The sequence below is a fragment of the Pelecanus crispus genome, chromosome 1 (genome assembly GCF_030463565.1).
Source record: "Pelecanus crispus isolate bPelCri1 chromosome 1, bPelCri1.pri, whole genome shotgun sequence".
NCBI lineage: Eukaryota > Metazoa > Chordata > Aves > Pelecaniformes > Pelecanidae > Pelecanus > Pelecanus crispus.
Window position 1 is genome coordinate 211,544,176 of NC_134643.1, and position 144,111 is coordinate 211,688,286.

A 144,111-nucleotide genomic window follows, 5' to 3' on the forward strand; every position below is an offset into this window, starting at 1 on the left:
ATTGGTAACTAATATATATAATTTTAGACAAGGGTGCATTTAAGAGTTCTCTAACATACAACATTCTAAATGTGGAGAGTATTTTTTTTCCAAGATACAGAAAAAAAAATTATTTTACACAGGCACACCTGTTAATTTGTATTAAAAAAAAACATGCTTGTAAGTGAAAAGGTCACTTTAGTACTAATTTACCAGATGTGTGAAAGCTATGTAGTATTAATCATGTTGAAATCATCTCTTCTCCTTTTGCATTGGTGAGCGCCAACACTGAATGGTACAATATTTGATCCATATGGTTTACTGACACTGCAACCTGTTTCCAAGCAGTAGCCCTGCCCAGGTGTTGAACAGCACAGTACTGTACAGCCCCATCTGTCTGCATGTAGTGTATTTATAACTAAAAGCTATTACAATTATTACAATGATTTCTGTTTCAATATATACATCAGTATAAAATACTACCCAAAACTTTCGCATTTCAAACAATTTTAACCACTTCATCAAACAATGCATTTTCAGAATTAAAAAAAAAAAAAAAAATCCAATTTAATGTTGATTGCCAACAGTACAGTATCTCTATTGTATGTTTCCTAATAAATGAGAGAACGGAAATGTATTAGAATCAATTAAAATAAGTATCACAAAACAGAATTAATGTTAGAGCAGTTCAAGATTCCCAGTTTGTCAGTATCTACCCTAAGCAGTGCTACCCAAATACAGTATAAGCCATTTAGTGTTTCTACAATGAGAAGAAAACATTCAATATTAAAGCTGTGACAAACACACAAAAGCAAGGAAAGAAAATTTGTTCTGTACTCATCCCTGTTGTAGCAAGGTACAGCATGACAGGAGTTTGCACTCAGTGCATCGTATGTGCTATTATACCTGGATACAACTGCGGAAGACAACTGAAATGGAATCAACTAAATTTCCTTGCTGTTGTGGTTTTATGTCAGACCATTCAAGTTATAACAACTTAGTGTCTTTTTTTCCTGAAGGGAAGAAGAGAGAAGAATTCATAATGAAATTGTAAAAATGCTACTAAAATCCCTATCTTGGACACAATATACTGCTTTAGGAGCTACTGTGTCATTGCACAATATAAGTGGCCTATTTATTGCTGAATTATCAGTGTAGCAGAATATATTTGTCATTGTGGATGTGTTTTGAAAATTGGCATTTTAAAATCTGCCTGTATTCCATAACAAGCCACAAACAATTTTCTGTATTTCAAACACTAATATCCTTACGTAAAGTAGTAAATGTACATTTATAGTGGCAAATCTCAAATCTCTGCCTCTGCTGCTTCAGTTTTTATAGTGAGACTTGGTTCAGAGTTTTCATTCGTTACATTAAACAGAACTATTTCTGAAGCATTAAAAAATCCACATGGTAATAGTAATATGGGGTTTGTTTTGTTTTGTTGATTCATTCCTAACTTGAAAAATAATCCGTGTCTTTAAAAAAAAAACCACAAAACAAAAAAACCCAAAAAGTCTCTCCCCAGGAGAAGTCCCTGCTAGCTGAGATTTTTTTAAAACCAAGTTTCACACTTACAGTATCTTTATAGTCATGTTATACAACCTTGAAAATAAAGGCTCATATTGAGAATGGTGACAGGCCCTTAATTACAGAGGTGTTAACTGGTGACACCATTTTTCATCAGAAAAAAAAACAAAAGCCCCACAAAACTTCATAGCTTATACTGATAGTTTGATTCATGCTCATTTTGTTCATTTAAAAATACTCTTTGGAAACTGTGTCAACTCCTGCAGACAACTTAGTGATACATCTTTTCCTGTTAAAATAAAGATAATTCATATTCACCTCTACCCCATGCTAAGCTCTACTACTAATATACACTTCATTACCTGCTCATGTCACCATCTAACACATATCTTTACATTCTTCTACATATAGTGTCCAGGGCTTATTTTTCACCAAAGAGAATTTGATAACTACTACACTTAGGAGTTTTTCTCAAGGATTTTTTTTTTTTTTTTGGTGTTCTAGCCTTTTCATTGCAACTTAGAGTGATATTGCTAGTTCAGACTTTTTCCATGCTAACTTAAAAGAAACTTTTCATAAAGTTTTTTTCCCATTAAGGATTTTAAAATCTAAACTCACTTAGATATCAAAACTGAAAACCAGAAGAGAGATTAGATGCGTCTGTCATTTTAAAATGGTTTCTGCTACTTTAAAATGCATTTAAAAATTGTACATACGACACTTAGGATTCTAACTTTTACATTGCTGCAATCAGATTCTAATTCAAAATCTTGCAAATAAACATGAAAAATAAGCCACTGGTCATGAATGATTCTAATGATTACATTCAAAGCTAGCCTTCAAAAAAAAAGTTACAGGCAAAACATACTGGTTTATGTACTCACTAGCTTATCAGGCTACAATAGGCATGTTTTAAGTATAAAAAAGCAGACAATTCAGATTTAAATAAGACTATGTGAAATCAGAAAACCCCCTTAGATTTCACTATTTTTAAAAAAGAACACCTATAATTACTTCCCATCCTACAGCTACAGTTAAACCAACTAACAAAAATAATCAAAACTATTTTTGACAAACAAAGTTAGGCTAGAATATGTGGCAACAATCAAAGTTCATATATGTTTCTATGTAAAATGACTCATGATTTACTATAACATAAAATATGAACAAGAGCACTTTGTGACTAATGAAAGAGCTACTAGTAGAAACACTTAATGCCGAACAGTCTTCAGCCCTCCTTTAAGTCATATCTCCAAATCAGTATTGACTTCTTTTGACCAGATACATCATTTTTGGCTTGTCACCCCAGTATGTCATGTTTTACCACTTGCCACAGGCAGCAGGAGACAACTAGCTGAGCAAACTACAAGCAGTGACATGCAGAAATTAACTCTCAAATCTGAGTACTTAGATAAAATGATATGCAAGCGCACACTAGGACAAAAGGAATGGCATTCGTCATCCAAATAGGCTCATCATCCCTACCCACCCCCCTTGAACAGTAGTTGCAACAGCAATAGAAAAAGATCAAGATGTCTGTTCTTCAGAGTCAACTGTGGAAAAAAGTCAGCAATATATAACAGCAGCGATGGACAAGGAAGAGCAAAACGAAAGAATCTTGTTGAGTATTTGTTCATTTACTTTTTCTGAACACCAGCCAGTGTGCCACACTGGCTTGTTCTGAACTTCAGATACAGATGTCCTATTCTCCTTAGATCCTTCACAGATTTAGAATTCAGTCTCCCTGAGGCCCCTATAACCAAGTAAGAAAACTCTCTTTATCTAGCTTGGTGGCTGCCAAGACAGATTCCATGTCATTAAGGATGTCAGAGCTCAAAGCCTCTTGCAGACTTGGCATCAGTTCTTCTCCTTCTATATTCATCCCATCTCCTTCCAGTGTCCCAAGGTCCACATTTGTCCCTGGAATGGCTTCAAGGTAGTCTGGGAAACGGTTCTGATGGGACGGTATGTTACTTTGGCTGATACTGTCACCTAGTTATAACACAAAGCAAGAGGCATCTTAAATATATTGCAAGTACCAAACCCACAATTTATCAGGACAACTGGTTAGAGGTTAATCCTGTATCTCTTGCATCATACAAGCAACACGATTCATAGAAATCCATCACAAAACCCAAAGATGACTCGACTACATGCAGATGTACAAAGAACATGCCTTTGTTTCAACCTTTTCACCTACTGACCCAAATCTCCACAGATCTTTGATGTCATTTAGTATATTTTAATTTTTATGCTTAAAGGAAAGAGACAATACTGAGCCAAATATTGTTTTGGAGCCATATTAGCAACACTGGATGAGGTAGTACTATCAGCTCTGAACAACATCAATTAAAAAAAGCAAACAGACACTCAAATGCCATATAACAACAGCAGTGACACTACTTATAAGCAATCCCCCATCCTCTCAATAGAGTTGATTACAAGTATGTTCTTCACAAATCTGACTATAATATTTCTATTCCAGAAATAGAAGAAGGTAGCGCAACAACTGCGGAAAGTATCACAACTTCTCAGAGTTGCTTGTTTTCATTGCAAAGGGGCTGAGCATTTGATGGACACAAGTATATTTGAAAAACATGCATTAAGGAGGTACACAAAAACAAACCTGTATCCATCTCATCAACACTGTTCAGGAAGTCATCGGGGGTTCTGGGTACACTATAACTGCTCATGCTAAGTCCACTATCTGTGCTTTCATCTCTGGAGTGATATGTTCCACTGTAAGAGAAGAAAGGGAGCAAAAAATGAGGGTAGAATACTGAAGAAATTCAAGTAAATGCTTGTTTTTGAACCAATTCAAGGGCTTTGAAAACAATTCTGTCACGAGAAATGCTCTATTCTAATAAAAAACTGAAGCCTTTGTGACACACCTGGGTTTTATTTTATGCAGACCTTTTCCAATTAAAACTGTATTATTTAGATTCAATTTAACTTGATGAAAGCATACTTAAGCAGCTTTAAAAAACTGCCTACCTGCGTTCTGCATAGTTTTAAACTTTTCACACCCACCCACAGCTAAAAACCATTAGAAGCGTATCACAGATAGTCCCTAATGATTATAAAAATAGTAATAATAATTGCATACTCTTTCACACTTCTATAATGTTAAAAAAAATATTTCTAACTACTAATGTCCCCTTGTTTAATCAACCACTGAAGCGTATTTTTAGGTCACTACTGTTATAAATAGGAGCTATAGTTCGAACTTCTTTAGCAATTCTTCAATTGCTTCCCACGGTGGCATTACTACTAGTTCAGTCATATTGGTCATGGCAAGAAAGCGCACTAATATAAATCAAATACTGGTACAGAAGCCATCCTGTAAACAAACCCTGTTCAGAGCCATCTTGTTGACTGAACAGTTAATAAAACAGTGATGGCATGGGGCCTTACATGCATTTTCTTTCTTACTGCCATCTTACTGCCAGTGGAGTAAGCAAGACCAAGAAAGCTGCAGGGGGAAATTTCTGAGTGGGGGGGAGGGGAGGAGGAAGGCCAGTGTATTGAGTAGCGAGGTTTTTGTAGCAGGAGGGCTGCAGGGTGGCCTCTGTGAGAAGACACCAGGAGCTGACACCATGTCAGACACAGCTGGTTCCAGCAGGCTCCAAAATGGTCCTGCTGCTGCCCAAAGCTGAGTGCATCAGTGACACTGGTGCTACCTCTGTGATAATGTATTTGTGAAAGGGTAAAAAAACCACTGTGCAGCAGCTGGGAGAGAGGAGTGAGAATATGTGAGAGGAACAGCCCTGCAGACACCAAGGTCAGTGAAGAAGGAGGGCAGGAGGTGCTCCAGAAGCCCAAGCAGAGATTCCCCTGCAGCCCATGGTGAAGCCCATGGTGGGGCAGCTGTGCCCCTGCAGCCCATGGAGGTCCATGGTGGAGCAGATATCCACCTGCAGCCCGGGGAGGACCCCACGCCGGAGCAGGTGGATGTGCCCTGAAGGAAGCTGCAGCTTGTGGAAAGTCCACGCAGGAGCAGGCTCCTGGCAGGACTTGTGAACTGTGGAGAGGAGCCCAAGCAGGAGCAGGTTTGCTGGCAGGAACTGCAGTCTGCATAAGCAGCTGTAGAAATACCCCATTACCTCCCTCCCCCCTTGCATCTCCTAATATCCAAGCTTCACAAAATATTTTCAAAATTTCTATTTCTTCAGGTTGTGGTAGCATTCACTGAGAATCCTTACTGATTTTCCAGCTTGAATACTAAATGAAGACCAACTTGACTTACTGTTCAAATTAGCATTTAAAGACATACTGATCCTTCTCATAATGTGCTCATGAAATATATAGCGTATGCCTTTTTGTCAAGTATGAAGAACCAAACAGATGATGGTTGAACAGCTATTCAACATCGGATGCCAGTAGAATGCCATCAACCATGAATACATCTCTCTAAGATTTCACGATGACATCTTTGCCATACAAGAAAGAAACCTAGCATTTCTTTATAGTTAAAACAAAATTTTTTTTTGATGGATTTAAAAATAGTATCACCACACATTTCATAACAATCCTAGTAATTAAGCTATATAAAGCTGGTGTGAAAAAAATCCTGGTTAGCTTTGTGGGACAAAATACTAAAACCAGAACTGAGACTATGCTGAACTAAATCACTCTAGTTGAGAAGGCTTTTTGGCTACTGCTCTCACACTTGGAATGTCCAGCCCTTCTCTTCAAATCACTCCTTAATACACATTTCCTCTTTCTTCAACAAGGATTTCTTCATTTAGTAGTCACACACACACACAAAACTACTGTGTGCAACTAAACTGCATTACCCAAAACAGAGTGGATGCTTCTTTGACTAATATTTGTTAAAATACATGTATACAAAAGAAGAAAGCCCAATTTAGGAGTTAAACTGAGAATTACCGTCATTACCAATAAATATCTAATAGACAAAAATATATAAACAGAGTGGCAAACCAAAAGGTGAAATCATCTAATGAAGTCTGCATTGCTGGATGTCCCACTTAAAAAAATAAAACATACTACAATGATAGTAAGTACCGAAGACAACAGGCAGAAGATTTGACTATAGAAATGAAAACCCTACCATACATTTTCTCAAATTGCTCCAATATAGCAATTATCTTCTGAGATTTTTTGGATGTTCTGATTATGTAGACAGTGGACAATATTCAGCTACCTAAACTTTGGATATCCAATTTCAGTACCTAAAGTTAGGAGGACTGTCTCACCAGGAACTTTATATATACCCTATAAAGATACAAAGAAGCATATCTCTAAGTCTGAAACTTAACATAAGGGACATCAGGGAGATCTTTAGGGCAAAACTATTGGACTGCTGTATCTAATTCAGAGACAGCAATGCATATCCACAAATGTCCTTTTTAAAAATCCCCTTCACTTACCCATATGCCAGAATTAAGTGTGGTGATGTACATAAAATTACCTAGAAGGGGACAATGCTCAGACCAAAATGCAAATTAAGATATCTTGAACTCAAGTCAGGTAGAGTTTTTAAGTATTTTGCGAGGGGTAAGGGCTACAAAAAACCCCCAGTTAAACATATTTGCAGCAACTAGGCAAGCAGTATCTTTTTGTACTTTGCAGTAAATAGTCCTTGCTAATTATCAACCTGCCAAAAATTTACAAACAACATGAATTTGCCCTTTCTAGCTTTTTTTCCTTTTTCTAATTAAAGCTAAAGATCCATCATTTCATATTTCACGTGTGTAGACACACAATGGATAAACTGCATTAGTCCATTGCCATGGTCATTTGAAACCTAAAGATGCATTTCTTTCAGGTCAGAAAACAGGTTTTGAAGATGTGAGGATTCTGCATCATTTAAGAACAGATTTCAAAATATACCTGGGCACTATGTATGATGGCAACAGCCTTCCAGAAATTCAAGCTAATATGTTACTATAACACATCAAGGCCACCACCTCTCTACAGTGGCTTCTCATAGGAGAGCAGGTCAGTTTTAAGAGTTCTTGTCCTTTTTATGACTTGGGACAGGGCCAGCACAGTTAAGGCTCACACCAGATTCCAGGATGAATTCCATAGAGGACAATCCCTCCCTCTAACAAAAAAAAAAAAAGTTTTCTAATCAGATTTGCCTGTGTAGGAGGTAAGTCTTCCTGAAGGGCTTACCCAAAACTTGGAAATAACACTTACTTCCTTAGGGAGTTTAACAACAAAACACCACTACTTTCTTCTCCCCGTGCAAGGCCTTTTTTTCAACTTGGTTTTCTCCAATATATACAAAGCACTGTGTACCTCGAGACAGAAACTTTTCTCCCGCTCTCACAGTAGCACACACAACAGTAGCACAGACAACACTTCATGCAGTAGGAGAAAAAGCTTAAGAGCCACAGATGTTATTTACATAACCTAAACTATGTGAATGACAACAGATTCCACTGGCAAGATGGAGGGTAGGTCCTTCCACCATCTCCACTGAACTTTACTAATTTTGAGAATTAGAGTGAGGATAGAGTACATGAAATGACGGAGAAGTCTCCTGGAAAAGGCAGAAAATGAAATAAACCTAAGCTAAGCTGATGGAATATCAATAACTGGAAAAGTTACATACAATGACTGTACATCTTTGGAGATGAAGAACCTAAGTGTGAGATATCAGCGACATTAAGTTATTTGAAAGAATACAGGAAGGGATTTATAATTGCAGCAAAGGTTTACAAAGATTTTAACAGTTTTCAGTATCTAAAATTACAGCAGGTATTTAAGCCTGCCCTACTCCAAAACCATGTCAGTTCTAACATGACATGGACTTCTTACCTTACGAGCGGGTTTGAAACTGTATTGGTGGCAAAACCCATGGAAGTTAAGACTTACATTGAAAGAATAAAGATGAATTTTATGGGGTTCTCTACGAGTGTAACAACGTACCATTAAAGACAAGGATGAGCATGTTGTTATACTTCACGAGCACTTACAGTAAGCACCCTAAAGTTAGGCTAACATTTCAAGGTAACGCAAAAAAGTATTGATAAACTCTGACAGAATATGTAATTTTTCTCTTTTACGGTAGGGGATGCTTAGTTGGTATCAGTTTAGAATGCTGACAAAATATACTCCAAAAGAACTACAAAATTAACTACTCCAACTTAAGATCAACCTCTTGATACTGCTGAAACATTAGCAGATTTTTACTCCATTAATTAAAAGTTTAAGTGGCTTGGAGATTTGATTGTTTTACTGTTTTCATCTTTTCAGCATGCTAAGCAAAAAATACAGATACAACTCATCTCAAGCTGCAGCAGTTTCTCCCAAGTTGTAATGGTGAGTATGAAGCATTTGCAAGTTGTAATTAGAACAGTATTTCCAACAAAACAAACATTCCAAATCAGAGAGATTAAGGAGAAAGTTATATGAAAAAGACTAGTCTGGACTGTAAAATTCTGTATCTTGAATTAAAAGACCCACTTCAAAATAATACAGCATTTAAAATGAAACATGCCACTATTTGCAGACATAACATTAACAGAGTAAAAATACTGCTAAATTAAATACCTGAAGTGGAGGGGAGGGGTGAATGGAGAAACCTTAAAATGAACCTCAAGGTGTAGTCCTAAATGGGCCTCACAGTTCATTCGATCTCATAGCAAGCTATTCACAAATTCTTCTGAGTCAGTAATTTGAAATGACTGTTAGTCAACAGATTATGCAGAGGCAAACATGTTATGACTTTGAATAAAAAACCTTCCTACAAGTCTGAACAGACTACTTCCTCCCACAGGAGACAGCTTTTAATCCTCAACTTTTACTAGACTTGCCATTTAAGGAAAGTTTCATTTACAGCTGTGGCTTTTGGCACAGACAGATGTTCAAAATAAACTATTACATGTACCAAACAGAATTTTAAATCAATTTTTTCCCTCTAGTAGCTACTCCTACAAACCTGTTAAGAAAGGGATCAGAACTATTTGTAGTCATTGTTCTCAGTTCCTGAGACATTCCAGGAGATGACACGGGGTTTTGAGATCCACCGTCTTGTTCCATTGTTGGAAGCTGGCTACGGAGAGCCAATTCCTAGAACAGGGGGAGGAGGAGAAAGAAAGATCGTATTAGGCATTTGAATGCACTTTTCAGATACATTAACACATGGCATTATAGGTAATTGATGCTTTTACTGTTTTCAGTTACAAGATTTAAATTAAATTAAGTTTCTGAAGACAAAGCAAGAATTTTTACTGGCTTCAATGGTATTGGAAGTTCCACCAGTCAAGCCCAATATTACAGAGACTTCACTGTAAATGTATTTATGAATATAAATATCTGTATGTTTACATAAATCTCTTCTAGTTCACTTCAGTATCCTTTTGCTATGTCTATTCTTAAGATCAAAAAAAGAACTGTTAACACTATCTGATGTTTAAGATACTAGCTGTCTAGCTCTGCTGACGAGCATTTTTTCCCCATTTCTTTTAAGTTCTGGTTTAGTCCCTGGTTTCCTTTTTACCTTGCTTGTTTCATTCAGCAAAGTTTGAAGCCTTTCCCTGCAAGTTCCCATTCACTCTTCCTGTTTGAGGCATGCAGTTTGAAATTTCTGCTTGATCAAATCAATGATTTGTCCCATACATAAATCTTAAAGCTCTTCAAATCCCTAGAAATTTCTTAGTGAACCTAAGACACTGCACTTCTGAATTTAGAAACCTAGACTACATATATAATTTTTACATATCTGACTGTGCACCAACTCGAATCAATTCATCCATAAAGCCTGTCGTTACTATTTAATAAGTTTTAACATAAAATATGTAAAATTAAAGGAGGATGGAGATAAGCAGCATTTATGTAATTTCCAGGGCTCCCTCTCTCCCTTTTTAAACAGGTAATCCGTGAGTTACACGTGAAAAATACAGTAATTTTCTTCAAGCACCTCTCCTAAAACATCATGAATGGCTCACCGAGTCTGTGCTTTGTTAATGTAGAGACTGGTGAAGAAATCTATTGACTATCTTGTTACCATTATTAGTTGTACATGATTTCCAGGCTGTGCCTGGGAAGCTAATCTCAGGCAAAACCAATCTTGTCAGTCTTGACAATACTCAGTATTTCTCACCTGTAAAATGAGAGGTCATCCATTCTGAATTGTGACTGTAGACTTTTTATATATAAAAATAATCTTTCTCCAATTCTTCTTCAAAGTGTTTTCTTTTTAAAAAAGTCTACGGTTATTTTATTTTCCAGCAGATTGTGCCAAATATTGAATGCTTCCCTACCACCTGTTTTTTTTCCTTTTCCTAATCTGCATTTGCTTCACTCCCATTCCTGTGGATTATTATTCTACATATTCCTTTAATACCAAGTTTCATGCCTTGTACTAGAAGGTCTTCTCACTCCAGTTGATTAGACCTTTGCAGACAGTGCACAAACATACCATTGTTTTTTGTGTTCGTCACACCCAGTTGCCTACTCCAAGTAACACCAGTCCTCTGCTCCCCACCACTTACTTGGCCACTGTTCTAATAAACAGTAATAATACTCCTTCTCCTCATTTTCAGATCACAGGATGGTAGGCACCTTTTAATCATTTCTGTAGGCTTATACATATGATTTTAATTTGTTTATGTAATAAAAACAAGTGCAAAGACTATATAATGAGGTCTTACTTCACAGCTAAGTTTACAAACTTCTGTCAGTCACATCAGCCTTGACACAAGAAGGCTGATATACAGGTGGACTCAATCATTTAAAAAAAAAAAAAACAAACCCAAACCAAACCCAAAACCTCCAAGGAAAAGAAAAAAGGTTTTATTTCCTGGAATGCTTCCCAAATGGTGATCTCAAGAAGGTAGAAGGTCTTAGAGCAGCCATCCCAGAGATGGCTCAAGAACTGCTCACTCACATCACAATCTTTATGCCCTTTCTCTGGAGACTAGAATTCTTCCAAATGTCACCTGAGACTTCCCTTCTCTGAGAAATGACCTTCATGTGATGTAGCTACTTTTAACTAATTCTATCTTGCTATTTGTCCAATGAAAGGGGGGGGGGATAATTTGATTTTGCATCACTGCTTCTGGAATCTTTTCAGCCTTGGGTTCATACCTGGAATACAGCACACCTTCCTTCCCACTCTGACAGCAGAGCTGCCAATCAATGAGTGCTCTGCTCTTACGTAGCTACAACTACGTGGCTGTGGCAAGAATGCTCTGTCCTTTTCCCCTTCCCTCTTGCTTTCATCTGTGTTGCATTTTTATTTCCTTGGGCTGCAGACCCCAACTAGGATGAAGAGGAGGAGCCAAAAGTGCCAGCAGCCTGAGGAAGAAGCTTAATCACACACCAGTGTCCCAAAGAGTGATGATAAAGCAAAACCAACACAGAGTCATTTCTGTATATAAAGCGCTAAAGTGGCATTGTATCTCATTGTGTGGTAGGCCTGGTCTTTCCAATCAGCACTGCCTTGTGACGTGGGGGGAGGGAGGGAGAGAATGTCCATATGGGTCCCCCTCTTCAAGAGCTACTGACACCAGAAAAGAAAAAAACCACAATTTTCACTTCTGTACCTTAAGAAAGTCAGTACAAAGGAATAAGCAATTTGGAAAAATGGGAAAGTTACCTTTGTATTTTCTAAATCCTTAGAGGGTTGGTGAGATTGAAGTTTCATCAATTTATGAACTTAAATAGTATGGTAAAAATAAATGTAGCTCAGATACTAGCCAGCTAAAAAAAAGAAAAGTCACATTTCACTGAAGGCCCACAAAAAAGATATATATTAAACCAGGAGAGAGAACTGTATTTTGCCTATTCTTTGGCACGTACAACATACTGAAGTAAGTCTTTTTAATATTAGTACTACTTTTATCCTTATTTCAACAACAACAGTGCTAAAAGTGCAAAACTACAACTGTTTTTAAACTATCTGTAAGTGGTATTAATGCTACTTATTCAGGAGGCAGAACTACACCGCTTCCCCCTAGAAAGAATTTTATTCCATTACTCATTCAAGTAATAAATTTATGTCAATCTGGGAGTCTGAAAGAGAAAGGAATTACCAAAAAAGACAAGCTATTCAGAAACAAATACAGAGCAAATTTTAATCATTCCATAAGATAAGCAGTCTTCTAAAAGCCCTAAAGAGAGTAGTAAGACTAATTTTCCTAAAAGGTGTGTGTAATGGAAGCTAAAGTTGTGTTGCTTGAAGAATGATCCTTTTATTTCTTCTTCCTTATGAAACTGATTTCCAGTAAAAAAAGTTGTACGTTTCCTATACTTAAAAAAAATGTATGGGCGTGTACGAGCCTCTCCCAGCTCCAAAGAGAGTAATATGAACTCTAGGCTTTTAGTTCATGCTTTAAAATATATCCTTTATTAGAAGTATTTAAAGTCTGGAGGCAAAAATAAAACCATGACAAAATCCTGGCTTAGATATCTATAACTTGATCTCATCCTATCTTTGTGAGTATGTCAAACTTTTTTTTTTTTTAAGTACCTTTGGGAAAATAAAAGCTTAGCGTTCCTATTGTTAATACAAAAGCCGAATTTTGGTTATTGCATAAAAGACCAAAATGATCTGTCATCTTAAGCAAAGTAATTTTAAAAATAAGGTCAGCATTGTGTAATTTATCTGGCTGATCTTATCCTTTTTTTTCTTTTTTCTTTTTTTTTTTTTTTAATAATTGCACAAAGATTAAGTTTTACATGAAGTTCCAGGTCATTCACACCACGTCCAAATTAACTTTATAAAATTACTCTCTTCAGAGCATTTTTATTTTTATCTTCATTGCGCTTTGGAGTAAAGGTAAAAGACTCCCCCATGCAATTCACGTATCATATTCTTACAGTATTAAACATATGATATGCTACACAATTTGAATTGATATATCCTTATAATTGGCATTTTTTTGGTAAATTTACTTTGAAAGGGCCATTTGCAACATTTCTGCCCCCAAACACTGCTCAACTATCACATGATACACAGGCTTATGGAATGGGAGAGAAGTGTTAGGGGAAAGAGAAGACCGTGACACTTAGGGGCAGACTTTCAGCACCAGTTATTTCTTCAGACTAAGTATTTACATTCTTGTTTGAGGGCCACAAAGTTACAGCATATGTAAAAAAGAAACAGGGAAAACACATGGACAGATGAAGACAAATGAATTCAGCAATGAGGAGTTATGAAATTAGTGAAGAGTATGGGGGAAACATAAATCATTCAGTGTTGCAATCATGAAATCCAGCAAAATTAATTTAAGAGGTGATACTGATAAGAGTGATAGTTAATTATATTGTATACACTTGGCAAAGAACTCAATGCTACATACTGTCTTCTGCATAAACATTCTGTGAACAAAAGCTTTTAAGCAACTCCTTTGCAAGTGCAGATAGAGCTGCATAAAGTGGAATAGACACTTGTAAATAAAGTCTGGCTTCTTGTCTGGTTTTGCAGTCCTTCATTGTGTGACTGCTTCATGCTCCTCTTACTATCTATCTGCCCACGGCTCCAGTACGGCACCTGCCCAGCCACGGTGTCTCAGAGCACCAGTAAGGCAGGTACGTGTCAGCAGGAGTCAGCAATCATGAAGGCCATGCAGAGCTGCGTGGCCTCCCTCTACCAATTTCTGTTTGCTTCTAGCAAAACCTGTTATTCACGGCCACCTCGTACCCAGGTCAACATGGCTCATCTTCTGCTGACCAATTGCTTTAGCAGTACTTCTGTGATTAAGTTTTGCAACTGCAAGCAGCACCAGTGACTCCAGGAAATCCACTGCAGTGAGCTACAGCTCCTATACAGATACAAAATATGTCCTGAAGCAATCAGGAGCATAAAAAACAAAGGCAATGAATGCAGATCTGATTTACTGTATAGACTTTTAGACAGGGTATTCATCCATAAAGATCTACATTCACAAGCAAGCAATAAAATTATTTTGTTAATCTGTAAAGCTTAGGTGCTGTGAGTGGAATCAGAGCTTCTGAATTTTCAAGTTACTCTTATAATACAAATACCTTTCCTACTCTGTAACTTCTAGCTACTAATGCTCATTATTTCCCACTTAAACCAACAGAGAGTGTGAAACTCAAATTCTACAGCTCTTGCCACACAAACTAATAAACAAAGTTTCACTTAAATCCATGATTTTCACTAAGGAATGAAGCTATACTATTTCAGAAGCCGAAGAACATTTAAGGCACTTAGTTCCCAAAATGGCTGAACAACAGCAATGTTGCTTTTGCAGTAAAACTAGCCGAAATCCACGTTTTGTGTGTTTTGATGGCAGCCAAGATAACCTTCCCCCCCCTCCAAAATCTAGCCACACAGGGCTCCCTTTCAGTAATGCTTGCCTATTTATGTCCAGTCATGCTTGCATTTTCTAGGCAGTCTTTAAAGTAGTACCTGAGTGTACTGCTCATCAGAAATACAAAAGACTTAAATAATAATTAGGTCAACGAACATCTCCATAATTTCTACAGGACATCCAACTCCAAGATGAAATTCCTGATGCCTTGACAAAACTTTGCGTTTTATTTAATAGCGTTTAGAAGAAGCAGAGTTAGTCAGGGCAGAGGAAGATGTGTGCCTTTATCTCTTAATCACCATGGGTCACAACCCAGGGGCAATTCCATAGTGACGTTTTTACTGATAGTTACAGATGGCCTTTGACTACGTATTCTTACCCCTCCCTTCAGCTGGAACTATGGCCATACACTAAGACAAGTCAGAAAACTGACCTAGCTGAAAAATAATTTTTCTGATAGATGAGGTGTCTGATCTCTTGCAGTGTAGCCACACCAATGCTTCAGCTACCAGATTATGAAAAAAACAATATTGGACACATCCTGTTCTGCCGCATTATTAAGGCAACCTCTGGCAGACAGCTGAGTTTAATGTCTTAAACTGCTGCAGCTCAGTTTGCCAGAGCATATCTACCAGACTTCTCAGCTGAAAGTCATTTTATTAAGAAGCAAATATTTTGCTTAAAAAATACCACACAACTCCCCAGCTGCAGTCTTCAGCCCCAGTTTAGAATGGCTCTAGACAGCTGGTTAAGCCTTCTCCTGAATTAATTTCTGTGTACTGTGTAAGAAGGCTCTGTGCAATTGATTCAGTAAATGACAGGTACTTGATAGATAACCTGAACCTACCTACCTGAACTACCTAAAATACAAGTGCTTTCCTAGAAACAGATGCCTATATAGAGGCAATACACTAAGATGTGTTATTACATGCTGAATTTACTGCAACAGACTAAAGAAGTCAGTTCATTAATTACAAAGATTTTTGGAAGTCCAGTGAATAACAACAGTTTGTTACCTAATGAAGTAAAATATTCCTGCTAACAATAATGTTATCAACAGTTCAATGAAAACTGAGATATACCTATAGAAAATTGACTTCTGCCTACTTGGAATCTTCAAGTTAGTTACGATATCGTACATGCCACTCAGCTCCCTTATCTGTGTGACAGTGCTCCAGTAACATTTTGTTATTAACTTTGGAGAGTAGGAAATCAGTAATAATTTCTGTTCATTGTGCAACAGAAACATCTAACAGAAAACTTAAACCATGAGGGACAAAGCAAAACTTATTACTAATAAAAAGAGCTATCAAGTGAGTAAAACACACCAAAAGAAGGGATACAATATTTACTTCCAATGAAATAGTAAGTTTCAGGTATAATTTGTGACTATTGATTAAAAAAAGTTCCATCAGAAGCAAAATTTTTAAATGGGAAAAGACTTCTTTGGAAAGACTCTTCACTGTGTCTTAGCTAGCCCTCCTCAAAACTTTTCACATAATGGATCTATTCTTAGAATAAGACATATCACAGACCATTTTCCCTATCAAGTAGCAAGCAATAAGGCAAATTAAAACCAAGGGACACAACACAGCTATGAATTTGCTGCAAGTGACTTGTTATGCCTACATCTTGTAAACATAATTTTCAAAAATGTTTCTGTATACCAGTGGTCATATCTTCACTGGTCAAAGTGAATGTTCAAAGACCAAAGGGCTGGCTTCAGTAATTTATCTCTGTTAAAAAAAAAAAGCCAAAACAACAAAACACCAGCCAGAACCCAACACCAACATCCCCTTCCCCAACACAGACACCCTTGATGCAATGAAGACAAGACATTTATCTTGTTAATCTAGGTCAGCTTCAGATAACACATGGAGGGACGGGAAACGAGAGATTCAAGGGACAACACTATTTGGGATTCACTAAGAAACTAAAGTAACTATTGCCCACCATTTCCACTAAGATTTGAACACAAGTATATCTTGTTATTTAAAGACATGTTACAGGGGAGGAAACAAAACCCCAAACCTAAGTCCTCAGTAGAACTTCCAGCTTCACTAACACCATGGAAGTTCAAGAGTACAGAATTCAAGACTGCACTGGTTTTTAACGATGTCTTTCTTACTTTCTAGAAAATGTCACAAGTCTGACAGTAACACAGCTTTTTACTGGTGTACATGCAAACTGACTGAAAAAAATTGTAATAGTGTCCTAGGAAACTAATACTTTCCTGGAACACTGGAAGTCTTCTCAATTAAGCTGATGAAAGGTGTCAAAACACCAGCTAAAATGAACTTTGAAAGAAAAGGAATCACGAAACTAACATAGTATTTCAAACCCAGTAACTATTCAGTAATGTAAGTGCTTATATTTTACGCAGTAAGAGCAAATATGAAAAAAATATGGAACAAACCAAAGTGGTTCAGTAAACAGTGACAGACTGGCCATATGTCTTTGCATATTCTTCAGCTAAGTAGGGGCGTTTCCAGAATGTCACTCAAAAGTTGATAAAAAATAAGTCCAGGGCAACAGGACAGCGAATATGAGAGATACTTCATAAAATAAAAAGGACAAAAGAATGGAGACAATGAACAGAGAGCACATTCCAGGTATGCAGAACTACCAAGAAAGCAGCAAAGAGAAAGGTAAGTTGGAAAGCACAACTGAGCAGTAGCAAGGAAGCAGAGCTGTATCTGGTTCTCAGACAGGGATCTCCATTCAGTGCTAGAAACAAGCAGCAGATACGGAATAAGCAAGCATATACAGAGGAATCTATCGTGTAAACGGCTGCATAGTATGCTGATCTTACCAACAAATACCCTAATATTAGCAGACAAATAAGAATTCTTCCAGTCTTAGCACAAGAAAGTAGTGTGCACAACATCCAAGAATAATGCCATCAGTACCTCAACAATATTTGCCTCTCTCTGTTTCCATTGTATACTGGAAGGCAAGAAATCTGTTACCTAACATCTAGCCAATTTTATGATTTATACAAAAGTTGACTGACATCTACTTTAGGTGAGACATTGGTGACAACTGGATGCTAATTGCAGGAAAATGGAGGGAGAGCTACTGGGGACAGAGAGAAAGTAAAGTCACTCAATCTCTTAACTAAGACAGGTAGGCATCTTTAAGGTGTTCACAGATAACTGATGATGATGAGCGCAAGTAACTGGACAGATGCTTGGTGTTTTCAATTCCCTGGATGTGTCAATAGCTCTTGTTTATACACAGTAAATATGGAAGTTATAAACTTTGCTTCAAATACCTTTGACCTGGACATTTTAGAATCATAATAAAATACATCCTCGTTCAAACAAGAAGAGTCTTTTACAGTACTTGTTACAAAAGATGAAGCTGAGCAATTGTTTAATCTTTCCAGAAGGTATTTAAGTGCTAAGGCCTCCATACATAATACTTTCAGTGTTAGTGTCACTAAATACTTTCAGTGTTAGTGTCACTAACACAGTATCATGACAGAGAGATAAAAAATGGCAAGGACACAATGTTCGCCCAGTACCAAAAAAACCTGACCGAAGATAGCAACACAACCATGGCACTGTATCCAGGTTAGGTGAACAAGAAGGTGGACATCAAGAAGGAAGAGGAAGTTGGGCTGGATGCAGGATGCTGGACTAGATGACCTCCACCAGTCCCTTCCAACCTATTTGATTCTGCAAGAAAAGCTCAGAGACCCAGTTAAAAGTAAAGGAACATTGCTCAGGTTTTTTTTATTCATATAAAAGAGACACTTCATTAGAGGCAAGCTTCAAGAATGCTGGTATAATATAATTTCTTTAAAAAAGGAAGACCTTGACAATCCCTCTCTAAAACAGTCTGCCCAGAATTAAGAGCACTGAACATTTGAAGATCTTCTTTTCAGTATTTCTTAAAAGAACATCTAAAATTTAGCAAGAGAAGCTATTATTCTTCCCCCAAGCACATCTATATCGTCGTGAAAGGTAATTCCTCTAAACTTCATTAATTTTATTCATAAAGGAAAAAAAGGATCTGTCAAAAAGTTGACTGAAGAAATGTTTGTTCTTTCTACAGAATTTTCACAGATTCCTTAGGTTGACTATGACCTGACAGGATGTACAGATTGGGACTTCAGTAATAGCATCACTGGAGAAGACAGACAACATTTGCCTCTATAGTACAAGGCCTCAAGAAGCATTTAGAGAGCAATTTCCAGAAGCAGTTCTCTAAGCACCTTCTTCCACTTGTGGCTGCTCACTACATTTTTGAAGTGACACATGAAAACACAGAAAATACATTTAGATGATACAACATGAATAATCTCGTATTACAGAACTTTTAAGTCAACATGATTGCCTATTTTTCTATCCAGCAGATCACTCAAACATAGCTTGACTCATTAGCAAGCGCAGACTAATAAAACTGATCCTAGGTAGGTGAGTATACAAGTGAGCCTGGTATGAAGCCAGTTTAAGTCTAACTGGAATCCTGATTTTTGCATAAATCCTTTCATCAGCTCCCATCCCAAATAAAGCAGAGTGACCTCTACATATACATTTAGTGAATTACCAGTAAGGTCCCTTTGATCCCCCCCCCCGCCCCCCTCGCTTTTTAGTGTTCTAAGCCAGAATTTCAAGAAGTTCCAAAAATCTGATCTTATTAAGTATGAAACTGGTCCCAAAGTTCTCCATTTGCTGCATATTTCTGAGCTGGCAACAGGAAGAAGTTATTGTGGAAGAGGGAACAATTGCATGACAGGGCTTCAGGCACACAAGAAAACAGAGAATACGCTTTTGACATTCAGTAAGAAAAACATCTCTTCTGAATGACCTAATTATGGCAGAAGATAAGGTGTTTCCAACTGGTGTGGAGGAGTGTCCTCCTCTGTTTATTCCCTTGTATACCAGCAATTCTTAAGGAATTTTTTTCTCCTTCTTCATAATAGGATATAATACTGATCAATGAGATCATTATGTGGTTAATGCTCTGTAAATGAATCAAATTATTACATCTCAATTAAAATGCTTCAGTTTTAGAGCTGCACTGATATTGCCAAACAAGAAAGTATTTCTTCCAGGGTGTCAGTACTGTTTCTAAGGTCTGAGGTTTCTATTTTGAAGATCTTAGGAGAACTAGTAATGTACAAATTTTGTGGTACCCTTCAGAATGCAACAGTACACCAGTACTCATGGCTTCTAAACACAGGATACTTTCTTTTATTCTGTTTTTCTTGCCTACTGCATATAGTGTTTTTCTTAGAAAAACAAAGTACAGTACAAGCCAATATAAATATTGTCCTAAGAACCGGTAGATTAAGAATACTGTTAGCAATAGCAAGCAAGAAGCTCTCTGAATATATCCATAAATCCACCCTTTCAGAGATTCATTCTATATTCAACTTCTTCAGAGCCTAAAAGAAGTCCACATTAAACTGTTTATTATGCTTCACATTTTGACCCACTTTCTTTTGGTTTGAGCTTGGAAGGCTTTTCAGAATTAGTTTCCTATACAGAAAATGTATCTGTGCAGAAGCCTGTTAAATGTCAAAATGGAATAGTTACATATTACATCCCCGTAGCAATTATTATGTTAGTCTAATCTATTAAATAATTGTTACACTGCACATGCTTAGAAATGATAAATATTTCAAGTGACTTTTTATTAACTGATTACAGATATCCTTCTTTAAGATCATACCTGTTTAAACAAACTGATAAGAACATTCGTATGAACAGTACTTAGAAGTCACAAACTACTACCTTAGGTATAATGGGAGGTTTGCTTTAAATATACATCTTGATGACGTCAGGACTGGAACGGCAGTATCCTCAAGAATGCTAAACAAGAAGGTTGTTTTCAATGCAGAAAAACGTGCAATGAATTCCTCATTTGCTTTTAAATATTGATATAAAGTTGTGGTAATGCAGCACTCTCAAAAACAACGTTAGGGTTGTGACCAGAGAAGTGGTTCAAAAATGTGTATGGCAGAGCTTGGGGGTTTTTTTGTTTTTCTTTTTTAGAATGCCTTTATGTAGCAAAAAGTTCTTCTGCTAGCCTAATTTAATGCTTTCATTTTTCTAATTATGCTGAAACATCAGTTAAGAGCCTACCTGATGTTTTGGAGAATTTGCTGTGCTGGGATTGATATTCCGCAATGCCTAAGAGTAAAAATAAGATGGATAAAAATTACTTTAGCTGCATGGTTTGCCTATGCAGGCTGTCTTATAAACACCATCTTGTAGTATCAAGCCCCCAAGACAGGCCAGATGAGACAGGATAAGGGAGTTAAGAAACTATGAAAATCACAACACAGTGAAGCAAAACTCACAGATTTACCAAGGATGCATATTTGACAGATAAACTTAATGACCAGGGAGAACAACATGAAGGGAACTGGCTGACACCTGGTCCAAAGTTAGTCAGGTTCTCAATGACAACTGAGGCAAGAAGACAATTAGAAGGCCTACCTAGAAGCATGCTAGCACAGGATAAAGTATTTGTTGGTGGATTAATAGCAAAGCAGGAACAGCAGAAGCCCAGGTGCTTAAGCGGAGAGAAAGTCCTGATACCATCTTTGCAATGTATCCTTACCTAGAGCATTATAAAAAGTAATGGCTGTAAAGATGACCCCTCTTACACCAAGAGATGCTGAAGATTCCTACAAAACAGGCCTTGACTACAAAGGGGATAACAGGAGTCAGATTCCAGGACAGAATACCGCAGATGATGAAGAAAGAGAAAAGCCGTCTTTGAGGACATTAAGATATCCTCTCCTGATACAAGGCCCATCACCCAAAGTGAAAAGGGAACAGGGTAAGATTTTAGAAGGTTTTCCTCAGAGAAACGATTAGTGCTTTCTCTGGTAGTATCAAAAAAACAAAGAATACCCTAAGTATCTAGCACAGATGGTAGTAACTCTTGAAACATTCAGATGGAAAAATTGAAGCAGAAGGCTTAAAGTCAAAAGGAAGTCAAGCCCGAATTCAAAATCCAGATATTCCAATGTCCAGTCCTACACTTTAACGTTTGCTACAGCTATATTCATAGAGTGGAAAAAATACAGAAAGGAATAGCTTGCAGCCTAATTATGAAGTTTGAAATTCTTCAGCAGAAGAAATGCACAGGTTCAAAATACAGTACGAATGATTCCATTGTTCCGTGCTCCACTCCACTGTTTAACAGATAATATTTTAGCAACAAGGTATCTCCTCAATGAATCTTACATAAACTTTAAAAGTACTTTGAAATCCTACAGACTTCAACAGGTTCTAAAAGTGAAAGACTTTCCTCCACTTAAAAGGGAGAACTAAAGCAGCTGTGAGAAACAACTTCTTGTCTTTTTGCATGACTCAGAACTCAATGAATATGAAATATATTCTCAAGAGGAATATCCAATCATACCAACAGTGCATGATGTCATCCTAATAGTAAAGAAGCCTGTTCTTGAGAGTTTTATTAGAGAAAGGAATGAGGGAGGAAAGCAAAATCCTTCAGTCGGTAAGTCAGATGCTTTCACTACCAAGCTGTATCAGTAACAGAATGAATTCAGACCTTTTTAGATCTCAAAGCTTTTTGTATAGTCACCAGTCTTTACGACTCACTGAAAAAACAACTTAGCCAAAACAAAACATAACATACAAAAGAAATAGTGGAAGTAGGTGTCTAACCTGTGGCCTCACCTGCCGAAGCAGTTCTTGATGCTTCAGTCTCAGCCTTTCCTTCTCCATCTGTAGCTGCTGAAGTCTCATCTGTTGTTGCTGATTGGAGCTACTCCCACCCATCACACCACCTTGGGGACTCTGAGGAGCCAGAGGGGGTGGCTGTTTCACTGGAGCACTTTGGCTGATTCGCTGATTCATGGCTAAGGAACCAAAACAACAGACATTTAAAAATGAAATTCAGACAAATACATGCAAGGAAAGTATAATCCTTAGAAGGCATATATTAAAAACTTTATGAAATGACAAGCCATGACAGTACAAAACATGCACCTACACTGATTTTCTGGTGTGAAATGTATGCTCACATGTGTTATTCCTGTGAAATCAATGTAAGTCTCAGGTTTAAAAGTACATACTTATTCCAAAAGCTTCTGAAAACAGTTAAATGTGTAAGTTAGTGAAAAATTCAAAAGTGGTAGTAAAGTATTTCACATTTAATTAGAAGGATCTCTCTTTTTCCTAACAAACTATTCTCAATCTAGACACAAATAATGCAAAATAACTTTTCTTATTCATGTGAAATCTTAGAATCATTAAACTTGAGAACACATAGAATGACAAAACAGATCATCTCACTTATATCAAACTACATTTGGTTAAAGGCTACCATTCTTCCCAATGCAGTGCAGGTCACACAACAGTCATTTGCATCCTTGTCACATCAAGTTTTGAGTGTTAAGAGACTCCATTTAGGGCATCTTGACATGCAAAATTGGAGCTGGTACAGAAATGGCAGATGAATTATACAGCCAAAAATACTGCCATCAACATAGTAAACATTTTGCTAGTGCTTCATTTTCTTTTACCCCACAGAAGTATGTGATGTGTCTTTCTGGGGTGTGGAGAAGAAAAAAATGTCATCTCGCATGTCTAATGCACAATAAGAACCCATCTTCCCTTCCCCCATAAAAGCAAGACCTAAGACAATTTTATTTTATAAAATAATGCATGACTGGGATGCATCTACTTGACAGGCCTGATTTTTCCCCCTACACAAGACCAGTACAGTTAAAGTCAATGGACGCACTGGAGTTCCCATAGTGAAAGAGAGGGCTGAGAAAGGCTGGATGTATTAGAAGGGCACTATTTTCAGGGGCTTTCCATTTTGGAATTAGCTCTCCATTTTGTTGTCTGGAACAGCCTGAATCTGTTAACATTCACAATATGCTGCAGAATGCATTTGTCAAAGCAGTGATGGCAGAGTGGTAGGGATTTTTTTTCTGGGAATGAGGATTACGGTTTATGGGAACTAAGAAAAAAAAGGGATTGAACTTCTTTTAGGATGACAGGCTGATTTGGTGCAAAGAAAACCTGTTGTATTAGTTTGAATTAATGTTTTCATCATATATAGAGGATTCCTGGGACACTAACACTTCTAACTATCATAAGAAAGGAGAATTATCTCATAAAGAATCTGTACCATCTTTTCTCTGAAAAGCCCTTCAGTCTGCACTGTCTTTTGAGTGTTCAACTTAAGGTACAGTAGTGCTTCTGTTCCAAGAAAGCCTGAATATATTTATCTCATAATAGCAGTAAAAATGGCTGTTGCTTCACAGCCTTGCTCCCTTTTCCCCTTGACACAGCTCATCTTTCCACTGAGAGGTAACACACGAAGAAGAAATGCCATATGCTCACTGGAGTGAAAACAGAAAAGAAAAAAAACCCGTCAAAACCAGTTACAAACTCAGCTCTCTAGTCTACCCTTTCAACTATTCCATAGGTCCAGCACAGAGTCAATAGTCTAATGGGCAGGGTCACATTTTCATGACTCCAGTAAAAATAAAATGAAGTGTCAAATAGCTTGAAGTAATTTGAAAGAATCTTTTATGTAGTTACTTGTGAGAGAGCTTCATACTTACAATCATAAATAAGATAAAACTTCCTGTAAAGGTAAGTGAACAGGCGAAGTAGGAATAGAAACTGAATCCCAATACCAAGCAGACACAACAGAGTGAATACAAAGGGCTGGAGGTTCAGCTCCAACCTGCAAGTCCCATGCTGACCCAGTGGGGCAAAAAAAATAGTGGGAAGATGGCGTTGCTGTGGATTAAAGCTTAAAATCAAGCAGTTGATCTTATGAGACATCCAGCACCACTTCACATAGAAGGTGACCAGGATGAGCCAATCAACCAGCTTTGCGATGTGAGCTGTGGTCCTAGGCCAGCAACAGGAAGAGCCAGGACAGCTTGTTCCTCTGCTGAACAGACACACAGGTTCATACGCCCCAAGACACCAGAAACTGTTAAGCAAAAGTTTCAACAGCACCAACAGCTGTCCCGCAAGGATGTGAGCAGTGAACTGTAATTACAAGCTCCAGGACCTCCACTGGGCAATCTCTGCTGGAAGACTGACAGCAATTAGACTAACTAAATTTACTAAATTAGGGTGAAGTTGAAGCAAGAGAAAGAGCAATGCAAAAGAAAGGCAGCCTACCTGGCAGCTCTACACAAGCTGGACATGACACTGCTGGAGTAGGGAATGTCTCTCCTCCTTTCTCTCTTTTTACCCAGAACCTTATTAAGTCTGGAACCAGAACTATGCCTTTTGCTTTTTATCTCTTACCCTTTCAGCTTGAAAGCAGACAATGAAGGGATTAGTAGGGGACAACAGGAAACACCAGCCTTCTCCTGCTGTTAGCTAATTCTGCAACTCAAGCAGAAGTCTGTACTACCCTTCAGAAGTTCCAGGATTCAAACCCTGTTATTACACAAGATGGAGGGTCTATTACAGTGGAGAGTAGAGGGACAAAGGTTAGAAAATTACAATCATCTGAAAGAAGCAACATCTAAGTTAAAAGCAAACTACCTACCTTGTAAAAATTAAGTACCCAAACCTGAAGATTGTTATTTTCTTCAGGTTAAAAAGGCTGCCTTTATGGTCTAGTCTCCAATTACATAATCATGGTTTTGGAGTCCCTGCCTCATGCAGTTCACAGCCAAGTCACGTGACAGATAACCTCATAAAAATTTAACAGTTTCTAACCTTACTTAAACACTTAAGTGCAATATCACTAACATCCCTTCAACATGTTATGCATTTGTTTTTCCTGCATGCACCATACAAGTATTAATTCCCTAGGCCTCTTTTCCACTAAGACGCAGCTTTGGAAATAATTTCCCTCTCGTGCCAAGTTTTTCATAGTTTATATACCTATATCTTTTTGCAGCTGCCTGTATTATTCCTGTTCTCTCTGATCACAGTTTGCTCCATTCTTCCCGTCTACTGACTTTGCAATTAAAACTGTAAGAAACAAACTGTGTTTGTCTGATGTTTTTCATTGTATTCCATCATCCTAGATCCCTGAAATGCCTTCTAATTTTGATTTTGAAAGAATGTCTCTAACCAAAAGCATATCTGAAACAGGAATACCATAAGATATTGAGACTTCAGTGTATACTTAATATTCATCAATAAACACTGGGAGAAAAATTAATTATATGATTTGGTAACTCTTCAGAAAACAAACCCAAAAATCTAGTTTCTAAATTCTTATTCATGTATCCATTAAAAGGATTTTTCTGAGCATTTTACTATTTCAAGAATGCAAGTGTAAAAGACTTCAAATTGACAAGATTTTAAACTGTCCTCAGAACAGACCATGGAGATGTTTTTCATATAAGGGAACTATTTTTAACTGTGAAATTAAACTGAAAGTTTGGACATTAAAAGAAAATATTTTTAACAATTTTACTGACTTAACATACCCAAATTAAGAACCAGTGGAAAAAACCCAACAGTAATAACACTGAATGATTTTCAGCCATCTTGGCTGATTACACAAGTGTGCTATCTTCAAGAGAAACACAAAGCAGAAAGTAATTTTCCAAAATTTCCTACACACTATTTAATGAAAAGAGGGAAAACACATCTTGTTTCAAGTGACAGGAAAAAACAGAGTGTTTTAAAATTTTTTTGTTGGTGGTTTGGGCTTTTCGTTTGTTTTGCTTCTGAGTTGTTTTGTGGCTTGGTTTTTTTAATTCTCAATTCTCCATTACTTACTGAGGACACGACTGCAGAAATCTGCACCTGAAGAATAAGCTTATCGATGTGATCTCAGATAAGCATATTTTATTTTTTCCACACCTCATGGGTTTGTGATGATCCTGACACGCACAGCTCTTTTTAAGTACTTTGAATTCAAAGGCAAAGAGCTTCATTTATCTATTAGAGTTAGGACTTATAAGTCTTCTGATGCATCCTGTTCCTTACCTTCCATGGGTATGGGAAGCATTTAAATAAGGGGCTCTGCACCCACACAGCGGAGGCTGCGAAGACCTCACAGGCAGAGAAGGAACAAACAAGTCTTTGTTTCTAGAAGAGGGGGATTTGAGGGAGGAGGAGGAGGGGCAGACAAGTTAAAAAACACGGGCAACTTAAGACAATAAAAAAAAGATCTTGCCATCCTATAATATGGCTTAGCTTAACAATCTGCAGAATACAGTCCATTGTAATAGCTGCAATATGCTTTTAAGAACAGAGAATTAGCGGTCTTCAAATGTTACATGTTCTACTGTCCAAACTCAACAGCGAAATGCCTGTTCTGTACTGTAGCAGATAAAACTTGACAGTTACTGAAAAAAGTTTAGACTGCTGTCTACATCCTTAATGGAAAAAAAAACCCCAAACCTAAAACAAACAAACAAACACAAAACCCACAAACCAAGAGAGAGAAACAATTACCAGTCACTGCTGCTAGAGAGAAAAGGCCAGCAGATTGTTAACAACTCACACATAAAAGGCTAATTCTCTCCCGAGATCCTATGCCAATTTAAATCACACATCCCAGGGCACTGACAGTTTGCAGTAACACAGTACCTTTCCCCTATACAGAATTACATGCAAAGATTGCTGTAGAGCACCCTTAATGATTAACAGACACAGCTGAATGTTTGATGGTTTTTCTTTTGCATTTATCATTTCACCCTTCAAAACTAAAACCAATTTCAATTGCAAATTTAAAGATGTTATTTATTTGAACAAACAACAACAAAAAAGCTCAGGATCTGCGCATACTATATATAACTTACTGTTCTTAATAGTAAGAAACAATGTTTTCATTGAGGGAACTGAAAAAGAGTACTTTTCCCCTTCAGCTTCATTTGGAAACTAGACAGGTTTTGTGCATCATTTTTGCCTATGGCTGGGTTTTTGAATGGTGCTAGCTTGCAGCACTGCAACAAAGGCAAAAATCCTCTTTGATTAAATTGAAAAGAGCTGTGAAGAAAAAAAAATTACCAGCAGGATTTGAAAGAATGAGTCTCGGAAGTAATAAAAACTTGTTCCAAGTGGCTTTTTTAGAGACTTGGTACAACATTTTGTTATTTAATCAGGATACAAGTCATGTTTCTGGATTGCATTCTTTATAATGCATTGCTGTATTACTTTAAGGAGATCCCAGTTGCAGTTTCATAATGCTGCAGTTATAAAACAACCTAAAAATTAGCACAATAAAATATTCCATTGTTTTCAGTCTCCAATTAATCTGAGAATCCTGGAACTTACAGTAAGGGGGAAACCTGAAACAGATTGTTCTCTGGGCCCATTTTGCTGTCTTAAGTGTACAAACAAATCTTCCTGTCTTAGGTAAAAGGAAACATTCACACACTCTTGAGCTGGACTCTTGGTTAAAACAAGATACATCCAATGAAAATAGTATCTATTACAGAAGCATGTCCAACCCACAGACTGATTACTCTGCATTTATCAATTACTTGTATTCAAATGAAATTAATATTTTTCTTTTTGTTCTTCTATCACTACAGCACCTGCTGATTGAAACAATACAAATCAATTTAAACAGTTCTTTGTTTTCTTTGATAAAGCTGCCATTGTTTTAAGAAGTCTTTCTGTATCCTAAAATGCAGAGGTGTAACAGCTGAATTGATTGACCATCACTAAGACTCTATAGCATCCACAGACTCTTAACACACTGGAAACTAAACTGGAATAAAACACTGTTGCAGTTGTTCACAAATCTAACTTTTTTCCCCATAGAAGTCAACAGCAATATTTATAAAGCACTTTCACTCAATGTATGTCAGTTTCAGAGGAACTGAAATATTCTGACCAGCCAGAAAAGCAAATATAAATGAGATTCAGCAGTAACATAAATAGGTGTAAGAAATTCCTGCTCAGTGCATGTATATAAAACAACACACTAAAATCCATTCTTTAAAAAGAAATCCATTTTAATTTTGGAAGCCTAAACAATATTTACTATATTTGACTTTATTTTTAAATCTCAGAATCACAGAATCCTTTAGGTTGGAAAAGACCTTTAAGATCATCCAGTCCAACCATTAACCTAACACTACCAAGTCCACCACTAAACCAATTAAAGGGAGAGTAGCAATTCCATGTTTCCTGGCTTGGAGTCTGGATTATTTATAATGAAAGTAAAACTAGGAATCATTAAGGTTGGAAAGGACCTCTAAGATCATCATTCCAACCATCAACCCAACACCACCATGCCCACTAAACCATGTCCCAAAGTGCCACATCTACCCATTTTTTGAACACTTCCAGGGATGGTGACTCCACCACCTCTCTGGGCAGCCTCTTCCAATGCTTGACTACCCTTTCCATGAAGAAATTTTTCCGAATATCTAATCCAAACCTCCCCTGGTGCAACTTGAGGCCATTCCCTCTTGTCCTATCACTTGTTACTTGGCAGAAGAGACCAACACCCACCTCACTACAACCTCCTTTCAGGGAGTTGTAGAGAGTGATAAGGTCTCCCCTCAGCCTCCTCTTCTCCAGACTAAACAACCCCAGTTCCCTCAGCCGCTCCTCATAAGGCCTGTGCCCGAGACCCTTCACCAGCTTTGTTGCCCTTCTCTGGACACGCTCCAGCACCTCAATGTCTTTCTTGTAGTGAGGGGCCCAAAACTGGACACAGTATTCCAGGTGCAGCCTCACCAGTGCCGAGTACAGGGGGACAATCACCTCCCTGCTCCTGCTGGCCACACTATTCCTGACACAAGCCAGGATGCTGTTGGCCTTCTTGGCCACCTGGGCACACTGCTGGCTCATGTTCAGCCAGCTGTCCACCAACACCCCCAGGTCCTTTTCCTCCAGGCAGCTTTCCAGCCACTCTTCCCCAAGCCTGTAGCGTTGCATGGGGTTGTTGTGACCCAAGTGCAGGACCCGGCACTTGGCCGTGTTAAACCTCATACAGTTGGCCTCGGCCCATCGGTCCAGCCTGTCCAGGTCCCTCTGCAGGGCCATCCTACCCTCCAGCAGATCGACACTCCCACCCAGCTTGGTGTCATCTGCAAACTTACTGAAGGTGCACTCAATCCCCTCATCCAGATCATTAATAAAGATATTAAACAAGACTGGCCCCAAAACAGAGCCCTGGGGAACACCGCTCGTGACCGGCTGCCAACTGGACTTAACTCCATTTACCACTACTCTCTGGGCTCGGCCACCCAACCAGTTCTTTACCCAGCGAAGAGTACGCCCGTCCAAGCCATAAGCCGCCAGCTTCCCAAGGAAGCGACACTGTAACTATAGTAATACAGGAGAACTATGTAGGACACACTGCATAGGACAGATTATGAGAAGAAACCTCAACTAATGTCATCTAAATTTCATATGTATGTATGAAACACTGAAGACTACAGAAAGCGCAGGACTCTGAGCTCATCAAGGCCCCATGTCTGTCCACCAAATACCTGGCAAAATACATTTAAACAAAGCTAGCCCGCATTTTAGACAAAAGTTTAATCAGCAAAGAGTCTACATAAGGGTATTAGCTGCAAACAGTTTCACTGCTTAATCACCACAACACTTCCTGGGTGAATTAGGCCAAAACACAAGCTTCTGTAATTCTTATAAAATAATACGAAAATTTTTTTTTTTTTTGCATTAGGTTCTCTTCAATTTATTTGACGGGAACAAACCCTGCGTATATGCATGTGCACATCTGCATCTTTTTTTTAATCTATCTAGCCCATTAGATTCAACAGGAATTACAAAATCCAGTAAAAACGACTGTAATTTAAAAAAATAAAAGTCAACAGCATACTGTCAAGAAACAGAGCAAAATTGTTTTCTGTATATAAGAAACTGAAATCTTGTTTCAACATGATAGAGTTCAAGGAGGAAAAAAGCTGATGCTTCTTTGAATTTTAGATTCTATACAATTAGATATAGATTACATAATTATTGTGTGTGTGTGTATATATATATTTAGATTACAGATAATGAACGATGCGTTCAAAATGATGCACCTTCAATTTTTAACGTAGTATGCCCATTAACAGAGACATGCAACCTGCGGTGTTAGAAGGATATGGTGGAAAAATGGCCCTATTAGGAGTGCAGTTTTCTTGCATTGTCACAGCTGCTCTAGCACAACTAGAAGTACACATTATTTTGACTGGCATAAAGACACGATTACCAACAAACCTCCTTTCTCAAACAGGATTAAATTATTCTGAAAACAAAACGAAACCAAGCCAAACCCAAAACAAGTATAAACTTATATAAACCTACTGGCCTGACAAATTCTCAATAAAAGTGAGTTTTTTTCCCCCCTTTTTATTAGTATACAAATATTCTACATAAACTACATAAGTACACCCTTACACAATACTTGCGGACAGTTTCGTGATTTCTTCAGTAACCTCTGTTCAGTAAAGAGCTCTAAACACATGTTGCTTTCGAACAAAACAAGACTTCACTTTCTGATATGATGATGAACAACTAATAAGTATTTATTGTCAATACCATAACGGCAGCATCCCCTATTACAAAGGGATGCTTACCAGTGAAATTTCATCTGCCTCCGCAGAATTGCAACAAGCTCACTTTGACACAAGTCACTGGTTCACTGAAAAGTGAAACGATGCTGCTCCATCCGTGCACATTCTCTAACACACATGCCAAAATACAGAAGTCTTTTCCCCATCCTAAGTGATCTTCTGAAATTGTTCTGGCAAAACAGAGACAGGAAAGTGAAAAATCTAATACCAACAGACCTTTCAGATGAGTCAAATCCACTTTGGTTTTGGACAGCATGTAAAGACGATATGCCATTGCATTTACAGATCAAAACTGACTGTGGCTCATGCTCTGGTTTTGTGCAAAAATGGAAGGCAGACCTGGAACTTAAAAAATCTGAAACACCACTGTGACCAGACATAGGAACACCTCTCCTATGAGGCCAGGCTGAGAGAGTTGGGGTTGTTCAGCCTGGAGAAGAGAAGGCTGCGAGGAGACCTTAGTGCGACCTTCCAGTACTTAAAGGGGGCCTACAGGAAGGATGGGGACAATCTTTTTAATAAGGCCTGTTGTGACAGGACAAGGAATAATGGATTTAAACTAAAGATGAATAGATTTAGACTAGACGTAAGAAAGAAATTTTTTACAATGAGGGTGGTCAAGCACTGGAACAGGTTGCCCAGAGAGGTGGTGGAGGCCCCATCCCTGGCGGCATTCAAGGTGGGGTTGGACGGGGCTCTGAGCAACCTGATCTGGTTAAAGCTGTCCCTGCTCACTGCAGGGGGGTTGGGCTGGATGGTCTCTAAAGGTCCCTTCCAACCCAAAGCCTTCTATGATTCTAAGGTCTAGGCTTTCTTTTGACCAGACAAAGGCCAAAAAAAGTTTTCCAGTTTAGGGTTCTAGTTCTATCTTGTTCGCAAATCTGCCTCTGGCAAGGCTCCTACAAACTAATTTGGAGAAACACATTAAACAAACTGCTAGACAGGTAACGGATAAAAAAGCAACACTATGGAATATTTCCTTTTAATTTCCGATACTTAAAAATTAGCAGGTGCTCCGAAGCTTAAGCTTTTAAGTGCATTTTTCAAGTCTGTTGTGTGGTTTTTTGTTTTTTAAATGGAAATGATACATGTTTCAATGAAATCTACAGGTGCATTTCATTTCAGTATTTCTGAACAAGCCCTTTTCATTATTTCAAGGGTATAATGTTCTTACATTGCAAAAAAAGGAAGTAGAAAATCCTGATGTGCATTCTCTATCCTACTGTTATCATCCCTTTTATTCCTTTTCCTACTTGTGTAGTTCAAGCAGCTACTGTACACAGAGCCCCTATGGCACTTTCTGTAATGATATTAAACACTGTCTTGTCTAGCCTTCCGCCTCATCTAAAATTCATGCAGAACTTCAAAACACATTAACATAATCTGTAAGTGGGAGTAATAAAAAATAAAAACAAAGTCATGGCAATGATTTCAATCTGAGGTCACATCTTTTGCTCCATACCTCATATGGCAGCTCTAACATTTGAAAGAACAGAAGGAAAAAGGCTGGGCCTGTGTAACACTGGTATGATCACTAGTAACCTATAAAACTGCAGTCTGGAATAAAACAACAAGAAAACTGAAACAGTATCTTGTTTTACTCCAATTCCTGCAGACAGACTTGTCTGAGTACTCTAATGGCGTACTACTGTTTAAACACAAGACTGACATTAACCCAATAGAGACACAGAAATCAACTGCCAGTTTCCAGTATTTTCCCACATCAAGTTCACCATCCCATCTTCAAATTTAAGAAATTAAGTATCCTCAAAAGGCAAATTATTTTAAGTTGCATTTCAAAACCAAGTCCTATCATCTGCAAACTTAAATAACAGTTAAAATCCCTTTAATGGTATTTGATACAAAAGCCTATTCTTGGAAACCTGTAGCAATAAAGTTGAACAATTCCAAAATTCAACTGGTTCTAGGAAATTTAATTTTATAGAAAAAGCAGATGTTCTACTTCATGAACTCCAGCCATTCAGAATGCATAGATGACCTGCTTCCTACTCAGATGTTCTTTGACTATCAAGGAAACACATTAACTTAAACACTTAAACACTGGAAGGCTTAAGAAAACAGTAGGGTATGTGAAGAACAACCAATGGACAATAGCAGAAGCTAGTAAAAGACAAAACAGTCCAAAACACAAGCTCAACCTGACAGTCCAATTCTGCTAGACATAACCCTCTTTTTTTTAAAAAAAAAAAAAAGTAACTTGAAGCCCATAACTACAAGGCCTGCAAAGGCACTGAGAAGGTAGGACAGCATGTTTGTACCAGATGCTCCACTAGACAAGGAATCCTGCCGACACAGGCCTAAGGACCACCCCTCCCATCCCCATCCCTTTGATCCCATGTCATCTTTTATGATTGCCTGTGCTTGGCATGAGAAGACCCTCCCTTCATACTTAGCTCTTTCCTACATCTTCAAGTTTGAATTCTCCTAATGCAAAACTGTTCTCAAGTCAAATATGCAGACTTGGAGGATCAACATCTGAGCCACAACAAGACTTCACTGCCGTTTAAGTGGTGTAGCTGAAGACCTCAAGCCCACTTCAAAGATGTTAGATCTGAGTCTTGGAACGAAGTTCTTATCTTCAACTTGGAGCACTCAGGTTTTAGACCCAGCCTACTCCACAGCCAGGTATTCTGACAGGGACTCTAATCTGATGCATTAGTCTTAAAAGCCTGCTCCAAGAAAGAATCCATATTAACTGCATCCTTTTATTTTCTGTTTAAAAGCATGAATGCAATACCCAAATTCCCCTTACCAAGTAAGTCAGTAGGTGTGTCCACCTAAAACAATTCCTTCAAACCGATCCTCCTTCCTCTCTCTTTTCTAGTCACATTAATGGAAAATTCCCAGCACTACTAAAAATAAAAAGTCTATGCACACCTACTAGAGAAAATAAAGATGATTGCAAAGCTTCCATCTGATGAGGAACATACAGAGCCATAAGGGCTGTCTCCCTGGAAGCTGGGAATTCAGAAGCAGTAAGGGCAAAGACTCTTCAGACCTTCTGTTTCTGAATACTGGAACCAAAGAGTATGTTTGCACACATCATTCAACAGCTTTATTGTCTTCAATGGTTCTTCAGATTGGTGAAAGTGGCAGTATCAAGGAAAAAATTAATTTCTCCTTCATTTTTAATCAACATTACTATCACTATAATAATCAAAAGTTCAACATTACAAAGGAGAATTCACCTAGGATTGCTTCTGAAACTGTTAGTAGCCAAAAAACAGTGAAAACTAAGCCCTTGTATAAAACACAGAGATAGGAAAGAGTATGGTGATCCTCAGGGGGGAAAAAAAACCCAAGGGGATTTTCAACCTATATTAAGCACAGAAAGGTAAACTTCTGAGTCATTCACATGCTATTTAGGGTCACAGCACATATTTGTTGAGGATCTCCCCATGATAAATAAATGCAAGGCTCAGTAAGTTAGCTCTGTCAAACAAGATTTTTTTTTTTCTTCTTTACTGGAGTGACTTAAGGAGGTCACAAGTGAGAAAGCAACAGGAATAACATTTTTTATTTTCTTGGCTCAAATGATAAAAACATAAACCACAATACAATGTGTACAACTTAAGATTTCAAGGAAAACTCCTTCAAGCTCAACAGCAGCTAGCAGCTTGTCTCTATTTGCCGTCACTCTAGATCAGAAGAGCTCACATGCTTTTTTTTTTTTTTTCTTCTTTTTCTTTCCTGCCCCTTTCAGTTACACTTGAGCTCTTTGACTGAAAAGGTCTGGAACAGATTAAAAGTCCGACCACAAAATAAAGAGCCTTGGCATGTACTCAAGCCTGTCTGGGATACACATACGCAGTGGGCCCAAAAAGGGAAGCTATGCAGCAAGAAACCCTTATGCAGTCTTTTGGACATTTCTAACTTCTTTCAGTTTAACTACACAGCCTTAACATTTGATGGAGTTTCGGTACGCACAAGACAAGTAGTTTGTGCCCTTACAGTTAGGCCATACTACTTACAGGAGTACAAAACAGTTCTGAGAAAAAAAGATTCATCTCTACTTATGACCTCTATCAATTAAAGCCTCTTCCACACTCTTTTTAATTCCAGCCCATCACTGGAAACTATAAAGTAATACAAAGAAAAGAAAAAATGTATCCTGAAAGATTACTTAAGTAAATATAATTGACCTGCCTCTTTTAACTGCAAAAGGCAACACTGATTTTCAAAATGACTGTTTCCTTTTCATCCTTATTCACATACTAAGTAATTGTGAAGTTGCAAATTACCCACACACTCCTCTTGCAACACACAAACAGGTCTGCAACTCTGGCTGGTGTTAAATCCAGCATGGACATCTGCCAAAGCTGACAAGCTTCAATATACGCCCCACCTTTGGGCTCAAGTTGCACAGTGGTTCAACCTGTCCACAAACTGGTGAGCCGTTCATAAACAAAGTGTGACAATCTGGCATTCTCCATAAGAGCAAACGGATGTTTAAAGTAAGCACTCAAGCCTACAAAACAAAAATGCTGAAATTTCTAACAGCCATTTCAGAAAAACAAACAGAGCAGTGACTATTGAGTTTTGCAGCTCTGTGTTTATATGGCATTCATGGAGTTAATGCCTCTCCCAAAAGGGGCCCACAGTTGTTGTTAGGTCAACCCCTGTAAAGCTTCAAAGGCTTTGTATCCCCTCAGCCTGACCTACTCAGTGATCTGCACACTGTTTTCATTTAGTTGCACTGAGTCCAAAACTAAAGCCTGAAAACCACAATGATCTCTTCCTTTTTTTTTTTTTTTTTTTTTTTTTACCCCTACTGTTTTTTCCATGGCTCTGGAAAAATAACTAAAATCCAAAGAAGTTGAAAATAGTAAGTTATTGGGAAAACAAATCAAGGGTAAATTAATACAGCTAATAAAGCTTACACACACGGGTCATGGCTTTATACAAAAACTGAAGTTTTAATACCACCTTAAATACATCAGAACAATCACTTGGACAATCTAAGAAACTAGTTTAGAGTCTCTTAATATTATATGCTATTGCTATTCATAAATGTTTGTAGCACTGCTTTCCATATAGATCAAAATAATTACAAAAAATGAGATATCAGTTCTAATTTTGTTAAATTTTTATGTCTAGACCTTGTGGATCCCTAACTTACTATTTCTATTTCCAATATTACATAATCTTTACCCCATATAAAGATTATTAAAGTAGGAACAACAAAACTAATAATTTCTCTCCATATTGTTTAACACAGAAAGTTTTGTCATGATCATCACTGTGACAAGCTGGAATTATAAGCTGGTATGTGTTTCAAGTGTATTTAAACAGCATAAATTATTATTCGACAATGCCCTCTTTAGGACAGAGCAAAGGAAAGTAACTATTTGTTTGGGAATTAAAAGATTCTTCTGTGGTAAAGTTTTGCAGTTTTAAAGGGAAGAGTGAGCTTGGCTGAAACTGTCTCCAGGTAAGCAATTTCTGAATACCACCAATTTCAGGAACTGTACAGATTATATGGCAAAATCCCAACCCCTAGCATTAGAAACTTTGGCCACATACACTCCTACAGGATATATGCTGATAGTTTTGGTTGTTTTTTTTTTTTAATAATGATTTAAATAAGGCCTCTATAATTCAAATGAAAATATATTTTAATGGTACTATAAAAAGTTCTCAAAATATGCCTGCAAAATTAATGCTGAGTGAACTGAAGTGAATCAAAAATTCTGAAGTGAGATGAACTTTTACCAAAGCGTGGGTCAAGCCTTGGGTCTAGCCAAGATGTGGTCTTGTTCTTATGGTTTATGTAGTAAATTTCTCCATCCTGGGTCATAGCTTGTTCCCATCCATCGGGGAGTGGGCCTGCAATATAGAAGGAAGGAGTTGATGGCGGGCTCTGGTTTGCTCCAGCTGAAAATTGATCTAAAAAAAAATTCCATCATTTTACATATATAACAGTACATGAAACAGAAGAGTTTCAAGCTCATGTCTAACATTTCTGGGATAAGGGCAAAGAAGTGGTGGGTGGGAAATCAAAGAACAGAAAGCACTTCTATCATTTTGATTTAGGATTTGGAGTTTAATTTTATAACTTGTTTGCATCCCTCCATATGCTTTTGACACTTCCTTCTGCCATAGCACTATAGTACAAAACCAGCAATAAGTCAAGCCTGCCAGAATGAAACCAGCATGAGCACCAGGAAAAAGAGTAAGCATAGAGATATTCCACCTTTCATGGGAAAGCTCATCTAGTGATTAAGGCCCAGCAGTAGCAACAAGGTAACACTGACAAGATCCTGAAATATTCCTCTATCTTTCACAAACAGTTCAAAAAAGGGGACAAAACTTGTTTTCCCTCTATCTCAAACCATAACCGTCTGTGAAAGCGTTAAAGGCTTAAGCAAGCAAAAACAAACCTGAAGAACAGGAGGCAAACAAGCAATGAAAAAGTAAAGGTGAGAAAACACCAGAAGCAGACACAGAGACACGGTGCTATGAACAGCAGTGCTATGCCTCTAAAGCAGGAAGGCACAGGCAGGGAAACCTACATTTAGGAAATGGTAAAAGGGAGGTCTGAACAGAGTCTTGAGGTGTGTTTCCCTTATGTTCCGAATAGCAGCTTTCAAGAAAACCACCTTTCATCACTATACAGTTCACAAACCGCTCATTCCCATCTCTGTATGATCATGTACATTCATCTGTATTTTGCTTAGACCGAAAACTATTCTTAAAATTATATTCATCTCATTGTATCTGGCAGATGCTTTACAAATGTATGTTTTTGAATTCTTATACTCACATAAATACAGAGTTTTTAAAATATCTAAATTAGATACAGGAAGATCCTGCCTGTATTTCTTTAGATTTAAGTACAATCCTAAAATGATATAGCAAAAGATCCACTACAAATGTTAAGAACATAAAAGAAATTAGAACAAGACCTGCTGCCGGAAGCCATCGTATTTCAACCTCTCCTTCCTCTCTTCCTCAGTGTAATATAGTAATACACTAGCAAAAGCCATCTGGCTGTTAGACTTGGAGTAACAGGCCATTCTGTATAATGTAAGATACATTAAGGATGCACAAACATCATAATTTCACACATGAGATTCACATATACATACAAAAATATGTGTGCATATCTGATACATGCCCGAAGTACCTACTATATCCATGTTCAAAGTACATTAGCTCTTTGCCTGTTATATTGTCCTAAAGTCATGCACCTGTTTAAGAATTCGTTGTCTAAAGCGTGCGCGTGTGTGTGTGTATAGATGTTTGCTTAATCTCAAAAGATGTTCTTGTAGAAATGTCAAAAAGGGTGAAATACTCATTTGACTGCATTCCAGTAATATTCCAAGGCATAACCAGGACAAGAATTTCTTACTGATGTCTTTGAATATCCCCTGCAAACTACTTTTCTGATTTAAACTCTTTCATTTTGGCTCAGAAAACTATGCCCTTCTCTAGCAACCACTGTACTCCACCATTAGAGCTACAGGTTTTTGAGTGAGGAAAAACAGTGATCTAACCATTGGACACTTCCTTCCCATCCTTAATGCTCACAAGCTTTAAACGCTGCATACAAGTAACGGGAGTACCTCAGCTTTTGTCAGAGGCTAGTGAACAGAACAGGCAAGAAAGTGACAACACTGCAAAACATTCATAAACCCCAACACATTCACAGTGTAAAAAGACTTCGATGCAGAATTGAAAGCTCAAGTGCAAAGAACACTGTACTTCGTTACCATACCCAAAGACCAGCCAGCTAATCAGTGAGATGCTGTTTCATAAAACTGGAACACAGGAGCACAGTGACATGCCCCACATCATTCAAGTGGAGAAGCCAATGAAGAACAAAAAATGTTCCTTGACTGCTGCTAAGGCAACACCCTAGCCTTGTGGGCAAACCTTCTTGCTACCATTCTCCTCAGAGTCCTTCTAAGCCACATATCCCTCGGAGACGAAACTCATCAAGAAATTATCTTTTGAACTGCAAAGCCAAAAAACCCAGCTGGCTTTAGGAAAAACAAAACTAGCCTTGGGGTGTCAGTCCTGCTGAACACTGAGTAAAGTGTATACTGGTCCAGCATGTTCCTTTGTAGTAAATAAGAACAAAATGCCTTTGAAGCAGGATGCCAGGAGCTGATCAGTCCACCTACCTGGTGGAAGAATACTGCCTATTAGATTCAGTGATCTGAGGAGTATTAGCTTACTAGAGACAGACCTGGGCAAGGTTCTCTCTCTAAATAAAACGCACAGCTGTGGACAGGACAGGAAAGGTCTGTCTGCTTACCTGGCTGTCATAGTAGCAAGTCTTTGCTAAGTGCCATCAACAGCTGCAGAAACAGAAATTTTCTCTCTAGAAACTTTTGGCATTAATCATGATGCTTTCTTCCTTAGCCAGTAAACTGTTCTTATGTTTCTGCTGTCATCCCTACACGTTGAAATGGTAGTTCAAAAATTGATTAGTACTGCTTTCTGTAATTCCTATCTGGTTTTGTGAGCAGTTGTGAAACCAGAAGACTGTCAAGTCTGATTTCGTAACTGACTGGCTGACAAACTCTGTATTAGAGGCAAGTAACAGAGGAAAAAATGGAAAACCATGGTGAAGAATAGCAGACACATTCACTCAGAGCATCTAGGAAAATTCCTGTGCAATTACATGTCCCTTTTCACCCAAAAAAGCCCAATAGGAACAGAATTCCCAGCATTAGCTTACGTTTTTAAGTGACTTAAGTTACATAATCTCTATATTGCTGCTCTTCAGACCTTCTCACTAACATTTCCATAGTTACTATAGCCCATGTTGTACAAAACCAGCCATGCTGGGACTAACCAAAAGTCCATTTAGTCCAGGCTCCTAGTCTGGGGCAATGGACAGATCTTACTGCTGAAAGCAGCCCCTTTAGTCACTGTCAGACTCTATAAACTTTTAAATAAAGCAGTGAAAACACATATAGACCCAAAAAGTATAGTGGCTATTAAGAGTCAGCTTGGCCTCCAACTCACCTCAGGTGATTTGCTGAGCCAGATTCTGTCTACTTACTAGGTGCCAAAGCATCTCTCTTTCAAGTACTTTTCCAGTCTCCCCTTCATCCTTTTTAAACATTTAGCACCAACAATATCCCTCTGGCATGGTCTCCTGCTAGTTCTGTTTGATGCCTCCTAGGTCAGTTGAATACAATCACAACCATAAGCTTACAATTCTATGAAATTATTTGCACAGGGAGAGACAACCCTTCTAGGGAACTCACCATATACTGTGGTACTTTTAAAGACAAGGTTATCTAAAAATTAGATTCCAATTTCCAAATCCAGGCCATCCTTACAGAACTACTGGTAAAGCATACCTCTGTAACTAAATATTTATATAATGCTGTAACTTAACATAAATACATATAATTTTAAAAGTCCGTGTGCATGTCTCCATTTTTTTCTGAGTCTTGACTTTCTCAATATACCATTTTTGCCATGAAACGCAGAGTCTTGAATGCAAAGCAGAGCTCACTGCTGATAGAAAGCAACAGAAAGAGTCACAAAAGCAAAAATGTAGTACAGATTCAAGCTATGCTGGGATACAAAGTGAATCTTGCAAGTCCTTACAGTTTCTGATAGCTAATTGTAAAATAAATGTAAATAAAGCTGTATTTTATCACAAGGTTAACGCATGTTAGAGGTCATCTGTATCTAGATATTAAAAGAATATGTATGGACAACCTAGGAACTGGAACACTTAGGTTCAACAGCAGGAATCACCTTCACCTAATACAAACACTGATCTCTAAGAACCTTCCTAATCTTTCTCTCTGAAAGCTGAAATTTTTCCCTTCAATCACTGTCACCATGATTCCAAAACTTTTAAAAATTGTATCAAAGTCTACAAAATTTACCTAAAGCCCACCTTTATTCTGTCGAATCAGTAAAACTTACAAAAAAAACACTATTAAAAAAGGGGCAATTTTTTTGCAGATGAAGAAAGAAATTAACATCACTGTCATGCAGATACTTAGAAACTCAAGTTTCACAACAGATCGTATGTAGTGTGGACTGTACACAAAGCAGAATTTGTAGCATGAGCTGTTACATAGAAGAGAAATCTGCAACTGAAGTGAGCAAGAATCTAAAAGAAGAGCTAAAACTTGTTTTAGTTATTGGCATGTTCCTCCTTACCCTCCTGCCCCCTCCCCCTCCCCCAACAGGGGAAAAAAACCCTCAAGAGTTATGAATTCACGTGTCCATTTTCCTACCAACCTTTAACATGGCAATACAGCCTTCCCCTAAGAGGCAATGGAATTACACTAGGTCTACAAACTTTCACTGGGAAGCCCAATTCAAAACTGCAGTGAAAGAGGGAAGACAAGAGGACAAAGACAGGTAATCCGCTCCAAAGCTAATTATCTAATGTCTATGCGCAAGCAGAAGAGGCTCAAGTAAGCAGTGCTGTCAAGCATGATTCAGGAAGTAGAAGTATCTGAAGAACGGAAGCATATAAATAGTTACTATCCCATCTCTGTTTTATCAACTGTAATTGTATAAAAAACAAGCACTGTTCACTTCCAAGTTTGTAACTTTACCTCAGTAAGAAATGTATAGGACAGGTTCCTCAGAAGAACAACGTACTGTTATTAATTTTTATTTATTTATTTATTAAATCAAGACAGAAGAACATGATTTTTCCTGTAATACCTTTAGGGGGAAAAAATGGTTAGAAACACACAAAAAAATCACAACAGTCAAGACTAATTTTATATACATGTTGCATATTTAGAAGTAACAGGCTTATTTTCTTTCCACTAATGTGAAGATGCCATCCTATTTCACAGATTAACCACCAAATGCCATCTAGAAGAGCACTCTGTTTCTCTGCATACATATGGCCGAAACCATTTTAGTTGACTACATGTAGCAAGCTAAGTTCAGCAAGACTGAGACAAAAAATATCAAAGAACCAAAATGGGGGGGGGGGGGCGGGCGGGCGGGCCGCGGCGGCGGGCGAATCCTCACTTTTCACATACTGATGCCCTCCTGCAAAGGATGTATGCCTACTAACACTCGTAAAATAGTTCATTCACAAAATCATGCCAGGAACAGATGAAGGTGGTTCAGATGCCTATGAATCTCCTTAATGAAACATAACTTGCAGCAAGATACTTGGATTCTCCTCCAGCCTTAGCTGCCTCAAGAGGTGGGATTTCCTAAGAAAAACAACCTAAAAAAATCTCACCCTCATGCTAAACTACATCTTCCCTGTATCTGTTTTGATTTTAAACACTCTTTTGACTTGCTTTCACCCTTACCACACCATGTACTTTTGCTTTCTTCCCACTTCCACTGAGCTCCACTTATGCTATCTATCCAGAAAAGACAACAGGTTTATCTCCAATAGATATGCTGCAGACAGCAGCTTTCTGTTCTCTTTCTCCCTCTTCAGTTTGTTCTCCTGTTCTTAATTCTAGCTAATAGAAGCTTCCAATGGCTTTCAAGACAGCTCCTAAAAATCTTCTCAAGTTTTACCACAGCAACTTTACTTACAAGCTCTTCTGTCAGTCTGTAATTAAATACTAGAACTTGCATGGTAACTTCTGATCAAGGGCTACAATTACTCAGCGCTATACAAGAATGAACTGTACAGAAAGGACAACATCCTCCCTTGTGGCATTTCAAACATTTTCTTGCAAGTTGGTGACCTCCAGCTGTCACAATACTTACACTTGGTTTTTCCCAGTATCTTTCACAAAAGGCTCTCAAAGCACATGGGCATGTTTCATTGCCAGCAGTATTTCATAACAGGAAACTTCTGTCTTAAAGGTCTCAACTTTACTTCCCAGTTCTTGAGGATGAATATTCAAATTAGAACATTAATATTCATCATTATCAACTGAATATCCAAATAGAACATTATATTTATGACATTAGCACTCAGATTTAAGTTCCACTGTGCTGAGGTGGTACACAGTTACTTGATTTTTCCATTTCTCTCATTCTTTATGAGGCCACCAAGGAAGCATAAGTTACCATGAACTCAATAGTAAAAAGTAACAGAACCAGATATAAGAAACTTTAGCAAAAGCAAATATATAGTCATAATTTAAAGTTAGTACATAAAGATTTGCCAAATCAGTATCAGAAACAGAACAATATACAATAAATGCAGGTTCAATATTATTTAATTCAAAACAGACTTTTGTTAAATGCAAGTAAGTTAAGAGAAAGCAGGTGCATCCAAAGAGCCAGTTCCAAGTCATACTGCCTCAACTGATTTAAGCTTAAAAAAAGCAACACCACATAAACACATAACTTAATATAGACAGAAGTTCTGATTTCTTCATGTACTTTATCAAATTCAGAGCACCGGGGAAAAAACTTTACTAGATTTTCAGTTCATGTTCAATACAGTATCATCTGTGAAATTAAAAATAAATGTTCAATGAACTTGTATTCAAATAAGTACTTTCTCAAGTCACAAGACAATCCACTTAAACATCTCAACTCTTCTTTATTGCATGAGCAACAAGATCTATGCAGGATCACATGCTCACACACTTACATCAGCCAATTATATGTAAATCCTTAATTTTCTTTTTAAAATAATCCTCGTGTACTGACTGCTAGATTCGCTTTTAGATTTTTACCCCTTACAGCTAACCAGTTTATTTCTTTGCTAAGGACCCTTCATTTCTTTCTAAGTACATGACTCCTACTTCACTATCAATATTTTCTCCTATTAATTCTTGGTACAACAGAAGATACGAGGAGTTATCTTAAAATACAGATTTTACGTAAATATTCAAACAGCAAGCATCTAGTTTTAGCACAAATGAGATATACCAAAAGGCAAGACAGACCAAGGGAACTGCTCCCTTCCTCCTATTCCCTGTTCTTCAGAAAAGTCCCTGCAAAAACACGTCATCTCTATTGCTGCAGGTTTCCTGGGATATATTTACAGAAAAAATAATCACAGACACCATGTTTTCATATCAGAGCCTGAGACCTTAATTGCTCTGAATCATGACTTCCTGAACTTGAACAGGACTCTCATTTGTTTCAGGATAATCCAACCTCCTGGCCTAGCCAGCAAAAAGTTTGATTAGCTTCCCCTCCAATACTCAGTCATGAACAGCGCAGTTTGGTCATGCTTCTTAATCTTTTGGTATTGTCTGCAGCATATGAATTGCAGCATGAAACAAAGCTGTCTAAATGGACAACAAAAAGCAGCACCAGAGAATAACCTTTGTGAAATACAGAAACAGCAGACATACACAAAATACAATCGGACTGTGAGAAAAGAAATAAAACATGAACCTCAGTGACAAACAGAAGGTGACATAGGCGTAGGGCAGAGCACAGCAGTCAAACTAGCATGGTATCAAATTTATCTGCATGCTCTTTGCACCATCAGGACAAGAGAGCTCTGAAAACATACAGCAGATTCTACAGCAAGAACAGGCACGCTTTACTGCTGTCTAGTGACAGCCCCCCCCCAGACTAGCTGAAAAAACAATTCTATATTCCAGGAAAAGATATCAGGCTTCCTCAGCTAGAGGAATAATCATGATGATACAGGATTTTGGAAACGATAGGAAAATAGGAGGAAAACCAAAACGCCTCTGCTTCTAAACAAGATTTTCCAAGTGTTTGCTTTACTTGTTTAGGGAAGACAGAGAAAATTAGATGTTCACAAATGTAGGAAATGTAAATGAATGAGAGTTTAGCAAGTCTAGCAAGTGAGCAAGGGGAGGCAGAAGAACACTGCAGAAGCACAATAGCTTTAATGTAAATTGACATTAATTTAATGGAAATTCTGGTCTTCATCAATTAACAGTATTTTCAGTCAGAAGAAATTAGACAAAAAATCAGCTTCTTTAAATGTTTGAATCATCTATTTGAAAAAATAAAAACACAAACCAAAAGAACTACAGGATACTTTCTGTTGACATCATAAATATTACACAAATTCTCTTACCTCAATTATCAGCCTCTTGCTTGATGCATCAAGCATCAACAAATTTGAAGTTTAAAACCAGGATAACTAGAAGGACAGTTGTGAGACTTAGACTCCCTTTCCCCCAATTAAAATAGCTAGTGGTATCTTCATTTGTATCATCTTTTTCATAAACACAAATTTTGCTTACCTGATGCCGAGTTCATGATGTTCTGCTGCACGGAAGGACTGGTGGGAGCTGTAACATTCATCTGGGAAAGCATGGCCTTCCTAGGATCTTGCCATGTTGTTGTTTGATCAATGTGACTAAGACAAAACAAAGCCAGAGTTAGGACAGTCATTCATTCACAGCTATGACCTGCTAGCACAGAAAGTTTAACAACAAAAGGTTAAGCCTGCCAACAACAGCCACATTCAAAACCAAGCAAGAACTGTTTGGATTCTTTCCAAGCATCACCGTATGTCAGATTCTCAAACCCTTACCCTGGCCACCACCACTTTCCCAACAAACAGCTGTAGCAATCAGAGCTACAGCAATGGTGAGATAAGGCTCAACAAGAATATTGTAATCTAGACTGTTGCACCATAACTAGATGATGTACCCTTGAACAAAACATTCTCTTCCTTTTCTTGTTGATTAGTTGTCATTTCTAAGTGTGATTTCAGAGTCTTTCAAACCAAGACAGTTGTGTCTGGAATCTCAAGCACAGTCCAGTAACTTGGCACGATGAGTTCACATTCAGTGCCTAGGGAGTTGTAATGAACTGGCTAGTGAGTAATCATTAGTGTTCCCAAACTTTCTATGCATAGACCACATCCTCAGATTATTTGATCAACTACTCCCCTCACCACTGACAATCAAACATTCTCTCCGTGGTATTTAAGTAACCAGTCACACTGAAGTAATAATATGAAAGTGATGTGCAGCTGCCTTTCAACTTCATGTGAAAAGGTAAGGACAGCTGGACTGTCAAGAAACTCAAACCAGCCTTCTGCAGAACCTAATTACAAAACTTTGGAAGCTTAGGTTTCTCTGTTTTGAAAAAACTGGAAAGTACATTCAGCACTGTCATTCACAAAAGTATTCAATTCAATGAAAATACGAAAGTGTAATGAATGATTACTTCACCTTTTAAGTATGTGATTAGCATGTTTTGCTAATGAATAACAAGTGCAGGCTATTCATAACAAGCATCAACGTTATCTTGATGCCACTAAGCAACATTGCTCCAAGAAGTACATGTGGACAAAAATAAAACTACTAATACACACTGAGCATTGGCAACAAAGCTTGTTATTGATTCATTTAGAACTGGTATCAATTAAGACTCATATTCAAATATTATCGGTAGCAATTAGAATCTAATACATCATTAACTTGGTACAATTCTTTCCTTACATTAATAATCCTTAAAGTTACTTTTTTCTTGATTACGTGGAATGCCCATTTTCATTTACTTCAGCAAAACCACATTTAAAGCTGCAATATAAATTCTATTGGTGACCTGACTTCAAAACTAGGTACTCCAACTCACACCTCTGCTTTGTACCCATTTCTTACATTGTGTTTTGTATCTTGGTGGATCAATGCATATTTGTACTGAACTATTCCCAATTCAGTTTCTCTTATTTTAAGGCATATTAAAGATTGGGGGCTGGTACTATATTATTCTAGACATTTTAAAGGGATAAATAATTCAGATTTGGTCACCTCAACACTAGCATCTTTACAGACCCTGACATCTGGCCTTGTCACCCTGCTCTCCACACCAACAAGAAAGGAACCTAAATAAGCACTGCTAGGATGTAATTCATTTGATCAACTTAAGGAACATATTGAAGGTGAATCAGGCCTGTATCTCCTCCAAGAAGGGAACCTAAGTTAACTAGGTCGAATACATTGACATTAGAAGAGATGAATCCCAAACTTTGTTTATGTGTTTGCATGACCACAACATCCAAGAGCTCTGGTCATAAATTAAGACCTCATCATAGGTCAAACTGGATGAACAAAACAGAATATTATTTTCTTCCTGCCCTAAGCAACTAATTGCTATGCCTAGAAACTTACTAATGAAACCTTTGACTCCAATTAATAAAAATGTGCTCCACTGAATTAGTAAATGCTTTAACATGTTCTTTGATGTTCAGAAAGTTGGTGTGTTCCCCGAAAATACTAAATTTTGTAACTACTTCATTATTTCAAAAAAGTGAGAATGAATAGATACAAATTCAGAAGATCATAAAGTGGGGCAGTAGTCACCAAAATAATTACTTACGTAGAATTACTTATCACATTCTAATCATTGAAGGGACTTTCTGTTATAAGATAGAAGGTATCACAAAGTGGCTTTTAAAAAAGTTTTGGTTTAAGATACCTGTATTTTACCCTCTCTAAACATGCACACAAACAGTTCCAGGTCAAAGACTTACAGACACACTGCAGCAGGGTCACAAAATAGGCAGGAATGTTACTTGTACAAAGATATAATAGTAAATGAAGCTCTACTTTGTCTGCATGTGGCAACTACTGCCAGTTTTCCTTTGTGTACAGGAACCTCCCCCCCCCCCCCCCCCCCCCCCCTTACTACAGCATTAATGCAAACGGTGTCACTGCCATGTTAGTTTCCATGATACAGCTTATTTAATACAGGTACTATCAAACACACTGTGTCTTTGGTTGCATATGTTTTCCAGTATTTAGCCCCACTGAGAAACATGCCACATGCAGCAAGACTTCTTTATTTCCTTTTTAGATGATTTATTTATAAAACAGGGCACAACATAGTGAAGATTGTCCTATATACACTGTACTATACATAAACCTTCATACTGGAGAACTTTTTTTCACTTTTCTGCTGGTCAATTTTGCAAAGCAATGAAAGCAGGTAAAGATAATACAGATGTAAAAACACTGCACAGTAATGCTTCACAGACTATGTGTTTAAATTACAGTACCAGCATGTGCTACTCCTCCCCCCTATTTCTGATTTGTTGTTATTTACTCAACGCAGTTCTGGGAACAGTGAAAACTACGAAAACACCACTGCACCCATGATTACACATTTGTTTATTTCCATTTAACGCCTATAAAAATCCATGTAATACTATGAACTTATGAAATATCTACCTAAGGTACATATTTTATAGCCTTCATTTTTAGACACTATTTGAGTGTAGAGTAAGAAAGCAAGGGACAAACATTATCCCACTGCACTGCAGAACCATTTCTGCAGTTAACTACAGGAACACACTGAAACAACATTCACCAGCTTCTCCAAACATATCTGAATATGGGACACATGAATGGACTATGGAAGAAGCAATTTTAAAAGTACCTCCAATTTTGAGCACAAGGACAGCATTATCAATGCATTATCAATTCCTCAAGACTGCTTAAGCATACCACACAAAGTATACTTAATGTTCATACGGAGTTGCTAACATGGACAGCTATTTTAGGCAGCAGCTTCCAACTTTTCCCTAGCTGAGCATCGCTTGAGAAAAGTCAGCATGTTCCTTACTTTACCAACTAAACTCCAACCAGAAGTCATCTTAGAGCAAAGACCCACAGAAGAAAAAAGTCTCAAAGCAAGCAAGCTGATTACATTAAAATCATACTAATCATAAGGTCGGTTCAATAAGGCAAACTCTTTGTCCCCTCCCACTCATCTCTGTGCGTCCTGACCTACGTATCCATTTCCCCAACACCTTCCCTCAAAACCTTTCTCTTCAGCCTCCCTCAAACTACAGTCCTCACATGTATCTTACCCGCTCCATAGCCTGAGTTTTTGAATGCTATATACTAAGAAACAAGCCAAAAACACATCACAACAGATCAGTTCTTTTCCACAACTTCCAAATCATGCTCATCGATTTACAGAATACAAAGCAGGCAAACCCCCACTTACATGGATGCAATGTTCAAATAAATCCCAGTACTAGAGGAAGGAACATAGGCCTTCATTTTGTTCAATATCTGCAGCATGTGCACCAGAGTAACTTATTGTAAACAGTAGGTATTTTGCATTATCAATTTAAGTATGGAAACAGGACATTCTCCATGGGTAAAGATCTCTCCCTCTGTTTTGAATAGCAGCACAGAAAAGGTCTAAATGGACGTAACAAGAACTCTCACACCAACACTTTCCGCACTAAATAGAGGGTTTTTTTCCATAGTAGCTACATTACATGACAACTGCCCCAATCCTTACATGAAATATCTTCTATTTTACATGACCTGGCCACATCTTAATAAAGCAGTACTGTCAACCTCAAAATTAAAAAAAAAAGTATTGGTAAATTATATTAAATCAATGAAACCCATAAATCAGCCATTATATTTAGTACAGTACTATCAAATCAAACTTAATTTCTGCCTGCTTATGAACTAGAATCACAGCTCTGTACGGTGTGCACAGAACAAAGTAAGTAAACAAGTCTTGGAATCAAAATCAACATCTCTGAGACAATCAAGGAACATACATTTTACTGCACAGAATAAATTCTCAAATCCAACATCTAGCTATCTGACACTATCTATTATTGTTCATTTATGTCTAGGTGAAGCAAATCCTTGTTAAATTGGACAATTGTTGTATAAAATAGGGAAATCAACTTAGACTGTACCATAAATATAGGTCTATGGTAACAGGCTGTAGAAAAACAAAGCTAAAATACCCAGAACATGCTAAATATTTGTTAGCAAACTTATGTCAATTCTGATATCAAGAAGAGTGACTGTTCTAAGCCATACCACCCCCCACCCTCCACCAAAAGGCACTTTCAAAGTGCTGTGCATTATGAAGAGAATCAAGCTGCCTCTCCCCACCCATCCCTAAGTTTTACAGTCATATATAAATTATTTGCATATTGACAAGAAAAATTTTCTCATTTTACACACACAAAGAGCATTTCTGCAGTTACTAAGAATTGGAATTTCTAATTGAAATAAATCTTTATTGGCATTAAACACTATCACATGCCTGAAGATTTGTCAGATTCAATTTCTAACCTAATTTTAAAGAGTTGGTGATTTGGGTTGGTTGGGGGTGGGGGGGGGGGGGGTTGGTTTGTTTGCTTGTTTGCTGGGTTTTGGGGGTTTTATTTTGAAGTACAAAGGAAAAGATGCAGGAGATCCAGAGACCAAAAAAAACCCCACATTTGTTACTTTTTATTGAAAATAACCTTTAGATGCTAATAGACTAATAAAATAAAACCATTCCTAAAAACAGAGAACTGATCCGCCTTTGCATGAAGTACGATACACCTTCGCATTTGTACTCCAGTTGCTGCACTGAAAAGACATGAACTGTATTACTGAAAGCCATGTCAGAAATGAACTAACACACAAAGGATACTCAAAGAATCACTTAAATCCTTCAAGAAAGGCTTATCTAAGGGGCCTTCAGTTTTGATGTTCCGTAGTATTTATTGCAATTACAGTGTCCTTGTCCAGGACTTCATTCATGTAACAGAATTCTCAGTCATTACAAATCCATGATTCTTTCTTCCTCTTTTTTGCCTTTATTAGCATAAAGTCACCTTATATACAGTGCACATATGCTACGTCATTTGTAGTGAGAACTTTCCTTTCACAAGAAAGGATCTTCTCAGAAAAGATACTATTAACATAACCAGGTCAGAAATGGCCAGATTATTTTACCAAAATGTGTAACAGAAATGTGCCATTAGGAAGAAAAGCAAAAGGCACAGGACAGATATTTTAATCTTAGGTACCAGATGAACATGCTATATGAAATTTCTGCAACAGCAAAAAAACTGAAGTGGTCTGATCTACAAGTAAAAGAATAAAAACAAGGCAGAATAAATTATCCATTGTTTCTCTTTGCATTTGGACATGATTCTTCATAGAAGGACACTTAAAAAAAATAGTCACAAACATTCACAAAGACAAGTTGTTCTTCAGTATAAAAGCATCACATAAAAAAAATGATGTGAGCATCTCTCAGTAAAGTAATGCTTGTGTTTTATAATGTAGACAAGACTTATATTTTACATCTGTGAGAAAAATTATTGCCCGTCTCTAGCAAAGTAGAAATGACTAACTTAGATTCTGGTTTTCAGATTTTTGGGACTGTTTTAGGAATTCACTGAAAATCCTATTTTATTAAAAGCAAAACACAAAAACACACCACTGACCACATCATGACAGACCTACCAAAACTGTTGACTTGGTATTGTGTACTTTTTGTCTAGGGGATGGGAAGTCTCTGTGTAACACAAGCAAGTACACAAATGAAACTAAGCATAATTGTTTTCTAAACTTGGTGTGAAATTTCAACTTTTCATTATACCCCAAACGTGAACTGCTTCATTGACAAGCATGTCACCTATGATTCTGCTTCACCTTAAATGACAGAGCTACAAATTCTATTCTTTCATATTTTTTCCTTTGTCTCCCTAACCAGCTGGTTTCCTCAATCCACATAATGCATGACTTTCTGAAAGGTCTTCCCTTTTTATTTCTTTTAATCTAAGAACTTTGAAGATTAGATGAATCATGACCAGAGTAAGTTTCTCCTCATAAATGCCATTACTGAATTATTTTAGAGCTATCACCAGTACATTTTAGTACCTCAGGACTGGATGTATACACCAAAAGTTAGTTCTCCTGGTGATGCCAGGACATGATTTCTGCTCTTGAAACTACCATAAATTGCCTCAAAAAAAAAAAAAAAATCAAATTCAAGCCAACCCCTTTGCCAAAATCTTACAAAAACTCGTCCTGTGTAAAGGCAGTGGAGGCAACCTGCAAGATACCCACCTACGTATTCTAGCGGGCAGAGAAGAAACCAGAATACCTCCTTCTGCAGAGGCCCAATCCCTACAGGGGAATCACAAATGCGGTGGTCTGACTGTAGGCCAGCCATGAAAGTGACAGCATCTACTAATTCAGTAACAGAGCTAGATGGAAATTCCTAAGAAGCGTGGCAATAGCTAGAAGGCCAAGATCAGTCTGACATGGCAGGTGAGCTGTGGGACCCCACAGGTGAATTTTCCACAGTTTGGTTTAGACATGGGATGAAAGAAAAAGTTTAGAGTAGTAACAGCCTTGGCACGAACTGCTCCTATTACCACTCTCAAAAACTGTAGTCTAGCATGCAGAGATTTCTGGGTTATGGCTGCTGATGCTCTTAGGATTTTACACACAATGGAGTGGATTCATCTTTGCCTGAGGGTAGAAGCTGTGACATTCTTTGTGAACCCTTTTTCCTACCCTATTCAGGGGATTTCAAGAATTGGAAAAAATTAAAACATGAAACTAAGTCTTCAGCTATATTGGCCATTTTTAATTAGGCATTGCTGACTTAAAAGTGAAATACGTTTCTTTTAGTTACAGATTTACACCTTAAGTAGCATTGATACATTGCTTGAGATGACACAAATTTCAGTTCCAAGCAGCAACAGTAAAGGGAAAAGCCTGAAGGGGAAATGAGACAGCTCTGTTAGCAATTATCTCTACCTGCAATTCAGTCCTCCATAAACACTTCCCTAAATTTGCCACCACTGTTAGACAAGGAGACACACTTAAAGTGGGCCAAGATCCTTTAAGGACTTTCCAACTGTCTTTGTAAATAACAAATCCAACAAAAGGCAAAGCTGCTGGTCACACAGCAATGACAATCTCATCTGCTGAGAGATGATATTCCACACATTGCTTGGGAAAGCACTGTGTTTCCACTTGTCCTCTCCATATTAACTTGCAGTATTTCCTTAGGTTTCAAGATTATTACAGCCTAATATATATAAAAGCACACAGCAGTAAAACTCATAACTTCTTAATCTGACCAATTCCCAAAAATGCCGTGAAAAAACGCCAAAATTCTAATACGCTTTGTCTCTTAAAGACAGCAATGTCTCCAGCCATGGCCGAATTGCCTCAAAGAAATAGAAACATAGAATAAAGTTTCTGAATATTGCTCCAATAAATAATATGGCTGTATTTTTTAATTTTCCATATTCTTTCTTCTGCTTGACAGGTCTTTATGCATTAACCAAACCAAGCTTGTGTTGGACTACTCCACCTATGCTACTGATGATATCCTCACCAAATCATACCACAGGCATATGATGACAGAGAGCGTACTGGTGATATGACAATAGACAGCTCGATTCTACTTCCAGCTTGCATGCCTTAAAATCAACATGCAATTGTTCAGTTTGCAATCATGTGTTGTGCCACAGCTGTGATTTCCTTAACTTTGAGAAAGAACACAAGCAAAATGTATGCGAATGGTGGGCACGAACATCTGGTTGACCAGGTAGGAAGAGAGCCTGTCCGAGCTCTAGCCCTTTAATCAAAAAGTACGAAATAGAACCATATATGCTATCCTACATAATTACAGTCTTAGGCAGCAGAAATTCATTCAGCAAATTAATGGTTTGAATCTGAACTAGAACAAAGTAGTAAGGAGAACTTAAATGCCTTAAATGTCTCTGACAGAAGTCTAATTGGTGCAGAAACAGATTTTGCACACAGTCACTAAGAATCAGGCAATTCTACAAATCCCTCCGGAATTTATTCCTAAAGTGGTTGCAGCCTGCAAGATGCTAAGAGCTACCAGAAATTCCTGAAAGCATGGCCCATAAAGCTGTGGACACTGAGAGACAAAATAGAGTTTTTCCAGATACACAAAATACAGTATTTAGCATTAAGGTATTCAAAGGCAGCCTTCATTAGCACTGGCCTGCATGCAGACAGTGCACAATACATACACCAAGGACTTTAGCTTACTGTTCTGATTATAAACATCTTGCTAGTTGGGAGTTGCAGAACAGCACTGCCCTTCTTAAGAGAGCCCTCACAGAAAGGTCCTCACTTTAGAGCATATAATGCTAAAATGGCGAGTGGGCAGTAGGCAGTCTAACCATACATGCATGGCTAACAGAAGAGATGAAGGCATGACATGGTGTTCAAAGATTTGCAAAGATAGCACCACTTTTATCATAATGTACTCTTGAAACAACTGCCATTTGTCAAAGCAAAAATGGAAGTAATAACATGCTTATTTTTGCATTTATTATTCCTTTACCTCCTCTCCCTCTTCCTGCCCTGCACCCAAGGACCTCACCTAGAAAAACAGAGCTAGTAGCACAACACTTAGAAGTATTTTAAATTGAGTCTCAAAAGTATGATTCTTGGATTCCTCTGTGGATTTCCCAAATAAAGTAAGATTATTTTCTGAGTTTCAGAAAAAAAGGAGTATGAGGGCATTTTCATTTCCAGGGCTCTTTTGATTACTTTGAAAACTTCATGAAACAGCAGTATTACGGAGACTAAGAAGAACCGTCCTTGCTCTTACAGTCCTTGTACCAGTTCAGTCCTTTCCCAAACTCCATAAAGGACTAAATGCTGTGTGATCACATTCTGTATCACCAGATTTATTTAATTTTACATTCGCTCTCTCGGTTCCACAGCAGAAAAAGAGGCTATATTTAAAGAAAACCTCCCCCTTCTCTCCACCCTGCCCCCAAAGGTAAGAAGTTTGCTGCCCGCGGCTAAGTCACTCAGCACACTCAGAATTAATCTTTCTTTCCTTAATTTTAAATGAAAGAGATAAAGATATATCACCAAGGAGGGCAAATCTTAAGGAAGAACTGTCTCTGCTGCTATTTCAAGTCAAATTACTTGATTCGTTTAACTTTACAGATACCCTCCTACGCCCCTGCTTAGCAAACACAGAGAAAACTTTCTCAAGATGCAACCATTTTGTCTTCCGTAACACTAAAGACAAGATTACACAAACACTAACTTTCACATTATTAAGGGAAGGGCAGATGATTTTCAGAAGTGATGGCCCATAGAATCCTTTATCACTTTCTTGTCCTTTCATCTCTGAGATTCTATCTCATTTCTCTCTCCCTACTTAGCTCTTAAAAGGAGACAAAGAAAGCAAGAGGGAAATCAAATGCCTCTTTGCATGAACAGGAGCCAGGCAATTTTACACCCCTTTCTATATACCCTATTTTTGGTTGCCTGAAGGTTTTCAAGTCAGAGAAACTTGCCTAAGCATGCTGCAATAAAAGCTGCTATAGCCAGCTGCCTTAGTATCTAAAGGGGGTTCCTAGCAATCGTGTTGAATAACCCTGAGGCTAACCACCACCAAGGAAAACAAAATATTAAGATTAAAAGATTCTTTAGGTTGTTTCCTTATTGCTCGAAGTAGGAAGTCTCAGAGGGCAGTTCAAACCGGTTGCTTGAGTGTTCAGACAATGATCATTCCCAGATGGCCTTGACAGGATGAGCTGACTCTAAGAAACCATTAGGTAAGACCTACTGGAAATGAACGCGTAGCTGTCTGCTACAAAGAATAAATGAATCTGCTTTTCTTGCCATTAAAATAATTAATACTGACAACTATTTTTAATGTATGCTTCATAACTGACACTTCACACCTTAAAATGATCAGCTGTTTAGATGTTCTGTTTTACAAATAGTCTTATGGACTGCCTTTTCCCTCATTTGAGACTGCAGCTTGGCAAAGAAAACCCAACTTCTCTATTTCCTTTCTCTATACTTATGTAGGTTTTATGTTTTTCTTCCTTTTTTGTTTTCCTTCTTCACTTCCACTTCCTGTATTACAGTTTTTTCCATCCCTTTTTGACTCCTTATGACCATGAGTCAGGGAGAGCTTTTCACCTGTACAATTCAACACTACCTGCTGCTGAGGTTGGAGGCAATTATTCGTGTCCCTGAAGACTTTGCAGATTGCCGCGTAAAACAAAGACAAAAATCTTCCAACAGCAAGTTGCTGCCTGAGTCAGTACTTGTGAGCTACCTGCTCAGCCAACTCCAGGCAATCTTGCATACTCTATTTTTTGCCAGCATATTATTCTTTTTCATCCCCCACGTTTCAGCCCCCCGGAGACAGATCTCCCAAGTTGCAATGCACCAGAAGCAAGAGATTTCTCGGCACCCAGATACAACACACTGTCTAAAGGCTATGCTTTGAAAACTTATTTTTAGTTACCCATTTAACCTAGGGTGGCAAAGACAATACAGAACAAAAGCACGAGAAGAGATTAACCTACTTAGATTATATCATTTAAAATGATAGCACTAATAATTAACTGTGTCGTATATTTAAATATAATAGCTATTATATTTATTTTTAAAAGTGACCTAAAAAATGTTTTCAACCTGAGGATTTCCAAGTTCCAGGTTCTACATTTCCCTTCACCAGTCACAATAAGCTTAAAGAACATCAGTTTGAAAAGTATTTCAGAAGCCTGCTGTTAAATAAATAATGCAAAGTAAAACTAATTTTGAACTCACATTTCATTGCAAGGTTCAGAAGTTATCAAATAGAAATCTTTTTTGTTTTATTAGTAAGAATTTTGGGAAGTAACAGAAACTTAAAGTTTGACAGTAAAATCACCAGCAGCAAAACAAACTCTACTTTCTTTCTAGAAACAAAGTCTTAAGTTTTAATTTATTCCATTAGAACAACATAATAAATAGCAATACCTCAGTTTTTATGTATTTGATTTGCAGTAATTTGATTTGGTTTCTGAGTATCTTTTGGTATAGAGGGAATTAAAAATAGCAATTATAAAACGTGTTAAGCACAAGACTTTGTTTAAAAGCGTATCACTTAAATTACTAACAGTTCTTAAAAGTACAAATTTCATTTAGAGATACGTAACAGTTTAGTCTTTGCCAAAATTAGCAACTACCATGTTTTATCAATAAACACAGTGGAGTACTTAGAAACTGTTCAACCCTACCCTGAGATGCAAAACGGATCACAAAATAAAAATCACGTATCTCCAACTTTAAATTTCAGTGGGAGATTTATAATAAGAGTTGAAGTTCCCAATAAATCCTAAATAACTTAAAATTATCACCTTAACTTAGTATAAGTTAATTCCAAATTTAGAATCCCTGCAGTCTTCATCTACTAGTTACGAAAATCAGCATTCAGCCATCGGGAGGGGTGAGGGGGGTATGCGTGCTGCTGCAATGGGAGAAGGGGGAAGAACATTATATTTACTTATTGGCATTTTTAAAAAAAAAATTTAAAAAACATGTACTCATAAAATATATGTCTAACATTTAAAATCATGCTCACTAGTAACAGGCCTCTCTAACAGAATAAAGATGAATACATACTACCCACATAAGAGATCAGAATACAGGTCACACCAGAAATTAGTTGTGTGTCTTTTTTAATGGCTAAGAACATCATGATAATCAAGCTCTCCTTCCAGCATAGTCCCTCCCCACTTTCTAATAGTCCAGCTTAGAGACTTCCCCAAACCAAACTTTACGCTTAAATAGTATGGGGTTTATTTTCCTTTCAGGAAGTGAGGCCAACTCTTAATACAGGAACTCCCTTACAGTGTTTGCTGACCATTAGTCAGCACTTCCCTATGACCCATCCCTTTCCTCCACTCCCTTTCAGTTCCAAATACCGCCATTATCAACTTCCAGCTTTTCCTATTTCTGCCTGAAAAATTCACAAACTGTTTTAGAAATTCCCTTGATGGTGAAAAAGCTTTTTTCAAACAGTATTAATTCACTTTGAATTCTTGGACAAACCGAGCTTCTTTAATCTCTTCTATAAGATAGGCTTTCTATAGCCAAAAGTCTTCTTACCACTGTTCCACAGGGCTCCTTTTGCCCACCAACCAGGCGGCCAAAACCGTTTTAAACCATTTAATTCAAACAAAACTTTAAGTGCAAGCTCTGAAGGTTGTTTAGGTTTTGTCTATTTGCTTGGGTTTGGCTCATTCAGTAGCTAGCATATAAAATTCCAGAGACAAAACATACTTGTTTGATAACCTGTGTTTGGAAGATATACTGCTATTGATCTCAGAAGTACCAATAGGTACTATCACACATGAGTAATTTCAACAGCTGAGTAACAGGACACAATGTTTCTGCATTTTAAGCAGTAAATTACAGAACACAGTTAATGGAACAATATTTATCCCAATTCCATGTCAACTTCTCACAAAGCAAGCCTTTATATAGGCTACCCGATATACAGCTGCCAGGACAGGCTGCATGAACTGCCACAACATGGCTCCATCATAGGGACTCACTGTCACTGCAAACTTCAAAATATATCTGCTCTTGCCCTTTAAAAGTGATCTCGATTGTAATCTTCAGATCAGAAGATGTAAACCAGTACCTGCAGGCAAAAAAGGAGGATATATAGGCCTCTACACGAACGCACACAGCATGGGGAACAAACAGGAGGATTTGGAAGCTACTGTGCTACTACAAAGCTATGACCTGATTGCCATAACCGAAACTTGGTGGGACAAATCCCATGACTGGAATGTGGCTATCGATGGCTAGAGGCTGTTCAGAAGGGACAGGCGAAGAAGGAGGGGCGGAGGTGTTGCCCTCTACATAAAGAAATCAATACAGTGTGAAGAGCTGTCCCTGAAGAATAGCCACAAGCAGGTTGAAAGCTTATGAGTAAGAATGAGAGACTGAGGCAACAAAGGGAACCTTGTGGTTGGTGTCTATTACAGGCTGCCTGATCAAGGGGAGCCTGCTGACGAAGCCTTCTTCCTCCGGCTCCAGGAGGCTTCGCGCTTGCAGGCTCTCGTCCTGCTGGGGGACTTCAACCACCCTGACATTTGCTGGAAAAGCAACACGGCGAGCTGTAGGCAAACCAGGAGAATCCTGGAATGCACTGAGGATAACTTCTTAAACCAGGCAGTAGACACCCACCCCTACCTGAGGGAATGCAAAACTGGACCTGATGGTCACCAGTGCAAGTGAGCTCATCGGTGGCATCAAGATTAGAGGCAGCCTGGGCTGCAGTGATCACGCATTGGTGGAGTTCACACTCCTGAGGGACATGGGAAAAGTGAGGAGTACAGTCAGGACCCTAAACTTCAGGAAAGCAAACTTCCAGCTCTTCAAGGAGTTAGTCAGAAGGAACCCCTGGGAAACGGTCCTCAGGGACAGGGGAACGGAACAGAGCTGGCAGATCTTTAAGGACACCTTCCATAGAGCGCGAGAGCTCTCAGTCCCCAGGTGTAAGAAATCAGGCAAGGAAGGGAAGAGACCAGCATGGCTGAGTCGAGACCTGCTGGTCAAACTAAAGAGCAAGAGGGAACTGCACAGGCAGTGGAAGCAGGGACAGGTGTCCTGGGAAGAGTGCAGGGAAGCTGCCCGTCTGTGTAGGGAGGGGGTCAGGAAGGCCAAGGCGCAGCTGGAGCTGAATTTGGCAAGGGATGCAAAGAATAAGAAGAAGGGCTTCTACAGGTATGTCAGCCAGAAAAGGAAGGTCAAAGAAAGCGTACCCCCCCAATGAACAAGAATGGAGACCTGGTATCAACAGACAAGGAGAAGCCTCAGGTACTCAACAACTTCTTTGCCTCAATCTTCACCAGCAGCCTCTCTCCTCGCCCCTCCCAAGTCGATGGACCACAAGATGGGAAGCAGGGGAGTAAAGCCCCTCCCACTGTAGGGGAAGATCAGGTTTGAAACTGCCTGAGGAACCTGAATGTACATAAGTCTATAGGACCTGATGAGATGCACCCCAGAGTCCTGAGGGAGTTGGCTGATGTAGTTGCCAAGCCACTCTCCATGATATTTGAAGAGTCATGGCAGTCAGGTGAAGTCCCTGGGGACTGGAAAAAGGGGAATGTTGTGCCCATTTTTAAAAAGGGAAGAAAGGAGGAGCCTGGGAACTACCAACCTGTCAGTCTCACCTCTGTGCCTGGGAAGATCATGAAACAGGTCATCCTAGAAGCTATGCTAAGGCACATGGAAGACAGGGAGGTGATTCGAGACAGCCAGCATGGCTTCACCAAAGGCAAGTCCTGCCTGACCAACCTAGTGGCTTTCTGTGAAGGAGTGACTGCATCAGAGGACAAGGGAAAAGCAATGGATGTCATCTATTTGGACTTCTGTAAAGCGTTCGACACAGTCCCCCACAACATCCTTCTCTCTAAATTGGGGAGATATGGATTTGATGGGTGGACTGTTTGGTGGATAAGGAATTGGCTGGATGGTCGCATCCAGAAGGTAGTGGTCAACAGCTCGATGTCCACATGGAGACCGGTGACCAGTGGAGTCCCTCAGGGGTCCGTGTTGGGACCAGTTTAGTATCTTCATCAATGACCTAGGTAGACAGTGGGATCGAGTGCACCCTCAGTGAGTTTGCAGATGACACCAAGCTGAGTGGTGCAGCTGACATGCCAGAAGGATGAGATGTCATCCAAAGGGACCTGGAGAAGCTGGAGAGGTGGGCCTCTGTGAACCTCATGAGGTTCAACAAGGCCAAGTGCTGTACCTGGGATGGGGCAACCCCCGATATCAATCCAGGCTGGGGGATGAAGGGATTGAGAGCAGCCCTGCAGAGGAGGACTTGGGGGTACTGGTGGATGAAAAGCTGGACATGAGCCAACAAGGTGCGCTTGCAGCCCAGAAGGCCAACCATATCCTGGGCTGCATCAAAAGCAGCGTGGCCAGCAGGTCGAGGGAGGTGATTCTGCCCCTCTACTCTGCTCTGGTGAGACCCCACCTGCAGTGCTGCGTCCAGCTCTGGAGCCCTCAGCACAGGAAGGACATGGACCTGCTGGAGTGGGTCCAGAAGAGGGCCACAAAAATGATCCAAGGGCTGGAGCACCTCTCCTACGAGGCCAGGCTGAGAGAGTTGGGTTGTTCAGCCTGGAGAAGAGAAGGCTGCAGGGAGACCTTAGTGCAGCATTCCAGTACTTAAAGGGGGCCTATAGGAAGGATGGGGGCAATCTTTTTAACAAGGCTTGTTGTGACAGGACAAGGAGTAATGAATGTAAACTAAAGAAGAATAGATTTAGACTGGCTATAAGGAAGAAATTTTTTACAATGAGGGTGGTGATGGGCTGGAACAGGTTGCCCAGAGAGGTAGTGGAGGCCCCATCCCTGGCAACATTCAAGGTGAGGTTGGACGCGGCTCTGAGCAACCTGATCTGGTTAAAGCTGTCCCTGCTCACTGCAGAGGGGTTGGGCTAGATGATCTCTAAAGGTCCCTTCCAACCCAAAGCATTCTATGATATATCGAGATGAGAATAAAATCCCCAATACCTTTTTTAATTAATATTTCTTCACAGTCATCCACAATTAGCCTTCTAAAACCTAACATTGAGCTAATGTAATCCCTTTGGTGTGCCCTGCTCCAGTGATTTTCAACATTGTCATAAAATGTCAGCTCTGTATTTAGCGGTCTGAATCAATTGCTTCTAGTCACCATGTATTGAAAGTTTTTTAAAACAGGTGTCATTTTTTCACATCAATTTTGTATTCAGAACTACTGAAGAATGAAACAAACCACTCTGCGGTTCAGCTCCCAGTTTCTTAGTTTTGAACTCAGAGGCTTGAATAAACCAAAAAAGTAAACATTCACTTGGCTAATGCTTTCTGAGCTGTGGTTTAACTTTATAGTTCCAGGTACTTACCCAGCAACTTCCTTCCAGAATTTATCACTCCAAGTTCAGTAGCAAACATGCACTGTTTAGTGTTATCTTTAAAATTTATTCTGCAATCATTTTATATCACTACACAGGTCATAATTTTAAACTTTATCTCAAAACCTTTTAAAAGTAAACTGTACATTACAAAGAAATAAATCTATTTCTAGATACCGTGACTCTAGTTCTATAAATTGGCACATTAGACCTAGTCACTCTTCTCTGATACCTTGTTATCCTTTAAATATAATTTCAGAAATCTATTTCTTCAGAAATTTGAATATAAATATTTTGTAACAATTGAGAACTGAAAAGGACTGTTACAGATCTGACAATATCATGTTCTTCTCTACAAGAAACCTACTTGCACTTTCATGTATATGAAGAAGAATGAAATGTAACAGCATAACAAGGGCAAAGAATATGCTGCAGAAGACGGACAAAATATCCAGTATGAAACTGAAAAGGCGGACAAGGCCCTGGAGTCGAGTGGCTGTATTTCAGATTTCCCATTTCTTTGTGCTCCATTTCTCCTCATCTCTGACTTGACTACTTATATTCTGAGCTCTTCAGGACTGCAATCTTACTTGACTAACTAAATGGAATTCGATTGCAGTAGTCCTGTAATCAAGCAGTCTATCTGGTAACTCACATACCCTATTACAGGGAACAGCTGCTTGGACAGCAAGCATCATCCAAGCAGCCAAATACCCCCTTCTGTACATGCACAGTGCTGGCTGGAAGCTGCTGCTGCCAACGCTGCTTCCACATGAGAAAGGAGGAGGAGGAGGAGAGCCTGGAGGCACACTCCTCCTGCTCACAGAGCAGGCCAGAATTGCTCTTTGCTGATTTTGTCAATGCAATCAACAGGGGAGGTAGTACACAGATGTTGGATTCGCCTCTTAAATACAGTAACTGCAGCTGAGACCATATCACACTATCAGGACACACAAGACAAGTGAATCTGCTGATGGGAGTCCCTCTGCTACAGTTTACTTAGAAATTCATTGGTGATGAGGGACTTCAAACAAATCAATTTCCCAGATATCTTCATCAGATGCTAAGTGCTCTATCTGAAAATCACTGTATATGTTGGAGTAACAGATGTCCTGCAGGTGAAAGCTGCTGAAGAACAGTCTGCACAAAAATAAATCATGTCCATAGAAAATTAATTTGCATACTATCCAGAACTGTGCAAGGATCTAATAAACTGTTTAATTACTGAAAACTTGTAGCTATTTTGTGAGACAATGAAACTCATTTAAATATCTGCACTTTCATAAAATTGAAGGGCACTACTCCAAAACAATGCAGGTCTGAAAACATGGTATACCTGGCTCCGTAACTGTGGAGCTGATTATTTATTTTCAGTCACGTAAGAAAGAAAAAAATCACTATGAACTACTTCAGCACAGTACTAGGGGTGATTAATTAGGGAGTGGCAGAGGAAAGGATGAAACATCAAAAGAAAGTGAATAGTGGAAGGATAAAAGAGGAAACATGACTTGCAGAGGAATCTGGCAATCTGGTAATATCAGCATCTCCTAAGGAGCTAAGCTTCATGAAGAGAAGCTGAATTAGCCAAGGAAGGGAGTTGAAATCTGCAAGTTTACAAACCACAGGAAGAATTCTTGCCGAGAATGAACAAACTGTGAGTTCACTAGACAGAAATATATTGGTCTAGGATATTAAACTGGGAGGCAGACTCTCACTGGAATGGAAGGAAGTACTGCATAAAAACAGTATGAAACCTCTCCTACTCTTAGGCAGGAGGAATACAGAGCACTTCAGCTCAGGTGGAAGAATTAAATCAATTTGTTCAGCAAAAAACTATCACAGAGGAGCAACACAACTTATCAGAGAGACTAGCAACTGTAACAGAAGGATTCAGCTGCATTTGAAGATCAGCAGCTGAAGAACAGTAAAAAGAACATAATGAAGAAGCTAAAAGCTGATGTAACATTTTCGCAATATAAGAACAGATTTTGTTTGTTCTTAATTCTGTACAAGTCAAAACAAAACTTTACATACTTGCAAAGCGAAACCACTGTTCCTTCTATTAAGCGTCTGAAATGCATTGTAGGCATCAATTGAGAAACAGAAGAACATCATAAAGAGCTGCAAAGCACCAAGTTTTACAGTAAAAAAATATACGCCAGCTGCATACAAGGAATGTCCACTTCTCAATGCTAGAATTATTTTTAAGTGTTGTGCAATTCTTTCTTCTCTTTTGAAAATCTTGCCCCCAAAAAATAAGAAAGGAAAAGTTCCCTCACTCTCACATCGGAAATTACTAGGTGAAACACTTTCACTTCACTGAAACTGGTAACAACCAAGATTTTCCCTTAGTTTTGAACAGGATTTTCCAAAGCTATGCAACAAATATCCCAAGACCCTACAGAAATGTGCATGTATTCTATGTAAGGTGGTAACGCCGTTCTCAGCACGGAGAAAGCCAGCACTGACTTAGCAGTTTTGTGCACAAAGCTGCCCATTTGCTCCTTCCTCTCCTTGTTTTTGCTTTGCTGATCAAAGGAGTTGCCAAGTTTTTTTCTTTACCATTACAAGGCAGGAAAAATGGCTCTCCTCAGAGAGGCCCCTTGTGAAGGTCACAAAGGTTAGCTCCACAAGCCCTGGAGTCTGCTCTGATGCTGGAGTGATTGGCTGGCTTCCCTGCAGTTACCCTGCATTTCCCCTCCTTCACAATAGTGTGCTGGTTATGGAAACTAAATATGAAACAACGTGGTGGGGGTGGAAAGAATTTCTATGGAGACACAGTCAAAAAACACTCAGAAGTTCCACTTGTTTGAGCATTCTGAAAATCCAGCAGTCTAAAACATTCGATTTCTTTCTGGAAAACTGAAAATAAAAATTTCAGCATGCATGGTCCCCACCCCCCCCAGCCCCTTAACAAAAATTCGAAAGAAAAAAGAGCTTGCTTTTTCTTAGACTACAAGCAAATACATACTGCTCTGCCTTGGTCTGGAAAAAGTTATTTCTTAAGATGTTTACTTGCCCCATCCCTGGATTTAATCAACTGGAACCCACAGGTCACACCCTCTTAATGAAGACTGAAATGAAGCCAACCAATCAGGATTCAGATTTGTAGCACCTTCCAGCTCCTGAGCAGTATCACACCAGAGACATTTTAGAAATCTTACAGAATATATGAAAGCTTACTTATAGGCATCAAACCCCAATTACTTTTAGGTCTTAAAGTTAAGTAATGAAGATATCTTGGAGTACCCAGCAAAAGAGTCATTACATTTCAGATGGTTGATTAAATACACTCCTCATTTTCTACAAATTCAAACCTCCCAATCACAGGCAGCCACTATTCAGGGTTTTCTTAAACATAAAAAAATCTAACCTGTAGTGTATACACTGAAAGCTCTAGCCACTTCAAAACATCTACTCCTAGTAAACAGATTCAATGTTCATCTAAGTAGGGGAAAGTAACATAAATTTTATATATTGAAGAAAGAGCTTTTTGAGACTTCATTATTTTAGGAGCACAATTTTGTATCACTTTACCAGTAAAACTTTGAGCATTACTCAAAAAGCTTTCTTACTACCCTGAAAGCCAAACCAGGCTCCTTCCTCTCTGTATTACTGTTAGGTGTCAAGTTCTGCCTCCAGTGCCATCACCCATATGTTTAGACAGGTGAAGCTAATTAAAACTCAGTCATCAGTGTGTTTGATGCTGAACCCACCTCTGCAGCTGGCTGAGTTCATTACATTACCAGGAGTCAAAAGTACTTCCAGAAGTAGTCAGGTTGTACAGCCCCACAAACTAGGTATTTCAATCTGTTTAAGTACTCTCAAGTTTTAACAATATCCAGTAACTGAGAGGCTCATACTACAGCCTTTTCTTCCTAGAAGGAATCAACAGGCTTCCTCTTCCTACCCAGTCACCTCTGTTCACAAAACATCTAGGAAAACAACCCCTCTGTATCGAAAGACAGCAATAAATGACTGACAATGCCAGAATCCTAAGGAAACTAAGCTGAAAACAATAAATAGCCATACCACAACAAAGAGCAAAAGGTTTATATAGGAAAGAGCTGCACCTGATCATTATTAATATTTACTGGAGAAACTTTTAAAAAAGCACAAAAACACAATACCAAATTCCTCTTTTCCTCTTTTGCCAGAGAGCTTTTATGACCAACACGCTTTTTTTTTTTAGCTGGTTTAAGAAGATAGCACTTATGCCTGAAAACCTTACCCAACTTCTCAAGCCTCTTTGGGGTGGCTACACAGGCCAGCACACCTAACATCTACCAAACCCGAGCCCTCCTCAGCTCCCATACAAATGCCAGGTGCACAGTGTGTTGGTCAGGAGAAGACATGGTCAGCAGATTACCTGAAACATTTACACCAACAGATCACTTATCTTTCAAACTTGCCATGACAATAAAACCCAAGAGGAGAAAGAATAGACTCAAGAGTCAATAACACATGCTGTTTTGCTAGCAGGCACATCTTTGACCACCTCAGTATGGGACAAAAATTCTTATCCTTCCAGCTGATGTTGCTATGCAGGCAAAAGGTCTCCCATGGTATACGCTGTGCCAAGATTAAGGCACTTCTGGCCCTGCCTTTGTTACTCAGATGACAGAAGTACAAGGCAAAAAAACATTTTGCCATCACCTACTGAATCCACACTAGGGGGCTCTGCTGATGTAATCACATTTTCTGAGAGGTACTTCATGACTACATTAACCCACTCCTAAGGAATTAAATTCAGTATCTGGAAAAGGTGGAGCAACATCACCTCACCGCAACTCCTGTATTCTTACAGATGCCACACCTAAAAGGAAAATAAAAAAAAAAAAAACCCAAAGAAAAAATACTTAAAATATCCAAGAATATCAAAACCAACAGAAGACACTAATAAATGAAGAAAACAACCCTCCATAAGCAACAAGACCAAGACCCCACCCAAACCTGTAACATGGGAGAAGGCTAAAGTTTAGAGCTATGGTTTTGTAATTTTTTATGTAAAGGTTCAGATTGCTGTAATTCTTTAATGATGACACAACTGGGCCAAGGAACAGACACACTGTAACCAGCCCCTTCTTTCTGCTGTATGTAATGCAGGAGGAACTTCCAAGACAGCTTTGGAAAGCAACCCCCTTCAGAAGACATTTTTAAGAAAATGCTGAGTACTTCACCGATACAAGACTCAAGCAACACAAGAATCAGTGGATGTAATATCAAGTGCCCTACATCAATCCTGAAACTGTACAGAAAAAAGATGTCCAGAGCTACTGCCTTTTTTTGAGCAAGTTAAAATTATAGGAAAACTACTAAAAACAGCCTGAACACCTATCTTTCTCAAAATTTGAGTTCAAAAGAGTTTCGTGTATGGCAAAAAGCTTAAACATTTCATTAGGTACCTCGGTTTCTTTCAGTTTTATGACTTATGATATAATGAACAGGTCAATAAGCTCGTAATTTCTAAATTAACAAAAAATTACATAAATTGATCACACAGAACATGAGAGAAGACAACTAAGGACAAAAAGAACGATGCAGATCAAAATCAGCTAGTTTCACACTTTCCATTTCAGCAATATGGATGATTCAACCCATCAAATACCACATCTGACCTCCAAAGTTAGGTTTTTAGCTTAAACTATGACAGGCTTTATTTTTTGTATTCAGCCTATAAACACCAGTAAACCTAACATTATGTTGTTTAAAAGTGGCCAGTATTTCTTGGAAATTCCAATTCTGACATCATATAAAAATGCAACTCCTACAATTTTTACACCAGAACAACAGAATCAAAGCAATCTTACAATTTAATTGTTCACACCAGACAACCTCACGTACACCCATGCAGGTAAACCTGATGAGCTGAAAACAAAACTGCAAAATGCTTTGTTTCCAATGTTTTCCAGAGGCTTTCCAATAGAAAAAGGAAGCAGCACAAAGAACCCAACAAAAACACACATGCCAAAATGCTTGTTACAAGGTAGCTTAGACCAGTGGACTCCAAACTTTTTGACCACGAACCCTACCAGTAAAAAAATTTTGGGTATGCACCCCCAATATATGTATATTTATAAACTAATGTACCACATATTATGTACTTTATAAAACATACACAAAAATAGAAAGCAAAAAAGGATGAGCTAAAGATGAACTTTTTTTTTTTTTACTTTTATTTATTAACTACACAAAAACCATTTTCTTCCCCCATCCCAATGGACTGTCTTGCACCCAGCCTGGGATGCACGCACCCCATGTTGGAGACCACTGGCTTAGACTGCCTAAAAGGTTTGTATCATCAGTCTGAAATGCACTCAATTTCAGAACTTGGAATATGATTTCCCCTAAAGTAGCCAAAAATACAATTAAATTCTTTTAAAAGTAAATTATGCTGGTTGACCACACTACTCTTAATATATTTGTTGTACAAGTATCAGAAAGGCTAATGAGAGCTATACTTTAAATCAAGGCTAAAAACATACGTTTTATTTGTAACAGACTTAAAAGGGATCGTATTTGCTACATTCCACCAAAAGTTGTTGAGACTTCTAGTGGTGTAGGGAGGAGACAAGGCAAAGCTGGCAACATTTAGCACTGCAAAATATTATTTTACAAGAGATTACATAGTTTCATCTTTCCAACTGGGAAATCCATTTAGGCACATTACAAATACTACCTGAAATTAGGAGTCTCACACTGAAAGCTACTGGAATTTCTGTTGCCTTTCTATTTTCATAAATGCAAAGAGAAACCTGACCTGGAGTTCATGCTGAAGGAGATCCAGTCCTAATAATTCTCCACCAAATAAAACAGGATTGGGAGAAGGGGTGAAAGGAGGAAGAAAAGGTTGTTTTAGTAGAAAACCAAGTCCAAATCCAGAAGACAAAACAAAATCACAGCCAACAACAAAGCCAGGCCTGACATAAAAGGCACAAGCTACACAAAGACAAGGTTTCCCCCATTCGCTGCTTGCTGCAGAGAAGGAATTATTTACTTTGCCACAATTTTAAGATCACCAACTCGCATCTAAAGGGCAACCAGGTAGTCATTGATCACCTTTTGAGAACTACTACCTCAGAGGATGCTGACTTTAGCCTGAAGGATGCTCTATTAAGAAAACAGAGCTATGACAATCTATACAAGTATTTATTTTTTCTAAATATTATTACTTTTTGCTAGATCAGACAATTAGGTGTTCCGAATGTATTTGCGCTAATGAAAATTGGGACAGGTTGGAAACTGGGTCTGTTGGTTGACAGCCGGTTGAACATGAGCCAGCAGTGTGCCCAGGTGGCCAAGAAGGCCAACAGCATCCTGGCTTGTGTCAGGAATAGTGTGGCCAGCAGGAGGAGGGAAGGGATTGTCCCCCTGTACTCAGCGCTGGTGAGGCCGCACCTGGAATACTGTGTCCAGTTTTGGGCACCTCAATACAAGAAAGACATTGAGGTGCTGGAGCGTGTCCAGAGAAGGGCAACAAAGCTGGTGAAGGGTCTGGAGCACAGGCCTTATGAGGAGTGTCTGAGGGAACTGGGGTTGTTTAGCCTGGAGAAGAGGAGGCTGAGGGGAGACCTTATCGCTCTCTACAGCTACCTGAGAGGAGGTTGTAGTGAGGTGGGTGTTTGTCTCTTCTCCCAAGTAGTTAGCGATAGGACGAGAGGAAATGGACTCAAGCTGTGCCAGGGGAGGTTTAGATTGGATATTCGGAAAAATTTCTTCACGGAAAGGGTAGTCAAGCATTGGAACAGGCTTCCCAGAGAGGTGGTGGAGTCCCCATCCCTGGAGGTGTTCAAAAAACGGGTAGACGTGGCACTTTGGGACATGGTTTAGTGGGCATGGTGGTGTTGGGTTGATGGTTGGACTGATGATCTTAGAGGTCCTTTCCAACCTTAATGATTCCAAGCTTTTACTTTCATTAAAAATAATCCAGCCCCCAAGCCAGGAAACATGGAATTGCTACTCTCCCCTTAATTGGTTTAGTGGCGGACTTGGTAGTGTTAGGTTAATGGTTGGACTTGATGATCTTAAATGTCTTTTCCAACCTAAATGATTCTATGATTCAGCACTACTCTTAAGTATTTTTGAGTCATTGGGCCACAAGGTTCCATTTCTACATATGGTTAAACAGAAGAAAAGCACGTGCCCAGGAAACCAAGAGGAGAGACAACACTTTGACCAACTTAGCCTTATTTTGATCCAACACTCCCCGAGCACATAGTAGTAGCACCTCAAGACAGTCATCAGAAAGACTCAAATTCTACATCAGTACAGTTGACTCAAAAAAACCTGGTGAAGTGGCAGGGGAAATTATGGTCCATTTGCTAAGCCTACATTTGTTATGCGAGAGTGCTATTTATAATGTCACATGCTGGAACTTGTTCCCAAGCTAGCTAGACCTACATGCTTAATTGACTCAATAGACAATGCTGCATTGTCAAAACTAATCTTTTCCTACAGGCTACAGTTTCTAAACCATGAAAGCTTTTATACATTTTAATTTTCTCAGCAGTTTCAAAACCAGAATACTTCAAAATACATACACACATACACACACAGAGTATGTATTTGGGTAGATACTATATTGACTGCCACTAAAATTCACATATGCATATGCAAACAGAGTAATCGGAAACTCCAAGCATTTTAAAGAACATGGGAACCAGCAAGTTCTTTAAGTTCCTATTTCAGGCATCCAAGACAGAAGGGACTAAGGAAGAACAAGCCTGCCAACAGGTTCATGTCACCAATATACACCATGTGATGCATGGAGCAGCAGCTCTCACATCACACTAGATTTTGACTAAGCCACCTTATAAAGTATTTGTTTCAAGTTACTTCCCAAGAGTAAGGTTTTGGGAAGAAAGAAATCTAATTAGTTTAAAGTTTGAGAAGTTGTCAATTAAGAACTCATTTAAACAAAGACTAGCTTGAATGCTGCAGACAGACTGAACTGCCAACTCCTGAAGACTACTTTTTATTCATATTGATGAAAAAAGCTTTCAAGAAAAAAAAGCGTATTTGGGGCTGGGGGGAGAGATCAGAAGATGTGAAATTTTGCACAGTGAACAAGTTTCATGAAGCAATTCAACAGTGAAATGGAACTTAAGTTTTTAAACATTTGTATACCAACTATCGACATAACTGCAGAATTTTAGGACTAAAGTGATTCAATTACTATTTATTTAAAACAGCAAACTGGCTCAATCTCTTCTAAAACTGGCTTCAGAAAGCTGAAGTTCAGTATCTTAGGATCCACCAAGCAACTTTGGTTTTCTAGTATTCCTCCTGCCACCCCCAAAACTGATGAAAAGAAACACCTTCGAGAACAACACTACTAAATCTCAAAAGTTCTTGAGAAGCTTTAGGACAAAACAACAAATCAAGAAGAAAAAATAATTAAACTATGCGTTCTCAAACTGTTGCCAGATGTAAGCAACTAGCAGAACTGAAGTCTTCCTAATACCGCCAAGCAACTCTGATAAGGGCACTTGAGTTCCTTAACTAAAAATCAGTTGTGATCAGCTGGTCTAAATGCCTATAAACCACACAACTAAATACACCAAACATTTACCAAAAATACAGAGACTAGAAGTCAAGCTAAAAGTTAAAGACATCCATGTATGGATGGACATATATTTTTCTGTTCAGACTGGTTGTTTAATGAGTTTATGCTTCAAATTTTTATAGTTAAAATAATGAAGGTTGTATTTGAACTCACACTTTTTGTTGCTAGTATCCCAACAACATAGCACTCAACAACAAAAAGTCTTCCCCTTTTAAATGGCAACGCCTTACTGTAGAGACAGCCTTCAGAAGGATGTATTCAAGTAAATGCAAGATTTCTTGAATACAGCAGTCATGAATGACATTGCTGAGCATGCTGCATCCAGCACACTGCTGGTAAAACCTGTTTCGGATGGTCTGCCATATCTCATGCTTCATTAACTCAAGTTGAAAACAACCTTCTGAACTAAAGGAGAGCTAGATTAACAACCATCGTGTCTTTCCTTTATGATGCATCTCCCCCTTCTAATTTTCCATACCAAGCAACTGTCAGGTTTATATTGTAGGAGGATGAAACAGCTTTGCAAAAACAATGTATTACTCCCTTTAATAATATGCTGAAGGGCATCTGGTCCCATTTGTTTCACTTTTTTCTGATCTTCACAAACACACCACTATTCAACCTGACTGCAAAAATTAACAGAAAAGTTGTAGATAGAAAACTGCTAAATTACTTAAAGCATAAAAAATGGACTCTAAAAAGCCAAGCCATGTTGGAAAGATGTTCTTTAAATTGCCACAGGGTCTAATGATATTTTGACAAGACTGCAATTATGCTTCTGTTACAAGAACAGATCTTGTTCTCCACGTCTTGCCAGGATAATACTGCTTTTAATTAATGCTTTTGTTGTGAAGTGTACCCTCAGGCAGTAATAAGTTTTATAATAATTTCAGTATGTAGCATGTATTTCCCCACACCATTTATTCAAAATTTCTCATCATTCGGCCTCACAGATAATGCCCAAGTCTTACTTCCCAGAATTCTTCAAAACATGGCTAAACACTGTTGCGCTTAGCAAGACACTGTTAAAACATGTCTTCATATGATTGTTTTCCTCGGCTTCCCTCAAGAAGAAAGGAACATTATGTGCCTATCAGACTGGCACAACCACAAGAGAACCAAATTTCCTTTTAAACATCAGTCCCAGTTTCACTTTCAGGAACCAGCACACACGCCTTCTTTTCAAACAGTTGATACATGCTTTTGGTATATTATCTTTTAAACAGAGTTATAACCATTGCCGAAGTACCATGAGGTGCTGATCTTCAATTATGTTTACTGATCACTAAACCTAGGGTAAAAAATAAAAAAAACCCAAAACCTACAAGTACAGCTTTTATTCTTACAATCCACTGCATAACACACCTCTCAAATTTGAAAAGTCTTGCTAAAGGAAGTTACAAACCAGAGCTTCAGCAAACAAACAGGCAATTACTGAAGCCACAGAAATCTAGACACATATTTATCCAAAGCCTGAGACAAGTAAAGTACTGTGTGGGAAATGTTATGAAATCAGTGTCAAGAAAACTAGGCCTCAGATTTAATCCACTGCCTTTCTCTACCACAAACAGCTGTGAAGTAACTAACTCGTTTTTGGTTTAAATGTTATTAATTAATAAAACATGACTGTCTAATTAAGTCCACAAGAAGGTGGGAAGTTTCAAAGCAATTCTTATATGCAAATTAAAATTGGCTTTACAATGTGTTTGGATAGATTGCATTGACTTTGAAAAGTCAACATGCAAGTTGCTGCCTTTACAGACTGCAGGAACCCATTTTTATCTGCCACATGTTCTGTGACCATATTCAAGAAAATAAATTAAAATTTCACTTCCATGGGAGTATTCAAGCTTTTTTTTTAAAAAAAAAAATTTGAAGTGGTGTCTATATTTTAGTAGACTCAGTTCTCCAAAGTGTTCAAGCACTAAAAGCAATATTCAGTTTACACCTTCAACAAAGAGAGGAGTTAACGTTAAACATTATTTCAATTTATTTTCCATTACCTTTTTATTTCTCTAATAAAACAAATCCAATATTCTGCCTGATCTCTCAAAAGAGAAATTAATTTCAGAATCCTATCCCCATTCCATGCAAAAGCAATCTTCAGTTTCTCCTGCATGGTCTTTGCATGACTTCACTGAAAGTAAACATTTAAATAGAAGAGTATTTGGTAAGAATAAATGTACGCATTATCAACAGCAAAATTCGTGGATTACATTATCCGGCCTTTATCAAGAAGGTCAAACTAGGTGACAGCCATATCAACTGTTTCCAAATTCTCTTGCTGTTGCTGGAAGATGCATCTATCTAAGAGTGCACCGCTTGAATTTTTTTAGCCAGGCTGGACTTGTTCGTGCAGCCTAAAATCTGATGAAGTAGCAAAAACAACAGCAGGTTGAACTCCAACTGTGTGATTTTGATTTGCAAAAGCAACCAGTGGAAGAGTTCTAAGGCTTGCAACATCACAGAAAATTAAGTTATTTAGTATGATCTCTATTTAAACAGCTTAACAGACATAAGACCACTCACATACACACAAGCAATGAAATTGTGTATATGTAATTATTTTTAGAATCAAACCTACCACAACTTTGAGCTTTTGCAATCTTAACTGCCAGTTTCTTCTACACCACTGACATATTTGCCCAGCAAATAACTACCGATGGACTTAATCAGGGAGGTCAAACCAAACCAAAAATAAAGATGTTAAGCACACAGGCTTTCCTTATAAGAAGTGGTTGAACTGCCACAATCAACAGAAATCCACTGGTTGCCTCCAAACAGCATACTATAAGCATTGATTAAAGAAATTATCCTTTTGACCCTTCCCCTTTTCTTTAAGGAGAAGCCTGACTGCTTTACTCAGTTGCCAGTATGTTTCTTGGAACAAAGCAAAACATAACCTTGGAATGAAAATTAATTCATTCAAACAGCAGCAGACTGAATAAAGAGTTAAAATACTAGACTTCTGGTAATCAATCTCAATACTATTAACACCAAATCATTCACTAAAGAAGGAAGTATTCAGACTCTAAAAACTTGTAAATTGGCTTCAATTAACTGTACAATCAGAAAGCTTGTTATCTTGATACAGAGCAGTATTTAAACAGGAAATTGAAGTCATTAATTTTTACTGTTTCTCTCCTGTTGTTACTAGGTGACATTACCACCAATGGCATATCTAGTGTTACTAGAATGAAAAAATAGGTCACAACCTAAAGCATAAAAAAAGCTCGTAAGTCACGATGGAGATTTCTTCCCTCTCTTTATGATTTTTGTTACACTGGCTAAGCTACATAAAGTTACTCTGTAAAGACTATTAAAAAACACATGAAATAACTTCAAATACAAGAATTTCCAGAATCAGAACTACAACCTTTAGACCTCAGGCACACCTGATAATTTCTACTTTGAAAGAACAGAAATTTCATGCTTTACAGTCCTTGACTGGATTTACACAAAGTATCTACATCTAATACCACTATGACTTTTCATTCCAAGGATGTGTTAATCACTGAAATTCTATATTGAACACTGAGAAGTTTAATGCCATTTATTTCTTGAAACATGTTTGTGTGTTATAATTCTGACTTCTGATTACAGTAAAAATCACATACCTTTTGATTTATGTATCCGATTGTATACATACAGGCAAATAAAAGGTTCACAGATGAGTTGAATACATCTTTCTGTAATGAACGCATACGCTGAAACTATTTGCTCTATCATCATATAGTAGGAAAGTTAATTAAAGCATTCAAAGTTTACTTTAATTTTACACAGCACAGCAGTTAAACCAAGCTGGTCAACTGGAAGAACAAGTCATAAATCAAAAAGGAGCTGTGTGTAGCAAGGAACAACGTCTTTTTTTTTATTCTGGTGTTTGAGATGAACCATAACTGCAGTAACTATTTACATAAGGAACAGAGAAGACTATGTTAAAAAAAAGCATTAAACTTTAGAAAGTCTGTAAAATACTACAGTTTATTCACAGTTTTAAATATCTAGTAGAATATCTGAAGACAATGGTACAGGCTTGCATTCAGTATCAGTTCCTCCAAGAATAAACCATGACAAATTCCTTTACTAGCAGACCTGCACCTACATGTTTCTTGTTTTCTTGTTTCCCCACATCAACTCCTGTTGGTCAGACACTCAGTATTCTTCATCATCCTGCTTTGCCTATGGCAAACAAAACAAGCCACCTGTATTTCCTGAGCAAAAAACACAACGCAAAACAAGCCTATCCCTCCTCTTAGGCTTCCATACGAAGCCTAACTTGACTACAGGAAATAAAGCAGTAGCGTGCTAGTTTTGTCACTGAAAAGCATAGTACGCCATATTGTACGGGCGTACAATTATCATTTCAAACTGTCATTACTACTTAAGCTACATTATTACCTCTTGTATTGCTTTTGTGGAACAACTTTGCTTAGACACAAGGGACAAATGAAGAAATGTCAATTCTGCATTATTTTTCAGTTCCTTTCTATTTCAGTCTCCCTATAAGCCCTCCCTCACACTACCTGTAGGAATTTGTACCTTGCTCTACACCTCAATTTTCCTGGCAGCTGTGCTTCAAGAACTTGCAAGCTGTTCCACAACACCACCCCCCCCAAAACCCACAAAAAACCAAAACTGTGGTGTTGATAAGTTACGAACAAAATTATGTCATTACCCTTTTCTTTATAAAGTGCGAGCTTTATTCTACTGATATACCTCACCAGAACATCTGAGACTTTTGCTTGCACGGGTGCACTTACAAAACTTTTGAGGACAGACAGGTACTTACTCTGATTTTACCTGGACCAGTAACAGAGTCGCAACAGACCTACTACTTAAGAGTTCTGCTGCATAAGTACACTAGTTTCAGTGTTAAATATCCCACTTAAAAATAGAACAACTCAGAATATTTATCAATATCCCACTTTAGATCTAAACCACTCTGCTTTTGTAAAAGCACTTCTTTTTCTCCATTTTATTTTTAGCATGCTTTGATCAAATTATTACTGAGAATGGTTTCGTGGGACTACTAAAAGTCACTCATAGGTCAGTCATTAGTTGAGCTCAGTATATTTTTCTTGTACCTTTTGAATACCAGGTGTACAAGATTTACCCTGTTAATAAACTAAAATTAATATTCTGATCCCTCATTAAAAGTTTTCTGTACTACGATGTTGATTTTGTGCAGATTTTAAACCCTGTTAAAGGCTTGAACAGGCTGAAACTCTGTTGAGTGCCTGCAGGCTTCAAAATTAAACACTTGTATGCAGTGACAAAAATCCAAGCTCTCCCAATACTCTTCCCAAAAGCCACAGTATTTCAGATCCTCCAGTTCAGCTAGTTTTTTTGCTCTGATAAATTACAAGGAAAACAAAGATTCTATACAAAGGTAGTAAAATTTTATTTCAAAACAGCTTATTAGCATATTGTCCACAATAGCACATAACACATCATACTGGCTAACAGCTCAATTTAATGTCACAGATAGTTTTTTTAAAATTAAAAAGCCAATGAAAAAACAATGAAAGAAAACAAAACACACCCCCCCCAAAAAAAACCCAACCTCAAGAAAACCAACCACAAAACCACCACACACACCTTGCTGACTTCAGCTGAATTTAGTTCACACATCAAATTTGTAACTGCAGCAAAGCCAGGTTTACACATATTGTTAGAACTTTTTAACACCAAGCTTAGACCTTGGAGTATCAGCTACAGAATGCATACCAGACCACAGCCAAGTATTATACTTACCCAGCATTAAAGTATGTCTTTTTTCTGTCTTTTTAATTGCCAGTCCTAAGTAACTAAGATGTGCATTGGTGGGATTGGAAGAACGATTGTGTCACCTAGTTCAGTTTTTGTGCAACAGGAAGGTACTAACTCTACACAGATGTCCACAATAAAACTTCTTCAATTTCAGTTTACAAGCCAGACAAACACCAATGCTTTTTAATTGTTTTTTTTCCTCCACATGGCTCATTAAGAACTGCTTTTCCCCTGTCGTGGTTTAACCTGGCAGGCAGCTAGACACCACACAGCCATTTGCTCACTCTCCCTCAATGGGATGGGGGAGAGAATTGGGGGGTGAAGGTAAAACTTGTGGGTTGAGATAAAGACCATTTAATAGGACAGAAAAGGGAAAAAAATAATAATGTGTGATAAAAGACAACGTGTGATATTGTGTGATTAAAAAATAATTACAAAAAAATATGCAAAAGAAGAGATGCACAATGCAATTGCTCACCACCCACTGGCCAATGCCCAGCCAGTTCCTGAGCAGTGGCCATGCCACTCCCTGGCCAACTCCCCCCAGTTCTTTTTTTTGTTTTCTGGGTTTTTTTTTTTTTGTTCAGCATGACATCATATGGTATGGAGTATCCCTTTGGTCAGTTTGGATCAGCTGTCCTGGCTGTGTCCCCTCCAGCCTCCTCGATGGTAGGGGGGTATGGGAAACTGAAAAGTCTCTGACTTAGCATAAGCCCTGCTCAGCAACAACTAAAACATCAGTGTGTTACCAACATTATCCTCATCCTAAATCCAAAACACAGCACTATACCAGCTACTAGGAAGAAAATGAACTCTGCCCTGGTTTCAGCTGGGATAATATCCACCCCTTATTCTATACCATCTATGTCTCACACTTCCCGATACAACCCAATTAATCACCACCACCTTCCCTGTCCTTTGATATATACACACACAGATATCATTCCCTTCGTCTATGGGCCATCCCTCTAAAATGTCTGTTGAGTTCATTTAGTCCATGACTTTGGGTTCCATCTGTCATCACAGTCTTTCAGGGCAGGAGAGAGAGTGTGTGGTGTTGGATTGTTGCATGCTGAAGCCAGTTCTGGTTCCATTATCACTGCACTTTGCTTGTTTCATCAAAATTCATTCTTCATTAATTTTGGTGATTCTTACTGTAGTACTGCTGACATGGCATACAGCAACCATAAAAGAGATAGCATACAGTATTATATAGCAATTAACATCATACAATTCAGTTCATTGCCTATTCTCACCCAAAATCAAATCCCCTTGAGGTACACATTGGACTTCCCCATCCTTCTGCATCACCCACCAAGTGCACCAAGGTCCTTGAGCAACAACAATCCCACAAATGGGTTTGCCTTTGCCTGAGGCAGGAGTAACCCAGACTGTCTTCCCCAGCGTATTTCTTACACGCACTACAGGGACTTTATCCCCCCCTACAGAACATAAAACTTTGATTGGGCAGGGCCAGCTCGATTGGCAGATCCCCTGGTGTTGACTAACCAGGTGGCTTTTGCTAAATGCGTATCCCAATGTTTGAATGTCCCACCACCCATTGCTCTCAGGGTAGTCTTTAACAGTCCACTGTATCGTTCAATTCTCCCAGAGGCTGGTGCATGGTAGGGGATCTGATATACCCACTCAATGCCATGCTCTTTGGCCCAGGTGTCTATGAGGTTGTTTTGGAAATGAGCCCCGTTGTCTAACTAAATTCTCTCTGGGGTGCCATGTTGCCACAGGACTTGCTTTTCAAGGCCAAGGACGGTGTTCTGGGCAGTGGCATGGGGCATAGGATATGTTCCCAGCCATCCGGTGGTTGCTTCCACCACTGTAAGCACACAGTGCTTGCTTTGGCAGATTTGTGGGAGTGTGATATAATCAATCTGCGAGGCCTCTCCATATTTATATCTCAGCCATCGTGCTCCATACCATAGAGGCTTTAACCGCTTGGCTTGCTTGATTGCAGCATGAATAACCTGTGCAATAGTGTCCATGGTCAAGTCCACCCCCCGATCCCAAGCCCATCTACATATTGCATTTCTTCCTTGACGGCCTGAGGCATCATGGGCCCACCAAGCTGTAAATAATTCACCCTTATGTTGCCAGTCCAGAGCCACCTGAGCCATTTCAATCTTAGCGGCCTGATCCACCTGCTGGTTGTTTCGATGTTCTTCAGCGGCCTGACTCTTGGGTACATGAGCATCTACATGACGTACTTTTACAACCTAGTTCTCTACCCGGGCAGCAATATCTTGCCACAGCACAGCAGCCCAGATGGGTTTGCCTCTGCGCTGCCAGTTGCTTTGCTTCCATTGCTGCAACCACCCCCACAGGGCATTTGCCGCCATCCATGAGTCAGTATAAAGTACTGACCACTTTTCTTGTTCAGCAATGTCTAAAGCCAACTGGATGCCTTTCACCTCTGCAAACTGACTTGACCCCCCCCTTCTCCTCAGCAGTTTCTGCGACTTGTCATATAGGACTCCATACAGCAGCTTTCCATCTCCGATGCTTTCCCACAAGACGACAGGACCCATCAGTGAACAGGGCATATTGCTTTTCATTTTCTGGCAGTTTATTATACAGTGGGTCCTCTTCAGCATGCATCACCTCCTCCTCTGGCAATATTCCAAAATCTTTGCCTTCTGGCCAGTCCATGATCGCTTCCAAGATTCCTGGGCGACTGGGGTTTCCTATTCGAGCCCGTTGTGTGATCAGTGCAACCCACTTACTCCACGTAGCATCAGTTGCATGATGTGTAGAGGGAACCCTCCCTTTGAATATCCAGCCCAGCACTGGCAGTCGGGGTGCCAGCAGGAGCTGTGCTTCAGTACCAACCACTTCCAAAGCAGCTCGAACCCCTTCATATGCTAATATCTCCTTCTCAGCTGGAGTATAACGGGCCTCGAATGGTATGCAAGTGATATACTAACCTAAATGAAGTGCTACTAGTCCTAGTGAAGTACAAATGAAAAGATTGTTTTATGAAGCACAATGTGACAGCACCAGTTGCTACTGCACTGCAGTCTGTATATCTTTGTTTAATAAAACTTTCTTTTTGGCCTCATCAGTTTGATAAAGTAATTCCTTACAAGAATTTACATCTTATTTTTCTGCAACTTGCAAAACAGATGGAAGATTTTTAGCTGGAAGCCAAGAACTGAATAGCATCCTATACAATAAAAGAACATGTGCATCTATACTTCTTTTACAAAAGGCGTATCTTGCAGTTTGACTAAATGAAGAGAGACAAAGTAGATGCGTCATCTACCTACGTAAGGTAGGTGGGGCTAGAATAGCTTAACGGCAGGTATGTAACTGAATGGTTAGTATTCTAAGCTCTTGTAACTTCCTATCACAACTGCAGGTAAGGGCAATACAGATCAAATATATTTACCTGTAGAAATTGGATAGCAGATAGTTATTGCAGCTACTTATAAAGTAAAGGCATCATGCATTAGCAAAATAGTAATTTTGCTTATATCTTTCATATGAAGAATTTTACAAAGTTATAGGCTAATTATGTGCAGATCCTGGCAAAGAAGCACCAGCACCAGAATCTCCTGTATTTCAAATAAATTCCATACAAACTTGTTCTGCATGCACAAAACAAGAGCTCAATGGCTTCTTGTTGAGGATAAAAGACTTCTTCCCATAAATTTATGTAAATGAAGTTTATCCATTACAAAAGCCAGCAATTTTCATTTTACTGCAACTCCGTCAACTATTTGGTAAGTTAGCTGTTATCTTAGAAAGCACTTAAAATCCTCCCCCTTTGGTTTCACAGAGCAAGCATTTGCGGCCATTTTAAAAGGGCAAAACTTGGCACCGGCCAGGGTCTATACTCCTACTCCAACAGGATTGCAGAGTGGAGGAATCAATTAAAGTTCACACGCAATCTCCGAGTTGCTCACCATCACAGCATAAACAGGATTCAAATTGTAGCCCTGAGCAAAAGCCACACAAATAGTTGCACCAGAAGGAAGAAGGGGGGGGGGGGAAGAGTCCCCCTTCTGCTTCCCCCCTCCCTATTCCAATACAACCTTAAAAGCAGAAGTTGGACAATGGGTACCACAACTATGAAACTGAATTAAGATTCTTTTTTCCTGGAGACATTACCATGTACAACTGACATTTAATTCATTAAAAAAACAATGAACTGTCCCAAGTTCCTCAACAAATATCTGTAATACAACGCTGATCATGTCAAGACCCATCTAAGAGTGTAATAAAAAATGGGCACAAATTTGAATTGCAAACTATTTTTTAAAAGAATATAATTAAGACTTCCTTTGACCTTGTTAATAGGGATGCTAAAATGTTAATTCCTAACTAACTGCTTATGCTAAGGTCTGTTTCACATTTTTTCTTCCTTATGCCTAGCCAGTGACTGAATTATCAGGATATTGTGAAATATCCAATAGATTTTTTCCAGTTATTAGTCATTACGGTAAAAAAAAAAAAAAAAGACAACAAAGGCCCACAAGCATACAGATCATAACAGTTCTCCTAATACTACAAATCTGAAAGTTCCTATCCTCTGTTACCTGGTAATTATTTGGTCCCAATATCTCAGGCCTGCTTTAGAATCGTTTCATAGTAAGATTCCCATAAAAAAATGAAAACCTGAAAGACCAGTTATAAAAGGGAACACTTACTTCAGTCCAAATGTTAAACCCATTGGCTAGAAGAGTTTAAGTGACATACACAGAAATTAAGTGTGCACGTGTTTAGGGACAGAAGGTAAGAAAATGAAACACAGCTCTAACTGATGATAACATATGTATAATTATGTCAACAGCAGTGTAACAAAAAGCTCTCAAAAATCTATCTATGAACTAGAACACAGGCAGTTTTAGCTTAGTCAGGCTCATGCGTACAAAGCCCTGTAAACATGGAATGTGCTATTAACTGTTTTCACTGAAGACTGGAAGTATTTAAAACTTTTTATTGTTAAACAAGTATCATTCATCCTGACCCAAACACCAGTACAGAAGTCAATAGACACCTAAACTCCAATTAAAGCACAGTAATACTTTTTTTTTTCCCCCTACAAACACATTTTTCATATATATACAGAAATGGCCTATAAACTTGGGCATAGAACACCCTTCCAAGTCCTTTCACCTTTTCTTTGTAACAGTCTTTTATATGTCAGATTACACCTTTTTAAGTATACCTCATTTCATATCCTTAACTCATGCAAAGCTGGTTACTCTGATAATGACAAAGGTTTTGTAAATAAAAAAATAAAAATCACCACTGAATGAGGTGTGCATTGGATACTTAGGTCTACCAACTATACTACCTATACCATCAACATAATTAGTAAATATGGAAAGAAACTTCTCATCATTCTAAAGAGACTATATAAATGGTGGAATGGAAGTAATTGCAGAAGACTGGCCAACCAAGCTTTTCAAATAGGAACAAATTAGGAAAAGAGTTTTGAAAAGTGAGATCCTATGAGAAAATCTACCTGTGAGTTGCGTTCTTCTTTACCCAAAGAATTCCACTTTGCCTATATAACCTATGTTTGTTTGCTTTCAGATAATGTTTTATTACGTCATAAATGTCTAATTTTACAACATATCCGGAAAAGGCAAAAAGTTTACTTAACATTTCAGTTACAACAGGTAATTAGAAAGGGAAAGGTATCCTTAAAGCAGTAACACTATTTAAATAAACTTGTGTAGTGCAGACATACTTCCAACAAAGCTCTCCATAAATCAGAACCCACTGGAGATAAACTAGCAATAGTAAATTACATTTACTTGACTTTCCTGTAAAACAGATCAGCAGGAAAAAACTGGCTTCAGAACCTCAATGTAATAATCAATAACTAAACTTAACCACTAACACTGATCTAAGTTACCAAACAGCATGTCAGAGACTCAACAAAAAGGATCTGGTCTTTCACTATGACACAGAAAAGTCTCATTAGTGAAATTAAAGCAAAGTCCAAGACTGTTTTCAAGACAGCTTTGTTTCCATAGCAACTGGCATGACTGACACACAGTATACTGGTAAAAGTCTTACTTTACAAGGCAGCTTTATATTATTAGCTTGACTTAACCAACAATTTGGAAAACCTAGCTATACTTGCCCGAAGCACAGCCTGAAGTAACTTAGTTAAAAGCCAAATAAAACAGCAGCACAGTGAATCCCAGAAAACAGACTCCAAGAAGTACTTCAGGAGGCCATGAAACAGCGATGCAGCCTAGTCACGCCTTTCAAAAAAATCCTGTTCTCCAAATAAAACTCCAGTTTTATTCACCAAAAAACCCAGCTATTAAGTGCCATTTTCATAATAAAGACAAATTTCCTCCATGTTCTAAATTCCTACTTAAATGCTTAACAAAAAAAAAAAAAAGTTTATCTGGTGAATTTCCCAATATAGCCTTACATCAAAATGAGATTTAGCAAGCTATTTGCGAGAGCATGTCCTGCCATTACATGGCATCTATCTGTTAACATTCCAATACACAGCCTCCTCCCAAGAATTTTGTTTCACATTATGCTAACCCCCAGGCTGTAAAATTTCCCCTCAGACAATTTTGTCTTTCTCTTGGGTCAGCTACATGGTATCCTGACCATGCCCTAGGGGCACTTGCCAGGGGACTGCTACTCACAGAAATCTCCTGTAAATTTCCTGCATTCAACCAAGTGAAATTTTCTTTAGAATTTACAAGGGAAACCAAATCATTTAAGTATTAGGGTTTACATAATCATGCACAGCTTGTTTGGGGGAAAGAAAAGAAAAAAAGAAAAAAAAAAACACCTTAAAAGTGGGGATAGTGTTTACACAAATAGTGAAAGACAGTGAGTTCCACCACTGATGACTTTTACTGCACACACGTTTGGATTGTACAAACAATAAATGCAAAGGTGTTGGAATTTATAAAAATACAAGGATACAAAATTAATAGGAGAACTGAATAGCTATCAATTTCAAAAGGTTAAACTAAATCTAATTACATCATCTGAATTTGTTCCCAGCTATGAAGATAAACATATGCAGTTGGTCTGGCCACATATAAAAAGAAGAGAAACATCTCTAGTTTTGGCTGACAGCTCTCTATAGCTGTTTACCTCATTTTTGTTTTTTTTCTTTCCTTGGCTGTGCAGGGAGGTGTCTAGTCTTCATCCAGAGCCTGACAGAAATTGCTTGTAGTTAATATTAGACTAGTTTTAACAGTTAATCTTGTATCTCAACCCTGAGTAACACGTCTTGCTCTCCTGGGCATCATCCAGTAACTACTTATGTCCAATATGTGAAAAAGTTTCTTTGGGAGCAAACTAGGAACTCTGCTTTAATTTTACATGTGACCCAATTTAGGTCCTGCACTTAAGTATTTCAGCACTCCAAGTGCTAATAAGTTACTTTATTGAAAGTCTACTGTAAAATTGGATAAACTGAGTGAAAAATCCACTTCACTTGCTCTGTCAGCTTTTAGAAATTTGTAGCTGTTGTGCCACAAGTGCAGAGGGAAACTGAGCAAACTATAAATGGAGGTTTTATATTTGGAATTTTAAAGCTACTGATTTTTTTTCATTTCCAGAAGAGGAAAGATAAGAGAGTAAGACATTAACCTGATTGGTAGAAGCAGGTATAATTTCACCACATATGCCACTGATCAGTTCAATTGCATTTACCCATTAGAAGTTTTGGGGTTTTTTTTTTTTGGTTGTTTGGGGGGGTTTTTTGGTTGGGTTTTTTTTTTCCCCCCAAAAAACGGTGGGGTAGGGCCTGCCTTACTTTCATGGGAACTTTCAAATTAATATCCTTTTATTATTTTACTGCTTTCTATCGAGTGGGAATTTCCATGATGTGACTGAGGGGTTACAGATTACCCTATGCTACAAACCAGATGCCTACTAAAAAACCCACAACTATAATTCTTTGCCATCTTCAACATACACAAGAAGAAAAGCAAAAGGATAAGAGAGTCCAGAAGACACTCATCCTGATTTATATCAAATACTTGTTTGTCTTTGGAAGAGGTCAGGACCTGAGAAAACAGAAGTGGTTCCATAGCAGTATAATTGCTCCCACAGACCTTGATGCTACTACTTTTAGCTAAATACAACCTGACAAAGTGTTTAATAAGCAGAATTGCAGAAGCATCTTTTTTAAACATGAAATTCTGATTAAACCTGTATCAGAAGCTGCTTCTTATTACTGATCAGAGACACTCTAAGACTTCTCATTATAAAAGACTAGTAAATAAAGATCTCGGAGACAATTATGGCTTTCAACATAATACAAAGTTTTCAGACCACAGTAAGATAAAACTGATCTCAAAATTGATTCAGGAGATAGGAAAGCATTGCTATAAAATAGTATTAGGCATTTAAAGCATATAAACCAAAACTACACCAGTGTTCTCAACAGCTACACCAGAAGTAATTTTGACCAATACCATAAGGGAAGTTGAAACATTTAGTTTTATATGTTTGCTACTTGAAACAACCATATTTTTCCTCCTTAATGAGCACTATGTTAATACAACCTTATTTTTCCAAGTATGCCATTGCTTTCTCTCTCCATTGCATGTATATTCAGATCCTATTTAGATTTGTAAGAATTATATCCATATTGTATTTTCTACAGCTGGCACATGCTCCCCTATGGTATTAGAAGCTCTCAGTAGATGTTTAATCTAGTGCTTTTTAGAGTTTGTGGAAAGATTTCAATAGGCACCAAATCAGACACTATAAAGCACAAACATTATTTTTGTGCGAGATACACCGAAAGCAAAACCTGTGGGAGGAATAGAGGTACAGATCAACAGCCGATTTAAAAAAAAAAAAAGAGAGAAAATCCTCAGAGATAATTTACTTATTAACTTACAACTAACTGCCACAGATCCTGCCATTTTTCCCCAGTTCTATTTTCTGCTGCAGATAATAAATGCCTATATGCTTATAAATAAAAGGAAGATACATTAGTGAAAACCACAGGGTATGGTTTTGGTTTACCTGAACTCAGGTTTTGGAATAGTCTTATAAAATTACCTTGTATGGCAGGGTATTGAATGCATGGATATCACCATTTCCAATTTTTCTTAAGCAAAACAAAACTAAACACAACAAAATCACCATGTGCCATTGCTTTCACTGATGCCCACCCACTAAGCTGGCTCCAAGTTCTCTGAATTCAGAGGGCTGAAGATGTACTTTCATCCTCCTCCCAGCTCAGTCGCAGTGCCAAGACAAACAAGGCAGGTTTGCCCTTATTCTTCCTCCGCCCTTTTAAAGATACGGAAATCTTAAGTACAACTGCAAATTCAGAATAGTTTGTATCATTGTTCTTTCACAGGACTGTTCAAGTAAGAGGCAGAAGGAAAGATATACACTTAGTAGTACTATGACTGTCTTCCACGACAAAAAAAATCTTAAGTTGCCAAAAAGCATACCACAGCATGTTTTACTCTAAAATCATTTTAACTAGTATTTCTTTCCTCCAGCTATGTTCTGAAACTGACAGTGCCCATTTTCCCCTGCACAAATCTCATGACTTTTTTTTTTGTAGATCATCAATCCTATGAATATTTTCATAAACAGAAGTCATTAATATAAAAATGAAATTAATTTGACATATTACAAATAAAATTGAGCAAACAGAAAAATCTTCAACTGCTTTTTAGTACAAAAAGCATGAAAAACTGACAAACCCGTCAAAAGCAGTGGCTGCAGTTTTGGTTTCCAACAATACAGCTCTTTTAATGACAAACTAGCCTGAACTATAGAACCATAAACAAGAACTCACATTAACTGATGATTCTGAATATGCATTTCCCCAGTAAATTAAGGTATTCAATAAAATATGCAACTGTACCAGCAGTTTTTCAGATAAACATCTTCTGCCCTGGAAGACTAAGATCACTTTGGCAGGGAGGAGACGGGGAGGAAGGGAGCAGATGATATTGGTGTAGTGGATGGTTCCAGTCAGGGGCAAAAATGGGATGTGAGAGAAATTTAACAGCATTGACGAATATTTTTCATGTGTGACATGAGAAAAGAAAAAAGCATAGCAACAGACTTCCCTGTTATCATAAAAGTTTGGTTTCATAACTTCCAAAGTCATACCTCTGTATAGAGCACATAACAAATGTGTAACAGCGATCTATTTTTAAAGTTTCTGCCAGATGGGTAAACACCGCAAACACACCTACAGATACTAATGAAAACCACCTTGGCCTCCTTCAGGAAGTCATTCAACACTTCACAGAAAAAAAAATAGGAAGTTGTTGATAAACTGCTTGCAAGAACTACTTCCTGTAGGAAAAATAATTACAAGACTTGTTTGCTGGACAATCAGTTAACTTTTCCTCACACTACAAAATGAGAAGAGGTATTACACAAGCTTTGTAAGAATTAAAAGCATAACACTAAGTTAAAACAATACAAGAGTAATTCTAAAATTGCACGAAACTTATTTTTATTTTCTGCAAGTTACTGTCTGCTACTCCCATGGCATATTATCTTTTGCCTAGAGAGCGATCCCCTATCTTTCTCCGTAGTTCACCGAAATGTCAACCAGCAGCTGGCTAACAGGAAGCGGTTAAAAAGCAATGCAGTTGACATCGCCACACAAACCAAGCGAGTCTTTTTTACTGCATGTTTAAGAATGGGCTAAAGCGTACCGCACAGCAATGCTGAGATGACTCAGACATGACCACTTACTAACCAGGCAAGTCTCAACTTATGAGTTCTATTTAAGTAGCAGTTTCAGTAAAAAATAGTATTAGTTTTACCAGCTGTATAGCACGCATGTCTTAACTCTCTGGCCAAAATCATCTGCATTTTCACTGACGGAAAATTATACTCAGGAGCCCTACTCATAACAGCGCGATGAACGCTAATGAGTGGAATTCTGGCAAATCATACGTTGGGCATTCATACATACAGGGGTCTATTTATCTAGATGACAGACTGATTTACAAGAATAGCTTTGGTTCAGACCCTACACTACCACTCTCATCCTTCTTTTAATATGTATGGATACATGGGTGGTTTGTATATAAAATATCTAGCCAAATAACTGTGCATGTATCTATACAGACAGACAAGTATGTTCTCTCCCATACACACTGTTTTTATTTCTTTGTGCAAACTACTATGCTTGCAGTGCTTGACCGATTGATTAGTGGAAGTGACTATACTCCAGACTGTATTAAGTACAGTACTCCATTTTATATTATTCTGTTTGCACTGTAGTATATTATGATAACTATAACCATAAGGTTTACTGACATCTGGAAAAAATCTAACACTGTTACCTATTCTGCAAAGATCTTTCTAGAGCCCGATTACCAGACTGTTCACGGAGTGGCTACAGAACAGAGCAAATGGAAACAAAGAGCAATGCAGCCAATCCAACAAAAAAAGCTGAACACTTGGAAGAGACATCAAAAATCTGCATATGATAGGAGGAACCACGTTAAATGTATTTAGCATGAGGACTCTTAGTACTCATGCTTCGAGCAAATCTTTAAGGTATAACTATACAAGATGTGGGTCTTAACGGGCTTGTAGGTATGAGATAGAACTTACCACTCAACACCGAGAAGAGCTGCTGAAATACGAACTTGCTACTCAAAAATAATTCTTACATTTCTTTGGACTTCCTAAACACACAAAGCAAACATTTTGCTAGTACTTGAAATGTATTTTACAAATCTTCATGAACTCCAATGAAGTTGGTGGATCTCACCTGTAGATAGTATTAAAAAACCTTTTAGGAACAACAAATGTTCTTCCAGTGGGAACAGAGCCTTCAGAACTGTCCTCATTAGACTCTCCCATACCACAGCATCACCCAAGGAAAGCCAAAAGAAAACAGCCCATTAAACTGTTTAAAATCTCCCAAGGTCAGCATGTGACCCAGCAGGGAGAGGTTCAAAAAGTACAGCCTTTATTTTTCTTCCTAACAACCTGGTTTGTTTCCACTCCTTTCCCCTTCAAGACACATCCTTCACAGCTAGCAGCTCTTTCAATCATTTACTTTGGATGTCTGCTCGAGAACAAACGATCTTGCTCATGCAGATGAGTTTGCCAGACTTGTGTGTACTTTCCAGTCTCAGGCTCTTTATTGTTCTTGCTGAAACCTGACCCTTTGAAATGGATACCAGGACACCAAGAAAGGACAAAAAAAACTTGCAGAAAAAAAGGAAAAGATTTTTTTTGTGGTAATAATGAAACTGCAGAAAAGCTTTCCAAGAACAAATCTTTCACTGATTTCACCTGAGTGAGCGTAATTAAAAAAAAATCAATTATAAGAGTGTGAAGACATTTTCCATTTCTTAAACTGTTCTATTTTCTGTAAAATTGACAGCGTTACCAAAACCAAACACTTGTGACAGTAGAACTTAAAAATCAAATATCTATTTCTCGTGCTTCATAAGCTGCTCTTTAAGAGCTCTCACTAGCACATTCAAAACAAAGTTTGCTTTTCATTTCAAAACTCGGTCTGTGCTCTCCTCAAGGTCCAATGAGCTACAGTTCTCAAATGGCATAAGCTTACACAGTTCCAAAAAGATTCTATTTGTGCCCACTGAAGAGCTCACCTTCTAGAATATACTGATTTCTTAAACTTCACCAAAGAAAATATCACATCTTCAAGATCTATAGCTAATGCTCATTTTTGCGTTCCTAAAACAGAATGATTGTTCTCAAAAAGTAACCTTCAGGCTCAAAGAATGTCAGACAACTGCGGCAACCTCTCTTCAGTTAAAAAAAAGGATGCTAATTTCTATGTATGGAAACACCATCTCTATAAGAACAACAGTTTCAAGAAGTTCTGCAAGTTCCATTTTCATTGCAGACACAGTAAATTTGTTTTTGAAGCTACAACATCAACTACTTCAGTCAAATGCACATATTAATGACAATGTTTCAGCAAGAAAGGTAGGGATAAAGATGTTTTTCTTGGCTGAAACAAGTTCTACATAAATAACTGTGCTGCCCCTCCCCTCTCGCAGCCCTGAAAATGACATATAATCGGTTATTTAGAGACTTGCAGTTAAATAAAATGTTCAAAATATAGCCAAAATATTTGAGGGCCAATTAAGTGTCTTAGTGGGCACACTTTCAGAAAGAAGGACAAGCTCCTACTGTTTTGGAAAACTACGCAGTATAAAAGAAAATGCTCCCTGATGGATTAGGTGTCAGATGGCTGGCATGTGTAACCTCTCTTCAGTTATAGAAAAGGTGATACTAATTTCACTGTGTGAAAAAGCTACAGCTGTAGGAACAAGAAACAATGTTAGAGGTTCTGCAATTTCCCTTTCACTGCAGGGAATGTAGATGAGTTAAGAGTTACAGACCCAGATACTGCAATCAAACACACATTAATTTCCTCATGAGTAGAGAGTAGGCAAAAATATTTTGATTGCATACTTACACAATTGTCCTTATTCAAAAAAGAAGAAGTCCTGATATATTCTTACTACCATAGTTTCTAAAGTTACTTTATATCTTTACATCTGTATCGTAAAAATGAGGTAAAATGTTTTTTGACCTGCATGAGAACCCTGGCAAGATTCGGCAAATCCAAACGTCACATTGTTTAAAAATCACTATGCGCATTTCACTGATTTTCAGTATACAGTATAATGGGTAACATTCTTCAGCTAAGATTAAGGTAGGATAAATATTCACAGAGTACCATACAGTTTTCAGAAACAGCAGACAGTTAATACGGGAGAACTACTGAAGCGGTAGAATCTCCTACTTAAAATCAGGAGCATGTTTTTAAAAATATGTATTTCAAACACAACGAAATTTACTAAAATTCAAAGACTGTTAAAACAAACAAACAAAACACCCCACCAGAGATATAGCTAACTGAAAACAAGTTTTACTTACTTAAGAAAGTATCTCTGTCCAGATGGTGTCTTAGCCATCTCCCAGCCTGGTGGCAAAGGTACATCATCAGGGATCTCAAACGAAGACTGGCGGAGATGTTGAGAAGATGGAGCTCCGGGTCCAGTCACTACTCCAGAGGGTGTAAGCGTCCCTGGAGAAACAGCTCCCAGCTGCAGTGATGCTGGAGAGGAATGAGCTCGGACATGCTGAGGGGTCAGGGCGCCTGCTGTTCCTGCATCAGTGCTGGCCTGCCAGGAGTGAAATTATTCCCATTAAGATTCTTATATTTCAGCAGAAGTGCAGCTGTCAGAAGACATTTCACTTTAAATGAATCTTTCAGAAGAAATTCATGTTAGTCATTCTAAAGTTCTGCTTATTTTCTGGTTGTCACTCTCCAAGAGAGCCTCCAAGTAAGCTGGTTAATTAGCACCACAAAAGCCCTTGTGCAAATGAAGAAATATTAACTCTAATATGTGCTAAGTGCCTTTACTTTTATTTTGAAGATTAAAGTTCTTACTCGTTGGTGCAGGGTTAAGAAAAAAACATGCCCGCAGTCCGCAGACCTCATACAGCATACTGCATGGTTCATTACTGGACTGCACCCACCCATGACCATCGCACCCACTTTCTGCTGGAGGAGTTAATTTCCCACTCTCCTTTTGAAATGGGGGTGTGGGGGTGCAAGGACACCCACACATACACCCTCTGCAGCGGTTTACATGATTACACAAGGAGAAAAGCAACAAAGAAATGCCAACTGACAGCAGTGAGTTCCAAGGAGAAAGACTCCTGAACTCAACCATAAAAAAAAAAACAAAACCAAAACCTATACAACAACGCTGAACACAAAATTTCCTAACCCACACGCAAACTGCACTTTAAGGGTATCGGGAGCTTATAAAGAGTCTGCCCCTGCTTTATCCAAAGCAAAGCTTCAGACAGCTGTTGAACCAGTCAATCAGAAGTGACTCACAAAACCATTCACCAGAGTTACCAGTCCTAAGTACACAGAACTTCTTCACCAGCAGTAAATACATGTCCACTGTGAAACAGAAAAAGCAGCTCTGAAAACTGGATTAAAGCCATATTGACTTTTTAAAATATGTTTACCAATTAACTGATTTTGTAGATACAGCAGAACAACATGGACACCTGTAATAAGATGCGTGTACCAGCCCTTGCCACACCTCTCTACACAAGGTATTGCACCATACATGAGGCCCCATCTATATACTCTTACGGAAACCTACAATCCTATTTCGCTACATCTGTACGCAAGCACATGCGAAGTGTCATATATTAAATTGGAAACGAATTAGCTCACATTTAAACAAAATATGCAAGTTGCAAATCAACTGAATTTGAGGCATTTAAATTCTTGAGAGGGAGAATTACGGAAACTTGAAGACCTTCTCTGTTAAGCAGAGTATTTTTGTGGCACAACTAAACAAAAAGGCGTATTTTATTTTAAAAGACAGTCCACAGTGAAGCAAATGATTCTCTGGCTTCAGCTGAATTTCAAGTTTATGTTTTAGGAACCACTGACTGGCACAAGGAACAGTGATCCAACTAAATATGCATCACAGATGAAGAGTAACATACACAAGCAAGATAATGCTAAGCTTAAAAGTCATATGAACGTCACTCACGTTAAGTGTATTTCAAATGCAATAGCTACTTAGCCGCAGTTACTGTATTTAACAAGGCACAGCACCAAGCGTTAGCCGAATGCGTACCAGTTGGCATTTGTGCGCAATGGAACTGCGGTAAGATTTGCACAACTTAGAAAAAACCGGACGTATTAACCTTATTCTTTGCTGGATTTCAGTATGTTATTAAAGGTCTGCAAGTCAGAAGCAAGCAAAACTATAGAAGCAGCTCAGCCCCACCCCTTTCTATTTTCTTTTCAGTCTTGCAATATGAAGGCCAGACTTGATTTTTCGAGTATTTGGAAAATGAATTAACTCCTAGGCCGAGAGAATACGCGCCAAGGTTCAGCCTGGAGTGAACTTCTGAAGCCAAGTTATAAATCCTTCAGAACAGAAGTTTAATAATGGAAATGTTGACAGACCCTTAACAACAAGAGTACCAGGCACCAGTACACAGAGCAAGTTTCACTCCTACTGGCTACGCAGATAAAGTGACAATAGCCAACAATATATTTTATAGCTTAGCAGCAAAGTTCATTACTTAATAAAACGCTCGACTAGGCGCAGCCTCCTCCCAAAAAAGTTGGTATCAGCAGCCTAAACATTAACTTCCAGCCGCGTTCGCACCAACGCTGCGGGCTCGGCCCCGCCGAAGGCGCAGCCGCTGCCGGCAGCCGAGCGCCGGCCCTGCCCCGCATCGCCCCCGGCCCGGCCCCGCCGAGGCCGCCCCCGGCCCGGCCCCGCCGCTGCCCGGGGTGCGGGCGGTTACCTCGGACCCTCCACGCCGTCAGACCTGAAGGGCGGCTCGGGAGCTGACTCCTGAAGGGGCGGCGGGGGGCGGGGGGGGGGGGGGGGGGGGGGAGTGTTAATCCCGCCCGACCCAGCGCAGCGATGAAATGGTGGAAAAGCTACATCCATATTGTCTGATTGGGGCGGGGGGGGAGTGTCTGGCACAACCGCGTTACCCCCTGAACGGACGGGCAGCCCCGCGACGCAGCAGGATCAGACCCCACGGCGAACTCCTCCCCGCCTTCCCGGCAAAGCGTTTTCACTACGTTTTAGGGGCTCGCCCCCCGCTGCCGCCGCCTTCCCGGCGAGGCCCAGCAAGCGGCGGCGGGTCTCGCCGCGGGGCGGATGTGGAGCCCGAGGCCCCGCCGGAGCGCGGGCCGGGGCCCAGCGCCGCCCTCAGCGCCCCGAGGCGCGGGAGCAGAGGGGCCGCGCGGCGCCCCCGCCGCGGGGAAGGGCAAACAAAGGGGCGCGGGGGGGGGGGGGGGGGGGGGCAGCGCAGGCACCGAGCGCCCCGGCCGGCGCCCCCCGCCCCGCTCAGCCCCGCGGAGGGCGGATTCCCGCCCCGGCCCCCTCCCCCACACGCCTCCCCCGGGAGGAGCTCGGCGGCAGGGAAGGAGAGCAGGAGGGAAGGAGGGAGGGAGGGCGAGCGCACGGCCGGGCCGCCCCCCCCTCACCTGGCGGGAGTGGGCCTTGGGCTCGGGCGGCTTGAAGAAGGAGTCGGGCAGCTTCCGCAGCCGCATGGGCAGCGTGTGCGGGACGTTGGCGCCCTTGGGGTTCATCACGGCGTTGAAGAGCGCCTCCAAGTCGGTCTCCGAGTCGCCCCGCACATGGACGATCTGGTGCCCCGCCGGGGGGGGCCCCGCGCCCGGGGGCTGCGCCGCGCCGGCCGGGGCCCCCGACACCGCGCCCGGGGGCTGCGGCGGCGGCTGCTGCGAAGCCGGGGGCTGCGCTGCCTGCGGCGGCTGCTGCGGTTGAGGCTGCCCGGGATCCATGGCTCCGTCGGGACCCCCCGGCGCTTCCCTGGCGGGGCTCGGCGGCTCAGAGCCCGGATTCCCAGCCCCGCATGCCCTGCTCCCCGGGCCGCGGCTCGTCCTGCTCTCGCCGGTGCCTCTCACCCCCCTCGGCAGGGAAACCGACCCGGCCGCGGCAACTGGCAAAACAACTCCGGCCGTGCGGCGCTGCCCCGAGCCCGGCCCAGCCCGGCCGGCGCCTCTGTCCCGGCGGCGGAAACTAACTCACACAACACACCAAACAAAAGTTCGGAGTTACGCCCGCCCGAATCACTCGCCGCCGCCGCCGGCTCCGCCCCTCCGGAGCCCGCCCGCACCGTATCCGACCGCGGCGGCCTGCGCCGCGCAGCCCTCCTGTGCGCGCCCGCCCGCACCGCCTCCCGCGAGGGGGGCGCCCGGCGCGAGGGGGGCGCCGACCGCCCGCCCCGGCCCCCACCGCGCGCGGCCCCGCGGCCGCCTCGCGCCTCGGCTCGCCCGCCGCCCCTCCTCGCGCGCCCGCCCGCACCCCTCCCGACTGCCGCCCGACCGCCCTCGGCTGCCAGGGAGCGGCGCCGCCAACCAGAACTTTTTTTTCCCCCTCGCGCTTCCATCCCGACTTCCAGGCGGCCGCTCCGCGAGGGGGTGGGGAGGGGCGCCCGCGCTCCCCCCCCGCCGGGGGCCGCCGCCGGACAGGGAGCGCCCCACACGGCTCCCGCCCGCGGGGCGTGAGGGGGGGCTCGGCGCGGGACACCCCCGCCCCCCCCCGCCGCCGGCCAGCCCGCTCCCGCAGCGAGGGGCAGCCGCGGGGCTGAGGCGGTGGGGCCCGGCCCGCCGCGGGGCGAGGAGGAGGCTGGGCCCGGGCGGCCGGCCCTCGGCCCCCGCCTCACCTGGCGCTGGCGGGGCGGCCCGGGCTCCCGGGGCTGTGACCGCGCGGGGCGAAGCGGGGGCTCCGGGCGAGGGAGGGCGCCGGGCCGGTCGGGCCCGCCGGGCCGGGCCGCCTGAGGCACTTTTGCCCGATTCGGCAGAGATTTCACTGACTCCGGAGCCTCCGCCGGCGTACGTGCGTCGTGGATCCGAAAAGCTGACACGACGTCTAGAGAAATAACTTTTATTAGCTAACACGGCTGAGGGAAAGGGGGGACAAAACTACCAGGCAAACAGATGGGAGAAGTGCGCCCGTGAAATAGGGGAACGTTCGACAGAACTTGTGTCGCTAACCGCACGGTAACGTCTCCCTGAACGCGTGGCCGCGCAGAGCGTGTAATGCGGGAGCGCGTCCTTCCTCGGAAGAAAACTGGGCAATTTCTACCTGAACTCGTGCAGAGAGAAGGCCACCTCCATTACGGAACCAGAGCAACTAGTTAGTACTGGTTAGAACTAGTTGGTAAATAAGCTTCCACCAAAACAGTGATAGAGAGTATGCACGTGGCGTTTGCAGGGATCCACAACCAAGTAGGCAAAAGTCTGCTGGTGGCTTTTGCTTGAAGGGTAGCATAGGCCACTGTCATCCTGAGGGGAAGTTAAAAAAAAAAAACAGTATTAGCCACAACATGGATACCCACGAAAGAATTAATAAACTCTGAATGAAATGTATCACTTTGTTCCGATGGTAACAGTTTGCTTCATGGCAAAATAGAATAAATACACCATAGTTTATTTAAGCAGCATTATGTCTCCAGGAGGATCCCGACACTATAAAATGCCCAGTGGTTCTGCCTGAATAGTTCCAATAACCTTGAGGTAAATGTAATATTAATATAAAATGTAAAATTAAACATGTAAGCATGTATTTACACAATTAGAGCCTAAAATACAGATGATTAAATATACAAGAGTCCAATCATGTTTCCTTTGAAACAGAAAAAAGAATTAGGGACTCTATATTAATACATAGATAATATAGAACATATATTAATATAGAACATATATTAATACATACATAAAGCTGTTCTATCAGTAATTCTTTTCCACTTAACATTTGCTAATGCATCTGTTCAGTTTCAAACATTTGCATTTAAGGAAAACCCTCATTATGGCTCTTACTAACAACTTTGAACAGTTACTGAAAACAGTTTGTGTGCCAAGCCTCAGAAAGGGTTTGAAGGGAATCTAGGCACCTAGCTCCAAAATCCTCATTCTGAAAAAACATGTTCAGCTGACAGCCAACACTACAAGAACTGGGCTCTTCGATTTAACATCCTACGTCTGCCCATGTCAATACAAGCTTCACCGTTGACAGGGCAGCACAGCTTGACACACACTTCAAATCCAGTACAGATCCAGAAGCCAGATGGGGGAATTTTTGAAGGGTTGGGGTTTGGTGTTTTGTTTTTTTTTTTAATGTATTCAGTCTGGTAATTGAATGTCTAAAAGATCAACAAATATGTAGCCAATACCTCCTTTCTTTTAAAACACGTAACAAGTTTCCTCCTGCTCCCCAATGCCTTTATACAGTAGTTGAAGAGATGTAGGTTCTGTTCCCTTTTTTGCCTAAGGGAAATTCCTATATTGCATATATTGTCCATTTTCTCCAGCAAAATTTTAAACTCCTGGATTACAGACTATTCCACATTAGAGGCACATCTCTCACATTCTTTTGTTGAAGCTGTCTTCCTTTGCATAAAATAATCCTTTTTTTTGGACCAAGGAAACATGAAAACTGTAACTTCTCTCAGTGGTTAAGGCAGTCAGCTTAGAAGGAAAAGGTCTGGGTTCCAATTTCTGCTCCAAGGACTATCTGCAAATTTTATCCAGTAGCTGTTACTGGCACCTCATTCTCTCTCCTGTTATTTCAAAGAGGATGAACCCCCTACTGTATGTTCTGGTGTCTTCCTTTGAGGGATTATTCAAGACCATAAATCTAAAATTAAGATAAGCACCACCATAAAGTCATTGTTTAAGACAGGTAGAGATTTGATAATGTTTATTCACAGCATTTTCCAATGGTAGTCAAATGCCACAAGCTAAAAATAGCATTCTATTTTTAAGCAAAGCAGCATACGAGCCCTGTAGCTCCAATTTTAAGATGCCTAGCTCTCTTCAGGTGTTCTTTAGGGATACATGTGTATCGAACACTGGATTCTCAATTGCAGTGAGCAGAGCAAGCTTTAAGATTTTACAGTACTCAGCATCACAATGCCTTTGGCGTTTGATCCAAAAATAACCCAAGGTCATGCATGAAAACAGAAAAAAAGCAAGAGAAGACCAAGATCAAGATGTGTTTGCTAGTTAAACTTTTTTCCCATTGCTACTGAAGGTCCCACTCCTGCAGTCCTTATGGAATTGACCGATGTCAGTTGGGCTTTTGACTGTTTAAAGGCAGTGTTAGCACACTAAAAATTTATTCAACAACTTGAGAACAAAAAAGTTACGTTCTGGTGATGAGGCATTTCAAGGAACTCCAGAATATACCAAACATGGTATCAGGAAAATAATAAACATAATCTAATTAAATGAAAAGGGTCCTTAAATCTATTTTAATTGGTATAAGAAGTCATAAAACCCCTAAAATACTTGAGCATAAAGGGTCTGGAATTTACAGAGACTTGCTCTGCTTTTTAGAGCAATAGGGTGCATGTACATGAATTAAGAATCATACCGATTCCATCTGCAGTGTGGACTTCGCTTCAGATATGCAGGGGGTGTAATGATTGATTTACCGACATCAGAGTAGGATCATTTTATTTTTCTTTGTAGGAACACAGATAATCAGCTGATGATTTAAGAGTACATATGCAGCATAATACAGAAATAAAGATACTGCTGAACATCTCTAAAAACTGTATCATTTAATCAACAGGTTTTTTAAAAAATGCTTTTTGAATAAACTATGCATTACACTGATTTCTAACATTGCTGTTAGAACCCCATAGTTGGGGTTCAGGTAAAGAAAGTTCTAAAATACCAGTTAGCATCCAAATACTTGAGCTGTAACATTTCATTATATGCAAGCCCCAAAGCTCTCAAGAGTATTTGGAGTTCAACAGAGCACTTGGTCACAAGATTGAAAATTATTTCTCTCGTGATACCCAGGTCTATCGAGTTTTGATGCTAAACAGACCTACAGACATTTATAACTACACCTTAATACCCTGAAGTATTTATGTCTCTAATAGTGTGCTTTCTCAGATATTGTTTCCAAAACAAGGGCTTCTTAGCCACAGCTTAAAAACCAAATAAAGAGGAAGGGATGGTGTCAGGATGGCGTTACATAAAGTTCTTAATTCCTGATTCCATTTGTACTTGTGCAAATACACAAGTATGTTTATTTGTCCATTTATTAATCCAGCTTGCAAAAATGTGTGTTATTCTAGCTTCTCAGTTGCTCTTCAAGTCACTTTTACCAGAACAGCTGGGTTTTTTTACTTTATATCAGGCTAAGACGGTCCATCCATTTCTTTCAGATACAAACCAAGAAAACATGGCTTAAAAATTGTCAGCTCAATATTAAGATTATAATAACACACTCTACAGTTATGAACTCAGAAACTAGCTCTACTGCAGAAAGGTAGTTATCTCCTTGAGAGAAACTTCTCACCACAAGCACAAGACATTTGTGCTCCAGTAGGTGCCCTTCCTGTAATTTCCAAGTAGAGTTTAAGGAGTTTTGATCCACAGAGCCGTCAAACAACCTAGACATACCTGTTTAAACCCTTCTCTATTCTGAGAGAAAATTCTTCAGGATGTTCTTTAATGGAAACCAGAATTTCAGAATTCCCCTTCACCTCACAAATTTTCAGAATGTGCATTAAAGCCCAGTTTTCCCACAAGGCTACAGGGAGGATAGCCTGCTCTGTATTTACACTGGATTTTCTTTTGCCCACCCACTTTTTTGTTTTCAAAAAGTTACCGAAGTTTGTCTCATCTTCTCTTTTCTCTTTTCTCTTTTCTTCTTTTCTCTTCTTTTCTCTTTTCTTTTTATCTTTTTTCTTTTTTCTTTCTCTTTTTTCTTTTTTCTTTCTCTTTTTTCTTTCTCTTTTTTGCTTTTTTCTTTCTCTTTTTTCTTTTCTCTTTCTCTTTTTTCTTTTCTCTTTCTCTTTTTTCTTTTCTCTTTCTCTTTTTTCTCTTTCTCTTTCTCTTTCTCTTTCTTTTCAATACTGATGCTATTTAATGTATGGCAAAGACAGTTAGGGGAGCTCTTAAGTATCATGCATCTACCTAAACATAGAAATCTGCAAAGTTCACATCAATACATTTGATTCAGAGATAGGGAGGAAACAGTAATAACAGAAGAACATCAAGGTACCACGGTTTTGCTTTTTTAATTTTATTTTTATTACAGTCTGCAGCCTAGTGGAAAGGTAAATTTTGATACACCTATAATGTGCTTATTTTCAAAAACCTTTCAAAAGCCTTTTATGAATCACACATAGTACTTAAAAGATTATGACCCACAGATGAACAACTGGGCTATTGGCAACTTACAGGGAAGTTTGTGCAGTCTGAAATGACATCAGCTAGTTCTTTTGAAAGTGGGTACATTATCTGACATTTAATTATTACATACTCTGGTTACTCAAGAAAAATTTTGAGTAGTTCATCCTACTGTAACAATTAAATGACAGATATGCTGAATCTAGCAAACATGCAGCCAGTTCTCAAACTTATCTTGATGGCAAATGTATGATTTTGCAAGAGAAACAGATAGGAATGAGACTTGACAAGGGAGGGGAAAAGAGGTTAGCAGTCATCTCACCACCCCAACCTTTTTATATACTGAAGTTCCTTGCAGTCTTTACAGAAACAGATGCAATACAAGCTATTCAGAAAGCTCTAGCAACATTTCTAAAAACAGAATTATACAGAGTCAAGAGTGGATTCTTAATCCTTACTGCTATCTCAAGTAGATCTAAAACCAGAATTACTCAGACCTAAAGAAATTTTTTTTTTCATAAACTAGTTTCTGGATGACTATTATGACTTCAAGTGTAATCCAGTAAACCTATTTTTAGTGACCTACCAAATAAAACTTTAGCTGGTGGTTATTGATGAAGAGTTAGTAAAGAGGATGAGAAAGCAGGATGTGATCAGGGAAAGAGTTCATGAATAAAAAATGACAAGAACTATGGAAAAATAACACTTTAAAATGGAATATTATGCTTTCTTTGTGTAAATGTCAATTCATTATTTTCATGTTATGCATGTTACTTCCAGTAAAATCCTGTACCAAAAAATTATTACTTACATATGCAGACACTCTGAAGACTGTAGAAATAATACTTATTTCTTTCGTTTCAGGATTCTTTTGAACACTGAAATACAGGGGAATAATACATACTTAATATGTACAGTAAGCACCGATTATTAGACTCCTTTGTTTAATAAATACATTTTTAACATATGCATTTTGTTCTTCCTCAAATTTGATCAAGTTCAAATTAATAGTTAAAATTCAACTCATGTCACATTGACCACGAAAAGGTACGTTGACCATTGTTAGAGAACCTGGATATTGACATTTTACTGAAAACTACGGAACATATCTAGTCATCTGAGTTGGTTTCACTGTTTTCAGCTACTAAATCACAGCAGTATTACCCAGGCCTAGATGACTCCAATATACAGTTTGCATTTTGATAGGTATGAAAAGCTATTCAGCTAAACATCATCTTTGAGAAAAAAACCTGCAAAGTGAACTGCAACTTAATAGAGACTATAAGAAGTAGCAGCAGTACTGGTGAAGAAATGCAGACTTTAGCTCATTTTTAATTAATATATAATTATAAGTTAGGTTTATTTTTCCTCCTTTGGAATGTTGTATATATATAGACAGCTATGCAACTTAGGATGGTATTAGTTCTGAATTTTTTTATTTCTAGACTGTGTTTGTTGTGAAGGCTACAATTTCTTCCATCACAATTGCTAACAACACTAAGATATTATTGCAAAGCATCCAGGCACCTCAATGTATTTTAAATTTAAGTGTTTTTAAATGTGTCTTTTTTCCTCAGGTCTGCTTTAAGTGATGCTTACATTTTTTTATAAATTAGATCATGTAGCTTCTATTAATTTATGTAATTTCACAGATTCCTATTTACGTTAGCTCACTGTGGAGCAGTTGAGCCTTATAAATTCCAGACTTACACAGTTCCAAGAAATGCATAGCTCAAAACTTGCCTTGTCACAGACAGGTTCAATTCCCGGGAAAGGTCCCAATATAGCCAAGTTGCTAGAGGATGTGTGTTAAACACAGCCCAGTCATATGCTGTACCAGCTCCAAGCTCTGTGACAGCAGTCCGCTATTACCATTGCTTTTGCAAAGTTTCTTTTTATAAGAACAAACCAACCCTGAATCAAACAACATCATCTTTGTTGATTCAATCTCTCCAATCAATAAAAGAAATTGACTGTCTAACTGATTTAATCTGTAGAGGAATGACACAGACATGTATGAATTAAGCCTATACTGTGCCGTTGATCTTTCCTGTGGTGAGTCAGTAGCGAGGCTTTCTCAGAATTTTTTGTTGCAACTGACATACTGATATACTCAACCGTGGATTAAGACAGCGTTGCTGAAACTGGTACTGGCCCCAGTTGTCTGCCTTACCACCCCTCTAGAGATTACTGCCTTCCCAGCAGGGACAGCTCAACTGGTTCATGACTCAGCTTCTGAACCACTGCAGTTTACAGACCAGCATATTAAGATAAACTAACACGGATGTCAGTTTATGCTAACGTACCCGGCTGTAAACTGCAGCAGTTCAAAAACTGTTTAACCATCTCTGCTGAGAGAGTGACAGCTTTCAGAACAAGGTATAGAGAGGGTTAGTGGGGTTAGCACTTTCTACCATATCACCACCCCCACAAGCTACAGTTGTATTTAAGTTACTCTGGCTTCATATTCTTTTGTCTGAAAACAATGTTTTCAACTTCTGGTTTCTTAATTTTTATGTTTTTTATATATACATACATACATACATACATATATATAGGATACCAAAGTAAGGGGTGACAGAGACTAAGTCCTCCTATTTATTCCACTGCCTTGAGAAATTTTCCCTTTGTGGTTAGCTTCCCGTAAGTAATTTTTCAGACCAAGTGTTTTTTTCTAGTACTTTGGTTAATTTTTAAGGCAAAATAAGATATCTGCCAAAATCAGATGAGATTCTTCCCTTGCTGACTTGAAAGAAACCAGGAGGTTGCCTTTGAGAACCTCGTTTGCTCTATTTCTTTTTTTTTTCCCCCTAAAAGGTTGTAGAAAAGACTACCTTGTCTTCTTCAAGAGGATATTATTTCCTTAAAAACAGTCTTAATACCCCAATTTGTTCTTTCAAATTGTTAACTTCTAAACTATTCATTGAATATGGTAGTTCCTTCATCATTTTAACGTGCATCTATTCTCTTTCTATGAAGAACAAATTTCCTTGTCGTCTCTCAGTTCATTTTGGGTTCTCTTTATATCCTAACCTTACTGGCAATATTTTATTAGGCTTTCCAAACATTAAAAGAACAACTCAACACTTTCACATAAATTCATTTACTATGGGGGAAAGGGCATGGAGATGGCACAGAAGGAAGGAGAACAATGACTGCAAGATACTACTGCAGCTGTCACCATGGAGAGACGCTGTCAGAAAAATCAGGGATGAAGTACAGAAGACACTATTTATCAACAAAGATTCATAGATTATATTATAATTAACAAGTTTTTGTCATGTAAACATATTCTTTAACTAAACCAAAAATACTACAACAGAGGTTTTGAAATTATTTAGGTTACACCAGATACGACACAACACTAAAATTTTGGATGGATTCAACTGGTCACAGGCTAATTACTGCTGGATTAGTAACAGACAACAAGTTGTGCATTAATTCATTAGGAAGTAATGATTACTCTTTTTACAAAGGAGAAAATGTCTGCCATTTAATAGTTGTATTTGGAAGTTCCTACTTGTGTTTGTAAAATACCTAGAGCAGTTAATTTCAAAAGATTATTGCATTCTCTAATAATAAAGCAATACACATGGAAATGCTTTAATAAAATGAAAACTCAAACCTTTTGACACTATTTTGAATGCTAGTGCCTTGGAGTTAGAACTCAGGAAGGGCCAGAAGAAAGAGAAGTGGGGGAAAAGCTCACGATAGGTCTGCACTCCCAGCACTAAAGACACTTTTGTGGAACTCTTCATACCAACGCTCTTTTCCATAAGAAAAACTGTTACAGGACCAAACAGTGGTGGTTTATAACTCTATAAGCATATCATGATTAGACTAAGTTCATCTGTGGAGGCTAATTTTTCAATGCACATTAGCTAGCAGCTAATAATTATTGTACTATCCATTTGTTTTTCACCAAGCCTTCTGAGCCCTCAAGATAGAAAAATTAAAGCTTAAGAAGAGTACAGTTTACAGAATTTTTTAATACCATTAAAAGTTTTTAATATCACTTTACAAAAAGTAGAAAGTATCTAATGCAACTGCAATCCAAGATGAAAAGAAGCCAGACGGAGGATAGCAGTCTAGAAAAGAAGAATTTAAAGAGTAGTTGGTTTTCAACAGGAATTTGAAGGTGAACTGTTTGGTAAGCAGAATTTAAGAGACCACTACTCTCATTAGCAATTGTCTACTGAAAATAAGAGGCCATAAGGAAGTAATTTTCATTGCTTTATTTTCTGGTGTAATTTGTGCAAAAAATGGATTAAGTAACACAGTGCACAGCATGCACTAGAAATTAGAAATTAAGTCAAGACTGTGGCATGAGTGTCCCTCTTCAGAGCTGCATTGCTTACCCTTTCACTGTTTTTCTCTCTTAAGATGGTGGTAACAAAACAGCAACATCGTTTTGGATAAACTGGAGGCAGGGGGAAATGAGACAAAGCAGGAGACAACAAAGATTGTGAAGGGGGAGGGAAAGTCTGAAATGTCAAGATCAAAAGCTTTTCTCATGGGACCGACAGAGAACTTAATGTCAAAGGAGCAAGATAGAAGATTTAGTTAAATGATGAGTTTCTTTTTCAACTGCTAGTCAGTGTTAATGCCAGCTCCACTGTCAGTGAGAAACCAGCAGACATTTACAGGCACAGACATGGAGAGACACATGGTAGATAAATATTGAAGATCAGTTACATCATATAAACTGAGTAGATGTGCTTCAAAACTTTGGAGGATAGACAGCAAGCTGCCAACTGGTTTAAAAAAAAAAAAAAACAAACAAAAAAACCCCAAACACCCACACACCAAAAAACAGAGGAAAGGATCTTGAAATATTTTCTCCTGATATTGTATAAAGGACAGAAGTAGCACACTAGAGAAAAATCACAGAAATATATAAAGGGCTGATAGGGAACAGGTTGAGGGTACAGAAAAAAGCAAACCTTGAAAACAGGATGAAACTGTGGGGAAGATTTTGCCAGATACTTTTTTTTTTTTTTTTTTTAAGAACTACTTAACTACTTTTTTTTAAAGAACATCCTTATCAAATTTTACACAGGAAAAGGAAAAAGAAGGGGAAAAGGTTTAAGGAGATAGGAAGGTAAAGAAAAGGAGTGGCTTAGAACAAAACTTGGACATGTTTAGGAGAAAACAACTCAACAGCATTGGGAAGCAATAAAGTGAAGGGACTGACTGGATTTGCGCTTTGTCCTAGGTCAGTTCAACAACACAACAGCAGAAACAGCTGTAGTCAATGCAGAGGCAACTAAGGCCAAGGATTAGAGTATCAAACAGCTTGTTTCAAGTGCAGAGTGAACAATTTAAAAGAAAAGGGAGGGTAGAGGTGAAGCACTGATGGATCCTTTTATGTCATATTCTGTATTTCTGAAGAACCCACTTGATTTCTATCTATGTATGATATGAAAATATCAAAACTAATCACACTAATAAGAAAGCTCTGGTGACTAACAACAGCATTCAAAATAATACATGCAGCAATCTAAGTTCATTATTTCTAAAAAATCTTCTTGGAATATTGATAATGATCAATTTCTCTGTTTCAGTGGTTTCTCTAAAAGTATCAGCTGTTCTACTGCTACTTTAATCATTTATTTTAGATGACCCTGGGAAACAGCACGTGACTAAATCAACTTGCATCCTGAAAAGTACTGACCGTTAGAAAATCTGAAAGCTGCTTAGAAATTATTAAAGATTTGTAAGCTTCTTTGGTTAAGTATTACAAAAAATTCCAAAACCCAGCCAAATATTTTGTTTTAAATATTTTGTTTGGATACAGCACTCTATACACAAGTGCTACAGAAGTAAGGAACTATTCAGGTGATTAAGAATCACTGGGTCTAATCCTTTCACTGTATCTTTGTTCAGACATATAAATTTCACTCTTAAGTTTATCCAAAGACATTCTAAGAACAGACTTAATGACAAATACATCTTAGGCAATTTTTTTCCAAATATGCTTGTGTATAATCTTAAAATAGGAGATGAAATAACAATTGGTCATCACACCATTCCAAATAGAACTGAGAAGGAAGAAAAATATCAATTCCTACTTTAGGCAATTTGAAGCCTTTGTAGTGTACATTGTAGTGCATTATTTAGCACCCACATTATCAGAGTTCTTATACTATCTCTCATTTCAGAGGTCTGCAGTTGTTTTCCATTGTTCGGGTTATTGTTCTTTATACTATCCCACAAATACTTACTATGAGTGGCAAAGTATAATATAATATAAAATTTTAGTAATAACATTGATGATCTGCATATTCCCATTAGCTTAGCTAGGAATGAGTCTTTGCATAACTGATAACTACAATCCATTTCCCACTAACCAGGAAATGAGAAATTTTGTCAATTGGAGAAGTCAGCATATGGATATATCAAAACGGGGAAAAAAATCACCTGTTTTTTCTGAATTTGAACCTCTGATCAAGCACTTCTAATCTCAAGAAAAAAAATACATAAAATTCCAAACAATTCCATACACCAGACCTGGTAAAAAATGTGTGTTAGCCCACTGTGTCATGTTAATTGTAAGACAAAAAAAAAAATATGTAATATAAAAAAAGGTTTTATGTGGGACAGATGCCATTAGAATTGCATATATTTTGCCATTGAACTACTACCATTGTTACACCGTATTTTGAGAGCTGAAGGCAAATAAGGTTGCAGATTGATTAAATAACAGCCCCATTTTTGAAGCAGTAATGCACAATAAATTTACAGAAATCGACACAAAGTATCTATGCACAGCACATACATATACAATTGTAAAAAACAGAAACCACTTACCTCACCAAGTCTTTATATAAAGCTTTTGTAGTTTCTAAGTATGGGCCAACTACATCTTCAAACTGGCAAAGAGTTCCTCCAATGCAAAGGTGCTTAAAAAGACAGAACAGAAATTCCTTGCGATCCAATTGACTGAATAAGTCATAATGGTCTGAATCTTCCAGAAGCAAGACCTTATGGAACAAGAAAATAACAAAGAAGTCAAATAGATGAAAATTTCTTATTTCAGATTAAGTTTATAAACAATGCAACTACTTTGCTGTATGTCAGAGTTTACATCCATATAAAATATATGAACTAGGGATGGAAATAAATAAGTACTTAAGTACTTCTCTATAAATCCTTCTTCCAGTGATGCAGTTGTGTTCAAAATGTATAGATACAATATAAAGCAGAATCACTGTCAGATGTGTGCCCACAAGACATAAGGGAAGATTTTTCAAGAGTCTTGTTATTGACTGGTTAATTGCTTATCATGATAATGAAACAATCAATAATCTGAAAATAATCTAGCTATATTTGGTATGTTGATCACTGCCAATAGGTTTGTCTTTGGTAACTTTGCTTACATTTGCTTTTTTACTCTTCAGTTTACACAGCTATCTCACATTTGTAAAGAAATCCCAAGGCTCTCCCAGAGGAGATCACTCAAACTCACATCATTCTTTACTGCAGACTCTAGTGAGCCTTTATCTGTAGCCTGGATAAACCAGACGTGCTATCCAGCTGCCTCCATGCGTCTCACCTGCCTTTTGCTGCAATATTATGTGAACACAGAGGACTTGCTAGATTAATCCCAACACTGCACACTGTAAGGGTGGACAGGAATTGTAACTCCATATGGCTACAAGATGTTTGAGTCAGACAGCCAAACTGCAGATGCTGTGGATGAGAGAAGATAGCCTCAAGTTGCATAAGGGGAGGTTTAGATTGGATATTAGGAAAAAATTCTTTACTGAAAGAGTGGTCAAGCATTGGAACAGGCTGCCCAGAGAGGTGGTGGAGTCCCCATCCCTGGAGGTGTTCAAAAAAGATGTAGACATGGCACTTTGGGACATGGTTTAGTAGGCACAGTGGTGTTGGGTTGACGGTTGGACTGATGATCTTAGAGGTCCTTTCCAACCTTAATGATTCCTAGTTTTTACTTTCATCAAAAAATAATCCAGCCACCAAGCCAGGAAACATGAAATTAATTACTATTTCACCCTTAATTGGTTTAGTGGCGGACTTGGTAGTGTTAGGTTAATGGTTGGACTGGATGATCTTAAACGTCTTTTCCAACCTAAATGATTCTATGATTCTATGCCAACTCAGGCAAACTGGTCAAAGCTAGACATGAGCTTACCACTCTCTGGCCCTTTTTATAACATCACTACACAACCTGAGTAAAAAAGGGCCTGGGCAGCAACTGTTGTTGATAGCCACCTCATACATATCCCAACTCCCTTCTTGGTTGAAGCAAAGAGAAGACGTGGCAGGTAGGAAAGAAACACGGAGTTTTGCCGCTGAGGGCCACCCTCTGGCACCAGGAGATAGACAGTTTGCTGCCCCCTACAGTCTACCATCCTAGGGCACTGACTAATTCAGTCTGAAGTTTTGACGTCGTTCCTGGAAGATTTTGACTCTTAATTCTTTCTGCCATCTTAGGTCTTATGAGTAGGAATCACATTCATTTCAAACAAATGTGAATCCTCCAACTTGCAACTTGCAGACACACACATCTCTTCCAAGGGAAGGAAAATGGAAAGAGACTGAATCTTCAATGATTCCTTATTTTAAATGTTGCCTCTAACTTTCCCACATCCAATATACTTAATTTTCAGAAAACACTTCACACATACCTGACTTACAAATAAATACATAGTATTTTGAACTGCTAGGCTACAAACCACATCTGAAATTCAAACATGAGCTGGAGTTCTCTCCTTTTCCCAGAACTTTACAAGACAGACCAGTATTTCAGGCCACATCCTGTAACCAGTGTCACTGGTTCAAATACATTGCCTTCAAAGGATTTGCCAAGTGCAAATGAGTGCAACTCTATAATTATTAAGTACTTATGATGATTATATATACAAGGAAGAGCAAAATCCAGTTCTTCCACACTATGCTTTGCTAATGCTAAACAAACATAGTAAAAAAAATGGTTTTAGCTTATGAAGTCAAAAGAAACACTTACAGTGAAGACATATGTTGATTAAGAAGATGCCACTGTTAGAGAGATTCTTTTTCAGAATAATCTGCTCTCTAACACCTCCACTGGAGTATGAAAAACAGTTTTTACCCTGCAGGCCTGTTCAGGAGTTATACTTAGTCCTTTCCCAGTGTTACACTGAAAAATAATTTCCCTTTTCACACTTTCCTTTGTTTCAGTGAAAATACATGAAGATGCCTTTCCTTAAATGCCTTCACACATGATATGGTCAGCATTCCTGGCCAGGAATGCTTCAGGATGTAGCTATTGAGTACATTCAATTTCATCAACTACCTGAAAGGTTGGGTGAACCCAACAGCTCTGGGTATCGTGGGACCTTTCCATTAGCACCACTTGTTTTCCCCTTGCCAGAAAATGAGTAGCTGCACACCCCCCGCCCCGCCCCCAGCACTGACTACTTGAGACAAGGGTGGGTAGAAGGAGGTTTTACCTTCTTCTCCCACCTAAAAAGGAAAGAGGGCCCACCTGGAAAACAGCCATTGCTTTCACACATTGAGGCACTGGAGTGCCTCTGTCATTTCTAGCACACGGCCATCGATGCCCATTTTTATCATGGAAAGTATGTATTGTCAGAAAAAAAATGCTGAAAAATGTGTCCTTACAGTACCTAATAGAGTATGAAAAATCATAAGAAATTATTCATTGCTATACTGACCTTCCTTAATTCATCAGAGATGAGAATATCATCGTAATAGTCATCATAACATTTCACAATATCTCCAGTTTCTCTGACAACACCTTCAGAGTATAGCCGATCAAAAAATGACATGGAAATCTGTGTACAGGGCACCACTGTAGCTTCAATTTTTGTCACTTTGGAACCTGGAATACATAGGAAGGCTTCACTCTGTCTCTTGCGATAAATAGAATTTCCATATACTAATGGTTTTACAGTAATTTGTAATTCAATATAGTGTGGAAATAATCAACTTCTCTAAATGGCTGTGTGTGGCATATTCTTTAAAAAAATACAGATCACGTAGGTATGACTCAATCACACAGTCCCTCAAAAAACAAAGCAAGCTGAGAAAGAAACAAGCATAAAGAAAACATTAAATTCATCTGAATGCTACCTTCCATTGATGCTCATGTGTCTGCTCCCCCTGTTGGTAATACTATCAACCAAAACAAGTAATAGATGAAACAGCATGTGAACGCAACATCACATTAGATCACACCCTTAGAAAATCATATTCCACAGCTTAAGCCTTAAAGAATCTGAGGACAAATACCAAATTTGGCGTGATAACTACAAAAGTCAACAGCTGCTAACAGCACCCCACAAAGTAAAAACTAAAATGAACACAGCCCTGACATATTTTTGGTTTGTTAAGTATTATGAACTTTTTGAAAAGTTATTTTTGTAGCTACTGTAAACTTTACTAACCAGCTATTTCAGAAGATGAAAAAGGTACTATCAGCACTTCCTGTATGAATCTGGGGTATTATCTCTGTAATCATTAAGTGCAGAGTATATTTTTCTATCATTTGTCTGTTTCCTGTGCTTGCAAGTCATCCAAGGCTTGCTCCTGTTGCTCATAGTGCCATTGGAGATGCCCTACAGTATTTTCCTTAATGAAGTGTCAGTCCGTAAGGGCACTTATCTTCTCTATATACAGTGTTACATCTACAAATTTGTATGGGTGGTGTTGGATAACCTATGGCATCTCAAATAGCATTAGGCTCCATATTTAAGAAGCTTTGGCCTCAGTCCAGTTCCATCTGCTCTCTATGGTCCAAGTGTTCAGACCAAATGTTAGAACATATTCTCTACTCATCGCCAAGTCCCTCTGAACACCCTTCAAAGTGCTTCTGAACAGGAGAGGGGAGGAGAGCACGAGTGAGTGTCGCCACAAGTGAGCGTGCAACACAAGGGCAATGTGTCTCAGCAGAGATAATATTCACAGCATTCCAGCTTTCCATGAGTTCACTCTTATCTTTTCTCCTCCGTAGGCTCCCTTGATGGGAGACTGGTCAACAACATCACAATATCAAAAGGCTTTTGACATACAATTAAAGATAAAATTAAGTGGTGTCCTGACAAACTGACCTAAAGGATCACTAAAGACCAGTATTCAGGTAATGTCCAAATTTCACTCTAGATGACAGTATTTCAGGAACAGAAACATGCCAAAAAGGGATGTATGAACCATGATGTTTCCAAGAGCACCTATCATTTCATTCTGATCCTAATCTTTGCAAGCATAGCATAACCTAAAAATTCTCTTGCCCCCACACTTCCAAGAAGTCCTTGGGATTTCTCCCATATACTATTACATAGAGATTATTTATTCATAGGTTATGTAGGACTGGCATTTTGATATCTAAACCCATGTAAACTCTACCACCCACCTGATCAACACTAAGAAAATTAAAGAGAAGTTACAAGTTGATGGCTTGAAAATGTGTTGTCCACTTAACCTAAAAATACTGGCATGAAATTTTATAATTATTTCATTGGGCCAATGTTGTGGTTTAGCCCCAGCCAGCAACTAAGCACCACGCAGCCGCTCGCTCACTCCCCCTGCCCTGATGGGATGGGGGAGAGAATCAGAGGGCTAAGAGTGAGAAACACTCCTGGGTTGAGATAAGAACAGTTTAATAATTGAAATAAAGTAAAATAGTAATGATAATAATAACAATATAATAATAATAGTAATAATAATATACAAAGCAAGTGATGCACAATGCAATTGCTCACCACCCACCAACCGATACCTAGACAGTTCCCAAGCAGCGATCGCTGCCCCCCAGCCAACTCCCCCCAGTTTCTATACTGAGCATGACGCCATATGGTATGGAATAGCCCTTTGGTCAGTTTGGATCACCTATTCTGGCTGTGCCCCCTCCCAGTTTCTGGTGCACCTGGCAGAGCATGGGAAGCTGAAAAGTCCTTGACTAGCATAAGCAGTACTTAGCAACAACTAAAACCATCAGTGTGTTATCAATGTTACTCTCAAACTAAATCCAAAACACAGCACTATGCCAGCTACTGGGAAGAAAATTAACTCTATCCCAGCTGAAACCAGGACAGCCAATGTGATGTAAAGAGATTTGGCTATAAAGAAAAGCTCGGCATTTAATTGCTTGGCGTCACATCTACAGATACGGTTATGAAAAAGGGTATCTTTTGTTAAAGAAAAAAGTTTACGACATTCTCCTACCTGTCCACATAGTGACTGTCAAAAAATAATCAAATTATGTAACCAAAATCACAAGTCAGGAAAAAACATGTCTTACAGCCTCACAACCTAAGGAAAAAACCAAATATTTATTTATTTATTTATTTACTTATTTGTGCTTCCTTGCACCCCCTCACCTCCAGACTCCTCTAACTTCTAATTCTCCAGCTTTCTTTCACAGGGATAGAATTTTTACTTTATAAGAGATTTAATAAGAGCTAATTCAGCCTCTAACATAGAAATTTTTTTGTAAAGACCTCTGAATCAAAAACTGAGTCAAGACTAATAAAAATCAGATATTAAATGACTTGAGAAAAAAAAAGACATCTTACATTTTCTCAGTTATTGAGCTCAATAGGCCTTCAAATTGTTAGGATTTTATTAGGGGAGGGGGAGGCAAGGAGACACACTTCTGCTCTGAAACAAGATTTTATGAAAACTTTCATCAGGAAAAAAAAATCAAGAGTTTTGTAATCTATTCAGTAGTTCAGAAAACCAAACTATAAATGGGAAGGTTTAAATATGCTGGAAGCTCCTATTCTCCATTTGAGAGGTGAGACTGGAGATTCAGAATTGCCTGGAAAAGAGTGACCAGTTTTAATAACACTGTAAAAGTGAGCAATGAAATAGGAAGAAGTGCCTTGACAACTCTGCAACTGGAAAACAAAGAGAAGTACTGAAGCAGATTAAGCTTATTATAACAGCGAGCGCTGGAATATCTATAAAGTGCTGCCAATACACTTTTAAATGAACACGTTACATATCTAGTATGGGCCAGATAAAACCCAGATTAGGTATATTTAGAATTCCTCCAAAGTTTAAGAAAGATTTTTACCTCAGGGAAACATCTTGCAACTTACTATTTACAAAAGAGTTTATATAGAACATACATAATGCAAGTTCAGTGCTCTCTACTAAAAAGATGGTATTTCAAAAGTAAAAGGTACACGCTGATGATTTATAGGTTCAAATGACACCTAAAATTTTTGCAGTTGATAACCTATAACAGTAGTCTAAAAAATTGCTGATTTAAGAATACCTTCCAGATTTTAAAACCCTATTCCAAAGACAGCAATCATTAGAGCTTCAACTACATACAGCAACTCAAGAATCTTTCTTAGGCAAATACTAAATTTTTATTTACACAAAAAGACAGTAACCCTATCCCTCTGAAGATAACTTTTCAAGTGTTAATTGAGCTTAAGCAGATATAGTCCTGCCTCCCCAAGACTGCTGACAGGTGCAAGGCCAGTAATGTGTCCAAAGAAATACTACTATTTAGTTTTCATTGCAGCTATTTAAAAATACAAGACTCAAGACATAAGTTGGTATGCATCAAATTTGTTCTTTTTGTGGCTTCTATTTTAGAAATATGAGAGTAACAGATGAAGGGGGGGTTTAAAGCACATGAGAGAACTATCAGGTCCTCTGCCATACAGCCAGGAAGAGGGGAAAAAACATCCCTACTACAACAGGCAAAAAAGTGTGGTGTGAGAATAGGTAATTAAGTATCTGTATGATCCGATGAAGCAGACTAGAGAATATCCTTGTGTATTGTTTACCTAAAATGTTGTATTTCAAGTAATGTTCAAGCTGGAGTCCTTGAGACGATGTACTATTGTGGGATTCTACCAGGAATCCCAACACTTGGGGAGCTGAGAAGAGAGGTACAAATTGCATCCCTTGGGGACCCCATGTTTTATGCCACCTTTTGATCTAACAGTTGGAGACTGAGGATATTACAGTCTGATGATATTGGTGAGGATGAAAAGCAATCAAGAGAAATAAAAAATGAGATTAGACACAGGGGAAAAAAAGTAATAAAGAACTTTTAGAAACAGATTTTAGGAAAAGGAGATAGACAACTAACAGAGAAGTGGTGAAGATAAATATGAAAGTGAAACCATGCCCACTGAATTAAAAAGAAAAATAAATTCTTAATGAGAAGGTAAAAGGGGGCCACAGCCTGGAAAAAGACAAAAGGATTATGAAAACAAACACTCTCATAAAGTAATATTATATTGATGATTTATATAATGCTGACACATCTTTCTGTGGCTCCATAAATACTTTCTGCCCAAGCTCGTGGTGGGGAGGAGAAGGGAGGTTTCTAAGAACCTATCTAAACCCCACTGGTGTTATGCACCCAAAATATCTCCCCCTTGCAAAAATACCCTAACATTTTTGTTTGCAAGAGAGTAAATACAGTATTTGAATCAACCTAGATTATGTAATTTTCTTCAGATTTTCCAAAAAGCAAAATAAGCCCATTTCCTGTACTTTCTTTCAAGAACAGGAACTTGTTTTTAAAAGAGTTACTCCACAGTGATACATAAATGGTATATCTGGATTAATATACCAGCATGTCCGAAGAAGAAAATACTAGAAGACGATTTTTTACCTCCTCCCACTCAAAGCTAATTCTTACTATATTTTCAAAAAATGCACACGAAGACTAAGTATAGAAAAATGTGACAACATTCCTCACCAAAAATAGGCAAAGAATGGGAAGATGAAATTTTAACAGCAAATAGGGTGTACCAGCTGTTCAGGATTTAGAAAGGGAACCCTTCCAGTCCTCAGAACAAAATGCATTATTTCTGTGCTGAGGAAGATTGAGCAGAACCGGGAGTTAAGCTGGGATACTTGGCAAGTGACACTCCGCTCTTAACACGAGGTATGTAACCTACTGACCTTCACTACAGGGACTGGCAATTCATAGGCTAGACAGATAGCCTAAAAAAATTCTTGCCTAAAGCAGGAAAAGGTTTACCCACAGTTTGAAATATATTTATTTTCTTTCTGCTCACCAGAGTGAAAAAGAGGTACCTGAAGGGGGAGTTGAGATATTTTTTGCATCTTATATATTTCAATTGTTTTAACAGTCGGATACAGTGTTTGGAAAATGGATTTTGCTGACAAAAAGGTGGCAATGTCTAGTGTCATTGTATATAGTGGAGAAAACCTATGCCAATTCCAGAGAGTTGAAATGGAAAAGTTAGAAAATTCCCAAAGCTCCATTAAATATTTACAGACAAACCAAAAGAACTGAGGGCTTCCCACTACCCCCTTTTAAAATATTCCTATTAAGGAAAACCACTTTGGTGATATCAGAGGTCACATTATGCATAAAATCCCATCACATTATCACATGCAATTTCCATGAAATTTTGTGTGTCATTTACATAATCAAAAACACAATTTCAAAGTGGTGCCATAAAATCATGTGCTATTTGCTTTTGGTCTTTCTCCTTTAGTGTCTCATCTGCATCTAGAGACATAACCAAGTGTTATAAGCAGTTAATGATACGGCAACAAACTAGAAGTCAGCCTTATGCCGTGATTGCAACTAGAGCAACCTATCACATGGCTCTCTTCCTGCGCCCAGATCACTTTTGTTGTGCAGATAGCATATTTACACAAGCTCAGGGGCATGCTCTATCTAATCTTCTGCTCTCTCAACTTTAATTTGTAACAGAACAGTAATCTCAGATCTGTCCTAAGTAAGGTGGTTGCATCTACAGAAGCGTGTCTTTCTCCAAATATTATCTGTATAAGGTAGTACTATAATTCCACAATTAATGCAGTTTATTATATCTGGATACATGATCAGATCACCTGGATGTCACAGACCATTTAAAAACACTTCTAGTAGCTTGGTTTATGGATCGATGCAGGGGTCAAGGAAAAAAACGTGTAAAATGTGACAATTTATGAACAAACTAGGTAAGAATCTTGTCTTATTATTTAGTAAAAGAAGTGATTCTTTAAGATACCAGGTGAAGATACACATATATGAACTGTCATTATTACAAAAAGGTAAAGTAGAGGAAAATAGTTACAAACAGACTTTTTTATTTAAGATTAATTTATTCTAAATTTACCCAATGTAGTCCATTGTCCTGAAGCCGAGAGCAACTTTAAACTGGAGTTCACATTTTGATCATTAAAAAATGCCTATAATATCCAAATAAGAGAATACAAGTTAATGAAATTAAACAAAAAATGATCATTTATAGTGCCTTGGATACTTGCAAAGCAAACTATAAGGATCCAATTAGTAGATTCTGTATGATCTTTCAGTTTGGATACTAAATATCACACCACCAAATACATGTTTGTGTAACTTTGTGTAGCCAGTGTTTTTTATATATTCAAGACAGCTTCATGTACCTATTTATAGATGCAGTATTAAGGTTTTACAGTAAAGCACTTTTAGTCCAAGAACACACAAAAAGGTTGTATGATATCCTTGGAGGTACAGAAAATGGAAGAAGAGATGAAACAATTCTATCTCTGCATGCAGTGTTGTTGAAGTCAAAAATGAAATGCTAAGTATGATTGCAAAATTTACATTTTGTAAATAAATTTGAAGCTTGGAAAGTGTAGAGACACACAAAAATTATTGAACAGTTACAGAAGAAATCCATAAGATACTGAAGGGATAGAGATGTTCCACAGTAAGATTTGAAGTACTCAATCTTATTGATTTATCAATTAAAAAAAAGGAGACATGCATAGTAATGTTGGTAGCTAACAAGTTTAAATGATAGATAAGCCAATTAAGAAAACCCACACTTATGTGTATGCATACAAGCAGAGTGAATAAACATTGAAGAAGCTGCTAAGAAAATGATAGATTTTTCAGTCTCTGCGTCACCAAATCTCTTTACCACCTCTCCAGGATACAGAGAGATCAGACTATATAATGTAATGGTCCCTTTGTTCTCAATTAATTCACAGCTACTCAGAGTTCATAATTTCATAGTGATATATTTACATTTTTAATTCAAAAGAGACAAGCATTGAGAAGGGAAAGCATATTTTGTGAAATTCAATCATTTGAAATGTTTATCAGTGGGAGATGAAATATTGGTGTATTTCTGTGTGAATTTTTTTAAAATACAAAAAGGCTGAAATCTTTATCCAGGATAACAATATAAAGTAGACATGCAACAAATCAAAGAGTTGTTTTTAAAACAACAGATGTAAAAACCACACTGTTTTTAAAACCACAGGTTGTTATGCTTTTCTGTCTGCAAACAGATGAACAGATTTGACTTTGCAGACAACAAAACTGGAGGGGACAAAATCAGCAAGAGACTTGAGTCTCAAAAAGCTGAGAGCCCAAACTTCCAGTATAAAGCAATGGTATCCAGAGGAGGGCCACAAAAGTGATCCAAGGGCTGGAGCACCTCTCCTACGAGGACAGGCTGAGACAGTTGGGATTGTTCAGCCTGGAGAAGAGAAGGCTGCGGGGAGACCTTAGTGCAGCCTTCCAGTACTTAAAGGGGGCCTACAGGAAAGATGGGGACAGTCTTTTTAGCAGGGCCTGTTGTGACAGGACAAGAAGTAATGGATTTAAACTAAAGAAGAATAGATCTAGACTGGATATAAGGAAGAAATTTTTTACAATGAGGGTGGTGAAGCACTGGCACAGGTTGCCCAGAGAGGTGGTGGAGGCCCCATCCCTGGCGGCATTCAAGGTGAGGTTGGACGGGGCTCTGAGCAACCTGATCTGGTTAAAGCTGTCCCTGCTCACTGCAGGGGGTTGGGCTAGATGACCTCTAAAGGTCCCTTCCAACACAAAGCATTCTATGATTCCATCCAAGAAATTTTAAAATCTTGTATTTTCAGATATATGGTGCACATGCACATCTAATTGCATGGTGTAGTTACTGTGACAAAGCAGTAATAGCTGTAAGCAAGGGTACCAACTGTATGTACACTGTTTAAAGTCTTCCCCTGGGTCAATTTCCTAACTAAATGTGGTGGCCAAGATCAGCATCTATTCAGATTGCCATTCTTGGGAATCTTGAATGACTAAATTGTTCCCTCTTAAAACAGAGTAACATTAGTACAGACTAAAATATTTTTACTGGACAATACAGTTAACCCACAAAGTAAGACTTGAGCACCACACCTAAATCACCTACTTTCAAGGAGACAGTGAGCAGGCGAATGGCATGCTAACACTGCTACAATGTTTGCCATTATGCAGTTTTCCAATAGCTATAATTTCATGGAAAAAAAGTCAACTTAAAATAAAAAGGACTTAAAACTACCATAACAAATTCATCCTTTTGATAGGGCTTAAACTGCTGGTCAAAACTGAATGCTTGTGCTGCGATCCTGCCTTGCATGGACCTGAAATGGAAAAATGAGATTACATATTCTGCAGACATACTAGGTACTTATTCACTCTGCAAATTTGCCTAGGTATGCTACATAAAGTCCTATTCTGACCAATAATTACACTTTTTTCTTTTTCTTTTTTCCCATTCTCACTTATAACCGCCTCCCACCCCTCCTTGGAGAGGTGGGGGAAGCACGACCGCTGCTCAGGGAGCATCAGAGCAACGCTGCGAAACTGAAGTAGATCCTGGCTAACTCCGGAAGGCAAGGATAAATGCCTTGCACCTCAGAACAAGCCTTTTACGTGCCTGAAAAGTACCGAGGAGACTTCCAACTGCGGGCGGTGGGGGGAAAAAAAAAAAAAAAAGAAAAAAGGAGAGACACGGACCCGCCGCCAGGAGAGCGGGAGCCCTGAGGGCGCGGTGCCGGCCCCAGCCCTCAGCACCGCCCGCCTTTTCCCCTCCCACCCGCCTCCCGTCGCTCCCCGCCACCCCCAGCGAGGCGCCCCTCGCAGCGGGCTTTCCCCCTCCCACCATTTGAGGAGCCGGTCCCCGATGGCCCTGTCCTCCAGGCAGGGGAAAGCTTTCTGGGGCAGGGGGCGGAAATCGAAGCCCGCCGCGCAGCGCCGATCCCCGGCGGCCATCTTCCGGCGGCTCGGCGGTCGCCGTGGAAACGGCGCCGCGCAGGCCCTGCTCGGCCGCCGCGCTCCCGCCGCGGGGCTCGGCCCCGCCACCAGCGTTCCGCTCGCCCGCCCCGCGGGGGCGAGGGCCTGGCTGCCCCTCTGCTGGCAGGGTGTCTTTGGTTTGACCCATAAAATCCCCTAATTACACATCAGTCTTCTCCCCCCTCCCCTCTGCTCCTGTCTGTGCACCGGGAAAACTCTTTCAGGCTTGCCAAAGTAGAGCCTGGCCCACAGGGACTGTGTGCACCGGCAGGCAAAGGTGGGAGCGGGACCCCCGTTGCTCCCCTAATCAATGCTGCTCCCAGTAACGTAATGCCAAAACGAATTGGGAAAAGCGCAAAGTTATGAATTATGAAGCTTTAATGAATCAGGGCTGCTTCTTGCTTCCCAAGGTGTTGAGCCATTTGGGAACAGCAAGGTCGTGCGTTAAGGTCTTCCCAGTGGAAAATGTAAGGAAAGTACATCACAGAATCATAGAATCATAGCATGCTTTGGGTTGGAAGGGGCCTTTAGAGGTCACCTAGCCCAACCCCCCTGCAGTGAGCAGGGACAGCTTTAACCAGATCAGGTTGCTCAGAGCCCCGTCCAACCTCACCTTGAATGTTGCCAGGGATGGGGCCTCCACCACCTCTCTGGGCAACCTGTTCCAGTGCTTCACCACCCTCATTGTAAAAAATTTCTTCCTTATCTCCAGTCTAGATCTGTTCTTCTTTAGTTTAAATCCATTACTCCTTGTCCTGTCACAACAGGCCTTGCTAAAAAGATTGTCCCCATCCTTCCTGTAGGCCCCCTTTCAAGTACTGGAAAGTCGCAATAAGGTCTCCTCGCAGCCTTCTCTTCTCCAGGCTGAACAACCCCAACTCTCTCAGCCTGGCCTCATAGGAGAGGTGCTCCAGCCCTCGGATCATTTTTGTGGCCCTCCTCTGGACCCGCTCCAACAGGTCCATGTCCTTCCTGTGCTGAGGGCCCCAGAGCTGGACGCAGCACTGCAGGTGAGGTCTCACCAGAGCAGAGCAGAGGGGCAGAATCACCTCCCTCGACCTGCTGGCCACGCTGCTTTTGACATCATTACTTCAGGAACTTATTTCTAAAAGTCCAGTAAAGCAAGAGCCACCTTGCAAAATTTGGGGAATTTCCTGCCCTTTGCAGGGAAAGCAGTGAGAGTTTAAGGCTGCTGCACATCTTGCGCTATATCCTTTAGCAATCCAGCCACCTCCAAAATCAGCTCTCACTTTGCTGCAGATCTCAAGAAATGTCATTTTCCCATTAATCTGCTGCTCAGGATAAACAGCGGCCCATTTCTAAGAAGTTTACCAGTGGTTTTGTTTGTTTCTAATTAAAACATATAATAAAAATCAAGCTGAATCGCATTCGATTTGACTAGAAAGCCGAAGAGAAAGGTGCAGCGTGCCACGACAGCTGGGAGCAAAGCTGAAACTGCTGACGTGCGCTCCCTTGTCTTATCGACCTCTAAAAGATGTCCTACAGATTTAACTTGTAAGACATGTTAGTCAAACAGGCTTGCATGAAAGGAGTCCAGAAGAAACAGATATCACAATCCTATTAAGAAACCCTGTTTTAACATAGTTTCAGTAGAATTTATCTCTCACTACATACTCACTAAATCTTGTAAAAGAGTACTTACACCAGCAGGCTGCAGTTCAGCAGACCAAGTTCTTGTGTAGCAGCTATGTGACATTTAAGGAGCCATTCCCCTGTATCTTCTCCATTCTGTTTTCTCCAAGTGTTTTCCCACATGCTTTGATTCTTTTTCCCAAAAAAATTTTACTTACACCTAAATAACAATAGAAAATAAAGCTATGCTATGCTTCAAGATGTTAAATGGTAGAAACAGTTCAAGAAGGGATAAAGGAAAAGTGTGCTGCCTTCTTAGTATTTAAATACGATCTAAAGAGGAGACACCTGCAAAAATTTGTTATAACCTTATTCTCAACACGTCTCCACCTGCTTCAGCAGTACCCCGTCTGTTAAATTCCTCTTGCCACTAATATTACTAGCCAGAGATTAAATAGCCAAAATGAAAGAACTGGTTTGGGCAGGGAGTGATGTGTAGCAACAACTACCAAACACATCAATACTCAATTTTGAGTTGTGCGGAATCTAATACAGGATTAAAAAAAAAAGAGTGAAACTTCAGGTCTTTTGGGGCAGAAATTCCTACTGACTTCAATGAGGATTTTCTCTGATTCAAGTGTTGAATCAACAAGCATACGCTTAAATCCCATTGAAATCTAGAGTGTTTAAATGCTTTGATGAATCAGGAGTAAGGAAATGAGTAAGGACTTCAGGACTGGCTCAGGAGGGTCAGGACGGGAAGTTCTGAACTATGGAATTAAGTTCTTTAATGTTGTGCCATCTACCTATCATAGTTTTATAATTCAACATTTCCATTTTTAAGCAGTTTACAATAATAAAAGTTAAACCGGGACTTTGAGTTTAAACACTGACCTCATTATCCTCTGATGTCATTTACCACAGCCTGAAGTAGAAAGTCAGGCAACAGTACTCTTTTAAACACAAACATTTAACTTGTTTTTTAAAAAGTTAAGGATTTTATGGTCTCACAGAAGATATTTGTAGGGTGGAAAATATATTTTTCTGCCGCAGAATGAAGTCTTGTAAGTATATATTATTAAGCAATAGTAGTCCCTCACTTTTGACCAGACTAATTTTCAGCATTGTTTGTTTTTCACATATTTACTTATATGTGATTTTGAAGAGCTTTACAGTCCTGAATAAACTGCAGCCTTTAAGTGCAAAGCAAACAAGCCAGCCTTTCCATGGCAAACAGAAATCAAATTACAGAGGACCAGCCCTGTTGCACCTTTGCGAAGTGCATCAGTCTTTAAGGCAAAGGTCAGCTGGTGACGGAGCAGCAGCCCGTTCCAGTCGGGGAGGTAGCGAAGAACCTGAGCAGCAACTCCTCCCTCCCTCCTGGAGAAGTCTTCAGCATCGCTAAGGGATAGTAAAGCCACATGAATTAGCTGCACAGAGGAGGAAAGGAATAATTACCAATATACATCTGTGAAATAAATTAGTCTTTCCAGTGTTAAAATACTGTAGGAAAAGTCTGATGGAGAGTAAATTAAAGTCCAGATCCTGCATCTTGTCTGTAATGAGGACTAGAACCCCCCACAACAGAAAGCACTGTACTCTATGGTGAAGCTCAGCTCCCGTGAAAGACGCACAGGGTATCAATGTCCAATTCTAGGCAATTGCACTGATAAAAGACTCCAGGTTCAACTCTGCGAGAGAGACAGAAGCCGATCAGAAGCCAATTAAGGATATCTCTAAATTAGCAGATAGGAAAGACTGTGGTATATCTGAATTCTCCCTTTTCTCCACCCCCACCCCAAATGTTGTCCTTCAGTAACCCAGTGCTGCAGGGCAGGAGTCCCTGTCCGCTCTGGAGCCATGCTCTGGATCCTCAGATGAAGGCAGACACCAACACTTCTGCTTGCAGAGAACTGCCAGAAGTTTTCTTTTAAAACACAACCAAAGAGCTCATGGTGGCCACCATGCACCTAGAGCCCTCGCCCAGGAAGAGGGAAATCTGGATTTTAGCCTCTTTCAGCATGAGGAAGCTCACAGCTTTTACATCTAAAGTGCCTCAACTAACTAGGGCTGGTGTCATGTCCCCGAGTTAACCTACCACTGTCCTAGCAAGCTTATTTCTGGATCACAGTGTCAGGGCCCTGCAGAGAGTCAGCAGCCACCTTTCCCCAACGACGTGGCTGCCCACACTCAAGGCTGGCTCTGCTGTAACCTTGAGTCAGATGGCTGTGAGAAGAGCTGGGTGGGACAGAGCTGTGAGGCGCCTCGATAGCAGCCTCATCCTCTTGGCTTGGGAGCTGTGTTTCAGCCCCAGCTGTTGACCCTGTTCCTCGCAGGAGCTGCGTGGAGAGCATGCCTGTGCCTGGCCGTGAGCCCCACTGATCCTGAGCCTGACCTCAGACTCAACTTGTCTCATCAGTATGGACTGGCCTGGTGATCTGGGCTCGTGGTTGAATGTGGTCGCTGTCAGCAGACCTGTTTTGCTGTTCTGGTTGGGGTGCTGCAGGACGGGGCCATGTCAGGGAGGGCACTGCCCTACCAGCCTGGCTGTCACCCTCCGGCTCCCAGCACACCCCGTCGTACAGAGCAGCCCCCTCTTGCTGCTGCCTGACACACAGTATGTGGTAGAAAGATGGTTGTGCTTATGCTAGATTTGCCCATGTTGCCTGTTTTATTTTAATCAACTTGGTATATCTCAGTGACTGTTCCATTAATAACGTTTGCTTCCAAAGGACCTGTGATATATTGTTTTATACATGCACTACAGCCTATTATGAGGCTTAATTGAAACAGCAATGCCAAAATAGATAATTTACAATTTGCATCATAAAAAGTACTTAGAGATAAGTAGCAAAGAAAATACATGAGACTAAATACCAAAAGTGAGTTTAGGCATCAAAGCATTGCAATGCCTAAATTTTCTTTGGTCCTGAAGAAAGAAACATGAGATGCTGGAGATGCACAGCAAGAATTAGTGAGGCCCAGGAAACTCAACACAGTGCATGTGACACCCTCCAGGCCTATCTAAGAGGGAAACAAAGAGGATTCATGCACTTAAGTCTCATTTCTCTTATACAATTTATGTACTCCCCTGGAGATTCGCTGCCTTAAAGCTCTGATTTGAAGCCTGGTGTCTAAACACAGTTTCTCTAAATCAGATACGGGTTGCTGTTTCTTTTAAACCCAGCAGAAGAGAAAAGAGTGACTGAGCTGCTATTCCTCTTTTCAAGCAATACATGAGTTATTCGTATACACAAGTAGCAACTGAGATACCCAGTTTCAAATTCACCCTGTGCTTTGAGAGTCAGCACTATACTCCCTTTCTTGTAGGACCGCAAGCCAAAAACACATAGCTTGCATACATAGTTTTCATATACAGTTTACATACAAAAGCTTACAAGGCATCTGGGTAATTGTATCTCAAACTGTTTCCCTATGTAGAAAATAACATTTTACTATAGTAGTTGGAGAACATAAACATGAATTTGTCTCTATAACTTCTTGGTTAGGGCCTTTAGGAGGGAGGGGGCACCTCTGGGGCCTGTTCAAGTGCCAAATACTGTTTACTACTTTTATCCAGTGACTGCCTGGCTAATACAAAATATTGAAGTAATCTTGGATTTAGGCATGTGAATTCTTCAGCAACCCTATTTTAAATGCTTTTTACTGATTCTGACTAATTGGGGTTTTTCCTTATTATTTGTAGAGAATTGTGTAGCCACGCTGCAAGGTGTTCTGTCAGTTACCCAGCACAGTTTTACATATATATTAAGAACTAAATTTTGCCTAGAGACATGCTTTTGTCTTCATTGATTTTTGATGCTCACATCTCTTGTCTTGAAAACAAATTCCTTTAAAGTGTAACAGTTCCTCTCCCTTCTACATGCATGAGTACAGCAGTACCAGGCTACAGGATGTGCTGGTTTTCTCTGGACGGTGATCAGGGTATTTGTGGGCGTGACCAAAGTTCTAGATGCTGGAGGCTTGATTCAGTTGCTTGAACTTGGTGTCTGTTACCATTTAAGATCCCTCAAGGGATTGGAACATCTTCATAGGGCTGTCAGATATGACACAAGACCTAGAGGACACCTGTGCTCCTCCAGATTGGTGACTGGAGGTCAGGTGGGCATTTCAAATGGCACTAGACCTAGAGGTGAGAGCTGAGACCTGGGGGTGTGTTTCAGCTTCAAAGACTTAATTTTACGTGTCTACTTGTAGATGTTTACAGGTCAGCTAAGCTTCCATTATCATCAGGGGAGATCAAGATCTCAATTTAATTGCATAGAGAGGCATTTCAGCTGCCCAAGGTACCTTTCAGATTGCCCCAGATACCCCTTTTCTGATTTTCTGGAATGGCAGCTGGAGGCTGAGTCTACTCTAAGTAATGATATATCTGCCAGCTCCATAAAGGCAATACTCTGCTTTGTCTCAGATGGAACTAGATGGCCATGTGCAAGCATCTGAATTGAGTCATAAGTCAGTACGGTCCTTATAGTCAACAGATTTATTCAGCTGACAAGATGTCTACCATAAGGTGAGCTGAAAAACATCCTAAACTCCATACCTGAACTCTATTGAATGTATGATTGCATGCGTACCTAATGTACATGTTACCTGTATACACCTACCCAACAGGCACCTAAAGTTAGGATTCAGGGATGAATTCCAGTTGTGGAGTTGCTGGCTGAGTGGCTGAAAAAGGCACACCTGTCCCTTCTGTTGTAAACTTACTTAATGTCCTTCTTAGCTCTATACACCTTATTCTCCACCTATACTCTTGGCAAAGCATCTAAGACTATTATCTTCCCCACCAATATTTTGAACATCCCAGTTTGGCCCCACTCCCCCATACCTACGAGCAAATTACAGCTATCGCCAGGATCCCAGTTCCTGTGCGCCTTCCCTCACTCTCTCCCACCTTTGGCACATTATACCCAACCTTGGGTTACTTTGTCCCTTCTCCTCCCACTGACCCTCAGGGATCTTTGCAGCCTATGCTGCTCTCTGTGCCGTAGCATTCATGTCTCGCTCACAGCTCCTTCACTATATGTACCAAAGCCAGCCAGTTATTGACTTTCTGTTAAAAATAGTGGGCAGAAATATCACCACTATCTTTTCCACCATTTTTTCTTCTCTGAAAAGGGCTATATATGATTTTATTACTCTCTGTAAAAGGATTCTTTTTGTGTATTTTGTATTGGACTACTGAATTAGAGATGAGTTATAAGCATATCATAGAATCATAGAATCACAGAATGCTTTGGGTTGGAAGGGACCTTTAGAGGTCATCTAGCCCAGCCCCCATATCACTAATGTATACTCCTTGGGTGCTTATTCTCTTACTTATTCATCTTGATATCCCTTGGCTCTCCTTCTTATCAAATGGGATTTTATAGGGTTTCCATTTTTGGGTTATCAAATAGAAAATTCAGTCAGTACTGAGGGCTTTACAAATATGTCATTTGAGGAGTTTATAAAAGGTTTCAGTGAAGAAAAAGGAAAGCTTCATTTCAGAAGGAAACTGAGTGTGGTTTTCCAGCAAGATACATTTACCAAAAATAGTGTTAGGGTGATTTTGGAGAAATGTGTATGTGTTGAAATTAGCAAGCAACAAGCAAGGGCTTGCCTACAGTATTGATTTTATACTGAGAGGGATACATCAGTGACAAATCTCAATGTAGCTTGACATGAATGGTTTGGAATTAGGATATTTAGGACCCACAGAGACTTTGGTTTCTCTCCTGCAGTGCATGTGAGCTGAGTGTTTACAAACATGTCCTGTGTATGCAAGCTCCCCATCAATATACTTAGCTTCAACAAATCTACCTAGTGAAAAATCAGGGTTGTCTCAGCTGCTGTAAAAGTCAAAGGCTATGAAGGGTTAAGCCTAACTGCATTTTTTTTTTCTCATTGAGAGGGTGGGGCTAAGGCAAGGGGGAAGCTATAAACATGTAAGATTTGGAATGTAGCACTGTTGCCTAACAAGACCTCTGTCTTTGACATTAAATTCAGCTTTTTTCAGGGCTGGCAGGCAAAGCAAGTTCTGTTGCTCTCTTAAAAGCTGGGTAAGAGGTCATGTGACTTTTGCTTTCATAAAAATAACTTTTATTGCAAAATCCAGTTTCCTTTGTCTGCTGTTTATACTGTTTAAACAAAGTTTATGAAGTGTTATATAATAAGGTACCCAAATGTCGTCTTCCATTCAGTCTGACAAGCATCCTTCATTGCATAATCATGAATCTTAACCTAGGCCACCTGAGAGGCTGGCAATCTGAACCCTGAACCAGTCTGGGAGGGTAGAGAAACTTCTCTGTTTTCCAATTTGTTTACTAAAATGATGAGGTCTTTGCTGAACTGCAATATTTGTTCTTTGACCTGTATAAAATGTCTTATTTTGGGGGGTTTATTTTAAACTATTTAGTCTAAATTCCTATGCAGATTTTTTCTTTCTATTGTTTTCAGTCATGTAAAGAAATGTAGTCTATTATAGTCTTCCTGGAAAGGGGAGGAAAAGATGGGCTCCACTGTGAATTGCTTCTCTTGGGCTTTGGAGAACCAAAGTCAGTTCCCAATGTGACCACAAAGCTTCTACTGCAATTTAAGCAAGTAATTTAGCACTAGACCCACAAAGGACGTAGAAGGTAGCGTTGTTGGGCTGTGCCCATCAAGATCCAGATTCCTTGTTACATGACTGGGCTACCACTTCACAATGTGAATAGTTACAGACATCCCCCCCAAGGCCCCACTCTAAGCAAAAAGATGCCTAAGCTGGCCAACAGGAAACAGGATCTGACAAAAGGAGAATTTTCATGTGAATTATGAGAACTGAGGCATGACCTTGGATTGAAATCTCCCTGATTTCAGTCGAATACTAATTCTACGGTCATTTTTATGCTCTTCGTCCGAACAAGTATTACGCTTCTACACAAAGAGAGACAGTTTCAACAGCAAGACTGACAGAAATCCATCCTATACTGCCCTCTGATCTGGAAGTTATAAAAGGCAATACATGAATACACATTTCCCCTATGGGTAGAAGCCAGCTTTACCCACACAGATGAAAGGATAAGGGTAACACAGCCACTGGCTCTCTTGTTTTGTGCAAGATTCTGTCTACCAGGACAGCTCTGGGAATGCTTACTGAATGGGACTTGGGAAGTCACATAAAAGAGAAAAGTCTACCCTTTGAATCCTGATGCTATTTAGGTGTAGGACAGATGTTCCACAAAGTCAAGATTAAGGTCATTGTAGCCTTATCCACAAAAATAAAGAAAATACCAAGACGAGGGGGTTTGGGGGGAAAATTTTTTTTCTTTTCTTTGAAATTTTCCAACCAACTGTTTTGCTGTTTTTCTCCACAATTATGACTTCCACAGCAGCTAATAGACTATCAGCCAAGACATTTATTTCCAGAGGTAATAGCAGTACCTCCTGTCATGGAAAAGGCAGAGTAAGAGAGATGTTTCATGCAATTTGGCTTGCTCAAAGTGAGATAAAGATTCTGACGGAGAGCTGGTGGTGATGGGTTCCTTGCTAAGCATCAGGTGCTACGACTGTCCTTGTTCACCTCTGCAAATTCAACTGTAGGACAGACAAACATGTCTAGGGACCTAGGGATAATAAGTACCTGGAAGCAGATTGGCACCCATGTAAAAGTCTGAAGCAAAAGGTTCTTGTTATTCTACTCAACCTAGGAGACAGGCTATAGCAATCAGGACTAATTGAAGAGTGATGGTAGCCTTTCAAGGATATTTATTTTGGATGCATTAGGGCAGCACAGCCTGAAGTCAACAAATATAGGGTCACTTTAGGAAACACTGGTGTTGCCAAAACAAAACCATCCCCTGGTTTGAACAAAAACTTGACATTTCTACATTTCCTACAGAAGAACCAGGAAATAGGTTTGCAATTAGGTAACCATTTTGGTTTGAGTTCCAGGAATCCTGTGGTTAATTCTCACCTGTTGGCAAATCTGGGACTTTTTGTCAGTGTTGAAGAAGTCTGCAGGGTTTCTAGTAGTGGAAAACCCCATGGAGTCTCCCAGGGCAGAGCTGAAAGTCTAAAATTTGGGTTCCACAGCTTATGATGGAGGTCACCAAGTGTCCAGGCTTCTTCCTCAGTGCCAGGGTGAAGCCCTTATTACAGTTAGAAATTCTAGGCTCCGGGAACAACAATATAGAACCTAGAAATCCAGATCTATCTGCAGAATAGATCTGTCTTGAATTCACAGGCCAGGGAAGACAAAGCTCCTGATTATCCTACCAAGCAGTGTTTTTTTGGTGGCAGGAAACTAGGAAGGTTTTTATTCAGAACTCGGCATGAATTTTGGTAAAGTTGGGTTTGATTCATACATATTGGGATTATCTAATGAAAGCCTGCTTATCCAAAACCTCCAGTTATACAACAGAATAAAATAACACATCAGAGAATGTGATTGCTATGTTATCTTTACAAACTCCTCCTCCTGGACCAGTCGGTGTTTTTTTTCTCTATTTTCTATTCTAAGCTGCTGTGTGATTTGCTGTGCAGTGTTAAATACTGATCTCCTGACAGTAGCATGCCTCAGAATCCATGTTGAAGAAAGTAATTCCTCTCCCCAGATGCAGGTCCATGACTGCAAGGGGAGCTTTTAGCTGTTGTTTATGGGTATGAAATGTGTGGCCTAAATTTTGTGCATGTCCTCTTGTAGGAAACCAAATCAGAGAGCTCACCACTTTGTCTACAGATGCCAGTAGATAAGATACATATGCTAGTTTGCTTCTGTAATTTATCTGGTGAGAATAAATTTGCACCTGCAAAACAGTTAAACAAAAAGGCTGCTGCAGATCCACAGTAAATATAGCAGGACAGTATACTTTGCAAATGCAAAAAATTCGTCTAGAATCCATCCTTATATTTTCTTCCCCACCAGGTGTTTCCATCTCCTTTCAGCCCTAGGGTCTTAAAAATCATGCTATGTAATTAGAACATCAGCATCAATTCCATCTTCCCTTTGACACCATTCTGAAAGAATCAGTATAAAAGAGATGAGGTTCCTCTTAGCCTTCCAAATGAGTGCATTTGGCTCAGTTACTAAAGCAATACTGCCCTGATGAGGAAGTGACAAACTCATTCTAAGATACAGGCCAGGTAAGAGTCTCACTTGTTCATTATTCTGCACAGTATCATTTGAATAAAATTATATGCAAATGCTTTTTTAAAGTGTTTCCGAGAATATATACCTTTTACTTGGAATAACAAGAAGCCAGATTGAGCCAGAAACTATGAAAATTGATGGAAACCAATCAGTTCCATCCCCTCCAAAATAAACAGGATTGTCCTTCCTGTTCAGCTGACATGATGAAGAATAGATAATCTGCTTTTATTCCTTAGCAGTGAGTCTGAAAGAGAAGTGGCAACATCTTTTTATTTTAATACTTTCTGTATTTCAGTGTCTAAATGAAAATTCTCCTTGCTAGAGCTTGAGCTAAGAAGTGATTGCTAAAGGTTTCAACTTACAAACTTCAAAATCAAAAGCCCTGACAGAAGGATGTGAGGTCTTTTTCTTCTGAAGGATACATGATTTACAGTGCTGGGTCTGACTCCCAGAGGGAACAATGAGATCATTGCCATTTTCTCTAAAAGTTGCAGTTGTCTTCCTAATCATGTTGTAGTTCAGCTGAGGAATATTTAGACTAGAGTGGTAAATGTTTGGGTATTAAGACCCTCTTAGAAAAAAAAAAAAAAGATCAGGGAAGCAACCTTTAAAGAAATTATTTATATAACAATAGACCAAGAGATCCTTCCCCCAAAATAGACTAGTTGTGCCAGACATGTGCGTACAATAAAAGAGTCTGTAATCTGAAGGAGAGGTGTTAAGGGTTTTCAAGCCTGTACCCAAGACACAGCAAGTAGGGAAGGGATAAGGTGCTCTTAATAAACCCATAACTTCCTTCAGAGCTTACAAAATCATCCTCTGAATGCATTCAGAATGGTACACAAGCTGCTGCTTTATAATTCTGTCTAGAGATCTCCATACATTTCAGAAAATATAATTTAATTTTCTAGAGAGCTTGTAAGCATTTCCTTATTCCATAAGCACAAAGAGATACAAGGACTTTTCCAAAAGACTGTTCTAACAGAACTTATTATGCCTGACAAGCCTGGAATTGCCTTTAAGGTCTTTTTTTTTTTCCTTGAAAGGTAAATTTAAGTTAATTCGTAAACAAGCTTTGCTACTGTGTTTGTGTTTGGTTTTGGTTGTGTTGGTTTTTTTTCAGGTTGGGGTTTTTTTTCTTTTTCTTTCCTTCCTAGCCATTTCTCTTCTCCATTTTAAGTCCCTGCAAATGTTTCAGATGCTATGTATTGAGTTCTGCCTTTTAATTCAACAGCAGAAGGACTGGAGTCATACATATTAATCATATGTGAATATCTCAAGATGCAAACATACACTCTTGGTGGATAACTACGTTTTCAATCTTAATACATAATTTTAAAGAATGTACTTTTAAAAGTTAGCTTTAGAACACACACTGGGAGTTAATAAGGGAAAAGCAGAGTATTCAAGGAATAAACAAGGGGTCTCAGGAATCAATTTTTTATACCTGTATATTTATATCCTCTTATTTGTCATAAATTAGGTCAATGATGCCAAATATCCTGTGAACTGTAATTCTGGCAAATCATCTGGCTATAAGATAAATTTGATTAAGTTGGAAGCACTGAAGATCATGTTAGATGTGTAAGGTGGCCCCTGCATATAAGTATTCAGATGTTAACAGAAAAACTTCAAACACATTGGCATCTAGTTCCCCAAGGAAATTGAAAACATAGTCAGAGTTAACTTATTCCCATTCATTATGCAGTTAGCAAGCAACTTAAAAGGTTGGCAAGCTCTACCTCTTCCCCTCTGGGGAAAAATAAACATAAAATTGACATGAATGCCCTTCTTAGGATCCTGTTTATTTTGAATGTCTTCCTAATTCCAGTATTTTATTTTACCAAAATCAACATGTTGACTATGTCCTAGTGAAGCATTGATAGTAAACCTGAACACTCCTTGCAACATTATCAGAACAGACAGATTTCTCAAACTCCCATCCTATCATTGGACAAGAGCCCTTAGCTAGACAATAGGACAGCTTGATTTGTGGGAAAGGCAGTGTTAAGAGCCCTAAATTGGCATTAAATGGAATCAGAATTGTTTGCTCCTTTTCATCTCATTGAATATACAGACTGTTTGGCTGTGTTTATACTGCTGAGTTGATTCAAGCCTTGAGGCTGAATAGCACTGACTGGCTTGTGTCCACACTCCACAGGGTCAACTCCCTCTACAACTGACTTCTCTTAGTGACAACTGGAGTGGTCCAAAACAGAGTCAAGGAGAGCACTAAGAATTAAAGCAGTGTGACAAGAAGTTTGAATGCCTGAGCTCATTACCTGGTCCTCTTTTGTTTAGCAGTATAGATACACCCAGAAGAAAAAAATATCCAGTTGCTGTGAAAACAAAAACAAGCGACCGGAGCAACAGTGACGATGAATCCATTAGATGCATGAGTGTATAAGGGTATGTGTCACAGCCTAGGAAGAGGGCTTCTCCCTAGGATTCTCAGTAATATTTGTGTCTGGAGAAGCAAAGCAGAGACCTGCTTCTCAAGATCATGGTCACAGCAATCATGATCACGAAGAACTCTGCTGCAGCAGCACTTACAAGGATCACATATACCTTGGTATAGGCTAGGCAGCTATGCCTGCCTGCACCCAAAGGCTGGTTACCCTCCCCCGCATGTATGTACGTATGGGAGACAAAATTCATATGCGTATACATAAATGTACAGATAGATAGATGAAATAGAACCCGCACTACTCTCCAGTTTGTATAAAACCAGCTTCTGCTATGGCATTCAGTATAATTTTAAATTGCTGCTAAGAAAGCTTTCTGACAATGGAGCCATTGATTTGAGTATGGTCCTTTTAAGATGTTGCCCTGGGCTGCTGTGGGGAAGCTGCTTCCAGGCTGCCAGATACGTCTTTTTGTTGCGTAACAAGGGTGGCTTAGGACATGAGGCCATCAAGAGGCCTGCTGAAATACTGGTTAGTCTGGGAGAAGCCAAATCCCACATGAGTCACACTCATACTGTATCTTCATGCAGTGTGGGGGCGGCACACTGGCACACACCATCTCTTAGTCTCTGCCTGGTTCTTCCCAGCCCAGAAACAACTGAGCTTGCTCCAGAGTGGAGCTTGAGGGTGAACTAACACGCAGCGTGGACATTCAGGAGATAAGACTTGGTCACAAAACACTAGCAGGCACCAACAAGACACTGTATATGTACTTTGTTTACTAAATTTGAAATAGCTTTTTTTCTGTGTGTTAAATCTTGCATCTAGAGTAACTCAAACCTTTATAGCAGAGTTGGTCAGGTTGGATTGGGAAAATTATTTAGGTAACATTGAAAATTCTGCCTTGAAAGATTGAGTCTAGAGACTAGGGAGGTGTAATATCAAAACTCCAGTCTAATATTGAGCATGCTACTGCAATATATTGTTTTCCCTTGATAGGCTCACAATGTGATATGATATTGAAAATACAGCCAATTGTCCAATATTGATGGCCACATTATCTTTGTTGAGGTTAAACCATGTCCTCGGTACAGAGAAGTATGATCTGGCTGCCTGATGGAAACCGTAACCCACATTCACATAGCAGTATGTCTGAGCTGACGTATTTTATTAGACTCCTAAACCACCTCTATAGCTACACTGAGAGCATGTAGTAACGCAGGGGATGGGTTTAGGCACTGACCTGTTAATGGTCTATACAGTTGAACTGGCAGCACAGTCCCTGGCACAGTATGGCCTGTGCCAGCTAGCACTTTCCCAGACAATGTCCAAGCCCAGCTCAGGGCCCGCCACAGTCCTGGGACTCTTCCCAAATGCAATATGAACAAAACCACCTGCTCTAGGCAGAAAGAGAGTGTAGCTGTGTGGTTGCAAGCTGTAGCATGCCACTTGCTTTTGGAGCTGGAGAATTGGCTCTTGTCCATTTTATTTACTGATAGAGACACAGCCAAACTGATCTATGCAGAGTCAGCTTAGCTTCTGCACACCCAGTGTACCAGTTGCGCTGGAAATGTTAGGAATTAGGATGCAGAGATTTCAGACTTCCTTGGTTTACATTTGGAAACACATTTTTTCACTTACTTGTGGAATTCCAACTCTTCAGTTACTTGGATAAAGGAGAATTGACTGCAAGTGAACGAAGTTTTATCTACAGGAACATGGACGAGTTTGGCCAGGATGTGCCACAGGGTGCATTGGTGATGGTCAAGTTCTCATTTTATACATCCTTTTGTAGCTAACTTTGGTAGTCTCAGCTAGAGATCTAGTTTAAAAAACCCAGTATGCCAAGAGAAAAAGTGAAGAAAATAAGTCAATAGACCTCTTCTGCATCTTGTCTACAATGGCATTCATATCATCTACCTTCTACACAGTGCTTGTGTCTGAGCTGGTCTCTAAGCTCTCTTTCAAGCCATTAGTAACAAATAGGCACTTTTAGGGACTGATTGATCTGACCTGTTTGGGACAGAGACAGATGAATTGTACCTTAAAATTGTCTATTTATCTCCAGTTGTTATAAAGGAAGCATATGGCAATTATCTCACACATAATTTCTACACTTCTACAGAAGACATACAAAACTTCTAATTCCTCAGTCTACAATGGTACCGTATAGTTATTTTTAACATTTTCTTCAATCGTTCTGCATAAATCCATACACAGCAGCAGTTGGCCACCAAGGGATAGCTTTCGGTTTACGTCCAGTCCCCCCATGGTGGCCAGGCAGTGAAGAGTAGGGGCTCAGACACCAGTGGGATGTGGGTGACACGCACGTGGTGGCCCAGGGAGGGCAGCTTGGGGGCCCTCCTCAGCACGCGGCAAACACAGCGGCCATGGACCTGGTGGGACCTGGGCTCTGCTACAGCTGCAGATTTATGGCATGTTAAACCTCCGGCCACGCAGCTGCCAAAGGAAACATGAGCGGCCACAGTAGTTATGTTCTTTATAGGAAAGGAATAAGCACAAAAGAGCCATCTGATACCCCGCATGCTAATGTGTGAGTGCTGTCTTATTAATGACAAAAGAGATCTGAGGAATAGGCAGAGATGTGAAATCTAGTGCTTTTTAAAGTATGTTAATAACTCTGTGTTCCTTAACCCTTCAGTTTTTCTCTTCCCCAGAAAAAAGAGTAACTTTTAGACTCATTGGTTTTAATATACCTTGAATTTAATAATACCAGAAGGATCTTAAAATGCTGTATTAATTATGGGCCAGATGTTGTATGCAGTGCCAAGCTAAATTGATAGGACTGTTCAGGGCTGTAAGTGTTGTGCCACAAAGTTATGGGTTTGTAGTCAGCTCTCAGGGGAGGGGTAACATGGCTGGCAGCTATGTCCCACTGAAAGAGAATTTTGACCCAGGCAGACAGGGAAAATCTGTATGATTTTAAGAATTATGTTATTTTTTAAAGTCTCTCCTACATGACTTCTGGAAAGGATTTACACTTTGGTATTCAGGAACTGAACTAGGCATTTCCATTGGATTCCCCTTGATCTGCTGCAATGTGCTCTGTACATTTATTGCTCTTTTTGGGTGCTGTTCAAATGCTGTATTTGTACTTTTATAAATCGTACTTGAGATTTTCAAATCTTTCAAAAAAATGTGGACACCCAATTTCTATTAAAATGAATGGGAGCTTTAAATCTTGTCTCTTCAGATGTCACTTTTAGCTTCTGAAGCTGCCTTTTAAAGCCTTGGGCTATTATAACATTGTACAAAAATTATTCATTTCAGTATGCTGAATACTTTATTTCACCTTCTCTCCTTCCAAAATGAAAAAAAAAGCACTCCTTTTGATGATTTCATGGCAACATATTTGTCTTGATTTTTATCAATAACACAAAAGCCAAATTAAACTATTCTGCAGAGACTAGTGCCACTTCAGAATCTTCTAGCTTTTCCATTCAAAAGAAAAGTAATCTCCTATCTTTCCTGTATTCCTAGCTCATGCGGCAAGCCACAAAACTGAAACTTTTTCTTGGCTTCTCATTTTGTAGAAGACACCAATATAAACATAAGTATTTAATGACATTGTTAGCAACTTATAACAAAATAACTGTATACATACAATATAGTATATGTACTATAATACTTATTACATATATTTTATATAGGAATATAAGAGTATTGCACAATAGCTTTTATAACGTTCTCCCTCCCAGTGGTGTAGATCCCCAACATTTTGAAAATCTGTGAGTAACAGATTCTGAGCTATCAGCATGCTGAGTTACTAGGGATATCTGACTCCCCAAATCTGGCATCTGATCTATTATATCCAATTTGTTCTATAATACAATCATACTCAACAAATGGTCATTTGGATTTAGTGTCTCCCAATAATCTCCTTATCTAAACTTTTATTCAAGAGATTTTGTCCTGTATATAGTTTCATTTAAAAATCTTTGGTATGACCAATAGGGAACTTGAAAAGTGCTTTCCTGGAGCAGCCTGTTTGTGTAAATGCTATGAGCTGAAAAGGTCACTTGCAAAGAGAGGTGAAAGAATCTTAGTGTTTACTGCTCTTGTTGGAATAACTGAGCCCAGATGGTAGGACCTCAGAAAACAGACCCTTGAGGCATTCTGCAGAGAGGCGGTACTGACTTTCCTTCATGCTCTCCTGGTGTTGGGTTGAAAGTATGGAGTTTTATTCTGTATGGAGTCTCTCTTCCTCCATTAATGGCAGATGCAGAACAGCTTAGAACTGGTCCTGAAATTTCTTTTTGTATTGGATGAACAATGGAGATGAGCCACTCTCAAAACAATTTCAGCATAGTTTTCTGTACATTATTCAGGCAAAGTTTGCCCTGACGATGTTCTCATCATTTGGGTTGCTATAATGCAAAACTATGCAATTATATTTGTACAGAATCTCTTAAACAATATGTACCCCACAGCATTCTCAGGAATCAGGTGAAAGAAGAGATGAGACAGAGTCTGCTATAAATGCCAATAAAAATTAACACAAAGCTAGGGACAATATGCTTTCTCCATGCATGAAGGACAGTTGCATTGGACCCTACATGGTGAATAAAGTAATACATTTAGACTGCAGCTGTGCTGGAGCCAGTTCAGTAGATCTGGCTGTTGAAATTACCATGTGTGCCCAAATGGCTTTCAGCAAGCTCTGCACCTTGCTGCAGGGTCTCCTGGGAACAGTGCTGCCCATAGTTAGCTCAGTTTGCAACTCCTCCTTTCCTCTTCTCCTTCCCTGCCTGCCAAAGCTTGAGTCCAGAAGTCTCTGCCTCTGGCCCTGCAACAATTCTCCTCAGGTACTGAGGATTTAAAGTCAATAACAGAGGGGGAAAAAAAAAAAGAATAGACCTAAACTGGAAAGCAAGCAAGCTTGCTTTAACTGCAATCAGAAATATGGCTTTTATCATTTTGATTGAGTGTGTGAATACAAAATATGATTTAAGAAAACACATTGCGGAGCTTGATTCCAAAGCTGAGGCCAGAAGCTTTTGCATAGCGTCCTCCTGCATAAACCTGGCCTACATTTCCCACTCTGGGGCTAGGACCTCAGAAACATGAGAAGTGCAGTTTTCAGAGGGGGCAGCTGGGTGATCCTGCTGTAAGTACTGCAGTAGGAGGGTGTGAATGGTGCTGAGAGCTTTCCAAGAAGGGAAACACAGAAGACAATTGAAAACGTTTTTTGGTTGCAACGATTTAGCATAAGATTCATTGCTTTAAGCATTGCCTTGTCAGATCGTTACACTTTGACAGAGCTTTACTAGCTGGAGTAGAACAAACTCTCGGGATTGTGTCTTCCAGCTCTTCGTACTAAAGGAAGCATAAAATGCTAGAAATCAATTGCACTTGGATAGGAAACTTGTAAAGGAGAACTTCCTTGATGGAAAATAAGATTTATGGGAAGTGTGGCTATTGTGGGAGATAAAGAATAGTTAATATATTTGAGGGAAAAAAATTAAGGAAAAGTTCACATTTTTCTGTCACTTAACACCAAACATTCAGCCAAAGGAAGAAAGGTACGGATTATGCAGAAGACTGCCTAAGTTAGTTAAAGCTTATCATTCACATATTGCCTAGAAAATGTCATCCATTACTATCCTAATTATTCCATATTTGGGCTGTCTGGCATTCAGTAACAAGTCATTAGCAAGATAGAAAAGCTGCTATTGCAGTACAGTCTGAACTGGTCTGGAAAAAGCTTGCAAAACAATGAATAGCACAGAAAAAGCGAACAAGATGTTCCTATTTCCCCAGGCTCACAGAGAGCAAAGGTACATGATATGAAGCTGAGATAACGTGAATCCATTTCAAAATATGTTTAAAAAGTGAAGATTCAAAATACTGTGCAACTCTCTTCTATGGCAGTGAGGCCAGGAGCTAAGTGAGAGGATGTTGCATTATTTCTTTTAATCTCTGCTAGGAGTTCAGGCAGAGGAGACCAAAAGGAAGGTCTAGCTACAGCCCCACAGTAGGATGTAAGGATGATCTCTGTTGCTAATTCAACATGCAAAGACTCAGCTGTTGTACCTTTACTGGGGAGAAATGCGTCCCGTTTTCACAGTACAAATTGCACATACCAAAGACGTTGCTGTCGAACTTCGCAACACCCGCTTTCCTCCATGCCCCTGCACTGCGTAGTATTACTCTCTTTCTTTCTACATGTGATGTGGCTGATCCTTGTTCTTTGCAATAGTGGATGCTATTTAGCAGCAGTTTTCCATGGTGTGGAGCTGGCTGCCATCTGAAGATTTGTCTGACATGTTTCTGCTACCCTGTCTCCTCACCTACTCTCAGCTGTTTAATGTATGTAAACTGGCCATCGAATTTGGGGTTGAGGGGCCTCTCATCTGCTACGTGCATCAGCTGTCTGGGAGAACATAGCTTATGGGAGTATTACTGCAGCAGTCAGTATGTGACAGGACTGTGAATAACGGGCTAATTGCACTGTCTGATTATTTATACCAGCAACAGCACAGAAGTCAGTGCAGGTGGAATTGGGAAGTCACATGCCTTGGTAACGATAAACTGCCCATGTTGTACAGAAGTATGAAAAAGCGGTGATGACAGCTGTGCGGCACTTAGTTACTTTGAAGCCAGATGCCTCCTCTATTCCAGATACACTGTCCTTTAATCTCCTGTGAGCCGTGCTGGATTTTGCTGTGCTCTGTGTGACTTCATCTCTTGCCGTGACACTCCGAGACAGCCTCCTGCTGAGGTAGCAGAATTGGTCTGCAGGCTTCAGAGCTATGTTGTCAACACACGCGGCTGGGCCAGTCTATTTTCTAGTGCGGTGAGACTGGAAAAGGACCTCCATTTTCTTTTTACTGGTGGCCAGGCCAAATTGCCTGGCAGCATTACTGAAACATTAATTAACGTGCTGTGCATCCTCTTCTGTGTGCACAATGACTACTTGACTGTCAGCAGGTTCCAGGCCATGTCTTTACAACCGTTCATTTAGCACAGAGGCTCTGGGGGCGGCAGAAGGGAACGTAGCTCTCGGGATATTATTGTTATTCCACCTACTAAGGGTTCTTCTGCACTGGAAGAACATTCTTTCGGTGATTATGTATGATTTGCAAATAATAAGCAATCTTAGAGTGACTCAACTGTGAACAAACATAAATACGTGAAAAGGCGTTATAAGCCATGTCTCCACAAATCTTTACATGTAATAAGCTTGAGTGTGACGTTTGATCCAGTAGCCATTCTGAGACTTATTACGGTCAGAAACATAAGCCACAGTAGGTGCAGACTGAGACCACTCTATATTTGACTAGCTATTTTCCTGAGAAATTTCTGACCTAAGTGTGTGACAGAAGCTTTCTTTTTTAAATAACTTTATGAATGTTTGCTGGCATGGCAAAGCAAAAGAACAAGATACAATAGCCTCTTGGTATAAATCTCTGTTAATGAGATCAGGACTAGAAACCTCATTGTTCAGCTCACATTCTGTCTGAACGCAATCTGCTTCTCAAATTATAAATCAGGGGCAAGACACTGTACCATTGTGTAACCCTACACCCCGGCTCTGGAATGTTTCCTAGTCACAAGAGGATTGTCATCATTTCATTTACGAGAGAACTATCAAACAGGCTTGGAACATATTTGGTCTACAACCCCCCCTCAAATGAAGACAAATCCCCCCCCCCCCCCCCGCCCCTTGCAGCGGGGTATTTTTGTAGCAACCACACAGAAGCAAGCATTATAGTGTGCCACATCCTGAAATCTAAAAACAAAAGAGAAAAAGTTATTATGTCTATCACTCTCATAAGCAGCGCTAATTACTAAGGATTAAGAATTTGTTTATACATGCTCTATATATGCCCGTCCCTCTAGAAAACAAGCTCACATATGTGTAATAAGATCATTGAATTGGGCGGTTTAGTTGTGCCTGCAAAGGCGCATTGTGCATGCAAAGCCTCTGCTGTCCCACGAGACCTTACAGCACATTCTGCTTCCGAAAGCAGATCCCTTCTGACCATCTCAGACAGTCAGAGAGGGACTTCATCACAGGGTGTGAATGGTGCACTAACTGTGAGAGGTCTGAAGGACATAATTGCTTTCACATTTTCATCCAGCTCTCTAACAATCCAAGAAAAAGGGGAAAGACTGACTGCATTTGTTACTGGCTTTGGAGCTGTCTAGGAAATCCCAAGCTCGCTCTGCAGCTCCACTCAATGTAGGCCATTTTACACTTAACCTAAACATACAATCTTTATGGTCAGCCAAGTCACCTTTAATTTTTGGTAGGACTCAGGCTACAAGAAGGCTCTCTGGGAAGGGAAAGAAGTTCACCCTTAGCGACTTGCGGTCTGTCTCCCTAGTTCTGTCTGCTGTTAAGAGCAATATCATGAAAGGTGTGTGTAAATACTCATCCTCCCCCCCCCCCAGCTCCTTGCTAGGTGAAACCTCCCTGTGCTCTTCTCAACTACTGAGAACGTCCGTGTTGGTACTGCCACAGCAGCTGTGCGAAGCAGCGCCATATAGCTCTGTTCTCCAAAGGGAGATTGTGGGCATGGGCTGACTAGAAAATACAGATGTAAGTGTGGCAATGTGAATAACTAAGAAAATAACTCCAGCAAACCGACCATATGGTCTCTGAAGGCCATGTTCTTCAGTGCAAAACCAGCTGAGAACAGAGTTCAGACCTCCTGAACAGATTGTGCAAATAATTTTTGCTTTTAATTAGATGGCCAAACTGAGAAATCAGAAGGGGAAATAATTTCCACTGGCAAGACATGACCAAAATATTTGAACAGACCTGAAACTAAACATTTCACATAGCTTTGGACTAATCTGATTAAGCTAAATTTAGTCTCAAAACCTTGAAGTGAAAAGTCAGACTACTAAATATGAACAGAAATATTTCAACTTTACTGATTTTTTTTTTCTTTGATCAAAACTCTATGCTGAATATGAAGTATTTCAGGAGCATTTCCTTCTTTAGAAATAACTGTTTTAATTTATTTCAATTTGCTTAATGGCACAGTTCTTCAATGACCATCAAATAACAGACAATGGTCCCTTCTATTGGCATTTTTACCTAACTGCACGATGGCACAACCTTAAAGAGATTCGGCATCTTTTAGAGTCTCATCTCAGCACCAGTAAGAAAGATTAAATATAAACAGACATTGCTGAAAATTGGACAAAAGGCATAGGAAAGTGCTTTTTCTCTTTCTTCTCTCTCCTCTCCTCTCCTCTCCTCTCCTCTCCTCTCCTCTCCTCTCCTCTCCTCTCCTCTCCTCTCCTCTCCTCTCCTCTCCTCTCCTCTCCTCTCCTCATCTTATCTTCTTTTCTCTTCTCTTTTCTCTTTTCTTTTCTTTTCTTTTCTTTTCTTTTCTTTTCTTTTCTTTTCTTTTCTTTTCTTTTCTTTTCTTTTCTTTTCTTTTCTTTTCTTTTCTTTTCTTTTCTTTTCTTTTCTTTTCTTTTCTTTTCTTTTCTTTTCTTTTCTGCCACTCTGAAAGAACAAGAACTATTGGATACAGATGAAATAAAAACATTGAACAATTCCTTCCTTCTCAAAACAAACACAAAATTAATATATACAATAATAGAGACTTTATATGTAGATTTGTGTCACCCGTAGCCACTTCTGTCACCTGGATCATTGCCACCATTGTTGTTGGCTTGGGATTTATATTCAATATTGAAGGAATCCTGCGGCTATGATTTGAAATACAATTCCAAAAACATTGTGGAGTCATCTCTAGTTATATGGGGTCAAATTCACTCTGGGCGAATTCTCTTTTATAAAAGCTGTGGCATTAGAGCAGGAATCATTGTGAACCAGACTATTATGAATATTATGATGAGGATGATTAAAGGATATGGAACCTTCTGTCTACTTTGTGTAGCAGATTTAAGTATTTCTGTGTATTTGATGACAAGTGAGTCTGATTATTCCCACACACCAACAGCCACATTTTGGATGTCGCTCCCTGTATTCACTCTGCCCATATTTTGCTGATTTCCTTTCTAATGTGCATTGACATTCCTGTTTTGTCTGCAGAATTTGACAGCATCCATCAGGTTCTCCTCCCCAGCAGGAGCTTTACCACAGCTTCTGCCACACTACTCAAGACTTGTGTACCACACACTGGCCTAATACAGGTAAATGCGGATTTCAAGGGTGCCTTTTAGTCTCAAATGCTTTGAGGTATGCTCAGCGCTCAGTCCTAATAGTCTGTGGTTATACAGAACAACAGTGTTCACTGCTGCAATTGTACACAAAAGTTGGCTGCCCCCAAACACCGTCATAAAGTGCAGGTTTACTTGTGCCCCTTTTGGCTGCAAAACATAGTGTTTAAAATTTTGAGGCATGGAGCACAGCTGTCAATAGTGGCTCTGCAAAGGTCTTCATCCCTTCACAAGGCTGCAGTTCTGTTTTCCCATGAGCCTGGTAGCTACAGAAGATACTTTTTCCCCATGACAGCAAATAGGCCAGGAACAGTGGCTGGAGGAAGAAAGTCTCTGGCCTCTCCCAGTCCCCCTCTTCCCTCCCATTACCACTGCAGTTCTTGCCACCACCAAGACCTTATCACCCAGCAAAGGCAAGGACCCTGCCGCCTGATGCCCCTGTCTGGCAGAAAGCTCCAGAAGAGGACGGAGAGTCAGAGTCTTGTTCAGAAACCCTGGGCTGCTGTGGCAGCTGCAGCCGCAGCCCAGCCAGCCCCTGTCTCCCTGCCCGTCCCCACCAGCACTGGGGACACGGCACAGTCCCCGTGGGCTGCGGCTTCACCGTGCCTCACAGCCACAGCACCTCCATGGCTGTCACCGCCGCCTCCAGTGCCGACGGCGGGCAGGGGCCCTTCCCACTGCGATGAGAAGGCCTCAGGTCCATTGCCTCCTGCCACCCTAAAACCTAGCTGCCGTGCTGTGGGTGGTGGCTACCAGCCCGTGGGGCCCTCCCAGATGTAGAGGTAGATGATCTTCCAGATAGTGGAGGTTGCTGCGTAGGAGAGGGAGGACCTTGGCAGGCGTGATGTCATGTCCTGCAAACCCCTGATGGGGCATAAAGCTTGCGTTGATCTCAGCCCCCTTGTTCTAACCCTGGCATTCTCCTGGCCGTGCCTGCGCTCCGGAGGCTGCTTGTTGATGACACCCTCATCTGGCTCTGCTCCACTGCCATGTGCAACCCATTTGGGCCACTCTCCCTGCCTGCTGCCTCCTATTACCTGATGTGCTGAAGACAATACCGTGTCTAGACCACTGCTGTCACTTATCCTAATGATAACCCTGGGACAGCTTTAGCGTTACACACTCCATACGGCCACAGAGGGGTTGTGGAGCTGCCATCTCGTGCTGAAATCTCGCCTTCCTTTGACCCTGGAGCCTTACTGCTTGTTTCCAGATGTCTGATTTGTACAGTCTTCATCACAATCAGGTTTGCCTGGGCATTGCACTAATATAAGTAAAATATTATAAAAAATTAATTTCTCTTATAAATCCATGATTTATGGATGGGCCAGTTTACTCAAGAGTGTTGCAGCTCAAGGAGCAAACTAGACTAAGAGGGAAGCTGAATGTAAAGCAGCTACTTTCTTTCCAAGAAGAGCAACACTTTGCTTTCTGTGAAATGTGAAAGTTTAATTTTATCAATGAAAAATTCATTTTGTGCTCTGGCTCCCCTGTACGGCTTCATGTGACCTGTCGGCCTTCAGCCTTTTGCTTAAAGCATACTTCGTCACATGGGCAAGGGATATGTACTGAGGACACGTGGTTATTTTTGGGGACCATTTGCATGTCGTTCTCTGTAAAAGCACTGAGGTGCAGTTGCACCTGAAACCACCCCTACAGGTGTTGAATCAAGTTGAAATTCAGGCTCATAGGTGCACATTTAAAGAAGGTTTGTGTTCTGTTTTGTTTTGTTTTGTTTTTTTAATTTAGGCTTGTATTGGAAACCATAACTTTAACCTTGTTTTCATGTTTTCTTTTCATACTAAAATTTTATTGTACAAAGAATAAGGACTAATTTCTTTAAAAAGCAGCCAAAATGGTAGGCAGAGTGAGGAGTTTTTGAAAGAAATCTAAGGTACCCATATTTTAATATGCTTGTGGACTGAAGCCAAGCTTGTTGATTTAAACATAGTTACTTTTCTTCATACTTGAGAAATAAAATTAAACCTTAAAACTAAGCCTTCTTTTTTTAAAATTTCTATATGATGACTAGAAAAGCCTGGAAACAACAATCTGAAGAATAACCATGAGCTAATAGAAGAAAAGGATTTGTTGGCTCTTCACAAGTGCGCAGAATCCAGCAGCTGCCTCTGGGTCCACTCTTGTAGTGCACATTCCTGATGTCTGAGAGACATGCTGTTTGGACA

General features: G+C 39.5%; 2 protein-coding genes across 5 annotated transcripts; both read right to left on the minus strand.

The window, feature by feature from the left end:
* Window positions 1-3,262: 3,262 nt before the first annotated feature.
* Window positions 3,263-94,248, minus strand: YAP1 (Yes1 associated transcriptional regulator). Of its 4 annotated transcripts, none has more exons than XM_075707873.1 (9): window positions 93,931-94,248; window positions 90,819-91,066; window positions 45,357-45,472; window positions 36,970-37,083; window positions 22,427-22,608; window positions 20,858-20,905; window positions 9,422-9,552; window positions 4,136-4,248; window positions 3,263-3,501 (listed from the first exon to the last, which is right to left on the minus strand). In XM_075707873.1, the coding sequence occupies exons 1-9, from the start codon at window positions 94,246-94,248 to the stop codon at window positions 3,263-3,265; spliced, it is 1,509 nt and encodes a 502-aa protein (XP_075563988.1). The 4 variants fall into 4 exon arrangements, with proteins under 4 accessions (XP_075563988.1, XP_075563980.1, XP_075563996.1 ...); XM_075707865.1 differs by having other exon boundaries at window positions 22,415-22,608; XM_075707881.1 differs by lacking the exon at window positions 20,858-20,905.
* A 1,374-nt stretch (window positions 94,249-95,622) lies between these two features.
* Window positions 95,623-118,603, minus strand: CFAP300 (cilia and flagella associated protein 300). Its single transcript, XM_075726557.1, has 7 exons — window positions 118,494-118,603; window positions 117,891-117,972; window positions 115,710-115,782; window positions 109,299-109,465; window positions 106,429-106,601; window positions 100,430-100,496; window positions 95,623-95,754 (listed from the first exon to the last, which is right to left on the minus strand). Exons 1-7 carry the CDS (start codon window positions 118,601-118,603, stop codon window positions 95,623-95,625), a joined length of 804 nt encoding a protein of 267 aa, XP_075582672.1.
* Window positions 118,604-144,111: the final 25,508 nt, after the last annotated feature.

Bases quoted from the DNA above. Each gene is read 5' to 3' on its own strand.
- CFAP300 (XM_075726557.1), bottom strand. From the start codon at position 118,603: ATGGCCGCCGGGGATCGGCGCTGCGCGGCGGGCTTCGATTTCCGCCCC. The intron at 117,973-118,493 runs GTGGGAGGGGGA...TTTCCATTTCAG, and splicing joins GGGGACCGGCTCCTCAAATG to GTCCATGCAAGGCAGGATCG. The intron at 109,466-115,709 runs GTAAATTTAGAA...TATGTATTCCAG, and splicing joins AGGACAATGGACTACATTGG to GTTCCAAAGTGACAAAAATT.
- YAP1 (XM_075707865.1), bottom strand. From the start codon at position 94,248: ATGGATCCCGGGCAGCCTCAACCGCAGCAGCCGCCGCAGGCAGCGCAG. The intron at 22,609-36,969 runs GTAAAAGTTCAT...TTGGTTCCTTAG, and splicing joins AAGGCTTGACCCACGCTTTG to CCATGAATCAGCGAATCAGC. The intron at 9,553-20,857 runs GTAGGCTCTTAA...CCCCTGTTCTAG, and splicing joins CAAATTCTCCAAAACATCAG to GAATTGGCTCTCCGTAGCCA.